Source organism: Liolophura sinensis, chromosome 6, assembly GCF_032854445.1.
Source record: "Liolophura sinensis isolate JHLJ2023 chromosome 6, CUHK_Ljap_v2, whole genome shotgun sequence".
NCBI classification, from domain to species: domain Eukaryota; kingdom Metazoa; phylum Mollusca; class Polyplacophora; order Chitonida; family Chitonidae; genus Liolophura; species Liolophura sinensis.
The window spans coordinates 7215663-7359841 of NC_088300.1; the positions used below are offsets into that span (position 1 = coordinate 7215663).

The 144179-nt window shown below is 38.7% G+C and overlaps 1 protein-coding gene across 1 annotated transcript; it reads left to right on the plus strand.

Moving 5' to 3' along the window:
• The first annotated feature begins 13016 nt into the window (after window positions 1-13016).
• LOC135466236 (uncharacterized) lies at window positions 13017-71926 on the plus strand. The gene is made up of 12 exons (XM_064743641.1): window positions 13017-13234; window positions 14647-14823; window positions 34567-34673; window positions 35238-35764; window positions 39356-39461; window positions 39971-40115; window positions 42024-42075; window positions 42530-42700; window positions 44252-44338; window positions 61341-61435; window positions 62032-62229; window positions 68479-71926. Exons 1-12 carry the CDS (start codon window positions 13017-13019, stop codon window positions 68546-68548), a joined length of 1953 nt encoding a protein of 650 aa, XP_064599711.1. The 3' UTR covers window positions 68549-71926.
• The last annotated feature ends 72253 nt before the right edge of the window (window positions 71927-144179 follow it).

Here is a 144179-nt window from a genome sequence, read left to right on the forward strand (position 1 = left end):
TACAAGATCAGCTTGTAACTTGTAATTTTACACTAAAATTAGCTTACCTATTTTAGTTTGAAGTTAGAAGTTACAAAATGAACTTGTAACTTCTAATAAAATGTCTGTATTGTAACTTGTTAACGGGAATAACCATGTGTTGTATCGCCACTAACACTGACATTGGTGCGGTTTTGTTAGAACAGATGTTGTGCATTTACTTTCAGTACAAAACTTTGTATACCAGACTGCTGACATAATGATTGCGCGAATAACATTTGTCGACTTCAATTACCTGCATGGGGTATTGCACCATACGAAATGTCTGGAGACCAGTGACGTGTCAAAGTTTCATGTAAGTGAATGGTTGTGGTACGTCAATCTGCGGAAGGGCACCTCCACATGTGGTCCAGCGGAAAGGCTTGCCAGAAGTACCTCTTCAAACAAGAAGGACGTGGCCGCGTTCCTGGTAGATGTCGTGAGGAATGTCGGGTGGAAATACGCATCGATGTTATACGAGTCAGATTACGGTAGGTATTCTCAGATTGTTTTTTCTCTGAGCCTTAATTTAAGGACTACGAATCCTGCTAACTGTGAGCCTAGCATCTTTAAGAACGTTATGGTTTTGCTTCATTACTCAACCCGATCATGCTCCAATGGTCCCAACTTTTTGGAATATACGACACAAGCACAATGGTTGCACGATCTGAGTTTATATTGGTTTTGAATTTTTTTGTCAAGATTATTTCACCGGCAAAATTGTGGTCGGAGTAAACGCTCGATCCGTAGGCTCTTAGCAGACCACAAGAAATGATAAAAGACTGATAACAATGAAACATTTATACTGTGTAATGATGGTTAATAGACTAAAGCAACATTAATTGATATTGGCTGTTAATTTAGAAAAGCTTAAAATATGTTATTTGAAAATGTATGCCAGACAAATAGGAGGTATTACAAACAAAGCCCTTTGTGTATTTATCTATTTTTTTCACGTCATCACGTCATGTTGAAATTTCCTACAGATCATACTTAATATATAGCCTGCAGTGAGTGACATATAAATAATAATATTCAATTTTGGTAATTACATTTACTGTTTCTTATGATATAGGCGAGGAGGCCAGTGTTATAACAGACCTTCTGTCGGAGAATGGAGTGAGGATAAACCAACATCACATTGAACCAAACAAAAGTAGCCTTCGTTTTATTGAGCACAGTTATTCTATGATGAGAGATGGATGGAAGCAATACTTACTGCTGGCACACTGGACAACGGTGGACATTATTTTTGATCAGGTAGACAGGCCTATCTCAGTCTGAGATATTCAGATTGAACATACCTGTGCTTATAGATGAAATTGTTTCTTAAAGCATAAATAACATACTCAGTTATACAAAGTACTACACGCCACGGCCTCTGTGTTACAGACTGTACCAAATGACCCATTAAGCTGTGTGAATCTGGCGAACTCACTTCTTTATGAATATTTCCATGAAACTCTCTAAAAGTTGAACAGAGGCATAACCGACAACTTGTAGAACTGTTGGATGTCGGCATATACCCCACATAAAAACAAAAATGCAAATATTCTTAATTCCATAATGTATATTTCTGCGATTATACCCGGGGTGTGTGTATGTGTCTACTTTTTAAACATTTACGCGAAACTCAGGTAAATTGAGAAGAAACCGAACTTGACCGACAATACGAGTGGCCATTACTGCTATTTACGCAACCATGTAAATGAACAGTTGGAATAAAAACCTAACTGAGGTTTATTGACACGACACATTGGTAATATACGAATGGCCAGATACCAAGCGTCACGCGGTCATCACTGCTTGGGTTTTATTCTATGTTGTACTTTTTCATATCGTATCTTTGCGTTCACAGCTTAACGCATTCGACGCCTCCACTTTAGGGGAAACAGCCATGAGGACCTACTCTCAATGGCTGGTTTGGGGGTCAAATGTCACATCCGGGTGGCTGGAGGAGAGGGTAGCCAACATAAGCAATGTAGCAGTGCTAGAGATGTTTGACTATCCAGATCAAGGGATGTATCACACCCAGCCTTACAACGTAAATATGAATCTGGCATAAAATACAAAACAAATACATTTAACTCACTTGTTTTTTTGTTTTTTTTTTAAATAATACCTAAGCTGTTGTGATGCACATTATCAAGGACACTCCCTCACCAGGCGTTCTACGTTGTCGACCAGGTGTCGTGATGAACCCGGTGTCGTGTTCGCATCAATGTGTAATATTCTTAAAGATGTAAATTTGTTGAACCTATGCTGTGACCTTTACCAACAGAGCCACTTGGTGGGGTACCACACTTTGGTTTCTCCCTTGTTTCTTTACTTGGTGTAGACTAGTATATCGTGTACAACAAGGTAAGAGATTATCAGTGAATAAGAGATAAGTCTTGTAGACAACCACATGCAAGAAGATCTACATTTCAACGTAGACAAGTAATATGATTAGTCTCTGAATCTATCTGACATTGGCGTCCCTTTTTTTAACCGACTAATACAGATTTAAGTACACGGGAAATTTGGACATGGATTGTTCAACTTTTTAGAGTAGTATTCACCAGGAACACTAATCAACAAGTAGACACTGAAATTAGATGTCGAGGTGTATGTTCTGGTATTAAATATTTATTTGTAAAGCATTAGTTACCCCTTGCAAATGTCTTTTCGTATGGCAGTAATCCGGCCAAGAAAATACATGTTCCCACAATGTGCACTTATGCAACTTTCTATGTATTGCACCACTTACCGGTCCCGATGGCTCAGGTCCGCTTCGGGAAGGGTAGATCCAGGGTCAATCCTGGGTCGAGTCACACCTAAAACCTTAAAAGAGGAATTGTAACTTCCTCGCTTGGCGTTCGCATGAAGGGAATAGTGCAACGACTGGTTGACCCGTAGCAGTATAATGGCTCGGGCGGGGCGCCTTACTTGCCTTCGGTAAGGCATCTTAGTGAAGCAGCACTAGATATAACAGCGATGGAAATCCGTCCTGCAACAAGGAGGCATATTACATGCACTCTAAGGATATGACTGAAAAATTGTTAAGTACGACGTTAAACCCCAAGCACTCTCTCACCGATGGCTCAGTTGGTAGAGCGTCCGCTTCGGGGGCGGTAGATCCATGTTCAATTCTGGGTCTGGTCACACCTTAAAAAAGGAATTGCAACGACTGGTTGACCCATTTCAGTGTAATGGCTCGTGTGGGGCGATTAACGAGCCTTCAGTCGTCTCGGTGAAGCAGCACTAGACAGAAGGTCGGTGGAAATCCCTCCTGCAACCTGAGGTACGTTGCATGCACTCTAGGCACCGTAATATGACTGAAATATTGTTAAGTACGACTTTAAACCTCAAGCACTCACTTACTTACATTGACTACTTTCGTTCCACAGCCAAATCTACTACGTAACAATTGTGAACTACTCGCAAAGTCTGATGCTGACAACTGTACACATGAGGGCGACCTAAAAGCACATGTGTCTCGCCTGGGGAATGCAATATGGGTAATGGCATAAGCTTCTATGGAATTCTGAAAACAACTTTTCTTGGCCTTAGAAATGTTCTCGAACAAGGTTGGAGGTAGTTTATAAGCATATATAGTTCATTAAATAACAAGGATTTCCAACTGAACATATACTGATTGCAGCTGAAACCGTTGATCCCAGCTCTAAAATTCAGAGTACTTTATCCAATCACTTTACTCAGTCGTCAGAGTATTGAAAAGTAGTTTGAAATTCAAATACAACGGTAAGCTAATGACTGGGATGTGTGGATATACATGTATATATACAAACATTAATATATGCATAATGTGTCTAGATAACACACTTGTATGGCCTGTTTGACACACAATAACACAAAGATGAAGGCCGTTTATAACGGTAGGTCATCGTTGAATGTATCTAATGTATACAATACCATTATTCTCCTTACGGTACACTGCATTTATACCGAGTTTATGCTTACCACCGCAGAAGTCTGTCTCACTAGACAGTATACCGAGACCTCAGTTTTTGCTCAGCACGGCCATGTGGAAGACGGATGGTCGAAGATTCCAAACCGTATATGACGGATACAGAGGTCATCTGCGTGCGAAACTGCGTGATATCTTCCCCAATACTCAGTACGGCCTGAACAACATGTTACTATACGTCTCAACATTACCGGTAAATACATATCCCTTGATAACATCGTAATCAGATGGCCGGAATTTAAGATGTTATTATTTCAACAATAATGGAAAATCTACCTAGAGTAATAGGCGGTGCACTAGAAATGGGTAACGCAAAGCATTTCACGCAGGACCATATAGATTTATATATGATCTATGCGTCGAAACAGACATTCGCATATCAACCAAGCTGGATGTTTCAGGTTAATAATGGGCGAAAATAATGACTCAAATTAATAATATACGGTTAATGTTAATATAATTGACAAATAATTGCTAAATTTGACCTAAAAATCAAAAACTGTCTGTTTTCTGGATTTGTCTTTAGTGGCCAATGTATGCAACAAAGTACCAGAGATCGGATGGCACAGTTTACTACGAGGGACTGTCCATGGACCTCCTGCAAGCAATGTCTAGGAAGTTAAATTTTAGGTGAGCGTTGGAGTGTGGTATTTTTTTTCTAATGAGTAATCTAATAAGACAATTAACCTTTGACTAATGAGGTCGTGTGTTCGAATCTAATTCCCACTAGCTGCAGCTTTACGTCTTGAGGTTTGTCAGATGCCCAGCTTGGTTCAAACTTATATGCTCTGGCCTCCGCTGTTTCATCCACCTATAAACTTGTCCGCTGTGTGTCAGTTAAATGATAGGAAGATGGATTACTGGACCATTAACGACAGCAGATGGATTTTATCTTTGTTTGAATCAGTTCAGCTTTATTGATTAATTAATTATTCTTTTTATTCACAAGGTCATGATATCGTGTTTTTAAATCGTTTCTTTTTTCAGAAAGTTTCAACTTTCTTGGAATTTTTCGATGTATTATAAAAAGCCTACATACCACAGAACGTCTGTTGGCTTGAGCGACACTGTGTTCTAAAGCAATAGACCATAGAACTTTTGTTGACTTAGATACTCTGTATGCTAAACCAATATATACCACAGGACTTCTGTTGACTTAGATACTCTGTATGCTAAACCAATATGTATCACAGGACTTATGTTGGCTTAGATACTCTGTATGCTAAACCAATATATACCACAGGACTTTTGTTGGCTTAGATACTCTGTATGCTAAACCAGTATATACCACAGGACTTCTGTTGACTTAGATACTCTGTATGCTAAACCAATATATACCACAGGACTTCTGTTTGCTTAGATACTCTGTATGCTAAACCAATATATACCACATGACTTCTTTTGGCTTGAGCAACACTTTATTCTAAAGCAATATACCACAGGACTTCTGTTTGCTTGGATACTCTGTATGCTAAACCAATATATACCACAGGACTTCTGTTTGCTTAGATACTCTGTATGCTAAACCAATATATACCACAGGACTTCTGTTGGCTTAGATACTCTGTATGCTAAACCAATATATACCACAGGACTTCTGTTTGCTTAGATACTCTGTATGCTAAACCAATATATACCACAGGACTTCTGTTGGCTTAGATACTCTGTATGCTAAACCAATATATACCACAGGACTTCTGTTGCCTTGAGCTACCCTCTTTTCTAAACCAATATAACACAGAATTTCTGTGTTGGATTAGCTATACTATATTCTAAACCAAGAAGCTGTTTTCATAGGCATTACCAAGATTTCTTCTCTGTGGGACTAACAAGTGCATGTGCCTGGGTTAAAGCATCATAACCCTCGGCAGTCACACATTTCAGCAAATTTCGTCCATTTTATGCGAGTCTTTGTGTGAGCAAATACTTAAAGTGGGTTCAAACATATTATACATGGGCTGAATATCTGGCTTTTGTCCAAGTCTGTAATGTTGTATCATAGATATAAATGACCACGTGGTTTTGTTTATCCCACATATGATCCGTTTTGCTTTCAACTATGTTATAACAGCCCCATATATCAGAATATATGTTGGCTTCAGCTATATCTTACAGGAACCCGAGGATCAGGAGTGGGGTCGACGTTTGAACGGCAACTGGACTGGGCTGATTGGAGACCTTGTTTATGGTGTGGGTACTTAACACTACTTTGTTGAAACTTAGTGAAACTTATTTGTTGATCTTAGTTATCTACCATACCATATCATTGTACCATATTGTGTTTGTGGTGTCTTGAATAATTCTTTAGATGTTATTATGAAAGACCATTAAATACTGTAAACAAAAGTAGTTGGATTCATTAGAATTTTTCAACCCGCTAATGTCTGATGAAAACGGTTTGGCGGCCACTTTCATTGCAATACAATGCATATATACATATGTTTATTTGATAACCGTTTCTTGGCGTTGTAGAGAGCTGATATGGTAGCGGCTCCATTATCCACACAGAATGACAGAAATGAAGTCATAGATTTCACGACGCCTTTTATAACAGACTACAACGTTATTATGACCAAAATGCCAGACAAAGAGAAGACCAGATGGATGTTATTGTTGCGTCCACTCGACTGGTCCGTCCTTGTCACCATTGCCAGCATCTTCCCAGCTGTGTCGGTTTGTCTGTGGGTTTGTGAAAGATTCTCTCCCTTCTACAACGACATCTCCAGACGACGGAAAATACCTGGGCTACAGTTGATCAGCGAATGCATGTGGTACATGCTCGGAGCATTGTTCACAAGAAGTATATAAATAGATCTGGATGTTGTGATGATGTGTTAAAAATCAAAACAACAAATATATATTCCTAGGCAGTCGGTATATTAGATTTCTGAATCATATGGTATGGCGACCATCCGGTACAGAAAATATATGTGGTATATACATGTATTATATACCATATCCCCTTGCGGTGATACTTATGATGTATTGCCAACAATACATTCAAAGAAAAGGTAGCAAATAATATAGCCTTAGTTATTTCGCAAGATGGGAGGAAATAGGCCTAAACGATCGCAGCCATGTTTTTTTTCTGGCGTGCTTAGTAGCTCTGTATATGAGATTTTAATCGGGATTCTTACGTGGCAGTGAGTTACGGCATGTTAAAGAAGCAGACAACACTGTGGCGTCACTCACATACTCCCTACGCACATATGGTTAAAAAGCTGAAGTGTTCTTGTGACGCCAGCGGAAACAGTTGTTTCCCTGTTATAGAAAACAGTTCGCGCTTGATTGGTTAAAACTGATAAAAATGGCAGCGCTATCGATTTTTTCCATGTGCGCCATTTAGCTTACTATTTAACCGTGCCATCGTTAAAATAAAAAGATACGGTTTTTAAACGTTATGTGGGATACATTATCGATGCAAAGGTGGCCTAATGTTGTCTTTACTCTTAGAAACACTTTCAAGCGTTGTTATAGTCAGTGGCAAAAGTGAAAAATGTTGTGATTTTCAAAATTCAAGAAATGTTTCGAAAATTACGATTGAATTTCTAAAAATACAAAACGGACAACTTCCGAATCCAGGTCCATACAGCATAAAACTTGTAGAGCTGATATTGGAGAGGTCTACTGTCATTACGTTGTTCACGATTGTTCCTTTCAGCAATACTATTGGTTGATCGTGAAACTTTTGATATACTGAGCGTTACCAAACTTATGATATTACTCACATGCACATGTATTCTTGTTATTCTTGTGCAATATAGCGTAATGCCATAGTCGCTCATGCTTTATGTATTCCAGGTGGGATATATCTGCCTAAGGCACATTCCGGACGAACAATCGTCATCTTTTGGTGGTTATTCATAGTACTACTGGTGGCGACTTACTGTGGTCACCTGATGGCCTATCTGGCTGTGAGTCGAGAGCGCAAACCATTTAACACGATAGCAGAGCTGACTAAGCTACCGCAGTTCAAGTGGGGAACCAACAACGGAACGTACCTGGTCGAAATCATGAAGGTAAGAAACAACGGTGTGATTCGGCAAAAGGACCTGGTACGGTGAAGCGGAGAAACGTCCCCAGAGAGGTAAGAAAGTAGGCATACAAATTGCAAAATCCCAGCACAATTCTCTAAATTTTGCAATCAGAAGTATGAAACTGTGCAAAAGCACTCATGCAAGTTATAATGCCATAAAGCAGATGGTTGCTTAGTAATAACCCTCCAAAAATGCACTCCCGATCAAAAGCACCAATGTTTTTTATTCGAACGAGTGTTTTTAATTTACAGTATGATCAACGTTAAGCAGAAAAATATCTTTACTGAAACTGTCAAGTGTGTATTTCTACGCGCTTGCAAAGTTTTGTTTTGGTTAACGTTTGTCTTCATATGTAAAACATAAACTTTGTAATGTGATGAGTTTTGTCATATTTTAGCAAGTTTAAAATCTGTATATCTGCATCGATCTATCAGGCATCCTCCACAGTACACTGGAGTGATGAATTTTCTGCGGAGAAAAGATTGTATATAGGGGAAGAGTTTGAATCTTTGTGGCACTTTTTTTTCCTTTGGAAACATACGTTTGTGCGAGTGAAGATAAAGGCCAATCTTGCATTAAATAAGTGTTATAATGAATTAGAATGGATAAGCTATGGTATTGCGTAACATTTGGCTACTCTTGCGACATTATAGGTGAATCTTGGTTGAGAGCACATGTGGTAGACTAGCTATCATTGACATTAACATGTTATGCGTACAGAAAGTATAAGGCAGAAAGTTCTATACTTATTTAATTGATTGGTGCATTCAGATAGTTACATTTGTAGTGCAGTGTTTTTCATGTGATTTTTTGGCAAAAAAAAAAAAAAATAAATAAAAAGATATTTCAGTGTGACTGGAGAGGGCTATAATTTTTCATTTTCATGCCCTTCAGTGCATGTTTGGAGCTCAAGCCGTATGTTTGCCATATAACAGGAATAGGCGAGTAAAAACAGAACTGAAAACAGAAGTAGCCTTACGAGTATGTCAGTAGCTGTCACTCAGTTTCGCTACTCGAGGCCCACAGTTTCTTGCACCGGGGCCGATTCCCCGCCGTACCATACCAGGTCCTTAACTTTTGTTTCCGCTGATCAGTAACAGATCAGTCCTACAAACGCTTTAATCAACATTTGCTTTATGAAACACTGTTGTGTATTGTAATTCCAATATTGTATACACGTGAGGTGAATTTTGTTAAATTGTCAAGGACTGCTCACTTCATGTGTAAAACCCCGCTACACGCTACAAATATTCCTGGAGAACTAATCACATTCGATGGCTTAGTTAATTAATACGTTTTGTTTGGCACAGACGTCCACGGAGCCCGACTACCGGGCTTTGTGGCAGGGTATCGAAAGGTTTACAGTGGAGGATCCCTGGGTTCTACATCTAAACTACAATGTGCACATGAAGGCAGTGAGCAAGGGAGACTACGCCTATCTGACAGACGAGACAACTGTTGACATGGCGACTGCCAAGGACTGTAGTCTAGTCCGGGCTGACGAGACATTTCTTATGCTCCAGTATTGTGTTACTTTGCGAAACAACTCCGCGTACACCAATCTGTTTTCGCAAAGGTGAGTGCAGGTATGGTTAAAGCCAAATGCATTTATTTATTTGATCGTTTTTTTCCCGTCATATAATTGCGGCCAGGCTTATGGGCGTAGGAATCCAGTGTGCCCATGCAATACAAGCAGTGTGACTTTTCATATTCCCAACAATTATAATGATTCCACTGACTGCACGAGGTAAAGATATCTTTATGAAGAAAGACAAACATTCGAAATTAAAGACAATATCGCACTAGACCAAATGTATGTGCATATATGAAGTATCCCGCAGGAAGCATACTAGTAACTTCTCTACTTTTGTGATCTGGTACAACCGAGATATCACAGTTCAAGTAAGCAAATTCACATGTTACAATCGAAAGTTCCACCATGATATCAATCTTAACCAACCAGGCGGGAGTTATTTCGATAACCCGAGGACACACCTGTTTCCGCTCACGTCACTCCGATCCTGCTTTGCCTGTTAACCATATGTAGGTGGGACAATAGTGACGCATCATCTTGTTTCCGGTTGCACGTCATAAAAAATGTCTGTGGCCATATGCAGGTGGGGTAATAGTGCCATGTAAGTCTGTTTCCTCCCCTGTTCCTAATTAACTCAGGTTTTAACCTGTCTAGTATTTGTTGTCTTCTCGTTCAACAGTGTAAATCTGAAACGGTTTAGAAGCTTATGCATGTCAACAGTATAACTGTATCCCGTTATTTCAGTGTGACATCGATCGTAGAAGCAGGACTGATTGAGATGTGGCGAAAGAGGTGGTGGCCCAAGTCTGCGCCATGCCCCAGTTTTCTCAAGGCGGAGGCTCGCCAGATTATGTTAGCGGACATTCAGAGCTCTTTCTATATCCTCCTCGGGGGAATCTCCTTGGCAGGATTCGTTCTCACCGTGGAGATGTCCTGTATGAAGTCGAAACTGTTCTCGGGAAAAACGAAGAAGGACTCGTAAAGAATAACGTGTCGTGCGCTTCTTGTTCATGAAAAGCCTTGTTTGCCACCCCTATTGCACCATCATGATCGACGTATGTCTGATTGGAATGCCAATCTACATGATGAAATGCCACTAGAAGCAGATCATTTGTCACTAGAAGGGGTACATACTGCCGTTAGGTTCCACATAGTTTTAGTGCTGAAGTCTGTTATTTCATCTTGAGAATTTTACCGTTGCAGCTATAGTGCATATATACTGATTCTAAAATATATCAATAAAGCCTTTGACAACAACTAAAAACAAAGCCACATCATTATTAAACAACATGGTTTATGGTTACTCGTATGAACAGTCAGCAAATGTCTATTGTGCCTCTTGCTTTCTGTATTTAGCATTCAAAATGATGTCGTCAGACTTTTAAAGGATATGTGTGATTGACAGTTATCTTCCATTCTTAACTGCACAACCTGTCAGCGGTCAATGCAGCTGAGTCTGACTCTAGCTTGCCCGATCTACAATGAAAAATACAGTAATTCCAGCAGACAGAGTCATACATCTTATAATGGCGGTATATTTATTTATTTATCCCATTGGTGTTTTACGCCGTAATCAAGGCTATTTCACTTAAACGACGGCGACCAGCATTATAGTGGGAGGAAACCGAGCAGAGCCCTAGGGAAATCTATGACCAACCGCAGGTTGCTGTCAGACCTTCCCAAGTAGGGCAATATATTTATTTATTTGATTCGTGTTTTACGCCGTACTCAACATTATTTCACTTATACGACGGCGGCCAGCTTTATAGTGGGAGGAAACCGAACTGAGCCCGGGGGAAACCCACGATTATCCACGGGTTGCTGTAAGACCTTTCCACGTCCGGCAGTATAAAATTTGTTATTCTCAATATAAGTTTTTATGGCAAATGCATCAGACAGTTTGGCTGATTGACAGATCAGTGTTTAACACCATACTCAAGAATTTTTCACAACCAGAGAGCCCGGGGTAAACCATTACCATTTTTCACATAGCTGACGAATGTAGTGAAGTCGCGGCCACACCTGGAAGAGCTGGAATCGAAAATCTCACCTTATTGATCAAGGGCCTGATTGTCACCGCGACCTAACGCTCTAACTACCTTTGCACCTCTATGTCATACAGGATGAATATTGAGAAATTGTTACATAAGGCCTACAAGTCGTACAACGACCCCCAGGAGGAAATAGATTTTTTTTATCAGTAAAGATACACAAGAGTCGTTTTTGTTATTTATTTAATAAAGCTTATATTTCTGTTATGTAAATCACAAAATATTCGTATTGATTGACTTCCAACATAGCAGTTAGTCAGTCTCCAGGCAAATTACTCACGAGCATCAATTCAAAATCTTGCAAAATCGAAATTCTAAAAGATAAATCATAAGTCAATAGTAAACGAAATGCATCTCTGTTCAGCTGTTCATACGAACACCATGTACGAGGGAGTAAAAGTAGGAAATTCAATGTATATTTATGTATTCCCTGATCATTATTTACTTGGGATTGACGAGATATATATTTCATTCATATAACGGCGATTATAGGTTAAAGGTGAAGAAAGTGGCGGACTATCCGTCGTGCAGTCACAACCCTTCGCCAGACAAGCAAGACTACTAAGCTCACTGTTAATATATACATTAGACAGAACTATAAGCCGAGAGCCACTTTCAAATATCTTTATAAATCCCAATGTGTCTTGCAAGTAACTTGTGTCTTTGTGACAATACGTTTAATGAGGTAAAATACAATGACGATGACCATGGCATCAGGGCGCCATATGACAACAACTTTTTATTTCCGCAAATAGGAATACACGTGTTGAAATGGTTCTGTAGCAGAACAGTAACAGTGTCGAAGGATTTACAGCTTGGAGTATCCTTGACCAACCACCTCATGGGTTAAATCTTACCACGTAAGATCATATGACGACAATGACTGTACAACAAAGGTATATGTAGATTTGATAAGGCAATGTAACAAGCACACACAAATTCAAGGTTGGTTACCGTGGTTACCGTTATGGATTGGTTATCGTGCATATGCGTTAGGCATATATCTGTAGTCACGCTCGTACGGTATTATAAACAATATAACAAAAAACATAAAACATATAAACAAAAGTGAAAGTAAAAAATTAGGAAATGTCTGCCAAGTGGAGTTTCGCGTTTAAGCTGCCCTTGCAATTTAAGAAGCCATGTAGTCAGTCGTGCCTATATATTTTTCAACATGTAAGCCTGTATTCATTCCCATGTGTTATAATACTGTTTCTGACATATTCCCAATGGTTTACTTCAGTGACATAGTGAAAAACCCAGGGAGACGATTAATATAGAATTCAATAAACATTTGACAATGAGATTGTTGAAATGTTCAAAGTTCCTAAAGCGGACCAGTCCGTGTTCGGATTTTACTAGTCGCGTTTCAAGGCTTAATTCCCGGTCAACGATTTTAGTGCAATATGGCGGCTTTGACAAGTCGCCGAGTGACGGCAGGTGGTCGAAGTGCTTTCACACCTGATGGTGTCCGTGTACATCGACGCCTCGATCGGACACCTGAGCTGGCGGACAAATTCAGGAGACTTACGCCGGAAAACAAGGCCAAATTATACAGCCTCCGATCAGCAGTGGAAGAAACCAAGCTTAAGATGTCGAGGCTGGAAGACGATCTCGAAGAAAAGTACAACAACAACAGCACTCTGACTAAGACTGAAATATTGATTTTGCTCTCGACATATATAAATTAATGTTGCAATAGCTGAGGCAGTGGTGGATAACATTCATTGTCAGCTTAGTGGAAATTAAGTGCCACCTTTCTTGATCTGATATTAATCCGAAATTGACATGGATTGTTTTTGTGGCAAATTTAAAATCGGCTTACTTTGTACACATGTGTCATTAATATTACAACACCCTCTACCATCACTTTTTTGGTCGTGTTGACTTCACACCGATCAGGGTGATGTGTATACAGGTTTGGAACCAGTCAAGGGCTATCAATAAAACTTAGACAGACTGGGCTTGTATGAATATTGCTGGTAACAGTCTAGTCCATCTAGATGGACTCAGTGTGGTATTTTAAAATTCTGACATTTATCCTAACTGACTCTCAAAAAAATCGCCGCACATCTGTGTAGTCCAACACGAAAGAGCCAATCTCAATGAGATCCGTGCTCAACTAATATCATAGTTTTCTTGAGGATTTCAATACCAAAACTAAGTTTCATTTCAAACCCATAAGTAGGTCGCTGCACACTTCAAAATGGCTGCCGCTGACGATGCACTTGAAGTTTTAGCAGTCAGTGTGACCATGCAGCAATTTAATTAGTTTCATAGGTGAGGATAGTAAATTTAGAGGATAGTATTAGAGATTTCACCATAAAATTACATATGAATAAGCTGAAGAGGGAATTGAGCTTGCTATAAATGGGATGGAGATGTTACTTTGAAATCTGTGCCATGTTTTTTGACAGGCAGCGATGGACTTGGTTTTATGATGAATGACAGAACGTTAAACTAGCACACTGAGTCCATTTAGATGAACTAATGATGATCTAGTTCAATCAAGTTTCTGCTTTCAACAATTTCTGATATTTACTTCTCAATGTTTGAACACTGAACAGAAGAATCCAGTCGGTCAATTCCACAAAGTATGTGCTTAAATCCACTTTAAAACAGCAGCACACTCCAATTTTTGGTGTGGATTGAAAATATGGCCTTTATTAGCACTCCTGCAAGTGTAAATCCATTCTGAGTCAAAATGTTGTTGAAATGTACAGAAATATTTCCTTCTCTGTCATCAGAATAACTTTGTGCAGTCATAACGATTTTGGGTGTACTAAACTCTGGAAACCATGTGCTAAACATATCAAAATTGACCTAACAAGACAGGACCATGCAGCCAGTATTAAATCACAGGAACAATTTGCCCAGTTAGTGTCCCACCTTTGGACCACATGTTGGGAAAGTCCTTGTGAGTGACACTTCAAGAGCTCCATGTAGCTAACCCCGACCCTTATGTAGAATTTTTATAATGTTTCAGACACAAATAAATCACCACTTTGTTGTGATTAGTTGTCTGTGTGATTTCAGACAGGCGCTGATTGAGCGTGAGCAAGAGTTACGGCATGCTGCTGAGTATCAGCTGAGGGAGAGCCTGGTGGACATGTATGGAGACCCTTCAGTGACAGAGGAGCTAAGGCAGAGACTACCTCACTCCTCACCCCATGACAGAATCAGGGGACAGTCCCTCAGCCCCACAGGGCACAGGTAAGTGGTAGTCATTTGTACTAGAGATAAGGTCACTGCACAAGAAAAATCAACAAGTTTGTATATGGTGGTATATTAAAGAGGCTATAAAGAGGGTAAACTGCAAATCTGGTCATATTTTGCTGTCATTTTAGAATGGTCCAAATTTATGGTCTCCTCTGTACATGTGTTACCATTCAAATTGGTAAAAAAGTGAACAGTCTGATTTTTACTGGAAGGCAGTAACTGAGTTATTCTTTGCAGATATAGAAAATTTGACTTTATATGATGAATATGGAGTTTTTGCCCAAAACCATTGGTATAGCCTCTTTGACCAGGCTTTCCAAGCATACAAACAACAGAATTTACTAAGTTAGCAGAGTTTACAAGTTGCTGGACATTTTCACCAATTCTAGCAATTTCCACGACAAAACTCTTTATGAAAATCACTTTAAGCCATCATTACAAAATGCACTCTGACTTTGTTACAACACTTTAAGCCATCATAACAAAATGCACTCTGACTTTGTTACAACACTTTAAGCCATCATTACAAAATGCACTCTGACTTTGTTACAACACTTTAAGCCATCATTACAAAATGCACTCTGACTTTGTTACAACACTTTAAGCCATCATTACAAAATGCACTCTGACTTTGTTACAACACTTTAAGCCATCATTACAAAATGCACTCTGACTTTGTTACAACACTTTAAGCCATCATTACAAAATGCACTCTGACTTTGTTACAACACTTTAAGCCATCATTACAAAATGCACTCTGACTTTGTTACAACACTTTAAGCCATCATTACAAAGTGCACTCTGACTTTGTTACAACACTTTAGGGAGACTTAATGTTCAGGTTATAATTCTCACCGTAATTTTTTGGATCTGTGATATAATTTTACTCATCTTGCATCTGAAAGATTTACCATTTTTTAGGTAGTTTGTTTTGTAAACCTGAATTTGAGCAGGCCAGCCATTTTGTGAGAATTCATATGCATGATGTCCATTCAAAGTGTTGCTTTATTCATAAAACCACATTACTAAACCAGTTAGCCAAGTGCTGAAGTGCAAGAAAAATTGACACACAGGTGAACTGAGCAAGAATCTGGTAACTTCCATGAGACGGCGTTAATTAAACGGTACATGGAAAGTCTCTTGCCAGAAGTCTGGTACATTTATGTAAAAGCAATTTCGGATTTGCGGATACGCTGCAGGACATTTTTGGGGCACAAAAATACATGGAATACCCAATTCTCACGCATTTTATGTATTTCCATTGCCAAAAAGTCAACCAGACACTTGTCCATGTACTGCCTATTTTTTGTTGGACGGGACAATTTTGGGTGGCCATTCTCTTTGTGGCACCATATACAATTTCATCTGTTTTGTCTTTAGTCAGTTTACTCTACAACAGGATTTGGAGATACTGTACATCCATTGAGTGGTTTAACTTACCATTACAATTCATCTAGAATATTTTCTTCAGGTCACTTTGTTTGGTGGCTGTGGTGCATTTGATCAAAACTGTTAAACATCTTCTCAAAAGTCAAGTGGATGGATGCTTCTAAAATTTCTGTGATACTAGCTAGATATGTAAGTTTGAAGAAGGCATTACAATCCGTTATAATCTTAACAAGCTTGCCAGTGGTTAAATATTTGACATGATAAAAAGTTTTGAATTTTGACATAACTTTGATGTATTCCATTGAATTTTGGTCTGGTGATCAGAATATGCGTATTTGTTTTGTTTTGTCTTTGTGTGTAACTTTCTGAGCTGTAGTCAAAAGATAATGGTAGGGTTTTGAAGTTAAGTAATTTCAGTGGCCTGTAAATCGAAATCTATGAGAGCCAGAAACACATTGTGCACTTGTACACTCTCTGTGAATGAATGAATGATTATGGCTTAACGCCACATCGGCAATATTTCAGCCATATTGTGGCGACACTCTCTGTGATATCTAAACATATTGAGCTACACCTAATAGTTTTTGTTCTAGATGTGTTTAAATGGATTATCCTATTTCAGGGGTAGATGTTCAAACCCATTTATTTGTGTGACAAAGAGGGTAACTGGACCATTCTATTCAACTGCCCAGTTAATTGTCTATGATTTCACATATTAATACACTGAATGCTGATTAACTTATAGTGTCCTTTTCTGTTTTTACATATTGCTTAGTGATAGAACAAAACAAAAACATAATGCTTTTGGGTAAAACCTTTGCTTTCACTGTTATGTGGAAGAAAATGTGAGAATCTTTTCAATTTTTGAAGTTTATAATTTTAGAAAGTGCCTTCTGACCAATGTTAGTGACATTGATTTATCTCCCTTCAGTTGTGCTTAGCACATGTAAGTTGCCTCCCCTGGGCTGTAACTGATGTAAGTGAGTGAGTGCTTGGGGTTTAACGTCGTACTCAACAATTTTTCAGTCATATGACGACGAAGGAATCATTAGGGTGCATGTACGTGTAATGTGCCTCCTTGTTGCAGGACGGATTTCCACCGCTCTTTTATTTAGTGCTGCTTCACTGAGACGACTTACCGAAGGCAAGTAAGACGCCCCGCCCGAGCCATTATACTGATACGGGTCAACCAGTCGTTGCACTATCCCCTTCATGCTGAACACCAAGCGAGGAAGTTACAACTTCCTCTTTTAAAGTCTTAGGTGTGACTCGATCAAGGATTGATCCTGGATCTACCGGTCCCGAAGCGGACGCTCTACCAACTGTGCCATCCGGGCCGGTCTAACTGATGTAAAGGCACTCCTGTATCCCAGCAACTTCAGCTACTTCTTACAAAAGAGTACACATATTAGCAATACTAATATGTAAATTTGATCTGATGAATTTGTATGTAAGTGATCAAATATACAGGCGATAGTGCTAGAAGTGTTTGTGCACATATATCTGCTAATAGATTTCAGGCTATTTTTTTTAGGGTAATAGGTAAACCTGACAAAACTTTGAAAGCTGTGAACTTCAGTTTTGTGTTCTTTCTTTCTTTGTAAACAGTAAAGTAAAGTAAACAGTAATATTTTATTATTATCTTCATGTGAGGATCTTTCTACAGGAATAAGTACTTGGAAACTAAAGACTGTGATTGGCTTAAAAATTCACCCAAAGTCAATCTGTTGTCAAAATGTTTATCGGGCATTAGTAACGACATACATATATAGTAATAATTGTATAACTATTCAGTTTTTCTGTAACAAGTGTTGTATGTCTCCACTAAGAAATCGCTATTTAGTGATACTGGTTCTTGAGGCATCTAATTGCTCTTTTGACCATAATTTACATTCATTTATTAATCATAACAAGAAATGGGGACAGGAAAGGTGTGTTAGGAATGGTAAATTTTTAAGTTTATTGCATACAATGCGAACTGAAACTTGCTGAGGAGACTTTTCATCTCTGCTATGGCATTTTGATAAGCGCAATGTCTTTAGGTTGTGTATCCTGCAAGTATTGTTCAAAGCAAGAGGTTAAATAAAGACTGCAGAAGAGAATTCTGCTATAACTTGCTGAAAGCTACATGTTCTTCAGGAATGGTTCCTTTGAGATCATAGCTTGATGTGTCAAAGCCTCTGTATATCACAGGAAAGAATATTGAAATCTGCTCACTCAAGCCTGTAGGATTCCATTATATCCAAATATGCCATCTGAATGTTGGTTAACGGCTGTTTACAAAGTATTTATTTCTTTGGGTCAAGAAAATACTGCAAAAATCTTTTTCTTAACTTTACATCCAATGTTTTAATACTGTATCCTTAGCACTCAGACATTTATCAAGCGCCCAAGACTAATGTTTATTACAGTATAACGTCATAATGTCAGCATTCACTCAGTAATTATGATCAGCTCTATCTTGTTTGGGTTTGTTATACCCAAGTATAAAGCTTTTGAATCTGGATGTCTAGAACTCTCCTTCAGAGCTATGTAGAATGATTAATTTAAGCTGTGATTGTTGACAACATTGTCACTGAGTGGTTTTCCAGTGATTACATGAAGACAGCGTCACCATCAATCAGGCAAACTTTTTGACGGACAGTTTTGAGCATTTTCTGCTCTAAGCAATAGTAAACTAGTATGTGAAGCCAGAAACTACTGTTTCATGTTCCTTCAAGATTGCAGAGATGATAGGTTACCTTTGAAGGTGTGTGAATTATAACATTTTTGTGTCTTGTCTTGCTCAGTGCAGATTGCTATGAAGAATGAGACACTAGATTGTGTTCCAAGTTGTCCTGCAGACATAATCTTCTGCATGTCTGTACATAGCAAGATATATATGTATAATTCAGGTGGAAATTAGCACTTTCTTATTTTTGTATTGGTAACATTAGCCTTTCATTTGGACACTGTTATATTAAAGTATAGCTGGCTAACTTTTGGCTGGCAACATATTGCCGGTCACCTGGTGGCGTGTGTGTGCTGAGCGTCAGGCCCAGAATGCCATGATCACATCAACAGTTTATGGTGAAGAACCTGTAATGTCATTTGTGGCTTACATTGATACTACGCTTGGGACAGGGGATGATGATTATTCATGTTATGTATGTGTAGGTTGGTATCAGTTGGATTGTTGTCATGGCCCTGTGTTACAATAACGTTGCTGTCACGGCAGTGGTTTATCCAGTCTGCTTTGCCTTTATCTTCTAGCTGTAGTATTGTTACTAATCTTATAGAGATGTGCTCACTAGATGACTCCGTGTGCAGTTTGCATGGAGAAGATGTTCTGTTTACCAGTTATTTAACCACATACATTTCTTTGCTGGAAGCCTTTATTTATTCTTTTTGTAATATTGTGAAAGTCACACTTTCACGTAACCTTTGTTTCCTTCAAAAGAGGTTAAGCTTTTACTGGTGTTTTACAAAGCTGGCATTTTGAATGACACAAACAAATCATTTTAGTATCATTTTCATAATAATAATATGCATAAATTCCACGGAAAAAAAGGGCTTTGTTGTTTGAAAAGGTTCATAGGTGTGCAAATTTTTTATACCTTGTACATGTAGCAATGTCTGTCAGAGTATTGTCCCTTTGATGGAACTCGTGCAATTGAAGGTGACCTTGCAGTAGACTGGGGAACTTCAGCAAGTAGCTTTAGGGGAGCATTGTGCTCCTGAATTCCTGTCTGAATTAAAATTTGAACCAGATTGCCTGTCTGATAATATGAGTAGAATTACATTGTATGAGGACATTCCGCAGCCCTAACCATTATCATACATTGATATCACTGAAACAATGATATCACTGAAACAATTTGCCGAGTCGCATTCTGATTCAAAAAGATCTCCTGAGTATGCTTGAGTATATGCCATTCACTTCCCAGAGGTCACTGGAGTAGGTGGGGTGGCCACTGATGTGTTATTCCAACGGCCACTGTGGGAAACCATTGACGCCACTCCCTCCACCTTGTCTGACGTGGGCGGAGTTGGTTGTTTGAGTTGTAGCCACCTAGTGCATGCGACTTTTGTAAGATCGCGCATCACGCTGTGTCCTCTGATGGCCATTGAATCTGATACGACTGATGGTCTGACCTGTCAAATGGAATACACCCTTTATGTAACCGCAGTGCACATGAACTGAAGGCATTGAAAGTTTTATTTAGGGTAACTGTTTGAATCCTCACATTTATGTTGCCTTTGGAATTTGCACACATGTAGAGCCAATTTAGTCAATAAAAGACAGCATATGAAAATATGTTAACTCATTTTTTAAAATTTTTTCACAGAACTAACTGCTATGAAAGCTGTTAATCTTGTCATCATGCAATTTATAATCTGATTTTTAGTGATGAGGCAAGCACAATAACAGTGCAGTCAGTAATGCTGGGTTGTAATGGGGGCATTGTCCATCTTAGCATTTTGTATGGTGGTAGTCTTTTTGATGGACGCACAGAACTGCTTCGTTTGAAAAATTACAGCATTTGTTGATTTTGTCTCTAACATCCAACTAAAGGACTATTGAAATGTATCACATCACATGGAAATTTGCAGGGTTGCAGTGTATACTCCTTTATCTGTTATATGCCTGGCTGTATATCCCGTGGTTGGGAAACTCTTGTTTTTACTTTATATGATCACCTATTTGTATGATAATTGTGATCTTTGCTCATGCAGTATGTGCATGAACATACAAATGGCTAAAATGACTTGAAATTCTCCATTTACAGGGGTGAAAAACCATAGCTTTATTAACAATGCAATTGTGGTGCATAGTGACAAACATTTGAATTGTCACTGTGTATTTTTTAATGATAAAAATCTAAACCAAAAAAAAAAGATTAAGAAATACATAAGACTTGTTTTTCTGATGATGGTTGATGGAATTTTGAATGTCCAGTTGCCTACTTAAGATAGGAATTTTTGATAGAAATACAGCTTTACATCAGTTGTATAGGCTGATATCTCAGAATGGCTAGTCTGAAAAGGTATGAAAAGTTTATTAATATTAAAATCCAGGGAGTAGTGTTAATTTGTAAATGTACAAATTTACATGAACTGTTTGTACTCAGATTCATTCCCCCACGCAGGGATTTGTTTGTGTACCTTATGTTACATAGGTCATCAAGTGCATTCATTTACATTTGGCAAGTGTATATTTGTCTCAAAATATCATGTAGGAAAAGGTGATAATAACTACTATAGAGAGAAATAAGGTGATATATAAATTAAACATCTATGAAAAAACAGTAAACTGGGATGATTAGCCATTTTTGTTTTTTGTGCACCTGAATTATTGTAATTTCTCAATTACATGTTCTTTTAGACAACAAATAGACTTAATAAATTTTTAAATTTCAAGGCATGTCTTGTGTGATATATATATATATCTATACATGATAGTATATACATATATATTCCCCTTTTTATTCAATGATCCAGATGTTTTTATCTGAGTTTGATTTTCTAGCTGACCATGTTTGACAGGTTGAAGAGAATTCCTATTCGTTCTTTTGTCATTAGAACACAATACCAATTGAGGTAGAAAGTGCTTCTTCTGTTGATGGTTCCTCTGTGCTTTACATCTCCTCATCTGTTTGCCTGCTTCCCCTCTGCCATGTTCGCTGAGGATGCTAAATGTTTGCCGGACATTATTTTGTTAAATTCATCACAGCTGAGGTGGCCTATGTAAATTCAAGGCTGTGTAAAACGTAGCAAGGCGTAAAGTAAGTAAATTTGTCCTGCGGCGTTGGGGGCTGTTTTAGATACATAGATTGATATCCTAAGTTGTTGATATATGAGAACGGAGCTGGGGGAGAACACATATTTGACGAGTTCTGACACTGTTTGTACTCTACCTCATCCATGCCCTGTAACCAGTCTATTAAACACATACACCATTGTCAACTGGACAAATATACAGTGGACCTGTGCAGAGTTGAATCATAACCATTGTGAGGTATTGATCTGTCCTTATGGCCTATCTTCCCCCACCCCAACCCCCCATGTACACCCCACTGCTGATGCGTCTTGCTATGTTTACCCACTGACAAAGTTCATAGAGAGAGCTTCACATTTTTTTCACCAGTAACCTAAGCATTAACCAAGACTGGGAGTAAGCAATATTTTGCATTTTGCAAACATAACAGTTATAAGATTGAACATTGAGATTTTTATATTTACTGTTTGTATAAATTCAAAGCAAATTATTATTTTTTTCAACATATTTTGTTTAATATATAAAAAAGAAATTTTCATGCATCCTTGCAGATGTAAGATATATGTTAACTAATAAAAATATTTTACTCATAGTTATTTGTGAAAAAAAAAACAAACAAAAAAAAAACAATATGGTGATAAAACAAGCAATTAGGAAATAGCTCCTTGGGAGAGAATGTAGGATCCAGTTAAAATTGATGTTTTAGTTTCTCATTACCTGTGTATTTATGAAAATATATTGAAGATATTCTTTGTCATTGCATTAATCTGCTTCCATGTGTTAGTCTCCTTTGTCTTGGCTATTTTGATTTTTTTTTTATGTTTAATTTTTTCCAAGCTGCGTTTTGGCTCAGCTCCATTCAGCAGAGTTTTGATAGGAAATCGTTAACATGCTTGTGGAAGTAAATTTAATCGAATCAAGGTACATGTAGAAATTGATTAAGTGGGGATTTTGGACGGCTCGACAAGACTTGGACAAATAAAAGCTGAATAAAGAAATGTTGATTTTTGCGTGTGCTCAGCAGTTGTGTGATTTATCTACAGCAGGTCTCGAGTGGCCTAGCTCTGTGGAAACCTGTTGCGGAGGAAGGTGGGGGCTTGGATTGATCAGTCCACCAATCATCTGTGTTTGCTCATCTGTAACAGGTGTTCCTATGGCCCATTGATTATCCACACAAGAGTAACATTAGTGTGTGGCTTGTCTTTCTCATCCTGCCACAAGCCTTTGTTAACATCACAAACTCTCTTGTACACCATGGCTAACTGCCCAGTGCTCTCACCTCCCCAGTGATATTATTACAATATTGTACCATAATTTACCTGCGCCAGGTTGATCTTCTGCATCTAGTTCTCTCTTCACCGTCAGTTTCTTGCCATTTTAAGGGCCATTATTAAGATTTTCATTCTTTGAGATTTTGTATTTTGAGGAAAGCCACCAGTGTGTCAATTAATACAGGGCGTAGTCTCTAGGGTGTTCTGCTTGAGAAATTTAATTATGGTGCATTATTTCTGCAGTTGTATGATGTGTCCAGGGTTACGAAATGCAAGCCAAGTGACAGTCTATCTTCTCGGGAATACTGGCTATTTAGCATGGAATCACAAAGTGATATTAAGAGTATAAATAAAGGAAATATGATCTGTAGTAGTTCATAACTTAATACTATACATATTTTGTCATTGCACTCCACAACAGTGGATACCCTTAGGGGACTACAATAGACCCCTTGTGAAATCCCCAGTGCACAACAGTTTAACCCTAGGGACTACAGCGGACTCCACAGGAGGCTACAATAGGCATCTACAGAAAATCCCCAGGGAACTACAGTTTACCCCCAGGGGACTACATTATGATCCTCAGGGTGCCCTAAATTCTCTGTTGGGGATGCATCACACCACATCAACATTTACACACTCTGTTCTCGATAATAACTGCTATTACTCTTTGGTCTGTCCATTTGTCATATGCTCATTTCCGTGCAGTAACTGCTCCAATATTGTTTGCTTCTTTCTGTTCAGGTGCCCCTCATAGAACTTCAGATCAAGTTTGAAAACCAGATTGATATGTCCTTTCTTTCGCATATTTAATAAATTCTGTGGTTCTTAGTGGTTGTTATGTCTTGTACAATAACTGCTTCAAGTATTATCCGATTTTGACAAAAATTTTTTTTGCAGGTTCATTTTGTGCTCCCATTGATTCATTGATGGTAAGATTGTACATATCTGATCAAGTGTCAGCATTGGAACTGCTTTATTAAGCTTGGGCCAAGTTTTGAAGTTCTTATCGTTATGGCAGACATATGTTTTTTTTTGATCACGATTAACCATCACATTATGATGGTTAGTGATGTGCATGTGTCAGTGGTTGGCAGAAGCCCACATGTTACCACTGGTTAACAGAGCTTTAGTGAAGTAATGTGATATAACTACAGCCTATTAACTGTCTGACCTGCCACCTGTGGCCACCCGATCTGCACATTGATACACATGCACAATGTTATGCAGGTGTATACACAACATGTGACCTGCAGGTTTTACTTATTTTGTTGTGATTATGTACAGCTACACGTACTGCATATAAATGTTTGGCACAGAAACAGTTTGCCCTCATCTATATGCACTGCCTACAGCGGGGCTAAAATGCTATTCAGTACAAACATCCAGAGCTAGCTAGGACATTTTTTGCTGGAACCAGCTCCAGCTAGACTGAATCATTGTTAATGCAGGTGAGAGAAATCTAGTCATTAGAGTGAGTTGTGCCCTTCATGTTATCGCTACACCACACCTGTACACACATTTGCCCTAGTCAGAGTCAAGTGAGAATTATTTTGTTTTACCCAGTTGCCCTTTCAGTGCTAGATTGATTCCAAAGGAAGTAAAAATACAGAAAGTGGGTGCATGGATAAGAATTAACCATAGACATTGAATGTGGTAAACTGTTTAAAATAGACTATGTAAAAAGTAGGTGTGGGAATTTAATAATTGTGCTCTAAACAACACACTTTAGAGCTAGAACTTAGATATCCTTTACTTAAATGTTGATCTCATTAGGATAGGCTTTATTAAATGTTTTAAATTTGGGGATTTTCATTACAGTATTTCATTTGTACACCAAATCCTTGTCTTCAGTGTGTTGTTCGTATAGTAAGTCCACATACATCACATTTGTGGTTGACATGTATCTTAGGCTTAACTCTTAGTCTTCAGATACGGGATATCAAGGAAGGAGTCTTGGCAAAGGTTTATAGCTTGACTTCATTATTATTAGCTGAGTCTCAAGTTAGACATTTTTGTACTGACCATAACTGTATTACAGCTTCATTTAACTTTTCTCATGAGATCAAAGATTTTCTTTGGTTTTAATTTCATTTCAGATTTATGATATGTTTTATATCCCTTGGTTTTTCCTGTTCATTAATATCTAACCTTTAGCACAGTTTTCTGGAAATGCTATGATTTATTATCAGCAGGAAACAAACATGGCTGCCCACTTAGTGGTTTTGCCTCGAAGACGGAGAAGACTCAAACAGCCAAATTTTATGTGTTAATTAATGGGACAAAGCTGGTTATGAATGGGTAGCTCGGCGCATGTTAGTGTTTGTCTGCACTACGTCTGGCCCAGTCGCTGAGGAGTGGTGTTGTTATGCCAGGGAGATAGCCGCTCTATAAGACAAACAGGTGCTGTATTATCTCTTGAGCAAACCTTGCCAGTCCCCCAGAGATCCCGACTTAGTTAGACTCTTGACCCTGAGCCGCTGACAAAGACCCCGACTAATTAAACTACAATGTAAGATTAGAAAGGCTCAAGACCAATTCTTGGCACCCTGTGATAGTGCTGTGTTCTCTATGCTAACGAAACTATGCTCTCCCAATCAGACAAGAGAGGCTAGTGGAGATCGTCCAAAAATATTATTTTGCATATTCTTTTTGGGAGCGGGTAAATAGTGGGTTAATAGCTTAGTGGTCTGATACTGACCACAAGAACAGCCTTGCTGAAATAACAAGGCAGTCTGAAGTTGGCCACAGAATAGGCACCAAGTTTGTCTCTTTTTCTTTGTCCGTCCAAAACCAACGAAGGCAATATTTTCACTGTCTGTTGACAGCTAGAGTCTTTTCACGTGCAGGTCAGTGCAAGTCAAAATGCAAAGTTCTTTGCCTTGATTATTTCACTACCTGGTCACTGTTCTTTTTTCTTTTTTTGTTCCAATTTTAAGTTGATTTCAGACTGTATTCAAAAGAAGCCAATCATAAAGTTTCAGGAGAAGACAAGAATTATTCCAGGCAATTTCTCTGAGTGAAAAGAGAAGAGCTTGAGTGAGTCATTAATTACTCGCATCTGGCTAGACTAAACAAACACCTATTTAATGTGGCTGGAATGACAGAGGCTGACTTGACAGATGGCTGCAGACAATGATCTCTTCAGCTGAATTCCTAGAAACTGTCAGAGACTCTGCAGAGAGAAAATCACAAATACAAATACATACATGTACATTCTGTCAAAGTGCTACTGTAGTGAGATGCAGTTGTGTTTGATATGGACCAAATGTAACCACAAATCACTCCTATATGCAAGATATCAACATCCAAGTTTGGTCCTATGGTGAATACACAAAAACCCTTAGTTTGCGTGATATTGATGTTTTAATATGTTACCAAATTTTGCTTCTGATTTGACTGTTATGTTTCCCTTGTTAGCTTATTTAAGAGGGGCTGGAATATAAACAAATAATTACTAAGTTTTTCAAGCTCGGGCTTCCATATTTGATAACTTCCAAATGTTTATTTATTTATTTGATTAATCTAGAATATTTCACGTATATGACGGCAGCCAGCATTATGGTGGGCGGAAACCGGGCAGAGCCCGGGGGGAAAATAATACATGTGTGTAAATGTGTATCTCATTGGATAAATTACTTTTGAAGAAGGGCTATGTTTTGTGTGTAATAGCAGCTTTTATTGGCACGGAATCGGATGTGTCAATATGTATATAATATATGATTTTTAAGAATTAATATAGTTTTTAGATGGGTAAGCAAGTTAAAGTCATTAAACTCTGACATGTGAGCTATAGAGATTGTCATGACATCGAGTTCAAACCCCACCCTCAGACAACACGATGTTGATACAAATGACGCCAAAGTGCCCGATCAAGTCATCAAAGTGCCTGATCAAGTCATCAAAGTGATCAAGTCATCAAAGTGCCTGATCAAATCATCGTAAACCCGCAAACAAACATGGGTCATAATAAATATTAAATTACGCAACAGAAAGTGAATGCAGATATTAAAACGTATTGAAACTTACTTGAAAATAATCTGAAATTTTCCAATTGATGATGCCTGACGAATAACCATAGTTTTAAACAATATGACCATGTTTTCATTTGGTATCCCAAGACCACATGGGATCCCCAGAATGAGTGCTGATGTCACCGTGGAGGTTGTGTGAAAATGTCACTACTGTGTAATACACAGCAACAACACAGACAAGTCAGATGTCAAAATGGAAAATAACTGAACTAACTTGAATAAAAATAATAATAAAAAAAAATTACTACTCTTTTCAACAAGGCTAAAATTTCAGCTTGAAAAGAATTCACTGGGTCGCCGGTGACATTTTATTGCTTGTATGTTTGTCAGCGTCATACATCTCAAATGTAGTTCAGGGGTTTCCCCAGTAGAGGGCGCAGGCAAAGTCGGGGAGTTCAAAGTTGTACCGGAAAGAGTGCTGACCTCATCATCTGATACAAAACTTTGCGTAAGATGACTTGTATTAGATGCCGTAGACAGATAGGTATATGATAAACATTTATATCTCACTTCTGCTTAGATTAAATATTTTTTATATATGTAGCATCCACGATGTAAAGGTTTTCTTAGGACACACTGGATGCAAACTGGAACTGAAGTTTACATTACAATAAAACTTAGCATTGACTGGTGTGATCACTTCTTAGCAATCCATTAAAGGTAATACCAAAGTGATAATTTAACTCGGTTACAGTACATGTGTCTAATTACTAAATCGTTTCAGATAAAACGTATGTTTGTACACCAAGTAAAAACGAACATGTTGGAAGTAAGAGCGTCACTCTATTGGCCCAGCTTGGAAATGTGCTTACACTTTTTAATACATATACATGGATACATTTACAGGTGTATGTAATCATGTCATTAATTGGTACATCTTTAAACAGTGTCTTATGCATCGTAAAATCTTATCATCGTACCTAAATGCACCATTTATGTTTCTGGGATTTAATAAAGCTATGAGATTTGGCTTATTTGAAAATAGATGTAACTCCATATGAGTTGAGATAGCTATAATTTGTTCTGTATTTATTATTGTAACACACAAGGCAAAGTTCATGTGAGCGTCCAGTTTTTTAATAGCAATGATTTTGATGTAGTTAGAAAGATTTATTGTTGTCTCTAGTTACAGATTTTCCTTGTACAACGTAAGCACATATAGTCATAATTAAATTGGAAGATTGATGTACTATTCATTCATGTGATAGTGCCTGAAGCTTTGCTGATTTCTGATGGCTTCTTATGATATGTTGACAGTGTATAAAGATTTTTGGACAGGTAGGTCACAGTGGCTGGGCGTGTAGTATGTGGCAGTAAACTTTGTTAGTTTCATGCCACTGCACATGTGTAAGCTTAATTGCTTGTAACAGAGCTAGTGATATAATCTCATTTACCGTTCCGTATCAGTGTAAACATTCTGTGATAATATCATAGAGCATGCCATTAGCGTTATCTGCATTGTCCGTGACATTTTAGGGGTTTGTCACTAACGAGTCATGTGTGAAGTGCTGGCAATGGCTTTTAATAAAACTTTTGTTCTCGATCATGACCATGTGCCTGGGGCCATGATGTGGTGTTATGGACCTGATGGTTGTCGGCTGGTATTGGTACGTTTGACTGGCGTGGCAGTGAAACAGAGAACACGATGGGATGGCACGAAATGAGAAAATGCCACGGTGACTATTACGAGTCGTCAATCAAGTAGGGGTCGCTCTCGCCTTGCCGGTTAATTTACCCGCTCCCCATCAGAGAACGGCGAGCACCAAGCCAGCACCCATACACAAAAATGAGAATTTACTGCTTTTGCCTTGATCTTTGGTAAAGAGCAAACATGATGTGGCGGAGAACTGTAACGTGTTGTGATTAAAATTGATTGTTAGCCAGAAGTGAATACTCGCGGGACCAGGCCCAGAGGCCTGGCCAATGAAAACAAGACAAATGATCAGTGATGCCATGTTTGACTTGAAGACGCTTTTAGGCAAAGCAAATAACAACTTATTCAATTATGTTTGATGAAATTTGTGCAATTTTTAAGGGGGTAAATAGAACGTAATTCGCCTGTGTTTAACCAGGTAGTGGTGGTCCCAGTGGCATAATTAACCTCTCAGCTGAAGAGTGTGGCCGCATTGGACCAAACCAATTTACAGGCCACTCAAAATCTGATTAGTGCCTCCAATGAGCGACTGAATAGCGGCGCTCTTAAGACGCTGCAGATTTCAAAGATTATCCCCGGGTTTGCCTCCAGCTCATTCCTAAACATTTGTGCCGTATCACACACAAAAACCATTTTTGCACAACTCTTGAGGCTAAATTGACTTCTTTTGTGCCGAAAATGATAGATAATTTGATAGCCATTTTGAGTGCATCATCTTTAGCAGAGACAAACACGAGATGCTTTAACGTGTACATGTGTATAATTTTTGTGAAAGATTTTCATTACTTTTGGTACTTTTGGACCAATATCGCATAGGTACTGCTGTGCATATTAGTACTGGTATAGGTACTGTTGTGCATATTAGTACTGGTATAGGTACTGCTGTGCATATTAGTACTGGTATAGGTACTGCTGTGCATATTAGTACTGGTATAGGTACTGCTGTGCATATTAGTACTGGTATAGGTGCTGATGTGCATATCCTTGTTATGGTGTGTAATGAGACCAGACACATCTGGGAAAGGTCCTGATGTGCACATTCTTGTAATGGTGTGTAATGAGACCAGTCACAGATAGAGTGTATCTGGGAATGGTCCTGGTGTGCATATCCTTATAATGGTGTGTAGTGAGACTAGACATTGACCAAATGTATGTGGTATAGGTGCTGATGTGCATATCCTTGTAATGGTATTTAATAAGGCCAGACAGGGACCGAGTGTATCTGGTATAGGTGTTGATGTGCATATCAGTAATGGTGTATAATGGTGTGTAATGAGACCAGACACTGACCAAGTGTATGTGGTATAGGTGCTGAAGTGCATATCCTTGTAATGGTGTGTAATGAGAGCAGACATTGAACAAGTGTATGTGGTATAAGTGCTGATGTGCACATCCTTATAATGGTGTGTAATAAGGCCAGACAGAGACTGAGTGTATGTGGTGTAGGTGCTGATGTACATATCCTTGTAAAGGTGTGTAATGAGACCAGACATTGACCAAGTGTGTGTGGTATAGGTGCTGATATGCATATCCTTGTAATGGTGTGTAATAAGGCCAGACAGAGACCGAGTGTATCTGGTATAGGTGCTGATGTGCATATCAGTAATGGTGTGTAATGAGACCAGACATTGACCAAGTGTATCTGGTACAGGTGCTGATGTGCATATCCTTGTAAAGGTGTGTAATGAGACCAGACATTGACCAAGTGTGTATGGTATAGGTGCTGATGTGCATATCCTTGTAATGGTGTGTAATGAGAGCAGGCATTGAACAAGTGTATCTGGTACAGGTGCTGATGTGCATATCCTTGTAATGGTGTGTAATAAGGCCAGACAGAGACCGAGTGTATCTGGTATAGGTGCTGATGTGCATATCCTTGTAAAGGTGTGTAATGAGACCAGACATTGACCAAGTGTGTGTGGTATAGGTGCTGATGTGCATATCCTTGTAATGGTGTGTAATGAGAGCAGGCATTGAACAAGTGTATCTGGTACAGGTGCTGATGTGCATATCCTTGTAATGGTGTGGAATGAGACCAGACATGGACCAAGGATAGACATTTTGAAATTCCTATCCCATAAGTCCATGCATCAATAATTACAGCATGAAAATGTCCTTATGTAGAGACTATTCCTGGGAAAATGTAGAGTGAACAGAGACATTCAAGAGCCCAATTTCATGAAGCATACTTAGCGTTAAGTTGCCTGTACCTAAGTGCACTTCATACATGTATGTCTACAACATACATTGTCATGGTAGTTAAGGACTAACTTAGCTAAGTGCACATCTTGAAACCAGCCTCAGTCATAATGGGAAGAATCCAGTTTGTTGAAAAAGCTTCCCTTTTTCATGGAACATGTAGGTACATGTATACATGTACATCGTCTGTTAATTAATTATTTTTTTTTTCTTATTGGTGCTCACTGCTGTATACTCCATGAGTATTTAAATTGTATGTTTATTGATAAAGATAACCCCAAAAGGTACATGATAAATCTTCTGATACAAGGCTGAAACCATGTCAGCCTGAGCTGAATTTGACATGCAACAACAGACTGTCATGAAGTATGATACTAGGCTGAAACCATGTCAGCCTGAGCTGAATTTGATATGCGACGACAGACTGTCATGAAGTATGATACTATACACCCCTTGGCCAGTCAGACATTTCTGGCAACTACTTGTACCTGTTCTCTTACTGGTGGCTTTACATCCTCTCCGATTATATACTATTTTGATATTTAAGTTCTGCAACCATTTGTATGTACATGGTATGGTACATTTATGCACCATAAAGTTATCTCTTTAGCTGCATTTTATGCATGTTAAAATTTGCATTCACACATGAAACAGTATTGACTGGGCTTCGGCCTTGGCTATTGTCAGAAACTAAAGCCTTATCAGTCTAATCTAGAATTCATATCTGTATAATGCATATCTGTGAATTAGGAATGTAAGTATTAATCCTGGATCATTTTAAGCCTATCAGCTGATAATACAAGTATTAGCTATACATAGAGCTGGCTTAGCATGGAATTTTTTATGACTTCGTTTCTACTGCACTGTGTTAGGGGTCATGGGCTAAGTGGTTCTACCCTACAGTCATATATGTGCCCATATGTCGTAATGTTGAACAAATGATAGAAATGCCTATTTGCTCATGTTCTAATGCACTGTCTTAGTCATGCTGTTGTATTTGAATACTAGGGATCAGGCACAGGCATATGGAAGGAAAAACATGTTCTGAGGTTTGTTCCAACCGTAAAAGTGGTTGTACTTAACTATTAATAACCTTTCATTTATGATACGATAAATCTGATATGGAGCAGAATACATGCATTAAGTATGCAAGTCCAAAAATAGTAAAAAGGTATTATTGTTTAGGTAAAATGGATGACCTAGTGTGAGCCTTAGTGTTGCCTGCTTGAATTGAATGTACTTCATTTGTACAGGAAAATATACATGTATGAATTATCAAATTATTGTATATATACATATATGTATAAACATCTACCTGTATCCATAAGCCAGTGTTTATATCATTATGAACACACGTTATGTTTTATTAATGGATCAGGTTTAACACCTAATTATTGTTCTGCTCTAATTTATCTGTAATATAGACATGTCATTATTACCAGTTTATTAGCCACATAATCTGCTACATTGACACAGCTCTGATTAAGTGTGTAAATGGCATTTGCCTTTCTACTGTACACCAACAACAAACATGGCTACGCAGCAGGAGCAAGGCAAATGTTTTCCCTGGGATGTTAAGTGTTAATTCATGGATTCTAGTCAAATTTGCTTACTTGTCAGCTATAAGATAATTTGTTTGAGTGGTTTGTGTTTAGTGTACTGAGCTGGAGATAAAATGTAGTTAACTTTACCTCAGTTTACAACGGTTTGTTTGACCACTACAAACAGTTATTGTGTGATAATGTAGATTTAATAAAGCCGGATCATGACTTTCTGTCATTTGCTCTGTGCACAGATGATAAAAAAAGACCACAGGCTGTCAGCTTTGTTAGCCCTTCCGATTGAACTTCAAACATTTACCTTAGAGTTATCTGGCTATTGTAACCTAGGCCTCCACAAACAACTGATTGGTCTTAGCAAACACTGGTTATCTCCCTTGGTCAAATATGAAACAAAACTTAGAATTTGTAAGTATAATATTGACTAGGGCTAATGATGAGGAAGAGGGGTAAATACTGCCTGTCCATATGGACAGAGGGATAACTTGGGGGGGCCACAGGGTGGGGGAATTAGGCGTGGGGGTGGGGTCAGGGCTAACCAAACCTAATTTACTCAGATTGGTTGACAAACAGAGTTGTGATTTGTCTACAGTGCCAGGTAAATACAGGGCTGTGCTCTCTAGCCTTTAACATGGCCATGCCGTCTGCCTCTCCAGGCCATTGCCTGTGTGATGGAGCTGTGCGGACAATCCAACAGTTAGAGTGTGGATTCAGCCCTGATCAGTAAACTCCACTGACAACATGGCTGTCAGATGGTGTTGGCTCTCAAACTCCTCAGCTAATATACTTTCCAACCCATGATTTCCATAAATTAATTTAGGGACATTTTCCACAAATATTGAACTTTTTGCCAGCAGGCAGGGAGTGTAACTGGGCTGTGATTTGAGTTGAAATAGAGTGAGTTTGTACAGCTCCCAGTACAGATGTCAGAGGGAAGTTCTGTTGACAGCGCCTGAACCATATCCTCCATCAGGCTGCTCCTAGTACAGCCATCATCTTCAGAACTTCTCTGCTATGGCTCTTTGTCGCTTCTCAACAACCCTAGCTGCTCACAGGAGTTGTCCTGGCTGAACCTCACTGAACTTTTCCTTGACCTCAGCAGTACTCTACATGTATATTAGATGTGTCATTGTTGGATGGGTTACATCTGTAACAGTTGTCATTAGTGAACGGTGTCTTGGCTGCCATGTGTGGCAAGGATGTTTGGATGGTTCTTGTGTCTTGATAACCTTATTCTTGCTGAAACATGTTTGGGGTCATGCCTAAGGTCATGTCCAAGGTCACTCTCCAAGGTCACTCTCCCAGATCTGCTCTCATCACAGTTGCTACTGTCTTCATGTTTGTGGAGGTCAGAAGTACCCAGCCAGTGTACTGTTCAGCAGCAAGGAGGTCAGAAGCTGAGGTCATAAATCAACCTCCCACAGTTGTAGTACAACTGTTGTAGCTGATCTGAGGTCAAACCCCCAGTTCCAGGGTCACGATGTAATGAGTTCTATCAGTTCTAGCAATTTGACCTGTGTGGGGCCAAATGTTACGTAATACATTGCATCAGATGCATCCTGAGCTTTCCACTAAGACTAATCTTCTAATGTTCTAATCTTCTGCGGCTGTTTGGAAACCACTGGCCGGCATCATGTTGTCGTGGGATACCCCAGATCCACCAAGATCAGTGTTTGTCAGCGGAATGGAAATCAGTAGCATGAGTCATGATAACACGATGACTTTAATGTGCTTCAAGTGTACAATAAAGGGTAATATTAATGAATGGGAGACATTATGTATCCTCCTTACCCATACGTATAAAAAAGACGTTTGATGTACATGCTGTTTTGTGTGTGCTGTGGTTAGGATCAGTCTTCTGTCCTATTTGTAGGTCCCCTCTGGGTAAAATGACATCAAGTGGACAAAGGTTTGATTCCTTGTATGGCAGAGAGAATTTCCTTAGTGAACGACACCAAGGAGATGTAAGGAGGAGCCTAGGTAAGCCATTCTGTCAGAAAGTTTACACTTGGTTGGACTAAAATTATGTAAGCTTCTTTCACTTTGTGCCAGTAAAACGTGCCTCTAGGAAAATGATGTTTTTCAGGATTGTAGTAAGGTAAACAATTGTTCAGGGAAGGCTGAAGTGGCATCCATGGTTAAAAAATGAAAATTGACATCATTACGTAAAACAGTTTGAGATGTTGTCATTGCCAAATTTACATACACAGCATGCAAGTTTTTGTACTCTAGACATTGCACTTATGCATGCAGCAGTGTGAAGTTAATCAGATCAACAGTTTTGAAGTTATTGGACAGATGGACTTACAGTACATACATACAGAGATTCCTTCCTTGATACATGTAGTTAGAAAACTGATTTGTGTTCAAAAGTTAACATGATTTGCGTTTAGAAGTTAACTTGATTTCTATTCAGAGTAACAGTATTTCAAAAAACAATAACAGAGAACTTGAAAGGAAGTTACATCTCACATCTCACCATGTACGTGACAACCTTCAAGACCATCATAATTGTTATGCTGTGTGATTTTTGTTCTCTGGTAGATTTTGGGGATTCCTCGAGCCAACGTGCCAAGCGAGAGTCAAGACGTGCGAGAAGGTCTCGATCTCTACCCAGCGAAAGCTCTGACCAGGACATGGATGCCGACCATCATTGTTCTCGCAGACGTGACCCCAGGGGTAGTAGTCATTCTCCCCAGGGCATGGTTATGCTGTACCCCATGGCAGTGCCGTCAGTGGTTACCAGCCTAAGTCATCCTCAGAATAGTAATGTTAGCGGGACTCCTGTTACTTATATCCCTGGGGTAGTACCACAGACTGTCCCTCAGGTGACTCAGGCTTCCACTGCCCCACCCACAGGGCAACAATCATTTGTGGGTAGTCACCCCACACACAGCCCGCTACAGTCTTCCGCCACCACGTGCCCTGGCTATGTGGGTGGTCCGAACATTCTTGTAACACCTAACCCATCTGTACAACCTGCACCCACCTCTACGCTGGGGTCACCGACCACACATCAGGTTGCCTACCTTCTCGAGGAACTCAAGCTAGAACGAGCTCGTAATAATAAAGTAAGTAGGTGAATTTCAACAAGTTACATATTCATACTCCTACATACATGTATGCGTAGGGATAACATTTCTCAGATGGTCATGCTTAGATTTAATATATTATTAAAATACAAATTCAGAATATTTGTGTGTACCATGTTGAAGTACACTTGTGTTGGTTTGTGTGTACACTTATGTTGGGTGGTGTGTACACTTGTGTTGGTGTGTACACTTATGTTTGTTTGTGTGCACACTTGTGTTGGTTGGGGTGTACACTTCTGTTGATTTGTGTGTACACTTCTGTTGGTTTATGTTTACAGAGAGTGAAGTGGTTGGCTTTACATGTACATGTAAGAAAAATTGTCTGGGTATTCAATTTATGCAGTGTGAAAATGATTTGAATACGGTCATGCCTGTTGTAAAAAGGCATCATAATTGAATCCTACAAAACTGACCACTGTGAACCTTTAATATGACTATTATGAGCATGTTAAAATCACAGTGCCGAAATTCTGATATTGTGCCAGGCCCAGCTGAAACAGCCCTGTTTACATGGATTTCTGGACAGCTAGACCTTCATAGACCTTGCTTATGACCTTCATAGACCTTGTGTATTTGAAAGGCCATGGAGATCAAACATATCTCTTATGCTAGTTTCCAGGTTTTTCCAGGTCCAGGATTTTCATCTGATAACATTCGGAAAATGATTAATATCATGAAGGGAATCATATCACTACCAATTCAGGAACAGTTTGTGGTATTATTGCATGCTCTACGTGCGTGTATATATGTTTTTTTTTATTCATTTTAATAATGGATGGTGTATAATTGGAAGATGGGTGTAGAAATGAGTTAGCTTTCTGGTAGTTAATATCAAAGGCAGGTTGTTGACTCTGTTAATATCTCTGTGCTAATGTGGCTTCTCTAGTATCTGCTATTTACCCAGTCATCAGGGTCCATTATCCAACCAGCCAGAGTTGTGTACAAAGTCAGTTGATCAGAGCTGATGTATTTTAGGAGGACAGAGTAAACATTACTGATGAATCTCATCACGGTATTCATGAGATCTTATCTCTGTGGACATGACGTGTGTAGCAAAGTACGTGTAAACTATCAGCACAGCTTCTGGCAGGGCCAGATTCTACAGCCTGTGAAATTTGGCATTTAGAAAATGGCGTGTCTCTGGGCCAACTTCCAATTAAGCATGTTAAGTCATACACTGCTGAACTACCGTTCATGCCCTCAAGTCAATTGTGGATTTTCTCAGTGCACTGATGGTTTGCTAATTCCATTTTACATCTCTTAAATCCAAACAGGTTAGAGATAATTACTACAGGAATCTGGTACATTGTAAGAATATTTTTTACTTTGAATCATATAAATCATTTACTGTTTGGTAATATATATATGATAAACATGTACATGTATGTTAATTACACCTAGCCTGTTAGCTAGATATGGATTTGTCTATTAAGGATTAATATTTTTATGAAAAATTTTTCTGTTAATTTGCTGATGTATTTAAGGAATTTCATTTAAACTCAAAGAAAACACTAAAATGAAGTATATATTGAACAAAGTTGAACACAATCTAGGAAAATAGTTGGATTTTTTTTTTATAGAATTTTTCCAACCGAGTAAAAAGGTTTTAAAACATCAAATTTTAGGTCTGTATTGTCTGTATACCCAGAGGGTATCAGTGACGTCATGCCTGTTTTTTTTTGCCTGAAATATTTCTATTCAAGGTCAATTTGTCGAATACATTCATAGATTTATATGTATATGCATTTAGAATGATGAAATGTAGTGGTCTGTGTGTTAAGTAGCAAAAGCCTGACTTGACGTCATCAGTCCCATTACGTTCAGAAAAGGCTACCACAGAATCCATAGTTTCATATGCATTTTAAGGGTTAAAATAAATGTAAAAAAAAAAAAAAATAAAAAAATAAAACTATTTTTGTGGACAGTTTTAAAGGGCTATCATCTGGTGTATACTTCATGTTAGTGTTTTCTTTACCTTTAATATATGGGTTACTCATTACAATCAGCATACACACGACAGACAAATCAATCAGCATACACATGACAGACAAACCAATCAGCATACACGACAGACAAACCAATCAGCATACACATGACAGACAACCCAATCAGCATACATATGACAGACAAACCAATCAGCATACACATGACAGACAAATCAATCAGCATACATGACAGACAAACCAATCAGCATACACACGACAGACAAACCAATCAGCATACACATGACAGACAAACCAATCAGCATACACGACAGACAAACCAATCAGCATACACATGACAGACAACCCAATCAGCATACATATGACAGACAAACCAATCAGCATACACATGACAGACAAATCAATCAGCATACACGACAGACAAACCAATCAGCATACATATGACAGACAAACCAATCAGCATACACACGACAGACAAATCAATCAGCATACATATGACAGACAAACCAATCAGCATACACATGACAGACAACCCAATCAGCATACATATGACAGACAAACCAATCAGCATACACATGACAGACAAATCAATCAGCACACACGACAGGCAAATCAGTCAGCATACACATGACAGACAAACCAATCAGCATACACGACAGACAAACCAATCAGCATACACATGACAGACAACCCAATCAGCATACATATGACAGACAAACCAATCAGCATACACATGACAGACAAATCAATCAGCATACACATGACAGACAAACCAATCAGCATACATATGACAGACAAATCAATCAGCATACATATGACAGACAAACCAATCAGCATACATATGACAGACAAACCGAACATTACAATCAGCATACACATGACAGACAAACCAATCAGCATACACATGACAGACAAACCAATCAGCATACACATGACAGACAAACCAATCAGCATACACATGACAGACAAATCAATCAGCATACATATGACAAGACAAACTGAACATTACAATCAGCATACATATGACAGACAAACCGAACATTACAATCAGCATACACATGACAGACAAACCAATCAGCATACACATGACAGACAAACCAATCAGCATGCACATGACAGACAAACCAATCAGTATACACATGACAGACAAACCAATCAGTATACACATGACAGACAAACCAATCAGCATACATATGACAGACAAACCGAACATTACAATCAGCATACACATGACAGACAAACCAATCAGCATACACATGACAGACAAACCGAACACATTGTGTGTTACACATTACGATCAGCATACACATGACAATCAGCATACACATGACAATCAGCATACACTTGACAGACAAACCAATCAGCATACACATGACAGACAAACCAATCAGCATACACGACAAACAAACCAATCAGCATACACATAACAGGCAAACCGAACACATTGTGGGTTGTATTCATGCATTTGCATTTTGAATTTGTCAGTATTCCTTATAACTGGTTGGCTCGTTGGCTCAGATGGTTAAAATGCTGGCTTGCCGTGAATATCAGGCCCTTGACTATAAACTGAGTTGTATGGTCAAATTAAGCTCTTGATGTTTCTGCAGCGACTTTATATGTTTGTTAGCTTCAAGAAAAACTGGACAGATGTCAGGAGGAATTAGAAGTTGCTCGACGAGCATTGAAGACAAAGGAAATAGAAAAAGAGGCTACAACATCTGGTCAAGTTTCAGGTACATCATTTAATTGATTTGATTGACTAGTATTAGTGGATTGGTGTTTTATGCTAAAGAATATTTCACTCATATGACAGCTTTTATATCCACATACTCATGACCAAAACATTACAAATCTGCAAACCGTTGTTAATGATCTTCTGCTTTATTCTGGTTAGTTTACAAAGTTTATACACCTGTACTTCTGATGGGTTGATGATTTCTCCAACAAGAAAAGGGAAACTCAACTAGCATCTGGCCTACATTTATAGGTAAAAGTCAGAGATTTGATCATTGACTCTCTCAGCAGCCATTACCATATCGTCCATATAAGTATGTGCTTCCACACATAAAATTAACCAGCGTTAGATTATATTTGTGAAAAATTCGTGAATTCTGAATCAAATGAATAAATTTTAGTTAACTTATGACAGAAATTTAACTGAAATTATTGTGTGCCAGCAAAAATTTGGAATGAACAAGGAACTATTGCAGCATTGTGGGAATGTTTTTTTTTTTTTTTTTAGCCCTTATTCAGGACATTCGGGATGCACAGTTAACTCGTGACTCTGCAGTCCTCAGCAGATTGAAAGTGGCCAATCAGGAGAGGACTAACATGTACCTACGGCTGAGGCAGTACGGGGCTTTGCCTGACCAAAGGGAAGAACCCAGGTAGGGGCTGCCAGATTTCCGTGAATTGTGAATAAACTCTGTTTAATGCCAGAAATATTAACTGGAAAATGTTCATTAAAACCACATACATTTTGTTCTCAAGGATATGATCCAGGCATAACAGATGCATCTGTGATCCTTACCTACCCGAGAGTATAAGAAGGGATTTGACCCAAATCTCCTCTCTAACAGTGTTGTTATCAGTTAAACTAGTTGCGAACATGTGATTGTGATCCGAGTGATGCAGCCACAGATTGTAATGCAAAATTGTATTTTGCAACACCTCTTTGCTAGGTTTCTTTTAGTCTGGCACCTTTTCACCAAACAGCCGCAATGCTTTGCACAGGAAGTTATTAAACAAACTCTTTTGTTGTTGCTGTGCAAAAGAACATGTAAATGGCAGAAAAGAGGAGATACGTGTAAGGCAAAAGTGCGATTTGGTGATTTTGTGTAAGTGACGTACTCAAATACATTGTACAACTATCAGTTAATGAATGGTGGATGAAGCTGTTATTTTTTTGATGAAGAAACTGTGCTTGAGATGTCCTGCTTCGGAGACTGTGACACTTCTGTTCTGCATTGTTACTCTGATGGTTGCACCACTGAAATCACAGTTACATGTATATATTTGCGACTATAGTTAAACACTTGTATGGTTTATTAGCATTGTGACCTCTTTAGAAAAGATGCACATATTTCATTAGATAGTATATGTTGGAAAAGTTTAATAAGTTAAGAAGGAAATAATTTGATTAACAGATGTTTAGTGAAAATCTATATTTTTATGTAGCCTCAATTAATATTTGTCTCTCAGACCTAAAGTATGCTGGTCATTTTCCTTGTGACCAGTTTTAGGAAGGTTTGTGCTGATAACAAAATGCAGTGTACTTATATTAAGTAGCCGAGGTAGTTCCACTGAAATAATTTTGAAGCCAAGCATCTGACATGCCCCTGTTGTGTGACCCATTACTACCATCCCCTACTGCTGAGATCACATGGACAGTTTAAATTTAGCAGCCAGATCTAGGTTGTACCAAGGCCACCATGGTACTTATTGATATGGTAATTACTTGTCTGTTCCTGTGAAATAGATCACTGTGGTTTTGAGGCATGTATTATGCTTAAAGCATAAACTATAGAAATGATGGTTTATGCACAATCTGTCCTGTGAAACTGATAGATGGGATTGGATCTGATAGTCATAATCTGCTGAGAACTTACTCTCTCAGGAGCATTTCATGTCATCAAACCTCAGTGCAGTTGTGTGCTATTTCTGTACAATACCTGTATAAAGCTTTGTATAAAGCTTTGTCAAATGTTCTGGATATTTGAAGGACATATAAATGGTCTTTAAGGTGTTATAAGAAATGACAGTATGTGAATGTGATCTATAGTATATTTAAAACATTTGTAAATAAAGTACCTGGTACTGAATTCTTTTGCTTGAATTACGGAGCTGGTTGCTGTCATCTTTTTGAAACAAAAAATTAGAATACATAGTATACTTGTAAATGTGGTGTGATGTGGGACCGTTGAATTCTCTTTTCAAATACTTGATCAGCAGCAACAAAACAGTGGTAACAGTACAGAATCCTAACCCATTAGACTTAAGCCCTTCGTGGCTGGGAGGAGTTTGGTAAACCACCTAATATTTTGCCCTTGACTAAGGTACAGATTTTTTATCTGATTTTGAGGGTTTCGTTGATCTCAGAAAGATGTTGTGAGGTTTTATTTTTCCGAAGGTAGACTGATGTCCTGTTGGAAAAATGTAAGCTTTAAGCTCCAAAAGTTATATTTTATGATGTTTATGACATATATGTTTGTAAAAACGCCCTTTTGGGGTGAAATTTTAGGTCATTTACTGTACTCTTGGAAGACAAAAATATTTTCATGTATTAAATTTTACAGCTTTTCTCCAGAAGAGGAAGATGAATTTAGTGCTGATGAATACCTTGACCTGGTAAGATGTTAGACACAGGTATTGCTAGACTGGTATGATACTGAGAGCATTGGATGCATGGCCCTGACCACAGCATACATGTACGGCATTCACTACAAGATACATATGGAGTAGGAGTGTAACATGCATATTTGGTATTAAATGCTAGATATACATACCAGTATGTAGTTTTGAATACAAGATACATATGGAGGATTGAGTAGAAGATACATTGTTGCATTGGATACAAGATACATATAGGGTGTTGAGTACAAAATGTGTTTGTTATTTTGCAGATAAGATACATATGGGGTATTGAGTACAAAATGTGTTTGTTGTATTGCAGATAAGATACATATGGGGTATTATTAGTGACTGACAATATGCCAGATGAGACAGTAATGGTCTCTGTACCACTTGTATGTGTAAGGACTCAGTATATGGTGGTACAGAGTATGTATCTATAAACTTATAGGACATTGACTCATTGCTGAGGAAGCTACAGTTGCAGACCTTGCCCAAGCAAATAGAGGCGTACGGGGAGGCAATGGCCACTAAGATCAGTGCGAATCAGAGGAGGAGGGAGGAAATCGTGGCTGAGGAGATGCAAGTAGTCCTGGAGGAACGGGATTTGGCCCTTGCAAAAGTGAGACCTCTTACACTCAAACATTTAGCAGGGATATTCAGCAGTCATCCAAATTTAAAGTTGGTTCATCAATGATTTGCTTATATGGAGTATAGAGAGCCAGCTGTAGTCGAGTGATTATGGTGCTTGTCTTTCAGTGAGGAAAAATGCTTGAGAATGATATTATAAAAGAGATGCATGTTTACATGTTCAAATGTAGATGTAAAATACCTTGGTTATGACTTACCCCACATCAGCTTCTTCAAGGTTGGATGAGCTATGAATATAAGACTTATGGCCAAAATATGTCCATATAAAATTTTGCTTGCCCAGTTTCTGCGTCAGGAAAGATAAAATGAAGTTCTGTGTATTTAATCTTGTGAATAGGACAGAAAAAATTGTAGAAAAATTTGATAAGAAGTTAAGATGTGTTGGTTTTCACACTGACAGAACTCCCCAGCATCCAGAGTGATAACTTGAATTATTAAAGGATACTGTATTGCCAAAATATAATGAAAAACAATGTATAAATGGAAGATTAATTTATTGCATGTATGTATGTATAAAATTACATAATAAATACAAGTAGATGAGTTTATGTATATTTTGCAAGTGCAGGTCTTTAATGGCTGAGTGATTTTCTCCTGTCCCTCCTTGTGCTTTGCCCACCCATACATGCAGGCAGTATTTTTGAACCTCTCCATCAAATTATTACCAACATGATGAGTTCTTTAATCCAACATTTTTAGTTTGTTTCCAAGCAAAGTGCACCACATTTTTCATATATACATGTGTCCTTATGTTGCACGGTCCAGACCACAAGCCATTGTCCATAACATGCGTGTAACATGCATTCCCTGGCTGATGTAACAGTTAAAGATTGCAGTAGATTGTCAGATGATGCTACAGTGTGACAAGGAATGGAGTTTTCAGCTGGAGAAAGTGGAGGATATGTAGCTTAAGTTTCTCCCTACACAAATAGAGCAAGGCTGAACAAATTTACCTGTGTCAGGCAGGCTCAGGTAGTTTTGTCTGCATGGCCGCCAGCGCTGCGCTCCCACTACCATCCCGCTACAGGCACCAGTAGCAGAGTCAACAGCATACAGGGTCTCTCCAGCCTAGCATATTGACTCTTTGGGAGGGAAAACACAGATATTCAAACTTAACACTTGCTTTTTTCCTTTCCTTCCCTCTCGAATGTCCCCTGGAGTTCCCCTTGGCCTGAAGTTAAAAGTTAAAACTAAGAAATAGTCTAGTTGTATCAGGCTCACTGTCTGTCAAGGTAGCTAAATTATGACTAGTCTCAGTAACATATAACGCGTGTGTATCACCTGTTGTCTTCGATAATGATTTGAAGAATTGAGTTTAAACTATAAGCCATGATGGAAGATTTGCCATACAGTTTAGTTACCTGTATGTCAATGATGTTAGCTGATTTACACCAGGTTAAGATTACTTACACTTACTGGATAGATGTGGGTAAGGTGCAGCACACCCCTATACCCCCAGGGCGTTGGGGTCACCCCCAAAGCACTTTCCCTAAGATTTGGCTTCCCACTTTTTCATCAACAGTGCCAGAAGCTAGAGAAACAGCTGAATCAACTTGAGAGGAAGGAGAACCCCTTCTGTCTGTCTCCTAGTCCAGAACGCTCGTTAAAGGTAAGTACTTTTGACACACATGTAATAAATTATATGTGTGTGCCAAAATACAGTATATTCAACATACAAAGCTAGTGAAAAAACACTATGGTCACTACACAAAGTTAGGGGAAAATACACTATAGTCACTATGCAAAGTTAGTGAAAAATACACTATAGTCACTATACAAAGTTAGTGAAAAATACACTATAGTCACTATACAAAGCTAGTGAAAAATACACTATAGTCACTATACAAAGCTAGTGAAAAATACACTATAGTCACTATACAAAGTTAGTGAAAAATACACTATAGTCACTATACAAAGTTAGTGAAAAATACACTATAGTCACTATACAAAGTTAGTGAAAAATACACTATAGTCACTATACAAAGTTAGTGAAAAATACACTATAGTCACTATACAAAGCTAGTGAAAAATTCATGCAAAATTTTTTTTCGTTAAGTCATTAACATATTCAAGTAATATTTGAAGATTTTGTAACCGACTAATCACTAGCTCACGTACATGTACATGTAACAAGGTGACGAGAATTTCAATGAATATTTCAGTGATTTACTGTATAGTATTTCACACTCTATTGGATGAAAATGATAGAAGCTATCCAAACATGACAGTGACAACCAGGATGAGAATGGTGCTTACCAGGTAGAAGCTATCAAAACATGACAGTGACAACCAGTTCTAGTCATATATACAATGTACACTTATATACATGTGTGTGTCTGTGTGTATATATATATATATATATACACACACATACACATAGCTGTATTTTCTGAGGGCTAACAGGTATTTTTTGTCAGTTGTAGCAATCATTCTTCTCTGCGACCCTCACAGCAAGATAGACTGCAACATGTCAAAATTTGATGAAAAAGTAACTACCCTAATTCCTCAACATTTTCACATATGAAACAGCAACTTTCAGTGCAATTTATGCACATTTATAATTTGATTTTGGAGACAAAACTACATTGGTTGGATTGGTCAATTTCAGGGCTTCAAAAAGGATTATTTTATCAGTATACATGAATAATGCCTTCAGAATATATCTGAATAAACACTGTACACCCTGAATAAACACCTTTGCAAATATGCGAAAAGAATTACAGTAGATAAGGAGATGGGCAACCTTTAAAGTTTGCATCCACTTTTGCAGTATTTTGTGAAATAAAATGTGCAGTTTTCAGAGAGTTTTAATAGAACAGTGCATTATTCAGCCTTTAGTTCACATGTACATGTAAGACACAATGCATGGACTTGTAAGTCCCGTTTATGGGGTTTAAAAGTGGTTATAGATCTGACCACAAACATATTGGGTTGTTATATGGGGTGATTTAGGGTAAGTGATGTTAGGTAGGTAGTGGGATCTCTCAGAACAAAATCATACCGTCTCCTCAATGGGTTTGTGTCAGGGTGCTCGTCTGGTGGGCGAGGAAATGCTGCGGTTTTACCCACGAGGCACTTCCTTGTTTTCCGCTTCTATAAGTCATCTGAACTCAGTAATAAAGTTGTGTATGGTATAAAACATCAGATAAGTCAGAGAATAATATGGTACTGCCTGACAGGGAATGCACATTTATTTGTGTGGAAAATTTATTTATATATTTGATCAGTGTTCAGTGCTGTTTTTTCTTGTGGACAATGGCAGGCCGGTTTATGGGTGGAGGAAAGCAGAAAGCCTGACAAGGCTCCAACAAGAGCTGACCCCATTGTGTGTCAAAAATTGCTGCTATAAATCTTGGCCATGTGCAATGTGTATGTGATGTGTTGCTTTGTTTGTAAACAGTTAACATGAATAAATATGCTGAATAGAATTTGTTCCCATCTTTTTATGACTGCTAATCACTCACTGTGATTTATATATTACATTATATGTGTAAATGTCATGATACAAAGTAAAAATCCAAATATAACATCAAAAGTATAATGTAACATTTTAAACGTAAATTAATTGGATTTTGTGTGGACAAATTTGTATGCCATTTTACAGTTGTAAGATATTAGAATGTGTAAAAACCTTGCACGTATCGTGGTTGATTACATATTTACAACATGCCATTGTTTATTTATCACCTACTGTGTAAAACATTAAATTAAAATCTTCCTCTCTTGTACATGTAATTTACATATTTTTTAAGAAATATGTAAACATGGATGTATATTGTGAGAAACAGTTTCATAATTTGGTCAGCCTTTTGAGTCTTACATTGTGTATAATTAAGGCTAAAATCAAGCAATTGTTGAAATGTATCTCTAAGTCTAATATGCAGTTTAATAACAGGGACCTTGAGTCATTGAAAGGAAACATTAAATTACTCATTTTCAGAATCACGTTGAACATTATAAATATTTTTTAAAATCATCTTTATTTGGACATTTTTGGTATTTGACTTAATTTGGGCTCCCATGAAAAATTGCCTGCCTGTGACCATGATAGTGTATATAATACATGCGTGTTCAGGTAGAGAAAACAATTTTTCTTTGAATTCAGTTTGCATTTAAACTTTTTGGACATGTTGTAGGAGTCACTCCTCCTGTGTTTTGTACTTGAAGTATTCCCCATGTGTATTGAAATCTGGCTCTCAGTCACTGTTTTTAAATGACAGTGTGGACAAGCTGACTGCCAGGCTCTTAACATGGGTCAGTGATGATCAAACACAGCTAAGGGAGATTGAGCAGAGGCAAGCCTGGCTTGGACCTGACTGCTATCTGCTGGTAATATCAATGGTGAGGCCTGTAAGGCTTAGCCAGCATGTCTGATTCACTGTCATTCTAGATCTGTTGACATTAAATCAAAAGCTCTCATTAGTATGCGGCCTGGCGGAGGTTAACTCCTGCAGGGAATCCTGGTCAGAATCAGATCCTGTTGGCTTATGTCTGGCATGTACCATTAGGGGGACAAGCCTCATAACTGCTTCTAACATGAGATGGTGGTTCTGGGTGTAACTGACAGTAGGAACAGAGACAGCTCTTCCATGGCATGATTGACAGCTAAGGTCTACACTGTACATAGACTGTAATTTAATTGGCAAATGGATGGACCAGCTGGAAAATCCCAAATGATTGGTCTAAGGTGGATGATAAACCAAAAAACAATTACCACATCCAGCTTCATTTGGTTCTTTAAAAATTTCATTTTTAAGGTACACATGCAGTTTCAAGACATTAGCAAATTCAGAAATGAAAGGTAAAAAGAAATTCATGTAAGTAATGAAAATTTAATAAATATTTGCCTTTTTTATTAGGTTAAGATTATCACTTGTACATTATATAATAAACATTAATGATGATCAGCTTGAAAAAATCACACACACAGGTACATATTCAAGAATACAAAGTACTCTTGTTTCACTTTTGAGAATGATGTAGTACTCTGTTTTATGCAGAAAACCTTCACATGCCTTTGTACAATCTGCTGTTCTTTAATAATGTTTCAATGTTTTTTTGTCTTCAAAAGTAATATTCCCTTGGAGATGCAGGTTATTTGTCTCTAGTGTGTGACATATCCATGTGAAACTGCTGGTAATAAATTGGCCTTAAAGGAATGAATTTTGAATGTTTCAGTCAAATAAATAAAATTCTGAATCGAGTGAACCACTACTTCTGTTTAAGTAGTGGTATTTTGAACTTTAAATTATAGTGAAAACTTACTATAAAATTGCCTTTAGATGATGCATCTGTCATCTATAATCCCGTATATATATATTTTTTTTTATGAAGAGTGACAGCATCAAATAAAAAGCCAAGGTTTAATATGGAATGTATCTGAACATGTAATTCATGTAAGATTGTGTGGTAGTTTTATTGAAGAATGCAATTTTATTTATTTCCAGATAGATAAAATCAAAACTGTAAACATGGAAGAAAAGATAATTGGTGGAGAAATATTTTGGAATTTGCTAACAAGTTTCAAGTGGTACATGAATGCATAAAAAGCACCCAGTATACCTGCCCTTGTGGGAGGGTTAGGTCCCTGTAGCTGATATGGCAGCTGTTTCAGCACTGAGTGGCTGAGCGGGATTGGGGTCGCTAGAACGGACATAAAGGTCACAGGGATTTTAGCGGAGATACTGAGGATTAAGTGTGCATTAAAAACCTGAAGGTGTTCCGGCACTCAAAGTGTCCATGAAATGGCCTACATCTATTTTTAGGACAGTTTTAAGCAACACCTTTAGCCAGAAAAGAAATCAAACAGTTCTTGATGTGGCATGTAAATCTGATACTAAAGTTAGAGGGTACAAACATTTCTAATAATCCTGTTTTGTCCCTATCATGGCTGTAGAATGTGTCGTACTGTTGTACAAGTAGTGTAACGTGGAAAATGCAGGAATTCCATGAAGCTTTACGTTGTACAAGGACAGAAAATGTTTGTTGTCAAGTCATTTGGGGACATAAGTGGCAGATTTCTTGTCCATCCTGACCTCTTTAATAACAAATGGACTGATTACATCCAATCATCAGCAGTGTGTGATGTGCTGTGTGCAATTGTAAAAGTGGTACAGTAATTAGATGGTATGATAGGAGAGGTTTAGATAGATATCATGGGTTTTGGCTATTTTTTGCCATTGTCTTTTTTTTTTTTTGTGTCTAAGAATGTAGTTCTTGGATATCATTGCAAACCCAGGGATCTACTCAAAATGTGGGAATGGGTTCATTGTAATACTTTGGAGTGAAGTTTTTTTCATGATGAGTACTTTTGTTCTGTAATTCACTGTTTCTAATACTTATTACATAAGTTTCCCTTTCCCTTTTGTCACTGAACGTTGGTAAAACTTCCATGTTTTGATGGCTTTCGTGACATAAAAGTCCATCTTCTGTCAGATTTTGTGTACATGTATGTTTCCTTTTAACTATACTTTCATCTTGCCTGTCCAGTATGATTATAGTTCCCTCTTGACCTGTTGTGGCTATACTTTCATCTTGCCTGTCCAGTGTAATTGTAGTTTCATTTTGACATCTGAAATATGGTTATAGTTTCATCTTGCCTGTTCAATATCATTATAGTTTTATCATGACCTGTTATGCCTTTCATCTAGCCTGTCCTGCGGCGTGACTGTAAGCGTGTCAGACTGTCGGGGGTGTCAGACCTCTGTGTAGTGTGGGCCCTCAGCTTTTGTATGTTTGCTCATTCTTATCTCTTCTAGCAATGGACTGTTTTCTATAACAGTTTTGTCTGTCTTGAGTCTTGACCTCTGATTAAATGATATTTGTACAGGAAAATTGGGCATACACTTAGCAGCTAATAGCTGTGTTATGTTATTTCCCATCAATAGCCCTGTGATCAGCACTTTGGCAGTCTACTGTCAGGGCCAGCGGTTCCTAAGTGCCAGGGTCAGAGGTAACCATAAATTCACAGCCTTGAGGTCATCACATTCTCTCAGATTTCCCACCTTCTGATCAGTCACTATCACTTTGACCACTAAACTGCTTTGTGGATGAAATCCAATGAGTTTCTGCTGTTTCTGATTCATAACCCACAAATAAAATTTCACTTTCCAGCTGATAATTTTATGATCATTTTAGGCAGAGACATATGGTATGTTCCACTTTAAATCATTTTTGTCAGTGTTGTTTTTTTATCTTTTATTTCATAATCTTTTTTAGTATAAATTATTTTTGAAACCAAACTTGAAGAGTATGTAAAACTTGCAGATAGTGTCTTGATTTAATGAGGAGAAAGTGCCCATTGGCTTAGATTGTATAATCCTGAACTGCTGAAAGTTCAGATGTAATCTTTACCTGTCTGAATAGGATGTTTGCAGAGGGCCCTGTCAGCTCATCCTGACGGTGAGGGAAATGTGCTCAGGCAGGAAGTCAGACTACGCATTCACAATCCCTCAGGAACAAAGGCTTTTTAGTGGATCTGGCTCGAGAGATCAGATAAAGGTGTCCAGTGGACAGAAATTACATAAGACTTGTAAAGTGACTAGTGTCCCATGTTCTTGCTGGTGTCCCATTAACTCTCATTGTGGTCACAGTGACAATGGCCTCTACCAGAATCTCTTCTTCCCTAATCTGGCTAACATTACTTTATTATATTATTGTTATCAAAACTAATTTTGAAGTTTTCATGATTTCTGGAATTTAAACATTTGTAGGTTAGCAATAGGGACATCTTGTAGACCTGTTTACAAGTGGGTAGCTTATGTTTGGTCAGTAGGGTGTTTTACCTGACAGGTCTGAGGTCTGTGATACCTCAACGTCCTGAGAATGTAGCCCTTTGAGAATGGTATCCGTACCCTGGTAATTCTACCCTACAATTTATCAGTCAAAACCAACTGAAGTTAGGTTGATTACAGTGATAATGAATTAGTTTATCTGAATATTTTCTGCAGTCTTCTACTGGTCAGTTAAATGTCAGACTTATGTCAGGTTGAGAATCACACTTCATCTGGCCTTTCAGAATTACTTGTGAATTCCTTTTTGAAGTGAAGGTGTATGTTTTACACCGTATTGTATTCTACTATTGTAAAAACAATTTAAGCTGTAGTTAAATGACAGCACTCTTTGCCAATTTGCTAACAAGTTAGAAAATTTGCTACTGTTTCCATTAGAAACAGTTTGAAAAACGATCATTAGTACTTTATATTTTTTTTCTCTTCTATCTAATTTATGAGCAGAGTTTTGAAAAATTGTGATGATGTAGTGACTTAAGTTTATATGAGTTGACACTAGGAAGTCTTTGTGTTGGAGTGTGGCTGTTGCTGTTACCTGAAAGACAGCCCCACACCTGTGTGGACTTTAGCTCCAGAAATGGTCTGCAGGATTAATACTGATAAGGTGTGATTAGGTGGTGCAGAAAGGGGCGGGGCAGGGAAGATTGTAAGGGGTAGTGAAACGGGTAAACAAAGTTCTTTCTTATGGATATGAAATCTGGGCTCTTCCACAACAGTAATGTAGAGAGAGAGAAGTGGGACAGAGATTAAACGTGTGTTGAGCTTTGTGTCTGTATTGTTCTGCGTCAGACACAGACTGGAGACTTACCTGCTCCAGACTCGTTTGACACTGATTTGATTACCTGTCTTTCCAGGCCCACCATCCTTTACCAGCTTTATGTATATTTAATGCCAAATCCCTAGCTATATTACTCGCCAGGCTGTTGTAGTTAAACGAAGACTTCAGTCTTAACCTTGCCAGACCCCGAGTCTCTGTGGCTCTTAAACCCAGTGCGGGATAAAATTTCAATATGGCCCACCTTTGTGAAGTAGGTTGTTATCGACTTTCAACACCACTCGCTTTGTCTTGGACATATTTGCTCAACTGACAGGCTGTCAGCGCCGTGCGTTTGATGTCAAAATCTGCAAGCCGATCTGTCAGAAGTGGTGATTGATCAGATTCAATACTACATCTGTGACCCCATCATTATTATTAATTTGACATTTCTCTTATAAAAAAAAAAGGTATGGTTAAGTACTCAAAACCATGAGCAACATACTGTTTTTGTAAAAAGTTCTTGTTTCAGCTGGATTTAGGCAGGCTCCCATGTGTATAGTACTTGAACAGTATATGAGCTTTTATATGCTATTCCATGCAGAATTTCCATAGGTAAATCTCCATAAGGTAACAAATATCACCATGTTGGTAAAAGAATTGACAGTGAGATTGTTGTGAGATTTCATGTAGGTAGGAATATGTTTTCTTTTGTTGTGTTATGCTCTGCTGTTTCACCTGTATGATAGTGATCAGGTATAGGAATAGAGAAATTCGAAGTGTTCAAAGCTAACTAACACACTTTATCAGGTAACTCACAGAATTGCTGACCTTAATTTACACGTATACATTGTGTATAGCTGGAGTTTGATTCTACAACTGGTCTAGAAGAATTCTGAATATAATGAATAATAGTGAAGAACCTGTTTTATGCATCTAAATGACAGATGGTCACTTTTGGTGGTGTGAAGTTACATTCTTTTTACTATTGGCTTTCTCATATCAAAGACTTCAAAAATGATACTTGTTGCTGCAAAACCTTCCTGTGAGCAAAGAAACAAGACTGTTTGACTCAATGTCAGAATAATGTGACTGGGTGGGGTGTCATGTCTGGTGTCTTCAGCATGATACTTCAGTGACAGCAGCATTTTGGCAGCATGGACTTGCCCTGCCACATGAAGGCACAGTATATGTACACACACCTCGTCGTTACATGTATATGACTGAAAAATTGTTAAGTATGACGTTAAACCCCAAGCATACACACATATACTGTGGGCATTGAATGATATGTCAGTGTTGCAGGTGAGTATCATATACCAGTAGCCTACACTATGTTGTTGTAGTTGGCAGAGGTGTGCACACTCATACTTCAAGCTCAACGTACATGTACTCTGAAGATGTCATTCAGCTGATAGAACAGGGTACTTTGATATAAATTGATAGTAAAAAGGGATCATCACATTTTATCCATTTAATGTAGAATTATTTATCGCATGTTTGAATAGTAATTAAAACTAAATATACAAAGAGAAAAATCAGAATCTGCTTAAAATATTATGTGCAAACTAAATTGAAGTTTTCTGCCTCCTAAAGTGTAATATGGCATCTGAAATTCATGTTATTTTTGACAGCAAGTATTTTATACAGTTGACTGCAGGTTGTCATTTTATTGAACGTTTCATTAAGGATATAGTTGTTTAGTGTGTGAAAACAGTGCTAGGTTTTACAAAACCATGTGTGTACCTAGAGGAGATAGTGTCAGACAAGACTCTGTCTCTTGATCTCCTCTCCACTGTGTGGCTTGAAATGCAGAGGTCAAAGACAACACCCCAAAGCCTTGTATACATATGTAGTGTGGATTTGCTGGGAGCAGGTTCAAGCTTCATTTGACACATACCATGTGCAGACAGTGTTGAACTGTTGACATGGTTGGCTAGGTAAACAGTGGGTTTATTGTTACCAGGTCTCAACTGTACAGAGGGCTAGTTTACAGGTCCTGTCTCTGAACTAAACAAGCATTAGAGGTGCTAGGGGATTCCCCCATCATCTGTGCGCTTTACTGACTCTGGTCAACACATTTATATGTGTATTCTGACCAAATAGGTGTACATCACCTGTCTGTGGAGCAGTTATATGCATGTATATCGATGGTGATGTCTATCTCAATTAAATATAATACATGTAGTACCAAAATGCCTCTTTCATTTTGTTGATTCCAAAATGCTTCTTTCAGTTTGTGCGCCCAGAAATGCTTCTTTCATTTTGCTAATTTTTGTAAGCAGCTTGAGAAATTTTTGACCATCATATTTTTATTGGGTTATGTGATAGTTGTTTTACGCGGTACTCAAGAATATTTCATTTATACGACGACTGCTGAGGTGGGAGGAAAACGAGAAGAGCCCGGGGAAACGTCTGACCATCAGAAGGTGTCAGACCTTCCCACGTTGGCCTGGAGAGGAAGCTAGCATGGGCTGGACTTGACTCAGGGTGACCACATTGGTGAGAGGTTTCTGGGTTGTTGTGCCGCACTGGTGTGCTAACCACCTCGGCCATGGGGGACCTAGACCGTAATAAAACTTCATGTAATAAACATACTGTTCATAAGAAAACATGTACCAATATGTGAAGATTCCTGATCTTTTACCTCACCTGTACATGCTTTGTACCATACAGAATATCCTTATTGTTTTACAGTGGTCATACTAAAATCAAATATAATAAAATATCAGGTCATGTCGAATTCAGATTTCAGCCAACATCCAAATCAGCCAAATTAAACCAGCTTCATGAAAAAATCAAACAGTAAAGGTTTAAAACAGGTAATTATGTACTGGGAGGTGATACAGTGAGCATTGACTTCTGCTACAATGACAAAAATTAATGTAGTTTTCTGTTGTTGTAAAATGCATGTATGAATGAAAGGGAGGTTTTGGTATATGACAAATGTTCCACTCATCTTCTGTTTTAAAGATTGTTTGCCGTGGTTACATGTACTTTTTGTATTTGCAGAGAAGTATCATATACCTTGAATGTTGTACAAAAATTCTCAGTGATTGTGGCTTTGGTGGAATCTGAATGTATCTGAATGGATAGTGAAATTACTGGATAGGTAACAGATTAGGATGTAATTTTTAACAATTAACAATTCACTTTTTTTTGTAAAACATATTTTTTCAAGATGTCTTTTTGTTTTGTTACAAAGATTTTCTTTTTAGCTGCATAATGGAATGATTGTAGTCAGTTTGATAAGCTTTTTATGATAAAGTACTGTTGTGACATTGGTGCCTTTTTCATCCTAAAAGAGGCTGTCCTGGAGACTTTTGGTCAAAAGTCCATATTCACTATTAAATGAAATGAAATTTTCTCCATAGATCAGAGTTTTGCCTTACAGAAAACATCAGACTCATGCTGTCCTATTTACAGTGGTGAAATGATTCTGAAGTTTGAAAAATAATAAAGTGACCAATATTTTAAATTTTACTAATTTTATTACCGATTTTGAACCTGACATTGTGTAAAGTACATTTATTTGGGATATTCTAAAATAATAACAAAAATTTGATTGGTTTTGTGTTCAATGCTTGTTTCCAAAAATCAGGCATAGTGTCTATAAAATTGTATATCCACCATCTCCAGTGACTGTATTCCTGGCACATCCAGTGTAGTTCCACACTGTATTATACTGGTACTGGTTGTTTTTATAAGCAAATGTTTTAGCATTTGCACAAAGCTGCGAAGAAATAGATTGGCAGAGCAGTTTTGCAGATGACAGGGGGTTATCTCCCCTGTATTATCTTTCATGTACCTGGAGCACCTTTAGCCTGTGTACAGCTGCCTCATTGGTAAAGTACTGACTCACTGGGGAGTCACATGTAAAGGGGAAAACTCTATTTACTCAGTGTGGGATGAAAGTGTTTGATGGTGTAGGAATATTGTGTAATGGAATTGAGTGATAATTAAAAGCTTCAGGTATGTCATGTAATGTGAGGTAATGGAGACGAGGTTCAGGTATATTGTTAAGTGGCTTCTATGCTTCATCCTCCCCCACATGGCTGTTCGTTACCGCAGGGTTTGGGTTGGGTCTGGTGATGTTTAATCAGCACCTGCACAGTTAATTCCCTGGCCACCTGGACGAGGTAGAATTCGTGCTGTACGACATACCTGTGTCCCAGCTACCTATACCTGGCCCAAGCCTGCTACAGAGCTTATTATGACAAGCAGAGTTGTGAAAGCCAGGCAGGTAGAGCCAGTTGTTTGAACAGTGTAAATTGAGGTTAGCCATCTATTCAGCAGGAAATAGGTGCCTTACACGAGCTGTTCTCAAAATGTGAACTGGGTGTATGGGGAAACCAGTTAATTGTGACCAACACAACTTCTTTATTCATGGGCAGATTTCATTTTGGCTGAGAGGGGAGGGGGAAGAAGAAATGAGAGAAACTAAAGCATTTGTTCCCCCCTCTCTGTATATCTTCTTACATGTTTTTGTCATGGCTCGTGTCCAGGACAACTGGTTGCATTATGTTTCCTCTTGTATAAAGAACGTATTAAGATTGCAATTTTTAGTATGTTTTCATGTGTATCATCTAAAATTCTGATGCCAATATGTGAGTAAGTGCCAGTCGTAATGTCCTGAGTGACAGCTGTCATGCACCGTAGCACAGCTAATCTAGCATACTGTACATTACACCAGAGCGTGGAAGCAACCAAGTCGTGTTGTCAGAACCCATTACTGTTTGACCCTCTCATCAGTCAGGTAAAATCACTAATTTTCAGGACAAATATGGTTTTATTTTGCCCCAGGAAAATCATTCTCATATGAACTTGCCAACTGCTGTATTACTGCACTGCTGTCAGACTACTAAAATAACCAGGTCTGTTTTGGGGCCTTTTTTTAACTGAATTTCAGGTATTGTGGAACGGTTTTGGAAAAGCCTGGACATAAATTGCTTTTAACAGCTTTTATTTCCCAAATTCATCTATGCTATCTTTGTGAAAAAGTCTCTGGGTCATATCTTTGTGTGTGTCAAGCTTATTGGTTTTATCGATGGAGGAAAATTGGAAGCTGATTGGCCAAGGGCTTTTCTGCCCTCAATGGCGTCTATTTCACAAACATTCGCCATTCCACGAAGGCCGTGTCACATTTCTGAGAGCTGGCTATCTCCATAGTAACATCATGTCTCCTACCTGGTGTAGAACAGCGGGAAATCGATGAGCGGACACCCCAATACTCTAAGTTCATGCTTGACACACTGCCTTGATCCTTTTACTCAGTCCCATCTTAGCACCAGCCAGGGAAACCCTCAAAGTTCAACTTTCAACCTTCACTTCCCTGACTGACTTCACCCATGCCTCTTTCTCTAAGCCCAAATTGCATTAAAGCACATCAAAGCTAACTTTTTACGAAAACATCTAAAATTTGCTTTGCCAGTAATTTAAATTCTCTTTCCCTGCACCCATCGTGTAATAACCTTCATTTTATGTACATGTACGTATGTGTGCCAGAAATCTCTATCTGTTAAGTATATATTCAAATTACATGCAAGTATTTCGTAGATGATTAAAATTGCCCAAAGACATTGTCTGGACCATTGAGAGTTTTAATGAATATAATGTAATACAATGATTTTCCATCCAGAATTTTTCCAGCTACAAGATTCATAACTTAATATCTGCCATGAGTCTTGTTTCTTCTGTGCAAGTTGTTAAAGTTCACACGATTACCCAGGCATCCACAATAATATACATGGGTATATACCTAAGAAGCCGCTAAGGTATACAACCATGCCGAGTTGAAATATACATGCACTAGCATCTGTATCTCGTCTCTATTTTTAAACTTAATTGCATATCAATATTTTTAAATGGCATAAAGCAGACATATCTCTTTAATGGAGTTGCAGTGATGAATCTGAATCAAATATGGAGCCTCCAAGGTACACATTCAGTTAGATGTGTTTTAATAAATATTGTTAACTCATTGTTCATAAATCTAGTTACACATGTAGTACTGGAGGCTAGGTTTAATGTTGCTCTATATATTACTGATACTACAGAACAAGGCCTATAGTTTTCTTAAGACCTATAGTGTAATTATTTTAGGAACAGTATTCATTCATTTTTAGATGTAGATGTTTTACTAGGAATGTTTAATACATGACATGAAAACACAAGACTTGGTGGTAAGGAATTGTAGAAACAGGGAAGCTGCCTAGTTATTGGTTTAGGCTACATTTGATAGTATATACTGTGATACTGTGTCCATGTCTTGAGCAGAGTATATGTGGTTGACGTCCAGCATCTCTCCATGTAGAATGTTTAGCTTACCCTTGGATCCCTCATCATCTCTGTACAGGGTCGCTGTTTGTCACCCTCTCAGGACGGCTCACCCCTGACTTAGCACAGGCTGATGAGGTTTTGGACAGAGATGAAGTCGTTTCAGCCTTGTTTTGGTTGCTATTTAGCATAGCATAGGCAGCAAGTCCTGTGAAACAGGGGTGGCTTGTCTTTATATCTGCCTCACACTTTTAAAGTTGACACTCTAAACAGCTTATTTTCCCTTTTGCATTTTGTGTTTGTTTTGTTCGCACATTTTAAAAATTTAACACATACATGGTTTAAACATAGCAAATAAAGCACATACCATCTGATTGTCCATCTGACATGGAAACTTGTAACCTGCGTGCAATTTGTGAAACCAGGTTTGCTACATGTAGCTTGGCAAGCAAAACAGAGTTTAGTATATTTTAATCATTATTTGTGTTTATGAGTGTAAAACCTCATCAAATTAAAATGAAACAGCAATCTGTGATTATGATTTTTGTAAATATATGTTATGTATATACATGTATATACAGATCTTCACATCAAGTAATTCTGTGCCTCTGTATAAGCAACGAATAGATTTTACACACATACAGTTATTGAGGGCTGACATGAATGGGAATTCCTACCCTGATCATCAGTGCTGGAGTGGTTGGAGTGGGGACCGAGGGTGAGGCCTTGGTCTGTTGATGATTTACTGCGTAACAGTTTTGTCCCTCTTCATGTCAGGTTACCACGGGGGTAAATATTGAGAATACGAGAGGTTTTCTGACAGTATTGGGGGGAACACAACCCCATGTTTGTTAAGCATACACTATGTCAGGGGGCTTATCTAGACACCTAAAGATCACCCAGCGAACACAATCAGCTCCAGCGGATTTCTGCTAAATCTTCTTCAAATTAACCCAATGGTTTCCTCATTCTCAGCTAATAATGAAGCTTGTTTGTTGGATGTATTTAGAAATTTGCCCCCTGGCACTGCTCAAGCCCTAGTGTCAATAGTTACATAAAGTTGTACAGCTTGGAGTGGCCAATGGACTTGACTAGACTTTGCTGCTGGCTTGGGCTTAGCACTGAATTTGATCTTATGTCAGTTTAAGCCTGGAATTAGATTGCAGAAGACACACTGTCCTCTTCCAGGACTCTTAATGGCCATGCTGAAAACAAACGTCAGTTTATATATTTGCTTTTTCAAGGTGACCAACCTTTGTTGCTTGCATGTGGTATTTTGATTTTGGATGCTGTAAATCATGTGTAAATGGCTGTAAAATACATAAGTTACATGGGTATCTATTTTGATAAATCTTTTTGAATTTTCGAAATACAATGTAGGATTCCTGAAGGTGAAGTGTATAATGAGCGTATATATGTTTGTATGGCTAAGTGTTTTGACAAACCCAATGCTGATCATGTTTTGTATATTTTCTTGTACAAAATTCCTGTCATGCATGCATGCATTGTTGCAATGTAGATATTTCTCAATATTTACCAAAATAAACTTGTCAAGCCTATTTTTAAAAAATTCTGCAGTATATGCACATGCATTTTTAATGCTGTGAGCAAGATGACATTAGCCTTCCCAAGCTTTTGAAGCGGTTTCCATGATGAGGAATATGTTTTTGGTGCGGGAGGCTAATTTGGTTCATTGTTTCTATGGATGCTGTAGCGGAGACCATATGGTTGTTACTAGTTATTTTGGCATTGTGAGTTTGAATAAGGGGAGGATAATTCTGGAGAAAAATCGAAAGCTGTTGCGGTGAACGATCGAAGTGAAACCGAGTGGTAATTGGTAGATGCTGGCCAAGGTGGTAACTTTCGGCCTATCGATCGAGAGAACCGGGTGGAGAGACGTGCCTCCCTGAATACATAACGGGACATCGTCTGCTTTTTCAATTGGGGCTGAATAAAGCTGCAAATCTCACAACACGAACCTGAGACTACAGTCTGCGTGGCCCATTACTGGGGTGTATCAATGAAGGGCTCTAGCAGACGGCTACCTTTGATGTCCAGACTGAATATTCTCTTAGAACAGGATTCCCACAAGAAGTTCTTAATTTCTGCTCAAACAATAATTTCCATCTCTTAGCTTGACCTTGATTATGCTGGCCCATGTAGGGTAAATTCGCTGCATATGTGATGAGGCGTGCGGAGGAATAGGTACAGCTTGTTCGCCTGCCGACACGAAATTCGATTGACAATATATTCATTGACAATATCTGTTTGAATTTGCGGCTGACATGCAGACCCACAGTCGGCTTGCAGATCTTGCTTGTAGTCACAAGTTTTACATTCAAATTCCTGCCTTCATGTTTCTTCTCCAGATTTACTTTTTTAATCATTAAGCCTTTTGAGTGGAATTACTGACTGGCCTTTGTGCCAAGGCAAACAAACCTTCTTTGGCTCAGACTGACTTCTGTAGTCAACCTGTCAACTCAAACTCTCGGCAAGCTTGATAATGCCAGACTAACCTGTACCCACACATTCTTAGGTCAGGGAGAACAACCCATATATCTAATGTGCAGGTAAAAGTGTCTTTTTTACATAATTAATGGTGTAATCTTATGGACATAACATGATGTTCATGATAAAACTATAGGAAATACATGTATGTGATTATTTTAGTTCTTGTCTGTAGTAACTATGTGGTATACCTCACACGTGACAAATCTGGGTTCAAACCCAAGTCAAGGAACATCCAGAAACTTGAAGAAAAATATTTTCTGACCGCTTTATGTCTGGTTCCTTCATAGTGTCAGTATACTGTGACTAGGTGTGGTATAATGTCTGATATTGCAGAAAATAAACATGGTTATGTCCTAAAAAGTGGGTGAACAGGTACCCAGCCAAAAATGGATATGTATGATGTAATGAATGAATATTGCCTTGATCATGCATTAGGTGCTGGACAAATGCTTGTTTTCTTTTGTGTCATGTGACAAACGATAGGAGAACAAGATTTAACTTAGTTGATCCTGAATAACATAATGAATTAGACATTATGATTAGGCATGAATGACATACGTAAAAGTATTAAGCCAGGTATATCTGTTTAGCAGTAACATGTACATGTATTTGTGCATGTAAAAACACATGTTGATCTGGAGATATTCAGACAAATATCCCAGGCTTATATTTATCATGGTTTGGACATCATGTTAAACCTCTCAGTAAAGAGACACACCTGAGACTTTAAAAGAGGAAGTTGTAACTTCCTCGCTTGGCATTCAGCATGAAGGGAAGAGTGCAACGACTGGTCGACCTGTATCAGTATAATGGCTCAGGCGGGGTGGCTTACTTGTCTTCGGTAAATCGCCTCAGTGAAACAGCACTAGATAAAATAGTGGTGGAAATCTGTCCTGCAACAAGGAGGTACATTACATACACTCTAAGGATTCCTTAGTTGTCATAAGACTGAAAAATTGTTGAGCACGACGTTAAACCGCAACCACTCGCTCACTCACTCACTCACTCACTCACTCACTCACTCATTCAGTAAAGAGACAACGTTCGGCTGTTGTTAGTATGTGTATGTCCTTTAATAACAGTCATGTAACATCAAACAAAACTGCATGTGGTTTTATGTTTATCTATAGCTGCTGCTGTTTGTTGACCAGATGGTGGGTCAGTTCATAATGGACATAGAAACAAGGGTTAAACAAAGCAGGTGAAGGTGCAGATTCACCCCAGGTACTGTTGATATACCTTGCTCATTAATCTGGCTCACATCATTTTTTTCACTGCAGACTGAACTTGCCAAAGCATACAATGAGCTGAGCATGTCCCAGTGCAAAGTGGATGATCTGGAGGAGGAATTGCAGACACTGAGAATCTATCATAGGTAAGGGCTTACACTGGAGATATATCATAGACAAGGGACTACACTGGGGATATATGATGGGTAAGGGCTTACACTGAGAATGTATGATAGGTAAGAGCTTACACGGAGGATATATCATAGGTAAGGGCTTACACCGAAGATATATCACAGGTAAGGACTTACATGTACACTGAAGATATATCATAGGTAAGGGCTTACACTGAAGACATATCATAGGTAAGGGCTTAAGCTGAGGGTAGGTAAGGGCATACACTGAAGATATATCGTAGGTAAGGGCTTACACTGAAGATATATCATAGGTAACTGGGCTTACACTGAAGATATATTGTACGTATTTGGGCTTACACTGAGGATATGTCGTAGGTATTGGGGCTTACACTGAGGATATGTCGTAGGTATTGGGGCTCACACTGAGGATGTGTTGTAGGTATTGGGGCTTACACTGAGGATGTGTTGTAGGTATTGGGGCTTACACTGAGCATATTTGGCTTGCTTAGTGGATAATAATTTACCCCTAGAGTCAGTTTGTGGCTAACATCAGCAGTCCTCATGACATGGAACTGAGCATGAGTTAATCACCCCTTTTTTGTTGACAGTCTTCGTAAGGATGTGCTAACTACTACTGAGATGAACAACACCGTAGACCTGTACAAAGTCCAGCTTCAAGAGAAGGACTGTCACGTAGACAGCGTTCAGAAGGAGAACAACTTACTCATGTCTCAGCTGAGGACGGTCAATGAGGACCTGATGAAAACCAGCGCAGCTTACAAAGAGAGTCAGGAAAGTCGGGAAAGGTAAAACAACCTGGTCATTAATATAAGGTGTCAATGGAGGAGCTCTGTGGAAAAGAGTTTTCAGGATTTCTGCTGAGGTGTAGTGCAAGTCATGCGTTGCTAAATGAATGTATTTATTTATTTAGTTTATTTATTTGACTGGTGAGGCCTCCGTGACTCAGTTGGCTTGAGCGCTAGCACAGCATAATTAACCAGGAACCTCTCACCAATGTGGTTGCTATGAGTTCAAGTCCAGCTCATGCTGGCTTCCTCTCTGGCCATTAGTGGAAAGTTCTGCCCAAAACCTGCTGATGGTCGTGGGTTTTCCGCCGGGTCTGTCTGGTTTCCTCCCACTGTAATGCTGGCCGCGGTGTTATAAGTGAAGTATTCTTGAGTATAGTGTAAAGCACCAATCAAATAAATAAATAAATATTTCATTGGTGTTTTATGACGTACTCAAGAATTTTTTGCTTATAGAACAGTGGCTGGCGTTATGGTGAGAGGAGATGTATATTTAATGATGTTGGGTGTTGTCCACACACAAACAGGAGAAAATAAAAATGTATAATGGAGCATCAGTAATATGTGAATAGTTGTGATCATTATTATTAGTATTTGAAGTCAAATCTCCCCATCCATTCTACCAACTGGTGGACACTATTTTATGGAGAACTGTCTCAGTCTATACGTCCATTATGCTTTCTTTGAAGTTAACTGCAGGCACTCAAAGTAAGACCATTGAGAGCATGCAGACCAGAGACTCAAGAAGATATTTCAACCAAATTCCAATGTCCTCCATTTCACAGTGTCTCAAAATGTTTTTGAGCCCATGTATTCTTTGAAAAGCCAAAGGCTGGCTGCATGAACCTAGTATTTAAGTTACCTGACTTTCTTGTCGGAGCTGTGGTCAAGCCCTGACCATGTATATCCATAGATTCCATGCTTTGAATCCATGACAGATTATTCCTTATTTGGACACTTGAGTTGACGCTGATTTGCTCAGTAGGCTGTGACGAACCACTAATGCTTTAGGGTTTTAGTGGATTGGTCACCTTCTGTGATTTTATATTTTTGTGTTTATTCCACCAATGAAAGTGGCGGGCATTCTACAGGTAAAAAAATCTCGACCATGGTGTCAAAACAACAGTTTAATAAATTGAAAAAAATTGATAAATAAATAAATAAATTTAACACTTCCAGACAGACCTTATTGTTACAAGAATACAGTGCAATAGGAACCTTTTTGTAGGAGAGTATAAATGTTGAATGAATGGTCAAGACCGAAACAAGCAAACAGACCCAGAAAGCAAATTGCCAGTGTTCTGAAGGTCGTGTATGTGAAGACATCATTGAAGATTGAAAGGCTGCGGTGAAGAGGGGAGGTAATGAGGCGTATAATAATGATATCATGGAGTGATTATCCCGATTTGATCGCAGGCCTGCAAATGTACTTGTCATAATCAGTAGTGGTCTGTCCCCTGATCACTGGACCAGTAGACAGTTACAATATGTGTAATCCCAGCTGGATTAGCCGGACTGTCTCAATCCGCTCCCAACACGATAATGAGACAGCTTCTGATTGAACGCACTCCCTCAGATCACGGCTCATCAAGTGATGGCGTTGGGCCCTGTTTTAGAGGTTTGCCCACAAGGGCCTTGTAATTGTTTAAGCGACAATCCTAACACGATTGCTGGTCATGTTCACTCCCGGAGTTGTTGTAACGCCGCATGCCGCACCATATTGCAGCTGTCATGGTCCGTTGGCACCCAGTGCTAGCACCCACCCATCTCCTCTTTCACCAGAGACCATTACATTAAACGCTTGGCTCTCTCTCATTGTCCCAGCACATGACAACAGTGTTATGTTCGTTCATTTTCCACTTAACTAGATCGCCCCGTCTCGCCACTGGGAGTTTTGTCTCGCACATTTTTCGCGGACTCTCGGATTTCAGGCGTTAATCAAACCATTAACCCTGACAATAAATGTAATATTATCTTCCTTTGACCCTCGCTCTGCTGACCAAAACATTTCCATTCTGTTAAGACCAAGTGTTATTAACTTCCTGGAACATATTCGTTACAAGCAACAGTCAGACATATGATAATTCATCGAAAGCTTAAGTGTAAAATGCCCACTGCATCTCTGAGTAGAGCTTTCGAAACAAGCGGCACCACCAATTCTTGTGTATGGTGTGTTTGCCATTCATACTGTGCCACTTTTGGGCAATAAATAAGAATAATGGATGGATTTTGGTGCCTGTATGAGGGAAAGTAATTTCTAAGGTGAAGATTCAAGCTGTGGCGAGTGCTAATAGATGATTCAACTGATTATGTACTTGTTCATTAAAAACCTTTCTCTTACCCTTTTTCTGCTTTGAAGAAACATGTCTGTCAACTTACCGGGTTGATAACATAAGTTTGACGAAATAAAAGGTTGTTTTCAGTGTAGGCTTGCCTTGATATGGCTGAAATAAAATATTTTATCCCTTCTTTGCTCACAATGGTTAAGCTAAATCTTTATGTACACTGTATTCATACATCGCTGAACGTTGAACTTGCCTTTATAACTGTCATGGCTGTACATTGCATTATCACAGTGAGTGCTCAACGTTACCTGTAATACTGGTTTCACACCCAGAAACCAACATTTCTAGAGAGACACGCGTACGAATGTCCTAAGCACCTTCCTGGCACGTTTGACTGTGCCATTGTCCAGATCATTTGGTATACCCTCAAAACTCTACGTCAGACAGGGCAATCCAGGGATCTTGCCTTCCTGAAGTGCTAGACCTTGGTGTAAGCTATGTTTCAATTAAATTCAATTACGTCGGCAAAGAGGACAGGCAAACACAATTAGTTTATTTTGAATTTACTGATATGCCTGCTTTCTGGCATCTCCTAAGTTTGCTTTATGACTAAGAGGGTCGGAGTATTGGGAGATGCCTCGGCCAGAGCGGGGTCTGTCAGTCTGCCAGAGCGGGAAGCATCCCGTAAGAGGCACCATTGTTGACTCCTTTCTTGGGTATCACTTACAAATGTCGCGCAGGCTGTGTAAGCCCTAGCATTTCAAGTGCATCGACTTTTGTCACCAACAATAATGGGCACAGAGCGAGCAGTCAAGCGTGGAGGAACACTCTCTAAAGCGTGTATTATGAGCCATAAATGTTATCAGCCGGGATTTTCTGTTCCCACTCGATCGGCCACATGAGTTGAGGATAAGTGTGCTGGGCGATGAAAAAGAAGAACTAGTTTTGCCAGAGATTTGTCTGAAAAAGAGCAATTACGGTTTTTCTGGGGATCTATAAGCGGGGATGGAGGAGGGGACGTATTTGTAAGGTTTCGGTAGCATTCTGACTTGTGCTGATGGAACAGCGAATCAATAGAAATTAAAATATGTGTAAATTATATTTACTCTCTGTTACTGAATCGATCGACTCGTTTGTTAGTTTCTTGCACATCCTTTCCGGGTTTTCTTGATGCCCGTAACTTATCGCTTTCCAGCTCCTGGAGCATTGTGAAAGGCGCTGGGCTATTGTCTATGTTCTGATAATGAAGCCATAGATAAGTGGTCTGAGTTTTGTCGCGTGCAAGTATCTGTAAAGATTTGGGATGACGTATGATTCCGAATTTAGATTCTTTGAAATTAATTCTCAGAACCGGTGATGACCTAAAATGTGAAATAATAGATATTCTTTGATTTTATTGTTTGTTATCTTCTACAAGTCCTAGATGGACAGTCGTTTCGTACTTCACATTTTATTATTCTGGCCATGTACAGCGACATTAAAGTTATCACCACCCAATGTATTTAGTTATAAACACTGTCCATAAAAATGTTGTTGTTGAATGGTATTGATTGATTATTGGATGAGATTTCTTAGCTTCACTCGAAGTGCAAAGTGTTGGTTTAGGTTTAAACATTGCATTAGTATTGCTTTGGTGTCATAATTCAGACGTGATATGGAGCATGCCCCCTGGAACGTTACGCCAGCTAAGAAATATTGCCGTGCAAAACATCGGGCAAGAGAAAAGTTTAAAAAAAAGTATTTTCCCCCAAAACGTACAGTTCGTATAAAACGGGTGATGGCTAAATATATGCATGTATTTGCTGTACGTGTATAGATTTAAAATGGTTACTGATCCACACATCTCACGTATTTTTTTAACCGACAAGGTATTGTTCATCGTCTTTACTGTGGGGACATTCGATTTACATTTTCTTTGTGTCAGAATTTAAACGGCAGCTTGTCGTCTACATGTATTGTAAACTGATTTGATATGTTATTGTTTTTTCCCCGTATCAGGCCACCTCGATCACATTTTCTCCTCATTTTGGCCCGTGGTAAATCTCGGCAGACCGTTATAGGTCAGTTTCAGTAAATTGACTTGGGCGTCAAGCACAAGCGGGATACAGCGCTGATTTCCTAACGTTAACCGGCATTCACATAGCCTCCCTAAACCTTTGGGGCTTGTTATTGTTGTCTTGTAATGGCTAAAGTTCCAGTCGAATTGAAAGTAAATAGATTTTAGTCTGTGCTGATGATCTCTGGCTTGTGTTTCCACTCAAGGGACCAGCGTGGGCCCGCAGCTATAAACCAACTATTCCCCAGGTAGAGGTAAAGCTCGGTGTCGTGACCGCGATCAGATATCAATTTAATAACGCCGATCGCTTTGCCTATGAGACGTCCGTGTTTTGCCATTGTCCCCGTCTTTCCCAGATTCTATAGCGCAAAGCTTTGGCACGGCATCAACAACAGATTTGATAGCTGGACGAGAGGTTTGAAGGACGTTTAGCGTCTCGTCGACCAGAACTGAAATTTCCAGCGGAATAATATTCAAGAATGGTTTCCCGTATTCTATTGAATTCTGGTGATAAAATAGATGGAGATTTGATGAGAGTAGTTGTGGAGCTCTTCTCACCAGCAATTACGTGATTTACCGCGCGTGAAAAGCGGATTGGCATTGTGCAAACAATCTGTCTTTATTACCACATAATGCAATCGGCCGCCATCCATTACATGCAATTTAACAGTGTGTTGCGCAATATGAAATTGTCGCCGCGGATTCTAACGAATTATAACTTTTGTTTTGTTTCTTCTTCATATTGCATATGTTACCACCCTTATGTATAGTCCATAGATATTGAATGGGAACGAGTCGAAATTATCGTATGGAAATGTTTGCACCAGGTTATACCACGCATTTTGTCGTAAAGAACTAAGTAGGCCATCGACAAACGTCTGTGTGTGGACGCCACGCCTTTGTTGTATGTATTAGACAGTTGTTCGCAGTGTAAAGCAAGGAGTCCCAGTGGAACCTAGAACTTATCTTATTTAGTGAAACGGAAAAGCATAACCTGTAATATGCAGTTATTCGAGTTGCACATGACTACATGGGACATCACTCAAACACCATTCAAATATTCTTAGCTTGTGTACGTGATAATTTAAGGCGTCTTCGTTCTTTGGTGCGACCCAGTCAGATTTCGCGAATAAATTTGCTTCATCTTGAAATGCGACACTATTGGTACGGTTAAAGTCTTTTCTTATCGAACCTTTTCATCTTAGATATGATAACTGGACAAATGAAAATGAGAAATTTTACATTTTACAGTGGCTCTATCAATTTACGTTAAATGATGTCTCCTATTTTGATCACTTCAACAACAAGAGGACTGTATCATAAACAGCCATGAAACACACACAAATGCTATGTATTTCTGTCAGAATCGAAAGTACAAAGTATATATTTGTGTATCAAATCTGTCAGACTTCCTCTGCAATGTATACGTGGCGGGCCATAACTACAAATGATAGACTCTCTCTGCATGTCGTTTATCGTGTGATGCATCTGTGAGTACTCAGCAGCACTGATCTGCTGTCAGTTATTTGCCATTTGATTCCGTATCGGGTGAATCAGGTACAGGTATGTGTGGACCTATTATAAGGGCTGGTTTCCTACTCTCTGGGAATGAGTTGCCAGATAGCAGCTGGTGCATGGACTAGCCATTGACAGTCAACAGGAATAAATTACCACCAGTTCCATATTTAGGGCAAAAATTGGTAAACAATTTCCTCATCAGTGGTACTTCAAGCAGTCGCTCACTTTTAAAGACATTTAAAAGAAATTACCATTTCTAATGATGATTTTGCGGCAACATATTGTTTCATCATATTCAGTGAACTACGTGTCTGTAGGAATAACCACGTGTCTGTAGGAATAACTACGTGTCTGTAGGAATAACCACCTGTGTTTCTTGTTTCCTTGCAGGCTAGTACGACTGGCGCGGGTTTTGAAGCGGAGGTTAAATGAGAGTGGTTCTGAGGTAGACCCAGTCTGAAGGGGAACGTCTCGGACAGCGACCGTTCACATCACGGATGGAATATCCACTTAAACGTGCTGGACAGTGTTTAAAACTTCATAATATGTATACAACAGTACTCTCTTAGTTTAGAGTTTAGCTACAATGTCCAAATCGACACCTTATGTGCCTTAGGCTATGTTAACGTCGACTCCATCCTTGTTTGCCGTATCTATCTATCTTGTAGTGGATACACAGTCGGGTGATATGTTGCTGTAGAAATGTTTGGTTGTGTATGCTAACTGCAAATACTTACACTTGTACATTTATATTTGGATGAGTATGATGGATACAATATAGATAGATTGTGTGTGATATTAGAAATAGATAGGAGGCCATATTTAATCAGCATCATACTCTGATGTACAAAAAGAAAAGATAGGTGATCTTTACTTCGGGATAGAGCGCCTTGTTCTAATGGTCGAATAGTACTCAGAAGTAGACATATGCCTTTTGATGCGAGTAATAAATTGGGGCAGGACACCCACTGACTGCTGATCTTGTCACTCACACTACTATACATGTCTATGGTTTACCATTGTTATTGTGACTTCATGCGTCACCTTGTTCGTTAGGAGGATGTATACCATTCCTTAATCATGCCAGGAATATCTCGGAAGTGTAATAAGTTCTACTTAAGTGCTCAAGTTTTTGGTGTATGAATTGTGAAAAGACAAATGACTGGTTCTGTTAAAACTGTTATACCCACTTATGGGATAACAATGGCGCCATTATGATTTATTGAATACATCCTGAAGATTGAGAACACGGTATTCAGGGTGTAGTTGAAAGAGATTGAGAACACGGTATTCAGGATGTGGTTGAAAAATACTGATTTTATGGCTTCTGCGGATGGTGTACTGTAATGGCTATTTTTGCCTTGTATAGATGCTGATCACTGTATCCCATGAGGTTGTATGTAGTTCACATTTTGAACAGTTTTAAATTATTTTACTGCGTCTAAAAGAATATTTAACACCTGTGCAGCTTTTAGTGTTATTTTGGTTTAGATTTTACACATTTTTCATAGCTTGTTTAAAATAGTTCTGTTCCTAAATGCTGGTGTTCTTTATAGTTACACTAAAGGGAATGGAGATTCGAGATTCGTTGCTGTTCCCGTCTCACCAATATTTAATGAAATGCCAATGGCCTGACGGATCCAACCATGCGGTGAGTTGTTCCCCCTGGCCGCCAGGAGTGCAGGAGTTTGGAAGGGCCTCTCGGTTTTCTGCGTGGACTTGTGTCAACTCAAGGCGCCAAACCGAGAGGGAAACTGTCTGGAATTTCAAGTTTCATATTTCTGCCATGTGTTACCCTCTACAATCTGTGACATCGTTTTGAATTTTTTTTCTCTCTCGTTTTTTGCACTAAGCATGTTTGCCGAGGTTATTGGTCTTCGCCGTTCAAGACAGCCACTTCTTTCCTCTTCCTTTTGAAAAGAACATACGACCACATGGTGACCGGACTGTTTGCGTTCCCTATGTTTGTGATGGAGTCTTGTCAACACTTGTTGGTGATGCGGTTTTCCGGAGGCCTTGCTTGTCAAGCTCTAGATGATGACGACACTGTGTGATAAATACATAGAGCCTGGTAGAGCTAACAGACGTTGTCTCAGCACCCTCTGTCGGTCCCAGCGGCTGACTGGACAGACCGGGTCTGTCTGCCTGGATATTGTTGTCGTTGGTATAGGATAATTCATAAGAAAGGATTGTTTCAGTCGTGTCACTTCTCTCCTGTCCTGTGTGGATCGATCCCATTTCTGGGACCAGCAGTTTTGTTTCTCGACTGCCAGCTTTGGTTTAAGTAAACAACCATCGTGTTCCTTCTCCCGCCAACGAACAAAACACAACCTACTTCAGCGGCCCAATCCTTTGCAATTAAGGGATGTGCACAGATTTTACGCTTGATACCTTTTTAATCTGCCTTAAGTCGTGGGCAAACAGTACACAATGGCGTGGATTAGTGTCTTTTAGAGAAATTATTCCGCCATCAATCGAATAGCCTTAGGTCAGAGAGCTCATGCGGGTCCCAGCCCGATAAGCCGTGCACAAAAAATCACGTTTAAAAAGTGTAGTAGAGCGACTTGTACCTAATATATTGTCAAACCATTCCATGCAGACTTACATAATTCCACCTAACATCGTGGCACTACCACTATCATTAGATTCTTATGAACCTTTGAAACTCGTACAGTTTGTGATAATTCAGCAGAAATACGTGCATCATAAAGACATTCATATGGCAATCTTCACCGATAATTGATGTTTCACGATGAACACACACCAACAAATAACTACGGAAATTCATGGTTAGAAATCTGGAAGGTGCGGTTTAAAAAACAATTAATTAACAATTACAAGATGCAAACAGTGTTTTCAGGGCGTAAATTTAACCAGTATCCAAGTCGTATCCAAGTCGTATACTATGAGCTACCATTTATCAGAGATTTATCTCAGTTGCAATTTTTCATATATCCAAAATGTATTTAACACGGTGCGTATACAATCCTTTGCCCCCAGATTCTAGACACCGTCCATATGTAATTAGATGAGATTTAGTCAGTGTAAAATTTGAAGCGTTTGATGGAATATCCTTGATACTTTCCCTGTAGCCAAAGAGCATTATGCTTGTCAGTTGTTTCTGTGTACTAAAGTTCCGTCAGAATGGAACTTTGGCCCTAGATGATGGAGTATAACCACATTGTGTTCAAGTCTAAGCGTTTTACGAAGTACGTCAGTTTTTGAAATACACCCGCACTGTCAATCCATTTGCGCCAGAAATTAATTATATGCAATAATTCGAAAACCTGTTGTAGTACTTCATTGTTTCGTTCTTTGACCACCATTTTTGCATGTCGCTTTAATTCTGATTGCAAGAACTTGTATGTATTTATTTATTTATTTGTGCTAGTCGTTACCAAGAGTATATCTGTAAGTTTCTCTATAACAAGTTTTATTTAGTTTTGATTACATATTTGTCACACTTATTTTAGACCGGACTCCCTTGGTATTTGAATCTCATTTGCCCGTACCTTGTATTTTTGTCCAGCTGTTTTACGGTAAACTGGTATTTTGAGAAAATATACAGGGTCATGGATGTGTAACTTTTCTTTAAGAGGCTCTTTGTCATTACGTTGTTGACACATGCATGGTGTCATCACTGTTACATTTGTGCACTTACATTCTTTTATCATCAATATCATCACATGTGACACATATCACATCATTGGCTATGTTTGTGGCACTTGTATGGTCACATCACTATTTCATATCTGATATATAGTCAAACCATTCCAAACAGATATACACTTCCATAAGTCCACTTAATACAGTGATATTAAGCCCCCCCCCCCCCCCCCCCCACCTCCTCCACACACATACACCTCCACACTTCATGTCATGACGTGTAAATCGGCGCATGCCGTTATATACCTGTATTGGGAGAATGCAGGTATATAATTGTGTTCTTATGTATGATCATTCATTATATGCTTTTGCCATGCAATATTGTTTTACTCTGGTGTCATATTTAAATAAGGTATGATAATAGACCAACCCCAAGCATGTATTCAATGTGTGACATTTACCCTCTTCAGCTTTCGTTTTGGAGATTTTGTAAAGATATTAATTTATGATTTGTGCTCGAGGAATGACTGTTATTTGAGTATTAACCATAAATATATGCATTCTAAAGATATTAATTTATGATTTGTGCTCGAGGAATGACTGTCATCTGAGTATGAACGAGAAATATATGCATTACCCACTTCGTTTAGGATTTACAACTTTTTCTTGAGGTTACATTTACCTTCGCTAATATCTATATTCACCTCTTTCGAGCCAGGCATGTATTAATTGTATACATGCATGTAGTTTGTTATTCCTCTGTACACCTTGACACGAGTACGGAGAAATATTTATGTGTATAGTTTGGCTAAATTTATGATGATGTAACTCGGCTGCTCAAACTATGTATCGAACTTTACACTTTCAGAATGCTTGATCTGATACGAATTTGTTGGGTAATATTCTCGTTCTGTATGTTTAAAAAATTCACTTTGTTTGTGGTGTAACATTTAAAAGCTTTCGAAATGGCACGAGCATTCGTATTTGCATTGCATTGTTTTAATAAGTGGAGAGCTATACTCAAGATATAATAGCCCTTTATAAAGAAGTTATGAATCTTTTTTTTCTTCAGAAATTAAGACTTTGGTGCTCTTTGTTTAATAAGAGTTCGTTACTCATAACGAAGATATCGCTCAAGACGGCTGTACAAAGCACATTTTGTCTATATGTAACTTAAGCCCCCCCCCCCCCTCTAGCCTTTCAAAGTTAACTTATATATAAACTTTATATATAGTAGTTTTATTCCTCACGATATATTTTCGATAAATGTGCAACGTATACTTTTGCTTTCTGTCTCACTTGAGTCCATTTTTCTAATGAAAATCTTTCAGACTCAGTATTAGTTTGTTTTTGCAAGAAAGCTCTTTTTAAAAATAGTTTTCTTGTCTCATTGTTTTATAGCTGTCATTTCGTGTCCATTCACTAGGCTGTATACAATTCACAGTGCAATACTCCCATTGATAAAAAGGGAAACTTAAGTATTTAAAATACACCCATTATGTTGTTTATTGTTTTTTAATTTTGACACTGTTATGTGGTCAATAAATTGCCCGGTTATCCAGCACCGATACATGTCGTTTTTGGCTTATATTTAGTAACTTATTGTTTGGTCATATGCCTTATTCCTTGCAGGTCGTCAGTGGAACACAATCACGTACAACTCCCCTTGGTTGTATGCTGCTAAATGTACACATTGTGCGTTTGGGTGTGGGACAAAATTAAGATAAATGTGTATAAGAGTTTAATAATGAATTTATGTAAAATCATTACAAAAAATGAAAACAGAAAAAGACCCGAAATACGTTCAACTAGATGATGACTTATAATTTTGGGGTTTTGCTTTGCTCTTCTGTAAACTATTTGGGATCATTTCTCTTGGAATGTATGCAGTGATAAAAGACTATACAGGTGAGGGAGGAAGACCAGAGCAACGACGACAGTGTGATAGTTGTGAAATGTTGACACTTAATGGTGAAATACGGCCTCTTGCAATTTACTTCAGTTAGGGTTTTATTCTATCTGTTGGTGTTAATGCTGTAAAAGTAGCAAATTGTCTGGCGAAACTGTGAAACAAATTGAGGAACCATTGTCTGCAGAAACCAACGATCCGTGCACAAAGCAAGCACATGTCCTGAGAAAAAATGTAGCCTCGATTCCAGCTTTATTGGTTAAGCACATGGTGTGAAATAATGACTGAAATCATCGCTGCTCGTAGCGATTCTCACCTGTTCTTATCGTTTGTTTAAGTTTGTCTAGCTTGTATAACAGAGTGTTTAGCTTGTGAAAATTAGTGCGTGAGCGATGCGGTATCGGTTAGGAAAGTAATCACGAACGCATGAATCGTAATTATAGCAACTACAGAAAACAATGCACAGAAGCAATCCTGTCTGGAGAATCTCTTTTATTCGATATAGTATTGCTGATATTTGTCTCATGCCCTAAATTCATTTATATGTCTGTTTGATTGCTTTACGCCGTACGCAAGAATGTTTTATTTATATAAGGGCAGTTAGGTTTATATGTGGAGGTAACTGGAGTCCGCAGGAAACCACCTTGTTGACTTCGTCAAAAACATCGTAACTTTGAACCCCGCTATATGCACAGCGGGAGCTGGATTCGATCCCAAGACATGGTTTATCAACTGTCAGCGAAATTGGATGTAAGCCATTAGCTCACTCGGCTATCTATAAGGCCGATTTAAAACGGAAAATATGTGGACGGGACTGCTTGTCTATCATTTGACGGTTAAAACACAAACCAATTCCAACGATACATGAAAACTATAAATTTAGATCCTGCGTTGTGGAACAACATCAAGGCTGTCCACATACGCTATGTTCATTTAGTTATTTATTTCTCTGATTGGTGTTTTACGCCGTGCTCAAGAATTTTTCACTTGTGTGAATTCAATCAGTTTTATACGTGGAGGAAACCATGTCTAGTCCTGACAAACATGCGGTATGTGTGAAGATATACGGAGAATCATAAGGAACATGTACTGGCTGATTTAGGTGTTAACCAGCTGACAATGGCACTGGTTAAATATTTATGATTTTATAGTGGGAGTACAATAATCAAATAACCATCTAAACCGTGCATATATATATTTACATATATACTATAGGTATATAGCGCTGTATCAGGCAACTGCACAAAGGTTTACGGAAAATTCAAATGGTCATAATTTAAAAAAGAATTGCTCATTTAAAAGTACCGGTAACTTGGTTTCGGGTTTAGGTTTTTCCTACTGAGCTTCATTGAAATAACGCACAGAGTTGACTAAAACGGGTTAAAAAAATCACAGTTTAATATAAAATGTATATGGAGCCTCAAAACGTAATCTTGCAGAAAGATATAAATGTTTGTTTGAAAGTTAACAACCGTGTGCTTTCTTCTGTAGCAACAAACTGTGATGCGCTTAGGACTATGTAGGAGATTTACCTATACTTTCAGAATATTCCTTATAATTTTTGAAATGAGCTGTTATAATATACTTATCTTAAGCTGTGTTAACATGGCGCTACTGTGTTAGTAGAAGTGACCTTTGGCCTCTTCGTGGTAAATCACAATTACACTGGCGTTCTGTACCAATAATGTCCAAAGGAGTAAAAACTTGTCAGGTTTTCCACCCACAACTCTGACGTCTGGGAGATCCAATCCAAAAGGAACTGCTTTGAAAATACCCATTTTACCTTCACTCCAGTTAGTTAATTACTTCACTTTGAAAATGTCGCGCTAATTTTGAGTGTGTGTTGACATTTGTTGGTTATAAGCTCGGCTCAGCGTCTTTGAAAAGACCCCCAACTATAAAGCCCGAACTCAGTTACCTATCCCCTTCGCCCTGCGTTCTTGGTTATTTCCTCTTTTGTGTTTATGGCACTTTACCTTCCAATCCGGTTTTGGTAACAAATGGTTCTATTTTAAGTTAAATTTGGTAACAATTTGGTCCCGGGCCCTGAACCATATGTTTACTGAGGGTTTTCCGTACCTTACAGCGTCGGTGCTTCATTGGGGAGCTGGCCAGGTGTTAAACTAACACATTTACCTGGGTAAGAGGGATAAATAAGACCACCTAAAGGGGGACGTCAGCGGCCCACCCACACCCCACAATACGGGAGCAAACAACCGACAGACCCTTCCCGACCCTACTCCTCAAATTAAACCATATGCACCCGATGCGCTATAATTTATGCAGGACGTTATATACCCTACAGTGCCATTCAGTTTGAGACTGAAATAACTGCATGGTTTGTACCCGGAAAACACCTCGATTTGTTGTAACTTAATTGCCGGTAAAATTGATTATTAGGGCAGAATTTAAAAAAAATACAGAAATAATTTCACAAATTAATCGTGGTCGCATTTTACAAAGCCGGGTATTACTTTTATTACATGTGAAGTGCTCTTATTTGGCCAGAATTGATAATATTATCCCTGACATTATACATAATCTATGCAGATAACACTGTATATAGGCTATTGAGCCCATCAAAACTGTTATGAGGTAAGTAAGACAAATGCTATTGTGGATAATGCTCTTGAGTAAAAATAAACGTGAAGAATTCGTGAGGGACGCAGATTTTTGGTTATCTTTCAGTATGCTTACGTCAGAAAAGCCGCAACAGGAAATATACTTGGTGCCGTGACAGGTAAATCACTCAAGTCACACAGTTAAATGCATGTAATCCCATATTACTGTATATTATTATTATAATGAAGAAGTAGCATTGACGAGATTTTGAACGCGACATACACTGTAATAAATTGTTAGGGAATTTGTTCTTTTGCAGTCATAAGGAAGCCCGGCGGAGGTAAAGATAAGAACGATGTACATAAATTACCTCCATTTCAGGTAAGCTTTTATTAAATCGTTCACTTTTTTGTTAGATATAGAATTATTTTAATTACTGAAATATACATTTTTATCCTGGATTAAAACAGAATATCTATATATCAGAAAGAAAGAAAAATAGAATAGCTAATACATTTTTAATATCTTATAAATCGATAGTACCTCGGACTCTGATAAACTAAACCTCTGTAGCTTATTGTGCTGCAGTCAAAATGCGACCTGAATGAAATATAAAGAAAACCGGCTTATTTTGTCTTAAAAAATTATTTCGGCAACTTTTTTGTATTTATTTAATAAACAGTTGTACATCTTGCCGTATATAATTAAAGATCAATTTAAAATTGTCTTATGCTATACCTTCTACAACATTTGTGTTACGTATACTTGTGCTAGGCTTCGCCTTCTGTACACATATTTGTTGTTGGCCTGTGTCGCCTGGCTTTTTTGCACTGATAGAATTATCGGCTTAAAAAACGAATGATTCTTAAGTGTAGCCCTGGATTATGCTTGTTATGCGCATTTTTCTTAAGTCTTTTCTCTGGATATGTTTTTTGGTTTATATGAGCTCAATTTTTTTAAAAGAAATTATGGAAAATACTGTGGGAATGAATATTTTGAGGCAGGTCGACTAGATTAAGCAAAAACACTGAATCTGGTCAACGTAAGAAACTGCTTAAATACATGTCCGATTGACCAGATTCAGTTTTTGTTTAATCTGGAAAATACCGTTCTTAATTTTTGTGGAAACTTTTTCACTTGTATTTTATGGACTAAATCTTGGGTTATATATAGCTCTGCTGATATACTGGTATTTAAGTATTGTATCAGAAAGGAAGAGCATCATTAACAGGTACTTAATTAATGGGAGTTAATACGATTTATATGACCATTTGGAGTGATTTTTTCTTATGTCGCAGAAAGTCATATTAAACAGTATTATAATTGAAAGTGAACATTTATGAACTATATATAGTACAGCAAGTTGTATTGTAACACTTTTAATGAAAAAAGAAATAAATGATTATAGTAAAAATTTTAAATATTACTTATATTGAAAATCTTTATATATCTGTAAAATACACTTCTCTAGGGTGTTGATCTCATGCTAATATTTTTGTATTTTTCACTAATTCTTTACAGTTCAATAGAAGTTGACATTTATTGTTCGACTTTGTGCCTCCAGTTTTCATGTTCGCGACTGTACAGTTGCTGTTAAGATATGCTGATACCGACAGAAATTTAAGCTTAAACCTTTTTTATAGGTGTCAAATCCAGTGCTTTGCTTTAAATGTACCATTAAAGCCAGACTATAAATAAATATGCCTTACAAGTACGTCACAATAAAACCCTCAAGCTGTATCTAGGAATATTTGTAAATTTGAAAACAAGTTACTTAATGGAATAAGCGTAAAGAAAAGGTGCGTATATACTTTAATGCATTATCATGCACAAAGTTGCAGACATATGAAGCCAGACCCGTAATAATCTTCCTTATACGGACCAGCAGGTGGCACGTTTTGAAATGCACCGTATATATACCGGAAGTTAAGCATATACGAAATTTATGCCTATATCTTTGTGGCTTTGTTGACCATAAAAGATGAGTCTGAAGGTGTCTGGACATTTCAGTGAGAACAAACGCCAAGAAACGTGTGGAGTCAGTGAATGGTATACTTCCCAACCATGTCAGTATCAGTTTACACTTTTCTTTGTTTCACATATTATTTTTTTAATGTCCTTTAATTTTAATTTTCTTTTTGGTTGTTTCGCTTTATTTTTTTTCTGTAAACTTGCGTGGAATTTTTTAAAAGAGGTTTTATATACTGTCTTCTATCTGATCATAGGAAATATAATTACACCTTTGTATAATATACCGTGCAGCTATGATTTGTTAGGGAAATATGAAAAAAGCTTAACATTGAACATGCATCATACAGATATATCTATTTTCTAGCCATAGAATAAATTCATCAACGGAGATAACAGGATTGTCAAAATGGAAACCTTCATTGGATTGTAAATATAAGATTTACATATATATGAAGTCATTATTCCTTACTTTTTGTGCCCGTCTGTTTCTGTCACATCATATCGACAGTAAGAACAACAATGTAGTATACACATTCGTGCCGAACTATACTGATCATGTACAATAACTTAGGACGCCGGCCATCGGCTGATTTATTACTTTTTATCTTAAACAGTGGAAAGCTACACGTCCATATATTAATTACGGTTTATTGTTCTAATTAAGGCAATGTGTATGTTGTGAATAATACTAAAAGTTACTGCCGCGTTTGTCCGCTGTGTGGCTCTGTCCATTGTCTATGTCAGGGAGTGTCTGTATGGTCAGCTAATGGGGAGAAAATCTAAGGAGTCCGGTTTTCATCACGAAGCCATATAGCACCATTAAACTTATACTTCTCGTGTAGCGGGCCAAGCCGAAAGCAAACAGCCCGCGACTCGTCCGTATCCGCCGTGCGGAAGGCACGTTTTCAAAGATGTAGCCAAACAAAATTCGGCGGACAGCAAGCCCGTCAGCAAAGAGGATAATTGTACCAGTGAATGTAATTCAACCTATATTTATTTGGTCGGACTTACATCGGAAAAGCTTCCGACAAACATTGCCCCAGCCAATTTGTTTGTCGGTACCATTAGGTGTAAAGTCTAAATAAGGTGTTGTGGCCTCACTTCGGTAAAACCAAGGTTTCCTTGAACTCGCTAATATCCGCTGACGTAACTAATCCGCCTCTGGTAGTGTTTCCTGAGATTATAAGTTGTTTTGATTCTGGTACAAAATCTGGCTAGTGTAAAGTGTTTTAACTGTGACAATAAAACTAGAGAAAACAAGTACACTGGAATATAGATCCTATACATATGTAACATTGTTTATCTGTATGATCATCCCACATATGCATAAGCTTAATTAGATATACGAACAGTTTATATAAAATTCGACAAAGGAAACAAGACTAAGAAGGTTTTCAGAATTTCATGGAAATGTGTAAAAGTTAATGTTTAACTTTCTTGAGGTAGAGACATGTTGAGATGTAAACCAAATAAGATTAACATCATCGAGTTGTTTCTCTATTTAAGTGTTTTATTTGAACATATACCTGTGTACATACAAACAGATTACATTTGTATGTTGCAAAGAAATAAAATGTATGAAAGCTTTCAGACCCATAGCATCATACTTGGAGAATCTAACGAGCGGGAAGTCCAGTCTATATATGAACAACACGACTTCAGTGGAGGCGTTCTTTGAGTTTCTTCTCTATATACTCGGACAATATTTAATATATACCGTTTACATGAGCCAGCTTTGCTCAGGGTCGGATACGGTAAAGATGCCATATGAGGGGAGAGATCGACGAGTATACCCAACTCATTATCAGAGCTGTCTTCATATTAACACTGTAGACTGTCGTCATCAAATGCTCCTTTGACACCGTCAACACGCCGCAATCAAATGTGTGCGCTTCCACGTAGCCCAAACTAGAACCCTATTTGCTGACAAGATGTGATAGATATGTATATATTTATATTTATACAGACATTTTATGCATGCCCAGGGCTTTCATGGATGTTTATTGTTTTGTGTAACATTTTGATCTTGCTATGTATATATATATGCTGTAGTTATTATATCACATATACATCAAAACAAGCCTGACTTTCGCTCAGCAGACGTAATATTTCAACAAAATGAGATTGGCAATTATTTTTAAAGGTATGGAAAGAACCTATGAACATTTTTCTGAAGGTAATACAGTAAATATATATCATTTAGAAAAATATCCAGCATTGGTACGTACTAATTTTTATAAAAACAACAAATCATATTATATATATTTTTCTAATCTGCCATTGTGATTCGCTTATGTGTAATGGGATCCAGAAATATATTTGGAAATGATGCGTCCATTGAATTTGAAGGGAAAAAGTATTTATTCAGAATATCCTTTCGGGTTTTCTGTAATTTCACAAAGCTATGCGTTCGTGTAAGATCGCATGTTATCTGATAATTTTTATTATGACAAGACAAGGCGACAGATCAACCATAGCGTATATATGTACTATATATTCTCCAGTTCTGCATGCGTATATGCATGGCTGGGTAATAAAATCAGACAAAACAAAGCTGACATCGCTCCGATTGATTCCAAATCCAGCCTGTTATTTTTGCTCAGTAAGCTGCACAGCAACTATTATTCATTTCATGCACTGACATGAAATACCAAAACACCAGCATTTGCTTTGTGTATTAGATATTCTTATACATAACAATTACGTCAGATACAGGCCCCTAAAAACTACTAAATAAAATAAAAAGTAATATAAGCATGAAAATCTATTTACCATGAATGACGAATTCATTTTGCGGTTTCAAATCTTTGTTTTCATCGATTGTGATTTTACTTGTATTGGTAAAATGTTTTTCTCTCTCATGAGCAGTTTGCCTTTCGAAAGCAAATCAGTTTTTTGATAATGTTTCTCTTTTTTCAACTTTTTTCTTGCTTTTTGTTTATAGTTCATTTTGTGCTTTACAATACTTCCGCAGGGCTTTTCACTGCGGCGAGTCATGTGGTCCCTACATCCGTCTGACGCCGAATATTCTAGCCCTCAAACTCTATGCAAACGGGCGCAGATTATCGGATTCGCCGAATTTATCGGTCTCAAATTCTCTCTAATCCAAGAATTTTAAGAATGGGCGGTGCAAAACAGGTAGCAAGCCCTGCACGAACGAATTTATCCCGGTTCTCTTAACGGAGGCCCAGGGTTTCCTCTGAAGGAGATTTGAACGGTAAATAATGCTTACTTATTAAATCATAACCTGAAAACTCGAGCGCGTGCGGCTGGCACGTCGTTAGTGCTGTAGGAATTACTAAAGCTGTTGGCGGTGCCAAGCCCGGCTGACTCTTACCGGCAGCCATCTTGATGGGACGTGACGACACGCGTCACTTAGCGGCCGAAACTGTCGCTACCCACCGGAAGAGACCAAAGTTAATTATTTGACAGCTTGTTAACAAATCTGAACAAAGGTTATGAAGTGGTCGAATCTGTTGAACGAAGATTAAATTATTTGTCATTGTAAAACTCGAACCTTCGCCTGCCATGACCATTTATACCTCATGCAAGTTTTAACCTTTTTGTAAATCTCAGTTTGGTTTCTTCAAAGGACTTTTTTTCTCTTTTTTTTGACCAGCTTTTTTCCTTGACGGTTTTTTCCATCGTTGTTTTTTTGGTAGGTTCTCTCGGGAAGGTGAAAGAAAAGCGTAATTGTAAAGTTGTTGACTGCGAGCGATCCCCGTGAGTGCGGGCGTATCGACCGATGGCGGCCCGGGGCTCGAGGTGGGCCACGTTTGGGCATGCACGCCCATTTAACGTGTTTCTCCAAGGCTAAGCTAAAACAAAAGGTGTTTATCTACCGGTGCCGCCAATGCCTCGCGCCGAGTTACAGCCGCATTTTGTCAGGTACAGCGCATGAGAAAAATTTGAAAATTTAAACATTTTATTGACATTTTAAGTTCTAGATGGTGGGCTGCTGTGCAGATCGATACGGGTTGACGGGTCTATTCGGCATCAGGGATGCGGAGAGAGCATTGACTTGTGCCCTGTCTCCGTACATTGTCACCACTTCTGACATAAATCCTGACCACATTTGTTTGCCTGAGCCACGGATCCATTCACGTAAAACTTCACAACAGCTTTATAAATAGTAGGATAATAACTCTTTTAAATATCGAATTGATGTACGCGTACATATCTATATTTACCTCCCCGAAACCAGAGACAAGAATCAAATATACATTTATCAATGACTGATCAAATATTGGAACAAGGTCATTTTTAAATATATCTTGTATATTAACATATGATCATTGAATGGCCTATAAATCTACGGTTAAAAAATCTTCACATCGTATTATTACTCGTGTAAACTCGGTTATACCTTCTGTTATTTTGTGTAAGCATGCACGACACGTGTGTAGAAGGCGGTTTTCATTTAATTTAGTAATGTATAGCAAAATTTGTTCCTATTTCATGTGTAGCAAACTAAGACAGGGAAAAGGAAAAAAAATAATAAGAAATACACCCCTAACAAAAAAAAAACAGAAAACAAAACGATAAAAATTTGACCCTAAAGCTATCATAAAAATAATAATGATTACAAACTAAATTAATGAGAAAAAGCAAAAGTCTCTTTTAATAAACATTGAAAAAGGATGATCTTTTTCTTCCACGCTAATGGCGCTGCTAGTATAAACAAGGTGGCTACTGTAACGTTTGATGTGATCAATCACAGGCTTTTAACATAGAAGCATTTCATGTCATTATTTTATACACGTAATCTGACGGGATACATTGTTTTGGACAATACGCCATCAGGACGTACACACTCTGACATGTGTACATCTATATATTTACTGTTTGCAAATATCTACAGTATTTGCCTGTCAGTGATATTTACAGTCATGCTGAGTTGCCACCAAAACATGTGCGTTAAAAATACACACAATAAAAGGGTGTTCATATATAATTATTATGTTTTCTTTCTTTTTTACACGAATTAATTAATTCCTAAAGCTAGTCAAAAGACTTAATGACTAAACTCATGAATTAAATTTCACACTGCACTAGTTTACTATTTCGGGCCTAATCGTCAGTATGCTATTATATCCAGTGGCTGTCCAGTTAGCTTCTTGTAAATCGCTTTTCGTAAAAACCGTTCGCACTGCGCCTAAAAAACATCTGTATATAATAATATACTCGGCAATGTATAAAAAATACTTCAGTCTTCCATGATTTATACCGAGTATCTAATTGGCTCAGGTAGAAAGGAACGTGTTCCGAGTTCATTCCATTTAGAAATCTTTAAAAGTAAGATTTGTATGTTAATAATGTTTGGCGCTTATTGTAGCGCATGCTTATTCATGGGGCCTATGATTGACTGTGGGTTCCAGAAACAAACATTTTGGAAAGTTAAATCCTCCAATGAAAGATTTCTTTGTTCTGGTACAAAATTTGCGGAACACGTTTACCGTAATTCTCTACCGGGTTCTCTTCAAGGTTTTAAACCTTATGTACATTTTTTGCCGCTCAAAATAAAATCCAAAAATCATAAATGGCATAATTATTATCATGTTTACATTATAAGTGATGAGAATGGAGCGATGTTTATAAGGGTCACATGCCCGCCGTTACCATATATACACAAGTACGGCCTACTTGCAAGTACTGTTAGTGTCCCCCACCCCCGATCCCAGCATAATCACATGCTAGTATTTCTTATAATAACATAAAACCAAAATATAAAATTTATATAATACTTAATAGAGGCTGTTGTCACCGCTAGTACTTGGTTTTCTGAGTTTTGTTTCTGTAATGTGTAAATTGACTGCATCGGATCTAATCGTCAGTATGCTATTAACTCCACCTGTCCATCGCGTGCCATACTTAATTATTTAAGAAACTTAGAATGAAGAACTTTCATAAGAATGCAATAACTAACTATAGTCTGGCAATCAAACGCTCAATTTAAGTCCTTCCATAAGTCACTTATCTCCTGAGAGGTTTGATGTTTCTCAGTTTATGTTGCTGAATCTAGGTGTCGAGATATACATTCGTATACCAGCCGTCAGCCAGAATGAACGTTCCCGGTTAAGACAAAGTTTCTAAGAAGTAAGTAAGTTTTTAAGACTGAATAGATTGTAACTGTTCTGACACCCAACGTGGCCATCTTTTCATCACGATGAATATTCAGTCCCTAGCCACAGATTAAACGCGAATAGACACAAGTGCATACCAGTACAAGTGCCAGAGATCCTGGATACTTCGTTCATATTTTCTGACATTTTTACATTATATGGTGTAATTCATTGCAAAAGTTAAGGAACTTAAAAATGAAGGTGGAGTATCCTGGACACACTAGTTTATGTAGTAACAAATGGTGACATTAACTGAAATCGTTACACATCACCCACGATCTAACAAAAGCCACAAGCTTGAGCGATGACTTAAACACACGCTAAAATTTTATTATGATGTTGGTTACGGGTGTTATGGCATATGTGCTCGGGGATTTCTGGTAAAATCTTTTATTAACCAAGATATATGGCCAGTATGTGGCATTTTGGCAGACAATGTATTAAACTAAACATGCTCGACAGTTTTTTTCCTGATTATGTTAACCACTTGTGAAAGGAGAGAAAGTGGCAACTATTCAGAATAAAACTGCGAGATTTTCAGTACCTGATGTGAAAATTAACTAATTAACTCAGGTTTAAAACCAATGAAACAGGAATGCTGAGCTATTGAGCTGGACGATGGGTGTTGTATAAGGACCTAGGACAACAGAGGGGTCTGAATGGATGTATGATCGAAACCAACAAAGACTCTCCGAGCCAGCATTGGCGATTACGTCAAAATACACGGACTAATTGTCCAAAGCAAACGTCTCGGAGCAGAAGGGTGCTTTAGCCAGCGTCTTTGCCTTAATTTGTCGGATGTCGTGTGTTGTCTGAAAGGGAATTGTATATTGATACGACAGGTGAAGCAGTTGACATGGCACCCTGACCCTGGGAGCGTACTGACCGCGGGCAGGGGATAAATACACCCCCACCCGGCCATTCCGCCATGTGCAGGTATATACTCCCGGATGAAGGAAAGGACAGGCACTGGCTTCGCACATCGGCAGCTTTTGTCTTCATGTTTTGTCTCTTTTGGTAAAATCCTGCTCTCAGTCAGTCAACTCAGTAACTAAAAATTCGTTATCCAATTAACCAATCTACCAAGCACTCATGTACTCAATCAATAGTGTAGTACATAAGCCTGTATCTGTCATTCTACCAATCAACTAAAGACTCTGAATGGATAGAGGGTATCTTTAGAGTGTCCACATTGGAAACATGGGCGTCTCTCTCTAAATTTACTTCCAGAATCTGTGCACAGACATTTAATGCTTACAGTCGCACTTTGTGACCTTAACTTAACACTTAATTTTTAGGTGATGAATATTTCTTTTTTTTGACATGCACACAAAGCAGGTACAATCCGATGTTTATCGTTGAAGTCCACTTTTGCCGCATACTTCTATGTTCATGATAAACAATCTTGCATCCCATGTAATTTTGCCAATCAAAAACACATCACATTGTAAGGTTCAGATATGGTACCCGAGAAACTATTCCTGTGAGAGGTAGAAACGATACTCAACACGGATTCTGACACTTTGATTGCGAAAAGGATGAAACAAGTTGTGAGTCCAAGAAAGAAATATTTTTGTGACGGAAATACTGATCTTGCTGTGCCATGTATTAACAAGAGCTCAATATTATGAATATTATGTTTATTAATGAACAGACATGATTTCTCAAAACTATTGAATATTTTAACAAACTTTTAATAGGGGAGTTTTGAATTGGAACTCTTTTATCGATAAAGGTAGAAAAAGTCAAACTGTGTCATGTGACCTGTCAAAAATGTTAGGAAGCTACTGTTTATCACATTTTAATATAATAATTACTATAAAGTAATTTAGAGGTAACGAACGATGGAGAAAATTGGGGAGCGGAGCGTTTGTGAACTTGAGAAGTTCTTGAAGGAATAGGTGTTATTCGTGCCTCTGGAACAGGGTGAGACAAGTGATTGGTAAATTAATGTCAACAAAGGTTGCCTAACATTTTTAACAAGTCACATGATACAATTAGATTGTTTTTACCTTTAACGACAGAATAATTCCAACCCGAAACTCCCCTATTGACGTTTCAGTACTTTTTGTTGTTTACCCGTAGTCGGTTGACAACATGGATCATTATATGCTAATTCGGAGGTGTATGCTATCTATGAACTATATTCTTGGCTTTTTACACAGTCAAATATGTATTTTAATGTTCTAGAATTTATAAAGGTACAAAAATCGATGTTTGGAAATAACTGTGGTTGTTAAGATTGTTCATCCTGGTATATAATAGAGACCTTTAGTTAGAAGTTAAAATTTGAACTTGTAACCTCTAACTTCAATCTAGAATAGGTATACTAATTGTAGTTTGAAGTTACAAGTTAAAAGTTGTAACTTTAAACTAAAGCGCTCTAATCACTCTTGATCCGGGACCAAGACCGTTCAAACGAACCTGTAAACAAATTGAAGTCATAACAATAATAAGTAAATAATTACCTACTTTCAAAAGTACACCTGCTACGCGTATCAATTGTCAATGTTCGTTAAACGTGGTATATATGAACAAAATTAGTATTTTAAATATAGATGTATCCTTCTAACACCACAATTTCCTTCATGGTGCCGTAGTCGGCTAATTTCTCAATGATTCAACGCTGACTCAATGCATTCTGTAGTTTTTTGAATAATTGTTGAAGAAAAAAACATTTCCCTTGTTTGTTCACTCCTGTTCAATTTAACCACTTATATTAAAAGTGCTAAGAGGTCATGTTCCTTGACATTAAAAATCTACAAAAAATCTATATAGATTAAGCAGCGGAACGGGGTAGTATGAAAAATAAATGATAACAAAAAGGCTTTCTAATTGATTTCTTTTCGTTGTTTACCCACGCAAAGCTGTACCGCCGGTCTAAGGTATTCGGATAGCTTGGAATCAGTGCCAAGAAATATTCGATTTTTGTGGAATAGAAAGTCCGTTTGGCGGATAGAACAACAGGACGCAGCTTGTTCATCTTGCACCCCGAGGGTTGCCGTGGATTATACCCCACCCCCATCAATACCGGACGAGGGTAGGTGTCGGAGAGACCGGCTACTCGATGTAAAGAAAGGATCTGATGGATTATAAGTGATGAAGACCCCAGTGCGGAAAGCGCGGGTCTGTGCCTGACCAAATTGCATATCGGAAGACGATTGGCAGACAGAAAAGATAAATCGGGCTTGGGATCGAGCCAATTGTGCAACGGCGACTAATCCTTGGTGATTCCATCAGATCCTGAGCCTATTGTCTTACTGGCAGAGACTATGCGGTATAAATCCCTCTTTATCTTGCCCGTCTAGAGGCCGGATTTTGAGCGCAGTCTGCCACAAGGTCAGGAATTCCAACGGTGCCTTAGTTCTGCTCCACGTCGAATGACATGGCAAAAAACTCGACAGCGTTTTCTGGTGTGTGTATGTGTGTGTGTGGTGAGGCAGCAGCAGAGGGACAATCAAAGCGGGATGAACGGGACTCGAAAAGTGAAGAAAGTTGTAGAGAGATAATCTCCTTTGCTGGCGGTAACAGCTTAATCTGTCCCCGTCAAATCGCAGTCTCGAGTCAGAATGATGTGTTATTTATCTCCCGTTACCAGCACTTCTTTGATAAGCACCTCGTTCGCCAGAGGGCGCGCTGGTTGGCGTCGCCGATGACGACAAGCTGGCGGCGGCTTGCTCCCACAAGATAGTGCTAATGCCTCATCAAAGATTCCACGAAGTTCGATGTATATGGCCAGCCCTGGCTTTCGGCTCTTCGCAAAGATAAAACCAGACTCAACCATTCATTAACTCCCATTTAGAGTACTGTAGCCTGAGTTCTAGACGTGATAAAGATTAAAAAAATTTTGAAAGTTAAACAAATGTTTATTCTTCCCGAATATCAACTGAAGGCAATGATTCACATATTATAAAGGTGGAAAGGTATAACTCAATGATTGCTTAATTTAAATGTGATGTTCTCGTAAAAATGTTGAGAGTGAAACAAGAGAAAGGAAACGTATAAAACGGTGCACTCAGTTACGGTTTAAGAGGAATCATCGAAGTCGAAAAATTTACTTTATCATTAAGGGTGTGATAAATTTATTTATTTATTTTTTTAATTAGTGTTTTACACCGTACTCAGGAATATTTCACTTATTCGACGTCGTCCAGCAATATGGTGGGGACGTGATAGATAATGGGACGATTTGGGTAAGCTGCGATTGTTTGGTTACTGTTATGGCATATAACCACTTATACGACGTCGTCCATCATTATGGTGGGGGCGTGACAGATAATGGGACGATTTGGGTAAGCTGCGATTGTTTGGTTACTGTTATGGCATATAACCACTTATACGACGTCGTCCAGCATTATGGTGGGGCGTGACAGATAATGGGACGATTTGGGTAAGCTGCGATTGTTTGGTTACTGTTATGGCATATAACCCTCGAATGATTAAGCCACTTAAAAGTAAAACTTTATGCGTGTCAAATGCTGGGCAACAAGAAGCACATACATTTTTTTTGGCAATTTATCATCATTCCGTGTTCTACAGTTACATTGTCGAAAAGTTCAAATGCAGAAGGGTAATTCTTGCTTAACATTTTAACAGTGCAGGTTTGTGACAACCACCTTGGTGATGCTTTCTTATCGGCGGGGAAATCACGCAGTGCAGGTGTGTGATAGCCACCCACGCGATGCTTATTTAACGGTGGGGGTAAATCGAGCAGTTCAGGTGTGTGACAACCACCCGGACTATCCTTGCCTAACCGCGGTGGAAACCACAGCCAAAGATTGGTCTGCGGCATGTGAACCTGAAATCTCAACCACAATGGTCTCAAGCCACAGGCCTATGTCTGAGGTGTCATGTGCAATTCAGACAACAATCGCTTGGCAGATATTGGCAAGAAAACGAGAAGGAGAATCCGAAAGTACATGCGAGGGACATTTAGATAAGAAACGCAGGGAGAGTTATGAAAGCAATAGGTTTGTAGGGCTGTCTCGCAAGAGGTTGTGGAAGTAGTCGCAAGAAAGGATATGAAGGCAACCGCCCCGTAAGGGAATCTGAAAGCTATACAAAATGCTTCAACATAAAGAGTAAAATCAGAGCAGTGACCACAGCTGGCAATAGTTGGCAAATGTTTTATAAGTTGGCACAGTTTATAACCTGTGTTATTAGTCAGGAAAGGCAATATTCTTTTACCTATTTTAGTTTTTTTACCTGATGTGAACGACTATGTTTGAGGGTTTTTCGTTTATAGTCTACTCAAGAACATTGCTGACAGTTTTCTTATCCGATTTTCTTATTATCTAAATTTCCATTAAATAAGTTAAACAAAATTCCAAAGAATATCTTTCCAGGTTTCTCTATCAACCATTTCACGACAGCATAGATTCTAGATAGCAATGTTAATTGTTGTCCTTTGTTCTGGTAATCTCTTAGTACATCGGGAGATACGAGTGCATGCAATATAATGAAAACACCTAGGAAATATGGGTAAGCGTTAAATAGTCGTTTATTGTAGAACCATTCCTTATCATAACTGCATACAGTAAATGCTGAGAAATATAGATTTATTACGTGACAGAAAATTTCATAAAGGAAGTTGAAATTTCGAGAAACAAAGCCACAATGTCGACTTTCTTACGTTGAAATTACAACTTTTTCCGTCTCAAGATTTTTTTCACTGTACCACCAATAGGCTTCCGTATAATTTAAAGATATGCTACACATACGACATAAACCAGTACCCATAGTCAAAATACTGATAACTAACCTAAGTAAAACCATACACACATTTGCACAACCACTTGTCTAGGGTTCTGCTGGAGGATTAAGCATCCCCAAGGCCTGGTCCCTTTTGTTTTCATGTAATTGCTTATTAAATGCGATGGCATCACAGCATTTTGAGTAACCAGTGACCAACTGACTGCAATTAATATCGCCGCATTTTTTACCTAATTTTGCTTACGTGTTGATGCTAGCTGCTTCAATTTAGGCATTTTACTGGAACAGTTGGAATTAAACCATTACTGAGGTAAATTGACAATTTTACCCGTTACGTGTCTATGCTGCACTCTTTTATATCTTAGTCTTCAATAAGTACAAGGCTGTTGATGTCATTGGGCCAACCAGTCATTATTCTCTGCGATATCTGTATAAAATTACAATTTTGTCCATCGCACCAGTAGACGATGCTCGTTTGTAAGGGAAGGGTTTCGTCCCAAAAGCTTATGCGAGATGTACCTTCGCCCTCTACACCGTAATTGAAGGCCTAGACATTTGTTATATAGTAGGTTAAGAATGGCTGAAAAGTTTATGACTGCTTCGATGTGTTTTTCCAAACTTGTTTTTCCTTTCTTATTGCACAATTTCAGCTATGTGGTCACAATTGACTGAACAATTTCCAAAATCAACGTGCAAAAGTTTGATACGTAAATTTGCCCAGCGGGAAGGCCAATTCTTTATCTGAGAAATATGTATGTGTTTGGCTAATCTTTGTACTTGGGCCCTATTTTGTAAACACCACCAGAAAATATTGCTGATATGACGTCATTGTTTAGACAAGGGGCTTTCTCGGGGATTTTTCTGGTAATAAACTGCCTTTCCCATGTACTTGTCAACGTGTGGCTCATATTCTTCACTTGAGGACTTTTTTCGCAACAGTTCAAATGCATTTTTGCACAGTTACAAAATGTTTCTCGCCGAAAAGCTTTTGTGTTTGTCGGAAAACTCGCCAGAATCAACACGTTTCCTGAGCACACCACCGTCAGTGCAAACTCTATTTGTAAAGTTATGTAAAGGAAGCGAAACCGGAAGAAAAAAACCTGCAGCAAGCGGTAGACACAACGTCCGAAATGTGTTTAGAAAAGAATTAGAAAAAAAAACACGCATCAAACAATTGTGATGAAGTAAAGTGCGCAGCCTCTGTAGAGATACCCAGATGAGCGTTCCCTCTGACGAAGTCCTTCGTTCACGCCATGTAGTCCACTTCAAATAGACAAATATGTGTTGTCCCTAGGGCTTATAAACGCATTCTCAACAGGCACCTCTAAAGTCTGGACAACACGATTGTAAACTGTTGCCGGTTCAGTCAGTGAATTGATAAGCCGTGGTTACATACACCAGATATGCCCTCATCGTTTGAAACATATTTAATTTACCATCCATTCAGATTTAATTCCAAACTAAGCTTATTGACAAGTCATGTCAAACTAATCTGATTTTTTTTTGTTAATATATTTTAGAAGTCTAAACTTGATCTTTTATATCTTGATAGCTTTTACAGGCGTGATTCATGGAAATGAGCTGTTTGTAATCAAGTTATGTAATGCGGTGAATGAATTGTTTGAAAGGACCTCTGACAATGCATCATTGACGTAGTCATTACACATGTAATATGTATACATTTTCACTTAGACTCGTTTCTGTCTTTTCCATTGCATTAGGTCACTAATTAGCTTGCATTCACAAGCATCACATGCAGGATATAATACGAAATGAAAAATGTACGATATAAAATTATTCCAATATTTCTTTGGGTTTATGTTTTTATTAAAAATTATAGTCACAAGCCCAGTCGAATCTCTGTGCAGAAATATGAAAACTTTATCTTACGCCGAATGCATCTGTGATGGAAGTGATCTATTCTCTAGAGTTAGAATTTAAAATTATGAAGTGGGCTTCCATGGCCGAGTGCTTAGCGTGCTGGCACAAAACACTGACTCGAAAGCCTCCCACCAATACTATCGCTGTGAGTTCAAGTACAACCCATGGAGGCTTTCTCTCCGGTCGTACGTGGTAGGTTTTCGTCGGCTTTTGCCCGGTTTTCTCCCACTATGACGCGGACGACGTCGTATAAGCGAAATATTCTTTAGTACGGCGTAAACATCATTCAAATAAATAAATAAATGAATATAATGATGAAGTGGGCACACTAGTGAACATATCTCCTTAGCTGGTAAAACTTGGCTCAAAACAAGGAGATTATTGTTGTTTCAAATAGGCGACCACTGCATATTTTGTTGCGTTTGTTACTATCCCAACCGAATCCAGTAAACAATAGGCATTTGTTGTGACTTCATATTGTAATGGTCCTGTTTAAACGCTGTGTTCATAAAATCCGTAAAACAAATGTTTGTTTTCTTTTTTGCATAGAAAGGAAAAAAATTAATAATTATTTATATACATACAGAATGACATGATTCGTAACGGCTTTTCATTTGAAGTGCATCGTATATACAGTGATACCTTATGAGGCATGCGCTCTCTTGACTCTGAATGTACAGGTAGTGGGATAATAGGCTTTACCAAGTCGTCTCGATTTCCTCCCGCTCTAAAAGTTTGCCATAATGTATGTGATGTTAACTGGTTACCTTACTTGTGCTCCTAGTTCTGGTTTCTCCTTAACAAATAATTTCGTGCGTCGGGTTATATTATCGATGAGGCGAACCCAGTAAGTGATACCGCTTGTGTAATTTGTTACTGTTTAAGGGTTTACATGAACAGTTAGAACAGAATAAACCCTAACTGATGTAAATTGACAAGAGGCCGTATTTCAACGATTAACTGGGACGACTTACCAGTTATCACACTGTCGTCACTGCTCTGGTGTTACTCTCTGTGCTGTATGTCATTGGTTATGTGTGACCACTTACCAGTCATCACACTGTCGTCACTGCTCTGGTGTTACTCTCTGTGCTGTATGTCATTGGTTATGTGTGACCACTTACCAGTCATCACACTGTCGTCACTGCTCTGGTTTTATTCTCTGTGCTGTATGTCATTGGTTATGTGTGACCACTTACCAGTCATCACACTGTCGTCACTGCTCTGGTGTTACTCTCTGTGCTGTATGTCATTGGTTATGTGTGACCACTTACCAGTCATCACACTGTCGTCACTGCTCTGGTTTTATTCTCTGTGCTGTATGTCATTGGTTATGTGTGACCACTTACCAGTCATCACACTGTCGTCACTGCTCTGGTGTTACTCTCTGTGCTGTATGTCATTGGTTATGTGTGACCACTTACCAGTTATCACACTGTCGTCACTGCTCTGGTGTTACTCTCTGTGCTGTATGTCATTGGTTATGTGTGACCACTTACCAGTCATCACACTGTCGTCACTGCTCTGATTTTATTCTCTGTACTGTAAATCTTTTATCATATCATATGATTCGTGCTCTGTGACTCCTTCGTGGAACATAGTTGCACACCGCATGAGAAACATATCATGTAGAATTTATACACAGATTTCAGGCAAGTGTAATAATTCATAATTTCTGTGAAAAGATTTTCTCCAAATGATAAAACAACTTCAAAAAATGCCATGTTAAGTACATTTTTGTTCCCATTTTCCATGCGTATACAGCGTGTATTAAGTTCTAACATTCAAACCAGCCGATTTTCTTCTCAGGCACTGAACACTGCGGTCGTTTGCAGTTAAAATCAAAATAAAATTTCTGATTTCATTTGAATTTTGCTTGCTACATGCTCCTAAAAGGAGGTGGCTTGATGGAGTTGTCAATGCCAAAGGGTTTTCATATTTCAAAGCCACCCACTAAATGTGATTTTAAATAGCGAACGTTTTCGAATAGCGAACAAAGCCTGTTGGTATCCAGGGACCCTTTGTCCGAGGATAGGTATCCGTTAATGAGGTAGTTAGCCCAGATGATTCCGTGTTAAATTGCTGAGTAGGATTGGTAATATAGGGAGTGTTTGTCCACAGGTAACCCGATCCAGGTCTGGGACCGACAGTCACGGGACCCCGTTTGTACAGCGCCACCAGCACTTCCGCTTCTCACGCGATAATTGAGCCAATGCATTCATCTCAAGTACTTCTTTGGTTCTTTTAAACTGGTCCCGTAATTCCTGAGAACTCGTAGCTCTCTGGTTTAGATGGCTATATGTAATTAGTCGGCTCTCTGACCGTATTTGTTGACATTCCGGTCTCGGTACCTCTGATTTTCCTAGCTATCACATGTTTATCAAATACTTATAGCGCGCAATGCATTTATTAAGCTCTTAACTGTTCGGTAAATGAATAAAGATATATCTGCGTTCATTATTTACATATTTTACTTCGTCTCAACAAAATGCAGGTATAAGGTATATAATTCTGTCTGAAATAATACTCTTATTTACGATATAATTAAAGACGTACAGCACAGAGACTAATACCAGAACAGCGACGACAGTGTGATAACTAGCGAACGGTCACGCGTAACCAGTGAACTACGGAATCTTGTTAATCGTTAATTAAGTTTTATTCCAACTGTTCATGTAAATGCTTTAATAGTTGCAAATTGCACGTCCCATAGCACAATGGCTACACTACAGGGTGTTTTAGAAATATCGCACTTTTAATTTTGTTATTCATTATCATCTTTAAGCTTTTCTGATATGTATGTATGTATGTATGTATGTATGTATGTATGTATGTATGTATGTATGTATGTATGTATGTATGTATGTATGTATGTATGCATGTATATATGCTTGTATGTGTGTATGCTTGTATGTGTGTATGTATGTATGTTTTGGGTACTTAAAAATTTTTCAGTCGTTTGACGACGAGGAGTCATTATGGGTGTGTTTATAAATGTGCCGCCAAAGTGCTGCGGCCAATAGAAACATGACGAAGACACCAGATATGACACCCCATCTAGTCACATTACACTAACACCGGGCCAACCAATCGTGTTTCCTTGCTCTAACCTTTCAGTGATGGGTGTCCCGCGGGGCAGCAACAAGTACCATTTTTGAAGCCTTTGGCATGACCGGACGCCAGGTTTCCCGACCTCGTCTGATAAGTATGATCTTACTTAACTTTTCAAGTTTATTTTAAGCTGGATTTAAAGGAGACGAGCTTACATGTATTTACATATAAATGTAGCTGTCAAATGCAGAGTTTATGTTAAATCACTAGTTTAAACAGATGAAACATATACAGTAAGATCTTTCTCGCCATTAGTGATGATCTTTTTCTCCAATGGTTAAAAATCATCGTCCGTTAATTGCTTTTGTTATATATATGAAAGAAGAAAATGAAAAAAGTTGTGGATTCTAATGCCGCTGAATCGATGATTCACTGCAATGATTTATAAGGCATACACTGTTAAAACTTTTGCTAAGAAGCATATATAGAATATATTTAATTTGTTTTAAGCTTCGAAGTCAGTCTTATTTTCAAAGTTGCTTCGACCATTTCACGATGGTGTTTCTCTTGCAGCACGCCTTTCCCAGGGCCGACATGTGTAGGGCCGCCTCACTTGAGTGTCATGCGGAAGACATTGTGCTGACATGACACCTCACACAGTCACAGTATACTGCCACCGGTTTAAACAGTTCTCAGCTTACCCCCTTATAATGAACCCCAATTAAATACTTAATTGTCTAGATGTCATCATTAATGTAATAGGGATCAGCGGCCAATCCCGAATTTGCAGTACTTTATCAGGTCCATGACGCGGTTTCTTTAATAAAGGGATTAACTAAATTGATTGTAGGTCACCAGCACCTTACAAACTGTCGCAAAGATATTGTGTATACTTTCATCCCTTTAATTGTACAATCGGACCGGGGCCTGGTCCCCAATGATGAAAAGACTGCCCTATGAAGGCCGTGTGTGTAAACTTATTCGTAGTAAACAATCCATCTGAGTTAATGCCCAAGTTGAACCTTACCTGAAATTTTAAATTTAGCAATCTTAATGAATCTTCAGCCCTTGAAATATTTTTGAAAGCAATGTTAGTCCCCAGCAAACAAACCACCAAACCTGGCTTGCATAACCGTACATCATTCGCAATGCAAACTAGCGTAATGCACCTAGGAGTTCTGTACCCAATGACCTTAACAGTAATGACAGGGATTTTAGGTGCACCTGAACTAACTTTTTGCTGGTAAGGCTCCTGATGGACGTCAAATTGTGCACGTACATTTATCCATTGTTAACACTGTAGTGGGATTTTCTCGTGTGTATTAAACAAACGTTTCACGGAATATACTACGTGATATAGTTTTGGACAGGTGTCCATTTTTTTTTGCCGAAGTATAGGTTTCGTATTTAATGCGGGTGAACCTGTGTTTTATCTCATCGCATAATCAAGAAATCGCACGATCGCACAGTCACTCATTAAGCCAATCTGTCAGTGAATCAACCAATAATTTTGGCATACATCTATTCATCTTTAGCTATATGCCAGTCTACCCACTCATTTATCCATCCATATTTGAACTGAAATGATTGAATTTAAAAAGACGACAACTTTTTTTACTTCCTATCATCATGCACGACGTAACACAAAGTTTCATGACTTAAATTAAGAGTCACGTGGTGTTTAAGTAAAACCCGGTCGTTTTTCAGACTTATGATCAATGGCATGCCGGAGAGTTGACAAGTCGCGTTTTTCCAGACCAATCCTTCCTTTCTTTTCTATCAGTGTAGCTGGGCTGGTTAATTAGCTAACCGATTCATCACTCAAGTAATCAGGAACTAGTCAATCATTTTCGAGCAAGCTCCTCTATCATCATCGATCAGGAAATATTAACGTTTGTTTACATACGTGTCCGTCTTCATTTGAAAATTTCTCCAAATAGCCAGATCTGTTTCTTTGCTCAGTTCTGATATTGCACGCGACAAAAAGCGTTCCGCGTTGACGAATCTAAAAGCTTTGCATTTCTCGGATGGTGGTAGATGCTGCAGCATGTTATATGGAAATATACTAAGTACTTTTCTGCAAAGTTTTCAAGATATCTTCTGGCGTTGTAACATTAAGATTTTTTTTGTACAGACGTCTTTTTTACTCAAAATATGTAGAGGCCTAAAATCAGCTAGATTCACCGTACTTAACTGCATAGACCTGGTATCAATATCAACAGTTACACTGAAATGCTTGGCGTAAGATGTTAAGACGGCAGGTGGGTTGGACGAATTTTTTTTCGTTTATCAGCCCAGATATATTACACGGAGAAAACAAATTTGGAATTTGACCACTATACCATTCACATTTTATATTTGCTGCTGAGGCCTTTCCAGTATAATGAGGCTAAATCGGTAACAAGTTAAATTGAAAACGAAAATTGTATATAATTAAATCAGTTTAAAAAGACAAGTTCTCTATGGGAATGCTTTTGATGGAGTGATCAACTATAACTTGATGAAAAATTATTGTAAAGTTACTAGGAATATTTGCTTAAGGTTTTATCTCACATTCATTTCTAAACATCATCAATCAATACTGACATTGGCTAGTTACTTTTGCTGTCATTTGAGTTGGGCATATCTTCATGATACTGACCACTCCCCTGATCTTGCGTTCGGTGTGGTGACACAATCTATTATGTCTTTCAGGTAGCCGGTCGTGGCGGACTGGTTAAGATGCCAGTTTTCCAACAGCTAGGATTCAAGGAATGTGGGTTCAATCCTGGTCTCGGACTGGGTATTTGTGGGTTCCCCTGCTCGCACTATTCGTGTTCCTTTGGTGGAACTAATAATAAGCTGTCGGCAACGCTCGTGTGGCCATTTGTACAGTGAAACGTTCCACCAATGTTGTGTGCATATCCGTCACACGTAGGAAGGTTCCTCAGTAACTTGCCAAAGGCTGGTGGTTTATCCATGAGTACTCTCGTATTCTCTACCCATAAAATCTTTTCGTTAAGCAACAATCAGTTAACTATAACTAAATAAATAAATATAACGTTTTTGTTGCTGTAGATGGTAAATAATAAGTTCTTTAATATAAATCAAACATTTAAGTATCATTTTCAGGTCACAGAAGTTACAGGCGAACTGTTGTTTTCATCGGCTATAGTGGCTACAGTTCAATCCGGATACATGAGTAACACGATTCCAAGGTTGTCTACTTGCCGCTTCTTCATTTGAGCAACAGGAGTTATCCGTGAGGTGTACTTCAACTGGATAAAATGCTGTGTCAGTGGATGAACACCGTGATTTTAGTATAACTGGGGTCGTTTCGCCACAAGATTACAACCTCCTGTTTCTGATATAAATTTAAAACTGGACACTCGTACCGATGTCTAGTCTGCAGGATGGCGGATATTTGTTTGGGATAAGAGAGAGGAAGATGAATGTTAGAGGAAAGGATTTCGTCTAAATATTACCAAAAATATATTGTTTACTGTTTGTCGAAAGAAGATCATCATATGAACAGTAATAAAGTCGATAGCTGGAATCAGCCTGCCGGGTCCTGTTTTGAGTATTTGGGCCCGCCCAGTTTGATGTACATTGTACCTGATCCTCGCGATAGCCCATGCCCGTGCGCGACAAGCTACTGACTCAATGGCTGCTCCCATAAAATGTTTTAGAGTTTTTCTCGCTTGTGATGTGGGCTTGTTTGAGATGGTATATATTGTCCTTTCATGCACGAACGTTTTTGATTTAGACATATTTGTTACCAATGCCATAGCATTTTAAAAAAAATAAATAAATAAACGTGGTAAAATTTTTCATTTGATTTTATTTCAGATTCATTTGTGACTAAGTATTCAGTCCGTGGAGTAAGAAATCATTAAATAAACTGATTACTGTGGCATTTAAACTTTCAGTTCATCAATTCAGTCGATTAAAGACTTTCGGGATTTAACCCAACTATTGTACCAATTCATCGATTCGTCAGTCTACCAGTCAAAATCAATGATCAGGTAACCAAAATATCAATCACAGTGTATATATATATATATCCGGCATTCAATGCAATAATGTGTGTAAGGAATTCATGCCATTGAATCAAATAATTATAACTAAATATATAAATATAATGCCTGCAGTACACCGTAAATAATTTGGTATATATATTTCTAGGCCGCCTTTTATGTATCATGGTGAATTATTTACCGACTCTTTAAATTAGAGACGGGAATGTGGTTTCCCAACTTCATGGCACCAGTTGTACATCTTAGAACTTGTTTTTGTTCGACTGTTTCCGGTGACGCAAAATGACTCAGTTTCCCATATAGAGAATGTAAGAGCGTATTGCAAGGTTTAGACAATCTCGACATTTGAAATACTTGTATTTTTACCCATGACCCTTTGGTAAACTCCTTATAATTTCTCGAGTTTAGTTTTAACGTTCGCTGACGATGTAGTTTTGAGAAGCGTTGATCTGTTGAAATTCGGATAAACAAACAGTGAGGAATACAATTGACGACGCCTGACGACTGAACTGCCATTTTAGAGCCAACGTATTGGGTTCAGCAATGTTGGATTTCCGGGAATGGCTGTTCTACGAGTATAAATTGTACTGTGGCTTTGTTTCAACAACAAAGTATGTAACCCCTTTGTACAAGTTTTGCCCAAATTAAGTTTGTAGCAACAGATAAACAACTATTTCATTGGCCGACGCTTCGAATGGCTGACATTTTTACTGAGAATTAAGTTTATGCTTATACTTGCTGGATGTCTGTAGGTGGCGTTAATTTCGGATGACCTATCTGAAAGGTTATTTGTGATGATATCAACGGCCCTATATCATTTGCCTGAAAGAAATGTTAGACATTGGGAGTATTTCTGATCACGTAGCCACATTCTGCGGCCATTGTTGTCCACTCGACTCTGTATAGTCGGCGGAGCCCCCCTGTTTTCGGGTGTCTCCATACCCGTGGGAAGATCCAGTCCTGAAACTCGCTTCTCTGAGAGAAATCCATCATTTCTGGCGCTCTTTTCTTCTCCCCTCGATACGGTGGCGCCCCAAACGTTAGATCCCCAGATTGGCCAGGTTTCTACCCCCTTTCACGACCTCGGTGAATCTCCTCCTTGTGTCTCTTATTTAGGGATAATCCTTGTGTTTTATTGTACATTACTAACGGTGTAAAGGCTACCAAACTGATAACTTTCCATTTTGGCTGAGCAGACAGTATTAAAAAGGCTCGGCGAATCGATGGTTCGGAGAAAAGCACGATTTGCTGATTCAACCCATTTTAGCGATTATGGCAACCGGAGAAAGCATGCCTTTGCTTGGTTTTCTCCTCCATAGAGGCAGGGATGTTTAAATCTGCTGGCAGCCGACAGAACGTACGGATCGCACGTAATTCGCTTTTAATGAGAAATGGGGGAGAATGCGCAATTATCATGGGGCTTGTAGGGAAAAGGCGGCCCGGAAGAGAGACAAAAATTACGCACGTACGCTGGCTGAAGAGACGATTTAGTAATTGAGTCTGCGAACTTGTGCCTAATCTTCACGACCCTCTGAAATGCTGTGACTCGGGGTTGAAATCAATTTTTCTGATGTCCTCTGATAAGAAGCTGGATCAATGTATGGCCGATGACAGGACGTCGTGTAACGGCCGGTGTACGTGAGGCTCTGGCTGGGGTTGAGGGGTGGGGAGGGAGGGGAGGAGACAGGTGGGAAGCGGGCCCCAAGCACTGCCACGAATCGTGAGCTGTAGTCGGCCATGACGCATCATGGTGAATTCCTACCGGATCAAGCAGTCTGTAAGCATCTCCACACTTTCAAGATGGACACCTTGCGCTCTACCTGAAACACAACGTGTACCACAACCAGAAGCAATTCATTTGTCATTGATTAATTGATCGATCGTTTACTGATCAGCTTGATTGGGAGATTGATTCATTTACTGACGGTCTGCACGATGTGCAAGTGTTGTGGATTCGTTGGAAGATGGATTGATCGATCAAGTCATGTGTTTTGCTCGCTATACCTATATCAATGAATTATTCACGCATTCATTTAATTAAAGTAAAAAATTTATTTGATTGTTGTTTTACGCCGTACTCAAGAATATTTCACTTATGCGACGGCGGCCAGCATTATGGTGGGTGGAAACCCACGACCATCCGCAGGTTGCTAGAAGATCTTCCCACATATGGCCGGAGAGGAAGCCAGCATAAGCTGGTCTTGAACTCACAGCGACCGCATTGGTGAGAGGCTTCTGGGTCACTCCGCTGCGCTAGGGCGCTAACCGACTGAGCCACGGAGGCCCCTTAAAGTAAAAGAAAGCTAAAATATAAAGTAAGGGTCATCATATAGACAACTGAAAACTATGCCAAAAAATAGTTTCATTTATTTTTTCAGATTTTTTAAAGAGTGTTGAAAGGCATTCAAATATTTGAATACTATGGTGGGCTTTATGAGCCATACTGACGGAGTCTAGGAAGTCTGAAGTCACATCACCTTTTTACCTGATGTTGACCAGAATGAGTTTTGGGGAAAATTATTTCAGTAATCTTTGACTCATGGGTATAAAGAGTTATTCCAACATTCAGTGTTGTGATTTGAGTTGGAAAAACTTCCTGTCGCGTTAGAGTCCCTAAACTGTGATAGTATGGTTCATAAAGCTCATCTTAGTACCCAGGCGTTTGAACGCCTTTAACTCTTTTCACATAAATCTAAAAACATAAATGAAAGTATATTTATGCATAGTTTTAAGTGGCCTATTTAGCGATGCCAACTTTGATTTTTAGAGGCCTTTCCATTAATCCTCTAAAATCAATCGTTCAGTCTATCAATCAATCATTCAAATAATCAATCAATCAATCAACCAATCAACCAATCAATCAATAAATCACTTCATTAAAATCTTTGTTTAGAGCCTTTCTAGAACTCAATAAACTGTCATTAGAGGTGCAGGTGTCTTCCCTTCAGCATATAAATGTGTTCTAACAACAGTTTTTTCCAGTCTATTCATGACTCAACATTCTCCCGCGTTCTGACCTCATTCCTCCGACCATAATGCCGGCCGCCGTCGTATAGGTGAAATATTCTTGAGCAGGCGTAAAACACCAATCGAGTAAATAAATATCCTTTGACCGTCGACTACGTGGATGAATTTATTTGTTTGCTTGGGGTTTTAGGTTGTGCTAGTGAATATTTTACTTATATGAGTTTGGTGGAAATCAAGCAGAAAACTAACACAGCTCAGAGCAATCTCGCAATGAGCCACGTTTTTCCATGCAGTTATCTGCTAAACCTATACCTGTTACATGCTAAAGTCATGCCACGTGCGGCTATAGAGGCAGCCAGGCTGGGGCATATACATTGTAAACAGAGAATGCTTGCAATTTCCGAACTCTATATCAGTAACTTCTTGAAATCACTGAACTTCCAGGAGAGACTACTGTACTACCTTTCATTCACGAATGCAATCGTCAAATTGTGATCCTAAAAAAAGCCATGCTTAACAACACCGGCTGTCAACAACAGTATGCTTTATTTACACTTCAACTCACTCAATAGAAGGTACAGTAGGCTTTCCCCACATAATGATGTTTGGTTGTATACATTTATGAGCCTGTGCAAACAAATCATAGTTTTTGGATGACACTGTCCAAGGATAAATGTCCAAAAGGCGCTAAACATGACGTACACAAGGGGACACGGCATTATTATACAGAGTTGTGAAGAGCGACATTTGAAAACAAGACTTTGTGAAAATAAGGAATTGTGCCATGAATGAACGAGTCCACAGTCTCCAAGACAAAAACGGGTTGACACAAATTTCCCCCCAAACTATGGTCAACATCAGCTTCAGGGGAAATTGTATCAGTGAGTATACATGACAATATCGAATGCAAAAAATAAAAAGTGTAATTTACAGATCAGAGTTGCCCGTCCATAACTCAGTAGATTCTTCCGTTAATGTATGATCGTTTTGTTGGTCGTTAAAGTAAGTAGTTTGCAGACCTTATAATTCTAAACATCATTATAAAAGATACTTTGCAAAGGTTAACTGGTGATAAAATTTAACATAAAAGTGTATGTTTCCGATTGAAATCAGTCTCGTGCACATATTGCATATACAAGAATTTATCACAGATTCCACAAAGTTGGGAGGTTACCTCAGCAAAAGTTTATTACCAAAATTAGTTGTTGACGTCGTAAGTTTAAATTCCGATTCATTTATTTTAACATATAGCGTATAAGGCGTTCTAAATTTATTTCCCAGGGTAGCTTCAAGGTTCTAATTTTTACATATTAATGAAAACTGGCTTTGAGGAATATGTGCCCAAAGCCCTGGTGTTATACATAGCTATATACAGAAAGATAGCCTGTCCTGTCTGAAATGTCAATCCCAAGATATCAAGTTATTATGAATTGCTTCAATACGTCAGAATTTCGATGACGATTTAGAGTTTGTTGATGTTGGAGTCAGTAAGTACACATGTACTATAAAGTAGCATGCCATAGTGAACAGCGTGTACAGTATAAAATACACGATTTAGGAAGACGCTACACTGTTCGTAAAAAAATAGGCAAAGCGAGATATGGCGGGATGACCGTATAACCAGAGCTTGAGCGCACTTGTGCCGTGACTCCCAGATCCATCAAAACAGATACACAGTCTTATTGTAACAATTGGTCATTGCAGAAGATTAGGGCTTTTAAGACCGGTACAAAAGCACTTTTCTAACTACGTACTTATTGCCTGAGTTAGTATTTCTATGTAAGGCGTAAGGTTTGTGAATAAGAGACGAGATGACCGTAACTAATTTTGGTTACTTTTGAAGGAAATTCTGATGCCACTTTTTCTTTCCTTCTCAACCGTCTGAATTCCTTTCTAACGATTACACCCGAGGACAGAAAGCATCAACGCTATAGCGTGCAAGTGATATCGACTTTCTTTTTTAGAATTACTAACTTCTAAACTCTTCAAGAAATCGCGGCTAGTCACGGTTTGCGTGAGAGAGGCTACGTCATTAATTCACAGTTAACACCTGTGCTGCATAATTATGGAAGAACACTGCCACCAAATCTGCATTTTGAGAAAACCCTGTCCCTGGCGACGGAGTGGATCGAATTAGAATTCGATATGGGGGAAATGTCCTTTTTCCGAAGACGGGAAATAGAATTGAAGAGAGCGCCATCTAGGGCTTGGCATCGGAGGTAACACATTGCAGGCAGCAGATTAATTCAAGGCGAGTGGTCGGTGTATCGGGCTTCACTGACCCGACCAATCGATAGAGTCCAGCCCAATTTGGAGACTTATTTAGCGGATATCATCCGAGATGGTGAAATTTTTCTGAAACCTGTTTACACAAGTTGTTTTAATTTCCACTAGTATTATTGCGCGCTTCCTCAATATTGCTTTGGCATCTGAGCGATTTGGTTGTGCCTCGCGGAGAGCGATTAAAGTGGCTGGTCGTGGTGACGCGGATGGTAGTCGCTATCGCTCAGGCTGAGGCTATCGATTCCGTGCCAGATCCCTCAGTGTCCCCCCTCACCAAAACCGCTTGACCCCTCCACCCAGTCCTCCAGGTTTTACCCGATCTAAACAAACTTCCTGACCCACCCCATTCTGTTCGGATGAAACTGGCGCCCCATGCCCACACGGGCACATTGGGCCCATCTACACAGAAATGTGTCTCGAGGATCAAATTCAGAACAAACTGGATTCAAACTTATACAACAAACATGCCTCAATATTTCCAAAAAATTACCTTGATAAATGCGTATGCTCACTGTTAAGCATTTTTTGATGATCGATCCAGTGAAAGTGGCCTACAGTTTTGTTCATTTTCAAAGTAAAATCGAGATAAAAGTATTAACCCTAATTAGTAAACTTTAATTTTACACCTGTTTTAATGCCAGTGGAACAAGTGACATTTCGTTTTTCCGAAATACTTGACGTGCCCGTTAATTTTGATAACATTCACTTTATACAATAATATTCAAGAAATGCGTCTCGACGACTTTCCCTTTGCCCTTCAAAGGCCAATGCAATAAATTACGAGCAACAAGTGAAGTCAAAGTTTGACAGGTGTATCCCGTACTGTTCATAGTTCTTTGGCCGGAAAGACTCGCACAGACTAACGCAGACGACCGCTGTGTTCAACATTTTCCCCACTCATTTTAGCAATCAATCATGGTGGCGCTATATTAGAGTTATTTTGTATTAGATTAGCTTCTTGTTTAGCAGGACGGCGTGGGTACAGAGAAGTTAAAGCGATCGTTGGTAGAAAGACAGAGATCGATTGGGATCTGCATTATCGGTCTATGCCTCCTTGTTTACTCTCTCTCTCCCCAGACAGGAGAAATCGGGTCCAGAACACGAAGAGCTGATTACCTAGGTTGTATTTCACTTTTCGACAACTTAATCCTCCTCGCCGAGGAGGAATCAATGGGCAGAGCACGCCGATAGGCCGGACATTAACCAGTCGCGGAGAGTGTCGGACGACATGCCCCCTCTTTGGAGATTAGTCGCGCCCTCTGGTGGCGAGGAATGGACAGAGGAATCTTTTATAATCACAAGTTCATCAGCAATAAACATATCTTTCAACTCCGATCCTCACGAAAAAATATTGACTGTCTTTGAAAACAAGCAAACAAAGAAGCAAACAAACAAATATCGTCATTAAAGATCACATGTTTAATGTGAAGAATGAACGCACCATTTGTTTTCTGGTCTTTACATGAAGGTACAAGTATAATTAACTTTTTAAATTGTCTTGTTTTCATGCTTCCTCACACACAGTTCCAAACCCTGAACTTTTTTGCGATTTGGTTGCTCTCGTTGAAAATTAGCAAACGTATGTCATACTAATGACATGTAAAAAATTGCCGATCAAAATGAAAGTTTGAGAAAAATCTGCATCCAAACGAACAAAAAAAAAATTATTACGGAGCATTCTCATCATGTGTTTTTGTTTTTCAGAGAACCTTTCGTCTGATGTGCCTCTGGTTTCTTAGAATAAATGTAAAAGCGATGTATGACTGAAATATAGCCGAAGTGAGGGTAAAGCTGTATTTATTAAGTCCAGCTCTATATATAATACTTCTTGTGCTAGTCTACATCACTTTTCAGTGTAGGCTTACACTAGCTTTTGGTGCTGACGGGCGGATTGATGTAGGCCCTTAGGTATTTCTACTCTTTTGGCTGTGTGCACATCTGACACCATAAAACTAATGTAAAAACGATGTATGACTGAAATACTGCAGAGCCTACGTAAAACTATAATCAGTCATTCAAATGTTAGAATCGACATGTCAAAACCCTTCAACAAGGCTGTTGTATATATATTACCGTTTAACATCACATAGCTATAAAAGCATCCAATATATAGAATTTTTTTTTCATCTGAAAATACCTTGTGGTGAAAGTAAGTATATTGGGATTGGTCTTTTGATTTATTTGCAAGGCTGTTGGACAGTATTGTAAACGTTAATTTACAATTTCATAAATCTGAAGTAGTATTAAATAAACCAGCGTAATAAAACTGTCAGACGATCAGACATTGGTCAGATATACAAACTCAAGATATAAATGAATTCAAAGGTTACTGTCAAATGTACTAAATGGGTATACTCTTGAGCTATACAATCGATTTCAAACGTTATAGACGTTATATGCATTTATCACGGACTGAACACAGCCCATAGAGCGCCAGCTACATCAAAGTCGGCCATCAAGTAAATGGCAGAAGATGTCTTTTTGTGAAAATCATTTGTTCAACATCTAAAAGCCGATTTACCATCACATTTAAAAAGAAAAAAATTTAGGCCAATAACTGTATATCAACAAAATATAACTAATACTCCAGGGTGAACATATCGGAAAATGTTGAACAGTCTCGGTAATGTATCAAGTGAGAGACGTTTCATTGTATATCTTTAAGGCAGTTGCAAAAGAAACCAAAAGAAGAAAAACAGAACAGCAAAACTATCAACCTGCGTCAGAATATATGCAAATGTGTAAAAGGTGTCAATTTCATTTATGTTTATCCCTTCACGAATAAAAGAACAAAAACTTAAACATCGAAGAGCCATAAATCTAGGCGCCGTAACAGACATTCGTATACCCATTATCAGCCATCATCATTGGCACAGCAAGTCAATAATCACCTGAACAATTTCGTACACAACGTTCTACCCACTCCAGCCCGGAAAAAATCAAGCAAAATTCAAAATAGAATAGAGATATTTAAAGAAAAGCAGTCAAGGGGAGGTTTAAAGGATGCCAGAAACTCACGAGGAATGTTCCTGGAGCGTAAATTTAATCATTGTAATCGTGAATCGTGTCGCATCCTGGTTTACATTTTGTTATTTATCCGCGAAATATGTATCTCACTGGCTCTTTTATTGCAACTGTTCATATGTCCAACGCGGCGATCTCATTCTGTATTATGGATATACAGACTCCTTAACCTTGTTAAGCGGATTAAGCGGAGTCTCAGAAATTCTGTACACTGCATCCACGGTTATTCACAAGAAAATTATGCGTAAGACGTATAACTGGTCATTGAAATTCTCAGTTCAATATGAAAAAGTAACGTAAGGAAAAAAAGCTACGTGAATGCATTTTTAGATCAAATTTAATAAAATATTGGAGATGCATATTTTTCATTATCTTTTCAATTTAACATGTTTTGGGGTGGTGAATTAAGAAGTTATTTCTTGAATTACTGAAAAACTTACCAAACGAATCATCATCTACGTGTTATTTAAAATGAGAGAATAATTGGTTAGCCTTACTGATATATTTTGGTGCCATCTCACATGGAGTTGCAATATCATGTTACATGATTTACCCTATAAATGGTAAGCCCAAAAAAAATAACAGAGAATTAGTCGAGTCTAGTTATACCTCTCTGTTAAATATGTTTTTTTCCAGCGAGTTACCAGATAATAACTGACAAACTCTTTAAGTGTTCAGACCTCCACCACCTGGCCTTGAAACCACCTACTGTACAACCCGTGAGCTGACTGCGTAAGCTGATCAAATCCCGGCCTCTGACTTTTCACACTTTGCTGATTACGGCCCATTATGGACACGAGCTTTGATGGCAGCGATAGTTTTTCGTTCGTGCCATCGTCAATAGTATTGCTGCGGACGAAGCCAACTTTGAAACTCTCTCAAGACGTCACTGCTGTGTAAAACACTTTGACATCAAACATAGGGAGCCGGAGTGTAGACTGTAGTTTTAAGTCACAGCCTAGAGAAATGCTAAACCTCTTGGTACACTCATTTTCTAATTTGTCAAACAGCGGAACGTGAGTCCACGGATGTACTTTGGTAAGGCTCACGCAGTGCTCTGCCGCTGTTCTGCTAAAAACCTTTATTCAACATTCACAACTTTCGACATGCACAGTCAGCTTGGAATGAGTTTAACTGATGCTAAATTGACAAAAACAACAAAAAACAAACAAACCAAAAAAAAATCAATAAATAAAAAACAAAACAAAACGTGCAACATGTAACATGAAATCAAAACACGTAGAGTTTTGCATATAAAGGTGATGCTACCCGTTTTGTCCATCCTTCTAACCTTCCCACTTTAATTTTTACATTACGAAAACGGCTAATTTAAACCCATAAATGTGGTTAAAAAAAGGAAATCATTCTGAGCTCAAGGCACACGTAATCTGCCTTGTAGGGAAATGCCGTGCGCATTATACATCCATCTAATCACTGAGAATACAGGCATGCGGTGAACGTCGTGTTAAAGACTTCTTTGTGTAATAGTGTGTAAACTGAAAAATTTACCTGTATTTTGGAAACGTAACATAGTGTGTGTTAATCTAAATTTGTGTACAGTGAAGATAAACTTGATCAGAAAGTAATAAAAGTTTGAATCTGAAGCCTCGCTCAATCATCGGCTATGTACAGCCGGGTCAAAGGCTCGATTCCAGCTCTCGTTGGGTAGTGTGTGGCTTTAAAATAAGGGAGTTTGTATAGTACAGCTTTGTTTAGATATACCGATTATGAAATGGTGATCGACACCTGCGTTCAGATATACAAATTATTTTCACCTGTCAAACAGCAATACTTGTACATCCCTTATAACTTTACATGTGCAAACATCACAGGATGTACACCCGAGGTCACGTGATGAACAAAGCTTGTATGAGGTGTATGTTGCAAAGCCCGCTGTCTAGTTTTTGGTTTAAAACACAGGATTAGATGCATAAATAGATACAGAACAATTTGAAACACATACATCATTTAACTTTCATGAGCTAATGGTGCAAAGAAACTTAAAGATAGAATTTCCCCGCGGCCTGGCATGTCATTGTTATAAATTCATCTTATAACATATTCAGCGGAGAAATGCGTAAACAACTTAGAATTCACTTATCAACCAGATTTATTGAAACGAAACGATCAGTCAAAGGAATCTCCATTATGGTATAGCGTTTTATTATGGGACCAAGTTCTCTCGCTTTTATTTCAGTAATGCGTTAATGGTCAGGTTAAAACAATACAGGGGATTGCTGTACCTGTGTATTGGTTTACATACAACCGTAATATGGGGCGAGTGAGCAGATGTCAAGCTTTGTTACCTGTCCTTCCGCTCTTCGTAAAGCTCACCTGGATTGCTAAGTAAATACTAACCATTTACCAAGTTTGTGCACAGATAATTTCTATTGCTGTCCGCCGTATTTTCTTTTTTTTTACTTGTACGCGTTAATATCGATAAAGTATGGAGAGACAATGTGCCGCGTGCGGCGGGGCAGGGAGGGATTTAGCAGATGGGGTAGGACAGAGACGAGCTTCCATCAGGCATCAGCCACCCATCAAAGGCTTGTCTTAATCAGGCAATCAGCCAAGCGCGCGTGTTTCTCCCCGATAACACGGTGTTACTTTACTGTTACTTTTGTTATTGAAATACCGATCCATTAAGGCAGTGTTTTAATACAAAACCGTGTTGTAAACCAGACCGATAGGCTTGAGAGCCCCGACCGTCACGGAATACTCTGTTTAGAATTTCACGCTAAACATCCCCAGCTCTCCTCTCGCTCAGCAAAGAGATCATGATTGGAGGGGTCCGCAGAGTTCAATCAACTCCATTAGCCGAGATAGACGAAGAAATTAAAAGCTGAATTCAATCAATCTATACACAGATATAGTCATATTCGTGACTCGACTACTACTTCTTTCTCAATCTGCAATGGTTCACTTTTTCTCTTGCCCAATGTATATTTTATACCACCTCGAATCATAAAACTAAATGCGATTGTCTGAATGAAAAACTCTCTATATGACCTGTAACATTAATCAAATAAATTTTCTAACACTCTTCGTCCCAGATCACTACCTCCATTCAGAGCTCTTAAAACACTCTTAGTTTACATATTTCACTACGTCCTCGATCTCCACTTTCACCCAGAGCTGTTAAAACACTCTTAGCTTACATATTTCACTACGTCCCCGATCTCCACTTCCACCCAGAGCTGTTAAAGCACTCTTAGCTTACATATTTCACTACGTCCTCGATCTCCACTTTCACCCAGAGCTGTTAAAACACTCTTAACTTACATATTTCACTACGTCCCAGATCTCCACTTCCACCCAGAGCTGTTAAAACACTCTTAGCTTACATATTTCACTACGTCCCCGATCTCCTTTAGTCTTCGTAAATGATGTTTTCTGGATTTTTATGTTAAAGCATACATTCGTATACCGGGCGTCAACCAAATAGTGCATGCTAGGTCAATAGTCGCGAGGCCAATTCCCAAGACGAAGTGTAAGGCAAACCACCAAAGAACAAAGAAAGTTTATAAAGTTAGGGCGGAATAATGCAAAGAGAAGCAGTCAGCAGTTTTCGAAAGTGTTGAAAAGGCGCAAGGTATGTTCTCGGCCAAAGAGTGAAATCAATATTCACATTGTGTACCATGCCAGTATATAAGTTGTCGGTGATAAAATGTGTATCTCAGTTGAGCTTTGATTGCAACTGTCCATTCATCCAAGGTGGCTAATTCAAGACGATGGATATAGTCCCCTATAGACCCGCGTTGAGTGAAGTACACACAATCATGGAGTTGCTGTTCAACTGAGGATAATTTACAATGTCAAAACTGGAACTATCCCTCTTGTCGTATAAAGGGAGTAAACCGTTTCGGTTTTTTGTGCAAATATAGGTCCAGATAAGATGCATCATCTGGAGAGTCAGTGGTTTTCCTCAAATCCAGCGAAGGTGGATATATATCTTTCACAGGCTTTGCTATATGGATTGTTTCATTAATCTAACGATGACCATCTGAACAGTGACCTGGAAACTTTTCACTTTAGTAACACGCTTTTTCATTCTCACTATTGTGTTTTTCGGTATAGTTTCAATCATTCCACTTCAGAACGGATTCGTCTCTTCATAGTTGTGAATATTTTCATCTTTTCTGTTTTATCGACAATCTCATCAGCAATGTTTGAAATGTTTTACGAGAATGTTTGAGTGTTTGAGTGTACCCTCTGTTATTGTACTTTTCCCAAGTGTATTTTTATGGTCCAGTCCAATATTTATTGTATGTACCTTACTCCATTTTGGTGTAGTTTCATACTATTTTGACCGCGTTATGTAGTTTGATTAAACCCTGGTAGCTAAAATAGTCTTCATGTTGATGCACTTCTTGCGGCGTATCGCGTTATTTTATTGCGATGAATTCGCGTACCGTGATGCAAATTCTGCGTCACGAGTGGCGGGAAAGAGATAACACAAACTTGTTGAATTTAACACACACCTCTTTCAACTTACACAACTTTATACGTTTCCACTATATTTAAGCGCTATTTGTGGGTTTTGACTTTGCATGCCAGTACAGGAAGAGCGTGAAGTGTTTCTCTTTGAAGGCTGTTATTGTGCGATCAATTAAAAGCTTGTTGACCAGCCCTGTTACGTGCGTGTCAGTAAAGCAGAGTGTGTGGTGGAGAGGTGGCCCGTGGGTCGGGGAATCTGCCCCGATCTAATAGACCTCTCCCATCTCTCACCTGAGCCCCTTCCGCCCAGACTGAGCTCTTAATTAACGTCATTATACCCAGGACAATGGACGTGTTTACCTGAAGAGCGGTTTACCCAAGACCACGCCATAGCTGGGGCTTTTAAAAGCTCTTACATCGGCCTGGAACGCGCCTCGTTTTTATAATGGCTTCAAAGTTTGTCTTCGGTCAACATGTCAGACAAGGCCTTACAACAAAATGGCGCAGTGCCGGTTTCCACCCAAACAGCCCGGACCTCGCCCTTTTTCTGGCCTGCCGGGACCACCATGTTGGTTGCCCATGACAACTCCCGTAAGAGTCAAAGGTCAGATGTAGTACCAACCTCACCCTTCAAACCTGGTACACTACACCCACCTTGTTCGCCTGATTACATTCAAAACACGTTTTTGTGTTTTCACTTTGTGTTATTCCCCTAAAACCACACGCCAGGCTAAATATATTGGAGTCTTCCGTTGTCTGTTGACGGGTATGGTATCGTCTCTTCTAACCTTAAAGATTAATACTTTTCCGACCTACAGGTCGATTGAAGTTTGATTGCAGAGTAAAATTAAAAATGCAGATAAGTAAATATATTCACCTTGACCCCAGGAGACATAATAGCATCGTAGATGTTCAGCTACAATTTAATGCCGGAATTCACTGGAGTTTTCCGTTAAGAGCTATGCTACCTTCCCAATTCAAGTTTTCCATTTTCAGACTTTTGCCGAGTTACGTGAATGGTAGGCTAGAGTTTTCTTGTCCGTTCATGGACAATGTCCGGTCCTTGAGGCATGCATGCTCAAAGCAATCGTTATACCATATTTGTAGAACTGATGAATGATAGCATAGATCTAGGCGCCGAAACACACTTTCAGTTACCAGCCGTCAACAAAAATGGACTTTCAGATCATCATTCGCACACCAATTTCCAAAACAATGTCGAACACAAACCACCAAAGAAACAAGAAAGTTCATGAAGTAAGAAATCCCGCAGATTCATACATCTGGGAAGCACTGAACAGTTTTCAATGATATTGGAAAGTCACAAGGAATGTTCTAGGCGACTGAATGGAATCAGTGTCCAGATCGTGTGCCGTGCCAGTTTATAAGTTGTTGATAGTGAAAATATGTATCTCGGGTGTGCTTTGATGGCATCTGTTTATGTACCCAACTCGGCCATCTAATTCAACATGATGCATGTGTTCACAGTCCCCGTAGCCCTGGGTTAAGCGGAATTAAACACAATTATAAAGCAGAGTGCCAGAGATCCTTCTCGCACTCTGTCCACATTTACTTACAAGATATTTTATATATTTCACAACATATAAATCTTTTTTATTAACGAAGTTCGTGTTTGTGAAATTGGATTTTTTTTACAGGTTCACATTCAGAACTGTGATATCGATAATTTTCTTCTTGTACTAATTGTACAACATAAGAAACTTAAAGTGAAGACGTTTGATGGAATAACCTTAACACAGTTATGTACTAATAACTTGTGTTGTTGACTGAAATCCTCACACATCATATAGGATCAAACAAATGTCGCAAGGCGAGATGTGTACACGCTATATGCAGGCCCATTCGGTATATTAGTATTATTACAGACAGACCATTATAGATGATATATATTGATAGTTATAGAATGACTGTCCATAACTGTTACATAAACATTGAAGCAGAAAACTTCAGAACTTAACAACCTTAACACTTAGATCGACTGTTAAAGATATTTATGTGGTGATTAAGTTAAGTTACTTGTAAAACGCTGATGTGAAGAATCTGCTTGCATGGTCAGGCAGAAAAATTAGCAATAATACGTATTTTTATAAACGTTCACTAATTCTATTTGACTGAGACGATGCAACCATATCAAGTTTATAAGTACACATGTAAACAGATTTACTGGTTTAAATAAATGCACCACAGTAACAGAGGCATGGTAAATTAAAAAAAAAATCACATTTTTAAACTTCATGCTTGCTAATTGAATGATTTACCATATAGCTGCGGATACACGTAAAACTATTGACACGTTGTTTCAAGTATATTACAGGTATGCTTGTTCACGTTCTGTAGAGTTTGTATATACACTTGTCTGTTTATATCTTTACAGTTTATGTTTTCGCTACATATAAATGTTTCTATTTACACCAGCCTTTATGTCTATATGGTGTGCCAAATCCAAGCCATCGAGCCTTGCCGCTTTGGTTTACAAATCACGTGATCTTTGATGTACAGCAACCTCTAACTTTGTCTTCAAAAATAGTGATAAACAATGCCAGTCTGTCCAGCTATGTATGTGTTTTACAAAGTTTTTTGTCATTCCGATGAAATATGGATTTATTGTTTGGTATGGCCACGCGTCCGAGATAGACAAGTTATCTGAAAGTAAATGTATTTCTTTGCACGAAAAGCCCTGAGCAAAGAAGTTAAGCGATTAGGCCATGTCAGGAGAGATAGAGCCCCTTATATTAGAAAATCTAACTATGTTAACACACAACATTTATCATTATATAACAGTCAACAGTTTTTTCTGTCTTAATTTACTTATTTATTTGTTTTCTATATTATTTACATGTGCTGAAATTTCTTTGTTGAACTTGAATGTAAAGCGAAAGGCGTGAAAAGATGAAACTTTGACAGAAGATTTAAGTGAAAGCACTCAGATGGACTGGGGCCCGCGGTTTGTGCGTGTCGCCTTGTTTACACGTCTCAAAAAAGCCTTATTTTTGGCAAGGTCAATCCAGAACGATGAGTTGGCATTAAGTGTCGAGAAATGTCTGAGGAACTAAAAGTTCTGCTAGCACCGCGGTGACGTTTGGCTGTAAGGAAGATGGCTGGTCCCTCACTGGGTTCGCGCCTGGCCGTTAAGCACGTCCCAGCGCCATCTACAAACTATCCACCTTCCGGCCTGGCCTTGAACGCGGAGGTGAGTGTATAAGGAATGTGCGAATCATACGCGGAAATGATCCCAAACTTGTGTTTGCCCGCATCCTTTCAACCGGTACAACAACGAAGGCTGTTGGTGGGCCAAAGTCGGAATGACTCGGTAGTTTCCGCGGGGCCGCAGAAGGAGAGAACTCCTGACAAGGTTTTCTGGGGAGTTCGGTAAACAGCACGCGGGACGTTTAAACATGACTCTGATGTTGGAGACAGGAGTAGCGCCATTCAGAAGTCAGGTTCTGTTGTGTGCAATGGCTTTGTCTTTTTACCTCACTGACTGCTGTGAAAAACAGCGGGGAGAAAGCAACTGGACGTAAGCCCAGTTCAAGATTGGATCCAAGACTTCCAAATAAGCAGGCATAACATGTACACGGGCGGTCTTTGTCTTTACACCTGACTCGGAGACCACTAGGTACTAATCACTGCACGAACACCTACAGTTTGGTGTGACTGTGTCTATCTGGTGTGTCTACCAGCATACATCTCACGCCAATCATCTGTATACATAAATATATACATAAATGGCAAATACCACCAACGTGTGTATTAGGTGTATTTTAAAAACATTTTTGTTACAATAAGGCACCTTTTCTGTGTTTGATAATTCGACCCCTCGCCTAAGCTGAGAGTTGCGTATTGTGTTTGTACAGGAAAAGTTAACTTAAATGTTTCGTTGTTTTATACGGAAGTGGTTTTGATCGAGACTATTTTCTTGTCCACGAATAACACTAATTCATTCCGTAGTCAAAGATCGTCCTGTTTCGTTAGCTGGACGTGAATGCACACAAATTACAAAGCAAAAAAAAAAAAAAATTAACTCCATGAAAATGTATTTGTGCAAAGAGAGAAGTGGGCATGTAGCACAAGCTGACATCTGACCGGTCAATATTCGGGTTCGCGGGGGGGAGGGGGAGAACTTTATCCAAACAAGGGGCACGCTCGGTCCTCTCCAGGCGGCGTGGTCAATGAAAGTGCGGCTTGTGCATGATCGACAGACTTAAAGAGAGACGTGGATCAATGGTGAGGGAGAGCGGGTCCTGCCCCAGCCCAGCGGCACCACCACCGGACTAGAGCCAACTATTAAACCCATAAGACCTCATGTTGTTTACAAAGACTTCGTCTGACGAATCAGGATTTCACCAGAGCAATTTACAATCCTGGATTAACGGCTTAAGATGATACGGCTTGATCCGCGCCACCCGGACCTCAGTGCGCTTGACCCTTGCTGCTAATCAGCCTCTCGCTGGACACACCGGTGGTCAGTGACACTTTCAAGGTGATGATGGTCAACAAGGATCGGACAGAGACTGATGTGGAACTGCACACGTTTTCATGACAAAAAACATGGTCATGTGCGCTAGTCAACTGCTGTGACATGCACATATCAGAGGAAGTGACGTGTTGACAGCGATTCCAGAATTACCATACTACTACTACTTAATTAACCCCTGAAAAAACACAATTTCCCAAAGAATGAAAAACTGATTATGGCTTACGTCATGTCATTTCCCACAGAATGAAAAACTGATTATAGCTAAACGTCATGTCAATTCCCAAAGAATGAAAAACTGATTATGGCTTAACTTCATGTCAATTACCAAAGAATGAAAAACTGATTATGACTTAACATCATGTCAATTCCCAAAGAATGAAAAACTGAATACGGTTAACGTCATGTCAATTCCCAAAGAACAGAGTGAGTGAGTGAGTGCTTGGCGTTTAACGTCGTACCAAAGAACAGCGATATAATATGGTTATTCGTCAGTACATAAATATGTTGTATGTTATACGTGACCAAAGCAAACAACATAGATATAAAATGTCGGCAATATAATGAAGATGTTGTCTTACGTGACTGAAACAAAGAAAAAAGATATATTATTGCCTTTCTGCAATATATAAATATGTTGTTTGTTATACGTGACCAAAGGAAAGAGGACAGGTATAAAATGTCGGCAATATAATTAAGATGTCGACTTACGTGACTGAAACAAAGGAAGAAGACATATTATTGCCTTTCTGCAATATATAAATATGTTGTATGTTATCCGAACCAATGAAAAGAGATATAAGATATCTGTTATGCATTTAATGTCTTTATGTGTGACTGAACCAACGCAGAGATATTAATACAACGTAGAAACTTGTTGTCACTGCGTGCCCGAATCACAGAGAGAAGATGTATAATTAATGCATATGCTAGTCTGATGCCATAAAGTAACGAATTCGATAAAAATTATGTAGATATGCTCTAAATGTGGTCAGAATCCGAGTCAGTGTCTGCGAAAAAATGACGCAATTGTATCGTGCTGAATGTTAACAGCAGTAACAATTTAGGCAAGTGTTGTGAAAAATAGCACTGAAAAAATATACGGAAAAATGGACGTATCTTAAACATGTGAAAATTAAGTATTAATATACCATGGCGATTTGGGGCCACAGGCAGAGTAAATATACCAATATCTCTGCCACAAGCAGAGAATATATAAATACTTTGTGAGCTAAAATCGGGTTGGATTGATCAAAAGGAACACAAACTGGCAGATGTCGTAATTGGTGTAAATGCTGAATGTTTGACAACGATTTGGTTGAACACCACACGAATATTATCTCAACTATATGGTGTCTGAAAGATACAAATAAAACGAAAATTCTGGGTACTCTGGTTTCCCCCACCCATATACGTGACGGCTGTTTTGCAAGTGAAAAAATTCTTGAAAATATTGGTAAAATCAACAAAATAAATGAAACAACTCCAATATCATTAAAACAAACTTATAGCTTCATTTGGCAATAATTCCTTTTGTAATAATTCATAATTTAAGTACGTTGGTTTCCTCATGACTCCCATGCAATCGTGTTTCCTCATGATTTCCATGCACATGTGTTTCCTCTGGACTAATCAGTTTCCTCATGACTCCCACGTGTGTTTCCTCTGGACTCTAATGGGTCTCCTCAACGCTCTCAAAGGATTTTTTCTAAACTATCAAGGGTTTGCCCTTTACTCCCAAGAGATTTCCTCAGGGCTCTCTAGACCCTCACGCGTTTCCTCTAGACTCTCAAGAGATTCCCTCTACTCTCACGGGCTCCCTACGGACTGTCACAGGTCTCCTCAGGACTCTCGCGGGTTTCATCTAGACTCATCCCTCCAATAGATTTCCTCTGCTCTCACGGGCTCCCTACGGACTGTCATAGGTCTCCTCTAGGCACTCATGGATTTTCTCCACCAGTAAACCTGACTAGCGTCATTTAACAGAAATATTATATTTGAGCATACGCAAACGAAGAAGAACATTATATGCCATGTGAGTGCTTTCATGCATCTATTTCCAGGAATTACGATGCCAGCTGTTGGGAGACCGTATGAGGATAAAGGATGGGATTCTGAATCAGTGTTGTAAGTGAAGTCAAAGTGGATAGTTCCATCCAAACTTATGTGTGATCTACCGAGTTTGTGAGTACGCGAGGACGGTGTGAAGGCGATTACCGCCCCGGGTGCTGAATCTGGGCATGTCTCCATGCGTGGACAGATGGTTGATACCGGCAGACAAATGGCCAACAGGCCGGAGAATGTAGAGAATATTGTACAAGACACGGAGCATCTTGGCTTTAATCTGATAATGCTGGTCTCATGGCTGCCTTCTTACCATTCAGAAAAGTTATTCAACATCACGTTATTGTAGTTTCCTATAGACTTCAGAATCTTCCCTCAGGGTTGAAATCTTGTCCCACATGGTTCCCGGGTGTAGATTGGGCAAGTCGATGGCGGTGAGTCGTTCTGAGAGTCCACTTCACCCGTGTCAAGGTGGTGGACTACCCCAGGCCACGAGGCTTGGTTTGGACCACAACGCTGTTCACATCAGCGGCAATTTTATTCTAAGTGGATTAGAAATTTGCTCGGATCAGCATCGTGGAGGTTGAAGATACGGGCCTTAGAAAAGACGTCTTTGTGGCTGGGCTTGGAGAGATTGGGCCAATCCAGGGAGAAGTAATTAGTCGTCATAAAACTAGTGTTTGACTTCAATTATAGACAGGCCAAGTGTAGAGCAGCATCTTCCATCCTTATAGTTCCCCCCAGCGACATCCTATTATCTTATTAAAGAAAATTAACCCTGCCTGTCATCCGCATCTACGCTCCACGATCAGTCAGCTCGCTTCGTAAAAGAGAAAATCGAATCGAGTGGAAACTGATGTTTACACAAACAATATTTAGCTCTAATTAGGATGTTAGAAGGATTTCTTCGCCGCAGCAAAGTAAATATCCGCAGACAAGATCGAGAAATAAAAAAAATGGGTAGTAGTTAGCAACAACAGCCTAGGTACAAATAACGCCGCATTGTCCTCCCAAGTACATGCAGACTTCTCTGTATTACAGCCCGACTGGCTAGCCAGATAACATTTATTACCAGACCAACGATTTTATATACCTGCAGCACTTCTCAGATGGCATCTCATTTAACAGCTTTATCAAGAGAAAAAAATGTAGCTCGATTGGCAAATAAAAGCTTTTGGGAATATACAGTGCATTTTATGCTTGATATTTCTTTTTGACTGTTATATATCTGAAAGATTTGCAATGATGCTAATTTTCTAGTCCACAAAGTTATCAAACTGCTTTTGTTCCTCGAGTGAGTGAGTGAGTGAGTGCTTGGGGTTTAACATCGTACTCAACAATTTTTTAGTCATATGACGACGAAGGAATCCTTAGGGTGTATGTAATGTGCCTCCTTGTTGCAGGACGGATTTCCACCGATCTTTTATCTAGTGCTGCTTCACTGAGGCGACTTACCGAACCGAACCATTATATTGATACAAGTCAACAAGTCGTTGTACTATCTCCTTCATGCTGAATGCCAACCGAGGAAGTTACAACTTCCTTTTTTTTCAGGTCTTAGGTGTGACTCGATCCAGGATTGATCCTGGATCTACCGTTCCCGAAGCGGACTGTCCCTCGAGAGAAGCAACTTTAAGTAATGCAGGCCAGACTATTAGAAAAGTCATGATATTACACCTGATTGCTTCTTCTAGCTTCAGACATACCTATGCTTCTGAGTTTGAGCGGAATGTAAAGTTTTGGCAAAATACAAGAGAGCCCAACACGAAGCGCATTCTCTAATATAACAGCCCTTGTTGTTACGTGACGTATATACATGAACCAAATTCTAAATTCCTGAATTAGACATCGTCTTCAGTGAATTAATATCAAAGTGACTTGTTTCTCATCATATTACCTGTGTCTCAAGATAAATAGAGGTTGGAAACATTTGTACATACATGCATATGTGTTAAACGTGTTACGCTCTTCTTGAACGGTTTTGAAAACAGTGCCATATAACCATATACGGATGGAATGTCATTGATTCTTATGTGCCTTGCAAAGTTAAGTAAAATCCTTAAAGCACGTCTATATGCAACTTTATTTGATGTAGAACATGTTTTTTATATGTTGTGGGTTAAAATAATATTGTCCATTATATATGTTGGACACCTACGCTGCTGATTGGTGGCATGTGTAATTAGCCTCTATACGCGCCTGGTGTATGTTTGGAGATGTACATCGAGTCGATGTTAACATGTTACAGTTATATGTATCTATTGGTATACAAAGGTTCTCAGCACGGACAGGGTAATTACTGTTACCGGGCTCTCCTTGAATGCCATAAAGAGTCTGAAATATAAATCGACAAGAACGCAAAGAAAAGACCTGTGTATTTATACTGTTGAGTTCTTTTGCGAAATATTATCAATTTTTTAAAATGGAATCAATACATTTACTCATATATATAACACTAAATATTTCTCTGGAAAACAATTTAGGGCGTCTTACATAATAATATAAACTTATGTTATATACATACATTTATTTTGCTGCTTTATTTTCTTTCTACTTTCGCCACATGACTGAAGCACTGAGAATGCAGTGTTTAAGACTTAATGGTTTATTCTTTATATCACTGAGGGTTTGATTGATCGAAGTTCGTGTTTGTTAAAAGAGGCCCGCGTTATAATGGTAATCGTCACAATGCCCTATCACCTCAACGTTATAACAAGGTTGTCAGTCTGGGGATAGTTCTATGTCTATTGCGTAGCTGAATTTCTCATCAATAATGTTTACTCTACGTGAAATTCTATGATACTCTCAAGAGCGTGGGGTTTTGATAGACTGTTGATGGGTAAAAACTTTGTCCTCCTTCCGAAGGATCTATATATACATGTTCTCATATAACGGCAATTATTTGCTGAGATGGCAAAAGAGCTATATATTTAAAGCTCGATTGTTTTTTAGCCATGAGTTATATTGATGCCAGGTGATGTTTCAGGTGATCTATGTACTATAGCAGGAAACGGCAATGGCTTCATGTCCAATAGCGCCTCATTTATGACGATCCAATTTGATTTTTGCGTCAGAATTTACACACTATTTTTTTAGGCAACAGCATACCGATTCCACACGAAAAGTTATTCTTAGAGGTACACATTTATTGTCACTTAATATAGATAGTAATTTAAACTCGAAGGCAGAATTTTGATTTTCTTGCGTGGTATATTGTTTGGAGTATTGAGAATATCTTCCAGTTATCCTCATAAAACTAGCAGCGTTTTCTCTATGCCATATGATTTCCCTTATTTCAAAAGTATATGCTTCATACCATATAGATATTGGTTTAAATTTTGTAAATGGGTATTCTTATTTACCTTTTCCCGTACAGTGGCGACTTCTGTCCAAATTGGATTCACCATTCTTCTCTATGTTAAGAGTTTGTTCACAAATCCTGATCACAGTGGCAAGAATGAACAATACGCCACACAACGTCCAGGACAACCTTCGACGATAAAGGTTTCCCATTGTCGACATGAGATTTTATATTCAGGTGGATCATGCGTTAATCAGATTTGGTTACTAGAATTAGCAGTACACTATATACCCGTTCTCATATAAAAGACTGTTATAGTTTACGTAGAAATTTCAAAATTTCATTTATCAAATAGAGAATTTTTGTTTGTATAATTTTTAAAAAGCCAGGTGGCATTAAAAATATATCCATACATTTTAGACAGATTTCAAGGGTACTATTTAATCAAGACGCATGCGTGCTAAACAGTCTATATAAGTCTGTGCAGAAACCGCTGGGTACACGTAGTCAAAAGTACTGCTTACACTATATATACTTGAATAAAACAGTATGAGCTATGTACTTCCCGTTTAATAGTAACATTTGTTAGGTCCTAGAAATGAGGCAATGATAGGTCCTAGAAATGACGCAATGATGAAGCTTATTTTTTCAAATGTCTAAAGTTTTTCATAATGAGTAAAGGACATCCTACGTCATGTCCTGCTTCATTTTTCTTTGTAATTTGTCTACTATCTTGGGTTGGGGCCGCGCGTTGAGGCCTTTGAGGTCAAGTGTCAGAATGCAGTTCTATAGCTGATTTGGTTACAGCTTTGCGTCATGAGGTTTGTCAAGGAACAGGCGAAGGACGCTGCTTATACCGCTATATTCTGTCCGGTTTGGTCAACACTTAAACTCGATAAGTGCACAGTTCTTGAGTTAAACACAATTTTGAACACTATTTTGGATTAATCGTTTAAAGCTGTAATATCGATGCTTTGTTCTTTGGCCATGTTTATTTTTATTTCGGAGTACATGTTCCAATTTTTGAGAACATCAAGCATACGGTCGTCATGGTCTCCTATAGATTTGACGTTGGCAATAATTCTTATTTTTAGGAATTCCAAATGAAAATAAAAAGTTTTCTTACTGTGGCTTACGTTTTTTTTTGTTTCTTTCTAACAAGCCTCGGCCGTCTTATATCTATACCGTACAATGGCAATCAATTCGATCCTTAATTTCAGAGCGATACCGACAAGATCATGTCATTGTCAAACTTTCTGTAGAAAGGTAAAAATACTGTATAACTCAGAGTTCACATTAGCTATAATCTTTTGTAATTTGGATAATTGGCTGGTGAAAATATGTATAAAAGTGGTAGCAAATTTAAAGTTTTCTTTTTCGTCTCAGAATAAATACGTGTAGCAACAAACTATGTAGTTTTGTTTTACAAAAATTCGACCGTCTCCAAATGTACCAAACTTTTTGGGCGGGGTCTCTCTCCAAAACGAAACACCCATTCAGCTGCAGTTTCATGGCCTTGTCCGGAGGAAACCAACGACTCCCACGAGAAATTATCATACCTAGTAGCTGGTTCCGTTTACTTCCAGAAGTCTTCTGGTGTTTTATCACAGATCCACTATACACCCACTATAAATCAGCGAAAGACGTTGTTCGCTGTTAGATAACTCCAAGGTTTTTGTCATGATTCCACGCGTGAGTCAATGAAGTCTCTCTGTCCGTTGCATCGGATTGTGTATATTGTGTGGATATTCAGGAGAGGGGTATCTGTTAGCGTGTTCGTCGGTGGTCTCTTGTCACAGGTGGCAGCTTTTCAAAATAGGTCAGTCTTCAGAAATGGTCAAATGACCTGAGGCCTAGTCAAAACCGCACACCTCTGCTATTTACTGCCTTTTGTTGGGGGCCTTCTCCAAGGCTTTGTTCCGGCACTTGATAGCTTAGCGCTTCATAATAGACAGAACACTCCGTTCTCAAAGGGCGAACACGTGTGCTTCAATGCCAGCGACTAAGACCCATTTGCCCGCTCAGTGTCAGCCTGTCGGTTTTATATACCGATTTCTGAACATACATTCTCCACCATATTTTCACATCATTTAAACACACAATAGGCTAACATAGAACAATTATCACCAACTGCCAAAGAATTTTAAGAAACAAATCACGTGAGAACAAAAAATAATAGAGTTTTATTGTGAACGAAGCGCGAAAATGGTTACAAGTTTAAATGTTGCTTATGGAATAAGTGTAATACACGAGAGAAAACGCAGCGAGGTAAAGAAGCCGCCATCAAGAAGTTTATTAGCTCAACAACTTAGTGCAGCTTTGTCATATAGAAGACAAAGTACTGTGACATGGAATAAAATCATCCCTGTCGAGAAAACGGCCCATTATCTACATTGCAAGTCTGCGTGTGGACTGAACACAACAGCGCGCCCGTAACCGACAAAGGTGTGTGCGCAATCCTACACCTTATGATGTATAAATAAACAAATATACACTAATTAAACGCCGTTTCTACATCTTTGATATTTATACATGTGGTAACTAACATTAAAAAGAAATAAAGAACAATGAAATAAAAAATGGTATTCTTAACACTATTGCTAATATTCGACACGTTTGTTCTCAATATAGGTTATGGCTCTGGAAAATATAGTATAAGATTAGTTGTAAGTTCAAGTATGTCTTCCTTCGCGGAATTATTAAAGATGGCAAGAGTAACGGAAGAAATGGAAGGAGATAACTGAGGATTAGGCAAGTTTTACCAAACCATACTGACAATTCTTTGGAAAAGAACAAGACAGGCTGTTAAAGACAATCTTTACAATAAGGCGAAATGTAGTCTTAATATATCATTATGTAACAATACAGAATCCCAGATAAAAGTAAAGACACCATTTCCCACATATACTAGCCATAAGCTATTAATAAACCTCTTATTATGATAACATTTATTATCTATTCTCAACAGATATAATCAACCCTGTTGCTATAGCTGAAGGATATACACCCATCATGTTACCGCATGTTATCAGTCAAAACTCGTGGATCCTTTTTTCGGTTGTATTCTGGATTTACGAGTTCCATAAAGACCATTGTCTCTTTAGTCAATGTCTAACTTGTGCACACTTTCTACAAACACATTTATTTGTTAGAATCCAAACTTGGCCGTTTGCAACCGTAAATGTACATATTATTTCAGAAAGACATCTACAATTATAACAGGGAAAGTTTCGCTTTTTATAAAAAATTAACGTAATCTGAAATTTTGTTTTGAATGAGGATAATAAAAATCGATTAATGGGGCAAAATGGCTATGTTTGCTTACGTTCTCTTTGTCACGGGTCGCCGTCTGTGTTCAAGATACTTGCCGGAGTTTCTTAGCCGTGCATAATTCATAAGGCCAAGCTCCACGCCATTGCAATGAAATGTCTCGACGAACCTGAATGAAAAAACAAACAAATAAAGGGTGCATGAGAGAGGAGGGTTTTACCTTACTGAACAATGATATAATACAAGGCTTTGCAAGACAAGAAGCTACCCACGCCGATAGCCCCGTGTTGACATCCTGAATATTGTGAGTCAAGGACCGAAAAGCGAGTCTTCTCTCCAAGCGGTTATAATGCCAGGCCTTCAAACGCCAGCACGGTCACATTAAAATTAATGCTGTACAGTAAATACAAACGCTGCTCCGACCAAACAATACTGCAAAACATGACGTACACAGAGATGATACTTCGTGGCCCGATAATCCCGGCATTTATTGATAATCCCCTCAGTTTGTTTACATTAAACCCCGCTTCAGTTGTTTTCACACACGCCGAACTTAAATAGTTAACTATATAGCTTCAATTCATGGGAGTCTTTCAACAGTCAATGTGCACTTGACCCGCAAATTCATCTGCGATTGACAGACATACATACAGGATTGACTTCAGAAATCAAAGAAGGGATTTGCAGCATCTTTTTCTCTGTAAAATACAGGGAGCGTCCTATATATGTAAATTATAGCATTACTTAACTGGTGGTGCGTATACCTGATCGCTTTCTTGTGTGAAGAGGTAATATACAAGTCCTTGATGCAGACATTTTGGACGAAATCGTGAATCAAATCTACGCATTCGATATTCAAATGTCAGCTGTCATGAACTGAGTACACACACCATGCTCATAAGCTCACTATCCTTTACGCAAAAAGATGTTAAGACAACTTTTTCACTTTTATTACCTTTTTATCTAATTCAAGATATTGAATATCAACTAATAATACGTGTAGCATATAGAAAATCCACGACAGTGCATACCTGAACCTAGTCTATAGGGATGCCCAATGCACTTAAACTATTACCAATTCATCCAAGATGACAAAGCAAAACTTGATGAACTTTACCACACAAAATGAAATCAAGTCAGCAGGATTTATTCTGGATATAGACCTGCAAGCTATTTCCATATACATATGTATGTTGCCCATATCATTTACAAGATTGAAGCTATACTGTTTGTTCTGTTGTGATGGGATACAAATAGACCGTCAGCAAACAACATTAGCACCGAATCCATGAAATATTTGATACCATACCATACAGCCTTCAAGTAACTGACAATGTGAATTTAGCCAGAAATCCATGAAACTTTCAATATAAGAGAGTTATCATAGAATTTAATGAAACTTCTGAGGTCGTACATTCATGGTGTGAAGAAAAAAACATCCATTATTTTTTATAACTGGTATACAAATGTTTGTTTCGACGCGTACCAAAAGTTACCAAAAAGACAATAACTGTTCTAGGTATGAATTATTCGGATCAGAAAAAATGGATCTCAGCAATTTATAAGCAAGTATAACTCGTATTGTGCATAATGACCACAAATTACTTTTATGTGAAATACAAATAAAATAACAAAATTGCACAAGACGTGAACTTTTACGGTTGTTTTTCGAGAAGCAGAAGCAGTTTAATTTAGTTTGGGTTGTATTTTATTATTAAAATCAATATGTACATTCATATAATATGGAGTGTCATTCCGGGAAGCAAGCAACAATGTACTATTTTGTGTTTTGCCACAAAAATGAGATGTTTCTCAAAACTAATATCAGTAGAGAGTGATACAGTGTAAGGGGAAAGAGAATGAAATTAGATACATTATACATCAACATTGTTGGTTACACCTATAAATATCGAGATTTGTATACATATTACAACTTTTCACATTGCGGCCCGGGTGTAGTGGTGGTTGGGGCGGATAGAGGAACCGCAAAATCTTTCTGGTTTACTCCATAACCGTCAATTGGAGTCCGAGCCCAGCTGTCCATACAACGTTTGATTTACCTTAACCTGGCTGAATGTAACAAGATGAAGATCTATGTTAACAATCAAATACCATAACGTTAAATCGAAACTTCCGCCCTGGAACACCGCTGGACCTTCTTCGCTAGTTAGACAAAAGAGTATAGGAAAGTGCAAGAGAAGAGGGCATGTGGCAACATAAGTCAAGCCGGACCTCTGTTAACACAGGCCTAACACTGGCAGCAAAATTTAAACAATCCTGCAAAGTGAGAAATTAAAATCATACTTTAACATTTTGATTTTTGTACAAGAACAGCGATTCCAGTTAATAATTTCGCAGTGGTTACTATTCGAAGGTAGCAATGAACAAGTATTAATAATCATGTCTTCTAAGACATGTTTTCAAATCTGTACTTATCTTCAGTATTAATCATCCATCCAAAAAAGTGTAAGCCGACAAGAAAGTGTCTTTTGTTAGTCACATGTCACATTGTTGGTTTGGTGGTTTTCAGGTTGAATACATTTGTTAAACAGAACAAAGATGAAAATTTTAATCGTTAATCCCGTAAATGCGTGATGTCTAAATTATCAAGAAAATAAAGGAACATAAGAAAGTTAGCTTTTGATTTGGAACTTCTTTTGTTTGTTAATGGTTTGTTCATATGGAAAAGCAGATTGTCTGTAATGCCAGACAATTTCGTATACACAAGATAATCCGATAAGACAAGCTATACAGATATGTGCTGACAAGACAATGATCGGTTGGGCATCCCTGTAACTGTGGCGAGTTATGTCCCTTTAACACAAGTTTACCTGAGAACTAAACCTATTTGCGTCCAGCGAAAAAAGCGTGGCCGTACACATAAAGAAGAGGCAAACAGACGGTTTATTTCCAACGGGAGCTTTGTGGTGTCACAAAACACCTCATGTTTCTATGTTAAAATGTCGCAAACAATCAAATTAGGAAGAGAATTAAATAAAAATAAAATTGACCCATATCGTTGGTTAATATACACCGTGAGGCAAACAAACGACAGAAGTTTAATTTCATTACATCTGTCATTTATCAATGTACGCTCTTGCCATTTGAAATTAAAGGATAAAAGCACCCGCATTAATATGGGGAAGAGTATGCACAATGCCTTCTGAACGTTTTTATCATCTGTATGATGTTTGTATGCGCTTAATCAGAAATAACGGTACAAACCTACGCCTACAGCCTATGCTGGCGAAAGCATGCGTGGTAACTAAAAGATTACGCCTGTAATGTGTTTAAAAATTGTCCATTTTTCTTTTATTTCTGTGTTTAAGTTTATAATATATGTTTGCCTTCTGACAAAAATTGATGGAAAGAATTTTTCCAAAAAAAAAAAAAAACCCACAAAAACCCTTCCATCTGTTCGCGTTATTTATGGTATACTCACAGCTTTGAATGGATTATACAGTTCAATAGCGCGATTAACATGCTGGAGTTCTTAAAATTAAATACCCTGCATTGCCATTCAAAACCAAACCCTTTTGTTCTCTTTTTGTATATGGTTTAAGACATTTAAATTGACTGTTGATTTGAATAGGATCCTGGAGCTATACATTTATACAACACCCGCCATTGATTCCTATCAAATATGTAAATGATCAGTATGTAAAGAGGAGAAGTGTTTTGTTGACGCATACAGCGCTGATACCGGCATGGATGTTGGAGACATTTAAGAATGTGCACAGGTGGAAATCTGAACATACATAGCACAGAAATATTGTGGAAATATGGAAATGTTAAACCCAGGTCTTTGATCGCGACGTTTAGAATCTTCAAAACAAATGCCGAACTGCAAAATCAATCTTTCTTCTCTTTGTCGTTTTTTTCTAAAGATATATTAATTTAAACATTGCAAATAACTTACCGCAAGTCAGAACATAAAAGCAGGACTGTTTAATAGGTTTGATTTATGAGCCTATAAAAAGCGGCTCGCGGACTTTAATCACAGCGCCATAAATACACCAGATGCTATTCGGCCCGTGTGGCCAGCCGTGTTATGGGAGGCAGTACCCGCCAAATAACCACACCCTCTCGTCTGTTTGACGATAGTCACAGAACAAGGCATATCAGGCCTATCAATAAAATTTATTAATTTTGATGATTTTTTTAATATTGGCTGTGAGAGCCTTGGTCACTGAGCTGAGTGGGTCGGCTATGGGTGCCGGGGTTGACACCCAGGGGCTCGCCACGCGACATCTTGACAGCGGCCGTGTACAACACAGTCTATTACAAGGCGGCTCGGGGCCCAGGGATAGCGGTTAATAAAGATATCAGCTGATATAGGCTCACGGATGAGGGATTTTGAAAAACCGCCAGCGAGCTAAGAGTAGGAGAGGACAGAATTCTGACTGGCAATCGAGAGCTGAATGACACATGGCGAGCGCCGCGGGGTAGCCCCGTCCCTGTCACTATTACCCAGCCACCGAACTCGACTCCTCAACATCTACCCCTCAATATTGCATTTTGTTTTCGCTAGAGTCGCCCGTACTCACTTCTCACAATGGCTCAATGAATGGGGAGGGCTGGCTCTAACCGATCGTCTGGATAAAATGTAATGGACTGGAAAATCCTCTCTTTTCTCGTGGAATTCGAAGTTTATGGATGAAGGGAGAAGCAGAGTGGTTTGCTTTTCGGAAGGTTGGCCCTGTACAATGACAGGAGTGGAGAATAAAAACCCGAGACTCTCCAGCAAATTGTCGTTTATTATAAATGTGACATGCCAAGTGATAACTTTTACCGCACATTCGTTCAATTACACCACAAATCGTTTTGACTTGTCCCAGAGTTACACTTCAGACAAACAAATAATCCATTAACAGATGTGAAGCCTGGTCTGTCTAACAGTGCTCACAAAAGTAAATATATGTGAAGTCACAGTACATATAAAGTCATTCATCCCCGCGGCCACAACAATGTAAACTGCCATGTTTGTTCTCTACCATTAAGAAATAATGTCCACAGCACATAAACACCACTGGGTCGCTCTGACTTGGAACTGACAGTAAACAGAAAACTTCATTCATATTTTCACCGTATCAGTTTATTTAAGCCTACTTCATGACACTGCTGTTATCTTCAGTCAGATATGTTTGACAATAACTTTTCGCCTGTAGTTGAGCAATTATTTTGTTTTGACGAGAAGCTGCATTATCTGAGGGCTACGCTGTGTATATTTGTCCACAGATTAAGGGTCATGCTATCAGAGTTTTTCTTCACCGTTTATATACCGTAAAATGTTCAAGCAATAAATATCAATACAGTCAATCCCCCAAAGTACGACTGTGCCTTTGAAAGAGGCAGGTTTCACATTTTGAATTATCACGAATTTTGGAAACAACAGAGTATGCCTTTAGTACGTTCAGGAATTTTTCGTAACCCCAAATTTTTCTCGATCCACTCCATGAACCCTGTGGTGACTGTTAATATCAGCAGGATGTCACTGAAGTTTTAGAACGTTCAAACATTTTGTACTTCGGATTCATTTGCTGCCGGCAGACGAAAAGCGGCGCAACGGAAACCGGATGTAACACAATTCCTTTCGTGTCGACAACGCCATCTAGCGTCGAACAAGTTAAACACGTGTTAGCAAACTTTTGCTTGTTCATTTGAGAAGCAGGCGGACATGTTGTGGCCAAATTTGTCAAACATGGTGCTCTGTTGCCACGGGCAGGGGCCGAGTGGCGGCTACTCAACTTTTCGAGGTGGGAAACGGCACGTAGAGACGGTATCTACCGTCTAGGTTACGTGGAAGCTTTGGGCCGATCGCTGGGACGGTTAGAGCCGTTGTGGTAACGGTGGACCGTTTTACCTGGACGATCTGATCCCGCTAAAACCTGAACTGTCCACGCACCCAAGTCACCCCATCATATATCAAACAGACGACCTCTATCTGATTCATCAAGGTCTCCGACCGAAACAAAGCCTGGGCTGTTCTCTCGTCGTGTCAAAAACTGTGTGAAAACTATTGTTTAAACTTGAAGACAGCTTTGCTCCGAACAAGCAAAAAGAAAATCGCTTTAGGAAATTTAACTGATATCTTGATCTTGTCGAACGATTACCCAAAATTTGGTGGCACCTACAGTTTATCCGTAAACAGAAATATATTTTGATATCACATTTGAGTCAGTGAAAACGACAGATTACAAAACGTCCTGATATTGTTAGTGAATAATTCGATAAATTGGTTATTTTTATGTAAAGTTTTGCTTTGTTTTGTGGATTTGTTTTGAATTTTTGCTGCCAAAATATTTATCTTTCGAATTAATGTGTATGGTTTGGGCAAGTAGAATCATAACTGCCTTTAACTCTGGTCAGCATGAGAAGTAACGGTCCAAGAATCGGCCGATCTTGCATGTGGGAAATAAATATTGAATATTGTTTCAGCTCCAATAGAGAGGTTGGGTCTGATAAACAGCATGGTGAGATTCATCCGGGCCACTTTTGCTTAGTTATTGGGAAAAACGTTCTGTGTATACACAAAAGGGTTAAGGGAAGACGCTGCTGTTTTCCGTAGAATTACAATGTGTACATGAGGGCCCGCGGATAATCGTCTATAATCGGCCCTTCTATTCTACTGGAATAACAAATCAGACAGACTTTGCAACCACGCGAGCGTTTTTCACATCTCTCAGGCTTAATACAGGCCTTTGCTAAATAGAAAAAGCGGCGTTCCGAGAAAAGAAAGAAAAAAGTAGAATTATTTTGAACGTTGAAAAGCACGACTCGTAAACGTGTTCAATTATGACAGTATTGGAGATAGATCTCCGATCGAAAATAGGCGTGAACATAAATTTTCTGTTCACATTAATTGTGTATTATTTAGGTAGAGGGATGTGTCTTCGAGATAAAATTCAGCAGGGACGAGTCTTTATGTTTCTGTTCAGTCAGACTTACACGATACTGTGCATTATTAATCGCGTCATATTCATCGGCAGCCATTACCACATGATATAATGACATATCATGCTCATCTGTACATTCATATATTAACCTACACTGCCCTGCACTCGCTCACATCGATCGTAAGTATGAAAGAGTTTTGATTGACAGGTTTCAGTGACAGAGAAACCTTCCCCATGTCGCTTCCAAAAGTAATTAGTCATGGCATCATTCGCTTATCTCCGACCAGGCCAAAACCCCACGGAAAACAAGCGCACGTGCGGCAGCCAATTACCTCGCGGAATGATATCTACGTGAGAGAGAAAAGTGTCAGTGTGGTCACTATAGCAACGTAACTCCCTTAGGCGCATTTTAAATCATGACCTTATTCGGCCTAGATCGAGCCAATATTTTTAAAACAGTCATTTGTAAAAAGAAAAATTATGAAGTACAACCGGACTGGTAATTTTCTTGAGCTATTTTGTCATGAAGAAAAGAATTTTTGTCCATATTTTTAGACGATATCCAAGGTACTCCAAAAATGGAATGAGACGGAGAAAAATCACATGTTTTGGACGGATAATTTTCTCTGCCTCGGCTAAGCGGACTTCATCACGGCAACTGCTTTATTTTAGCTCCTTCTCAGTGTTAACTCTGTTTACATAGATAACACTAAAGTGTCGTCTCAAAAACAGGGTTGTGTTAGAGACGTGTGCGAGGGCTAAAAGATTTTGCCGAGAGAAACGTCTTAAATATGAAATGAGAAAAATACAATTCCGGGGTAATTGTTGAGAAATAACGAGACTCTCGGAGTTCTCGAGAGATTAACGCGTGTTTTGTTAATGTGATGATATCTGGCCATTACAAGGCTTCCACTCACTATTTCATCGGCGGCCATGTAATTGAAATATCTAGCTGAAAATGGCAGGGGCTGTTGGAGGATTTCGCCTTAACTGTTTATAAAAACACAATTCGGTCCAGACGGCCCTTCCAATAACCCAATTCTTTACAGCTCTCTTAATTAAATCAGCCAGTAAGGAAGACTGCAAGTCCCCGCTAGGCAGAGGAAAATAAGAAAAACCTCCCAGTTAACTGCTAGCATTCATCAAGAAAAATAAGTTTGGTCGCTTAGATATTTGTCTTCATTTATAGAACGAAAATTCACAAGCTATTGCTCCTACCATGCTTACAAACCAACAATTATTGTTTGTGCGGACTAAAGGGTATTTCATAATATACCCATAAAAATCATTATCTCCAAGTCAAAAATTAAAAATGATAACATTGTCTTGATTTATTCAGTTACACTACCGAGTTAAAATTTCCATTTCATGGGCTTAATTAAAGTCAGTAAGTCAAGACGCAGAAATGGTAAAAACCGTGATTAATTCTTTCCGGTTAATGATAGTAGAGGCCCAGGACACAGACTTTCCATTTGCCCTGCTTATATTTCCTTTGAAATCCATTTTATCAATGTTTGGGGCGCAGTTTTCCCTGGGCAATTGATTGGGTAACGGAGGCGGACCTTTCATATGCCTCGGTCAAGTCGCCGGCAGTTAGGTTTGTTTACACATGGTCAAGAGAGCCGTTTCCAGGGCAACAGTTGTTCTAACAAGGATTGACTTTTCCGCTGATATTTGCTCAAAACCTTTGCGCTGAAGGACTGAATTTTTGGTACAACAATTGAAGGTCAAGATCGATCGGTCCGGGCCTTCTCGGCATAGAGGCTTCGATGGGGTGTTGGGGATTAGACTCTGCTGAAGGTCACTGCGATCAGCTGTGTCATGATGTAGTTTTACACGCACAATTTAACACTATCAAACACTATCAAACAGAGAACTCTTCGAAGTCTACCAATACTACAACAATCAGCTGTTAACAAATCTGTAAACATATCAGCAAATAGTTCATTTTATATTTTGCTAATACTTTGGTGTATGAAAACGAATTTTTGCTTCATAAAATTTCACAAAAACATAATCCATGCATGATATACATCCTATTTTACTGATATTTTATAGGGAAAATTACAAGCAATAATTTATAAAAAAAAATTTTTTTTTACTTTATCATATACGTATATTTGTAGTCCTCTCTAAATCTGGATAAAGCAAAAGTAGTGCTTCTGTCATCAAATATTTTTTTATTAAAACTTGGTATTTTTAAGGACTTTCAAATCATATAAATTATAGATCTGATATTTTGATGGGTTTTGTATCAAATAACGTATATGCAAGCCTCCTATCCCATTTATTTATTTATTTGATTGGTGTTTTACGTCGTGCTCAAGAATATTCACTTAAACGACGGCGGTCAGCATTATGGTGGGTGGAAAGTTTGCTGTTCCATTATATATCAATACATGTATATATAAATCTAATACCCCAAGTATGGGCAGACGTCACGTGTGTAGTATGAAAAGGCCACGCCCACTCTACTTTCTCCTGTCTCAAGTTACTCGAGAACACGATTAACATAGAACTCTGACACTAACCCGTCCAGATAACGTATAATATTTTCATTTGACAGAGAATCCTTGAAATTAGATAAACCACGTGACTAGATGACGTCTTCGATGGTGAGCTTAAAACTTTGAGGTCAGTAAATCGGATCAATAACGTCAGGGAAGTGTGGTCACGTGACCTGACAAAGCTGTGCTTGGTGTTAAAGTCACCTCGTCATGCACGATTTATGTAAGCGTCTTTGGGATTTACACCATCAATATCACCACACCTAGTACGGCAGCTATCGGTACACCAGATGAGGGCGGATCAGTCCTCGCTAGAACTATATCTTGGAGCGGATTGACAAAATGTTGGAAATCTTCGAGATAATAACTTGATTTTAAGATCCAATTAAAGTTTTCCATTTTGTGCTTTTTGGGTATATTTTTCAAGCAAATAGTCTCTAACTGTGTCAATATACAGAGCTTTTGGTCGTGGTGCCATAAACAGTTTTTGGGAAAGTATTATTGAAAATATTTCGTTATCGTTAAATAGACTGGCTCGTATTTCACGAGTATTCTTATATTCATCGATAATTAGTAAAAAAATAATTTTCGTTTCACGTGACACTGTCTAACATTAATACTTTCAAGAAACAATTAATAAACTTTTGACTGTAATTAAAAGTACTTGTTAGACTTGAACGGTTTCGAACCATACTAAGCGTTCGGATTTTAACCGTTACATAACCCTTTTGTAAGTAAATGCTCGAAATTAAATGGTTATTTAACGAATCATGACTGATATACCGAACAGAGTAAAGGTATTAAGTTCAATATTTACCTACCATCAGAGGTATGATCAGTTCTGTATTGACTGAGACGTTCACTAGGAATCAAGCACCTGTTCCGCTGCTGGTAGTCTCTAATATGTAAATGGAATTGAAGAGTGAAGCATAAATACCACCACAAATATATATAATGTTCACAGAAAATCAGGAAGGACTGAATAGGTTAACCGTTACTCTAGAGCCATACTAGGTATCTAAAACCACATTCTGTTCATTACTTGTAGCGATGGTACTCAGCACTGTCACAACACAAGCATGTACTAACAAACATTGGGATTTAAAAATGTGAAAATAAACAGTTTTAAAGAATAAATTGTTTACACTTGTTTTGGTTTGAACCTATAAAATTTGGCCTGATATTATGTGTGGTCTGGTTTTGGTGGTGTCACCCATTTGGCCGTGTTTATAAAAAGAATACCATATCCAACACGAATTTCAAATGCATAAACTCCTCACCTTTTTATTTTCCTTTGAATTCATGCAGTAAATATGAATGCTCCAGTAGTCATTATGATAGGGGGTACAATGTACTGTCGATGTCATTTCTGTGTAATGATTTTCAGCTATATATAGGTAAACTGTATATCTTTCAAAACAATGACTTGTCACGGATCGAACCTTGTACTGTGAGATGCTATGTGATGTCCTCATAACTCTACATATAAATATGTCTACGTATAACACCACTGCGACAAGGGATTTGATCTGGTTTATAGTTGATAAGCAGATGGTATATCGAGGTTAGTCACCATATATCTTGAATTCCATCCTAAATATAATAGATGTAATAAAATACATTGTGGTCGTATTTTGGATCTCAGTAAATCGGCTGGATAATCCATACGTGTTAATCTATCTGTCTGATTTACACTGCAGCAGAAGGAAAGAATATACCTTACGCATGCTAGGAATATTTCCAAACATTGATCAGTCTCGATTTAATGAAGTATCAACATTTGTACGCGTCTTCTAATCTATGACTGGTTATATATCGGAGTATATAAATTAAACGAAATAATCATCAGATTGATGCGCGTCTAAACGTTCAGTTTACATATTTTATTATTTATTTATATATATGACTGGTGTTTTACGTCGTCCTCGAGATCATTTCCCTTATACAAGAGCGGCCAGCATTATGGTGGACGGGAACATCTCAGTTTACAAACAGTAACTATGCCATATGGGCATGGTAGATGAAATACCAATATGTTCGGAAGAAGCCATTTTCTTTACATTTTTCCCACATGCAGAAATCGCCAATGGCTACCTTGAGTCAAACTCCTGACCCTATTTCCGCTTTGGTGAGAGACTCCTGGGTCATTACGCTGCGCTAGCGCGCTAACCAACTGAGTCACTGAGGCCCCCATTCATAATACACAACATAGTCATCTGTAACAAAGGCAAACTTGACGACCGTGATTTGTTACAACGTTTCCTCGAATGTGTCCTTTATGCCTGCTGAGTGCCTAATGGTTTCCTTAATAAAAGTTTTGGTTTTTGGTTTGCTCAACAACTACACATTGGGAAATTCGCTATATATAGCTTATAATATGCCTTCAAAATATTTTCACTTTTCAAACTATTTTAGGCGTTCAAACCAACTGTACGTTATATGTATACGACGGCCATGCACGGTACTTTCTATGGACTGGTATGTTGTATGGGTGATGTCATTTTGCACACGAACATGTATGTCCACAGGGCACCTTATGTTTTGCTGTATACTTGTTGCTTCCTGCGAAACTGAAAGTCAAGTATTACATTTTATCTAGGCTTTTTGCTCACTGCTTTCACTTAATTCCGCTCAATTCATGGTTGTTTATGGCGTACCTCATACTAAACTATTGTAATCATGAGTCTACTGCATATTTGTGACCACGGGCTATAGTTACTGTTGCTTTAACGTATTAGACGACTTGATTTTGCAATGCGCTATCTATGGTAAAAATGCAAATATTCCTTAGGTGGCTACTAGCTTCATTAATGGTCTGCTTAGAATTACTTTGGTAGGGATTTTGTGTATGATTTTGGATAATACAATATCAAAGTGTTTAAATTAAAGGTGGCTTATATGTACCCGTTGTTGGACAGAAACCGGAGCAACTTAGATGCAAAAACCTGTGTTATTTTGTGTGCAGATAGTTTATATATTGTTTGTTCTACAAAATTTAGTTCTTCACTGACATTGACTACTTTGGTCTACTCTCTTCTCGTAGATAAATGAAGAAATATACCACATAAGACGTGCTTTATAAATTATGCATACATTTACCTTTGTATATAACATTAAACGAATTATCTGTACGTTAAAATAATGTATATAACCATTTGATAGCAAAGCTGATCGAAGTGTTTATATACGCGTGTGCTTCACTGTCAAGGTTGATACATGCCTGGATGTGTTTATGAAGTGTTTCAACGAGCCGTGAGGGGACAAACTTACTAACCGCTATAGCATTCTTCCAAGATCAACCTCCAAGCCTCTCATCTAACGTCTTCTTCCCAACTGTACTAGTTATAGTTTTATAGGGTATAAAAACCAGTCAGGGGCTTGTACTTATTTGCACCTGTACACTGCCCGCAAGTTCCCCCGCGAGTCGGTGCAGGTCAACAGGGACCGGTGGCAACAAACTCTTTAACGAGAGTGTCATAATTTCCAGCTCTCTGAAATAGGCAGTCGTGTTTTTCATAGAGAAGACAAGGTAAAATAAGAAAGGGTTTGGGATATTTAACATGGACGGGGTTGCGATGTGGCACCCGGGCAGGAAAAGACTGGGTCTGATGCCACGTCCTGGCGCTGGGACCATCATGTTGGGAACGTGATGGCCCGGCGCTGTGGCGGGTTCTCTCCACTCCGCCAGATCTCCTGAGGGACACATATTTTAGGGAGACACGAAAAACCAAAGACGTTGTTTATTAGCACTCGATTGGCCCACAGGTTGGTCAGGGAGACGAGACCTAACCATTCCGCCCCTAAGCTACCTGCCATGGCTCCTAACACAACGAGCTTAAGAAAATAGCTCGAAACTTCGAAACCCTCTGCATTGAGGGCCGATGTTAAAATGTAGAAGTCGTGGGGTCTGGGGGCCTGTGCAGAGTCCTAGCGTCGTCGAGGTTCCTGTCCCAGTGGCCAACCTTTTAAATTTAACCAGCTAGGACAGGATTTGAAGCTGCCCATAATCCTTTGAATTGTTTAAAAATACACATTCTCCATTATTGATATAACGTAGTATATAAAAATTATTGTCAGAATATATACAATAAAAAAATCTAATGTTAAAAGTAAGTTTTCTAAAAGCGTGAAGTCAGTCGTTCAACTATGTTGTCTCATCCTTTGTGGTCCATTCCATAATATAAATGATGAAAATAGCCTACCTTTATAGTCTATAAAAAAGGTGTGCATCAAAACTTGAAGAAACATTCATTTCTTCAACATAAAAACGCAACCTGCAGAAGAAAACAATTACAGAAATGAACAGAAAGAAAGACTGTAGGCGACTTTCTTAACCAAGTTAGAATAGAGGGTGTCAATTAATCTAAATCTATCACATCCAGTCTTTCCGTCGTTAGAGAGACATTCTAAATCAAGTATCACGGAATCAATGTCTAAAGACAACCGTCAACACAAAGAAATCTACTTAGAAAAGACACAGCACGATGTGCGTCAAGTTTTTATAAGATGTCGAAATGGCACTGTGGACACTTAACATGAAATCCATATTCGGTTCCTAACAAGTGACAATGATTGTTTTCTCTGCCGATACCAAGATACTGTTGATTCTCTATATAGTTGACAATTCAGCTTGATGCATACATAGACAACCTACTCGGCATGAAGTGGAGTTAGATTATAGACTTACACATGTTGCAATACTTACTGGTCACTGAATAACTTGAGTCAAAACATTTACTTCTTTTCATGGACCCTCACGTCAGAGTGCTAATAGTTTTTTTTTTACCTAAAGCCTGATAAAATATTAACATATATAAAAACGGACTTTTAACATGTAGTATAAACAAGCAGCTTATAGGCAATATTTATAAGCTTCTATATATCACTCCGAAGTTAAAACCATAAAAAATACAACCCAACTTCACATTCTACATTAACGAGAGTATTGAAATTTAAGGGTGTAACGGTTTTCTATTTCATTTATGATTTCAAACCTATAACTCACTATCTTCTAATATCATAAGGACAAGAATCTAGACGTCGAATCAGAAGTTTGTTTACCAATCGTTACCCATAATGGACATTCCGGATCATTAACTGCAAGATCAGCTTTCAAAATAACGTTCAGCACAAACCGCCAATGAAATAACAGAAGTACATAAAGCAAGGAATTACAACGGCTTCATGTATAGAGAAAAGCATTTTGAGTGAGTGAGTGAGTGCTTGGGGGTTGAACGTCATACTTTACAATTTTTCAGTCATATGACGACGAAGGTAATCCTTAGAATGCATGTAATATGCCTCCTTCTTGCAGGACGGATTTCCACCGCTCTTTTATCTAGTCCTGCTTCACTGAGACATTATACTGATACGGATCAACCAGTCGTTGCACTACCCCCTTCATGCTGAACGCCAAGCGAGGAAGTTACAACTTCCTTTTTTTCAGGTCTTAGGTGTGACTCGACCCAGGATTGGCACTGGATCTACCACTTCCGAAGCAGACGCTTTACCAACTGTGCTATCGGGGCCGGTCAACCATTTTGGAATGAGACACATTTCAAACAATCGGATTTGGCCAAATCAGGTATAAAGAGAAATACACGACTTTAGTGAACTAAATCTTATTACCTTGTATACAGGGGAAACACTTCAGACGTGAATATGATTTCAGGAGAACTAAATAAAATTTTAGAGATCAGTTGCTTCCAGAAAAAATTGGGTTCATCTTAGCCAGATATATTTGGAAAGTGTAAATAACGGTTTATGGATGGCGTTTTATAAACAACCATGTGTATATTGGAACGCGTATCAAGCTGGACTATCATTTTCTTTTAAATTAACTACAAAAAAGGAATTACATTTTCCCTTCCAAAGTGAACTATGAGGATTCAAAACGAGGACAGATGAAAGAGGTCAAGCGGTAATGGAATATTTGTATGTGTCAATTATATGTAATCCGCCATAGCTTTGGCCACAGCAAATTGTCTCTCACACGAATCTTCTAATTAGTTTGACTATAACCACTTCCGTAGGATTTATTACTAGAAATAATCTGTACAGATTATTTTTATTTGAAGATTGAGAAGAGAAAACACGATCGATAATCAACGATATTTCTTTTTTTGAGATATTGAACGACAATTGTCCTTATAACCGTTGTAGTAATGTTAACATCTCAGGATTGCTGAACCATCACTGTCTCTACTTCCACATCAATGTTGTGTGTTCATTAATAGAACCATAGTGCAAAGACTGAACGATGATCCTCCGACCCCACACCACCCCTCTCACTCCTGTCCTCGTCCCTGCCGCTTCGTTTACCTTAGCCATTTATAGTGTTGTAACTTGACAATCATCTGATATCAAACTATCCCCGCGCTGTGTAGCCGACAAGTACAATGGGTTATGTATAGTTAATAGAATTGTAAATTGTACCGTAACGTAAAGTCGATATACATGCGCTTGCGTTGACCTGTCCGTCCCAAACATTTCATCACAACACGAGCAAGCTCTGCCACATTGCTTATTATCAGAAAAGGAGTTGTTGGAAGGAAACGAGTTTAATATCATGACAGAGCCCCGGGAAAGTGAGTACCGTCAGAGGATCACAGGGGAATTTAGATTATCAATCAGATTATGTTGCCAGACGGTAAATGAAACATTAAAGCTTGTTTATCGCCTAGGCAAACGCACCGTTGCTGGCCTGGATGGGTGATTTGTACGTGAGGCGGGAAATAAGGACCAGCCTTGTGCACAGGAGTTGTGCACGTCGTGATTCATACATCCCAAAGTACTGTAGCGACTAATAAAATCATAAACAATTCTCTGTCACTGCCATGTCGGGATATTTGAAGCAGTTGTGAAAAACCAGAGCAAATATTGCAAAGCCCCCCAAATCAGCTGAGAGCCTTTGTTTTTGTCGTTTGAAGATCTAGCATGAAGGGGCAGGGCCTGGGGGCTAGACGGACGTTCTGACTCGGCCCAAATTTCAATATCAGATATTTGCTCAGCGTATCAGGAACGGAAATGATAGAGGCAGCCCTGACTGCCGCTCCATCGATAAGGCGACTCGTGCCCGCCCTCAGCTCAGGTTAAAACATTCAATCCAGGATATGAAACTTGAATCTATTCTCCCTCCAATAAAGCTACAACCATTGAAAATCATGAATGTCGAAAATTATTGTTTTTTTCGGCGACCGGTTGAGACTTTGAAAGTTTCCTCTGGTCGATCCGATACATGCTCACCATGCTGTCCATGTGATGGTGTGATCATTGCATATAGAAATGGCTACAGACGCCTGGAACAGCGTTACATGCATGGTCAAATCCACCGGCAAGCCCTGGTTTATATGATAACGCATGCTGTGTTTACTTAGATCTATAGCGGATCGGAGCAGTCCCAGTCCCACCTGTCAGATGACTTTGTTATCGGGAATAAAATAATGAATTAAGCGCAATTTTTCCTAATAACTGGAGCCGTGGTCGTCGCCATCTGAAAAGCTCTGCTGCTGAGGTGGTAATATTTGCAGGCGTCTCTCATTAAGTCATCGACTACAAAGGCTGGCCCGCTATTTACAAGCTCCCGCCGGCACGTATGTAAACTGGTCCTATTGTTCCGCGCAGCCGGAGCACAACCTTCCGGAAGTTAAGGATCGAAAATCGAGCGAGCGTAAATTTAATACCAGGCTACATTACGAATAACAAATTTGTAGCAATGGCTTAACAATGGAGTCGGAGATGGGAGGTGGAGAGAGCTTATTCATCAGAAGAATCTACCGTATCACACATGGTCTCCAGCCGAAGAGCTTTAGCTAAGTCTGTGGGATTGACACAGACACGCTTTCAACCGAAGAAGAAACACTTTGGAAGCCAATGGTTGCCCGGACAACGGGGTTTTAACTGTTTTTGATTATTAGATATAGGAAAGAAATTACACGCACGACTGAACTACTGGAGCGTTCCATGTACGGTATGTAAGAGACATAATGATTTGATGAGCAGGTCCGTGATAAGGCCTCTGATTCAATCGGAACAGACACGTTCAATAACTTTTTATGTGGAAGTTTTACAGGCTTGCTGTCCCAGGCCATCTGAAGTTTTCGGAAAAAAATCACGAAAGATTAAAAAAAAAAAAAACGGGGGGGGGGGGGAGAGGGGAGGCCCTCGCGAAGGGCTGATCTATTGTGTGGAAGTAGCCATATGGGGACCCGAGTAGCCTATGCTGAGTTACCTAATAGTAAAGGGTTACTGGCCTGGTCGACCTTCCACAGAAGCTGCAGAGGAGAGGTACGTGACGGTGCATAAAACCAGAGTCTTTAGGGCGACAACAGTCCATTAATTTCTACCCTACCAGCGTCGACCACAGAAATATAACAACAAAACCAAGGCTCGCAGACACAGCAGCATATTCTAAAAGGAACAAAAGTTCGCGAAATTGGGGAAAGCGGGGACAACTCATCCAATGTTTTAATAGATGTTCCGCGTCAAAGACATTAGACAGAGAGCGATGTGAGGGAGGGTTTCCTCTCCCGAGTTCCCGTTAACATCTTGAGCACAGATGCGCCTGGCTTGCCGAGTCTAAAGAAAGTCCAGCTGTTATGTTATCGATGCCCCTCACCAGATTCAATTATTACTGTTAAACGTTAAGCCCTGGATTTCTTTGTGGAGCAACCTTATGCCATTATAATCCAATACCTTCATTTTGTATTTGTGCTCTCATGTGAAATTAAAAGCAGTTTTATGAGAAACTAACGAGTAGAACGTCATGTAACGGATTTCCTGACCTCTCTAGTTTCCCACTGGAATAAAGCCACTTTACTGCTGGATCTGCACCCCACTCCCGCTGATTTATACCACTCAATCTCCTTTCCTTGGTCAACACCAGCATCTTTGACAAGTACTCAATATATAAAGTCAAAAAAATGACCATCCAGTCACATATGAAGTGTCGATCAAAAATTAACTGTCATATAATTAATAACATCCAATGAACGAATCCAGAGTCGGTGCAATAACGCTAACCTTATGACCACGATCACGATTTCCCTATGACCATCCTATACCATTTCATATTGGTTTATAACTCCCGTCACTCCTGTTAACAATAACGCTAACCTTATGACCACGATCACGATTTCCCTATGACCATCCTATACCATTTCATATTGGTTTATAACTCCCGTCACTCCTGTTAACAATAACGTTAATCAGGAAACTTGAAAAAACTTTTTTATTAATACAATCAAGAAATGTTGTTTGAGGGATATTTATTATAACACTATACATATGACCAGTAGGTTTAAAGTTCGACAAACTATATATAATAGCAGAATGATCATACAACAGTTATTCAACATGTAAGAACTGTGCATTCCAGCTGGACAGGTGGACATACTGTTTTTGTTGATGTAATGGTCTCACAGCAATGTAATTCTTTTCTGAGGCTACAAGGTTGACGGTATTCGTAAATTTATGTCCGCCCATTCCATTTTTATCACCATAGCTCTCTGCGACGCCGCGGCATTTTAAATTGGGCATGCAGCCAACCAGTTATCTGCAGAAGTCAATTACAAACAAAACTGTGTTATCTGTTGGCAAATGTTTGGTATAATTACACAGAATTATAGCAGTATTTAATTGCTTGTTCAATCAAAACTCTCCTGTGAAGCTATTGGCATTCTAGCTTCCTGTGCAAACCCGGCCAACGCTGTTAAACTTTGTTTGTTTTCTGTCAAACGGCTGCAATCATCGGATCTGTGTGTCTGACAGCAGGTTTTGACTTCCGAATACCACGTGATCCAAACAGAACAATATATCCCCCATTCGGCACTTCGCTGATAAGCTCCACGTAGAGATAAATCTCTGTCGATAACAATCATGCCTTTCCAACAGATTTTATGTTATCGCAGACAATCTGTATTTATCAAATAAGGCAACTGCGATATTATTAGCAAGCCATTTAACATTGCCAAAAAGGCTGTGTTCGATTTCATGATACATAGTTCAAATCAATGTTTT

Bases quoted from the DNA above. Each gene is read 5' to 3' on its own strand.
- LOC135466236 (XM_064743641.1), top strand. From the start codon at position 13,017: ATGGCGGCTTTGACAAGTCGCCGAGTGACGGCAGGTGGTCGAAGTGCT. The intron at 40,116-42,023 runs GTAGGGGCTGCC...TAAATTTTACAG, and splicing joins GACCAAAGGGAAGAACCCAG to CTTTTCTCCAGAAGAGGAAG. The intron at 62,230-68,478 runs GTAAAACAACCT...GTTTCCTTGCAG, and splicing joins AGTCAGGAAAGTCGGGAAAG to GCTAGTACGACTGGCGCGGG.